The sequence below is a fragment of the Labrus mixtus genome, chromosome 4 (genome assembly GCF_963584025.1).
Source record: "Labrus mixtus chromosome 4, fLabMix1.1, whole genome shotgun sequence".
In the NCBI taxonomy this organism is placed as follows: domain Eukaryota; kingdom Metazoa; phylum Chordata; class Actinopteri; order Labriformes; family Labridae; genus Labrus; species Labrus mixtus.
The window spans coordinates 8,097,090-8,224,324 of NC_083615.1; the positions used below are offsets into that span (position 1 = coordinate 8,097,090).

Sequence of the window (127,235 nt, forward strand, 5' to 3'; positions counted from 1 at the left end):
TCAAAACCCAATGAATTGAAAACAAAAAAAAAGACAATTCAGGCCTTTTATGTACACACTACATTATTTTTGTTACTTAACCTTGGCACTATAGCGAAAAGTTACAGAAAGAGACATAAGCATCTTTAAACTGTCAAATAAAGTTACATAATTCATCAATAGTTCACAGAGCTAATGTAGTTTTCACTTTATGTAACGTCTCTCATGAAAATGTTCTTTTGCCATCTAATGAAATGTGTTGTGTTGTGTTCATCGTTGTCTAGTGAACATACATATTATTTAGGCAATCCTCTACAACGAAATGCATATGTTTACTCTTTTTTCTGATACAGTAAGTTCAGCCAAAACAAATAATATGTTACTGCACAGTCCCAGTCAATGGACAAGTTTATTTGCTCATCAAATATGTAGGTCATATTTTGGTGAGCAATGGAGTGTGCAAGTAAGTAAATGTCATGGCAGCCATAACTGTAACTGTAAGACATTTGACTCCAACATGGGACAGTTACTGATTTTCAGTTGGGTTTGACTTCAAAACCTAACAGTCAATTAACAGGCAATTCCTTTAAAAAAATTTTTAAAAAAGAATATGAGGGTTGACATCAAGACCCTACGAGGGAATGTGATTCCATTTTGGTTGGTAATAAAAACTGGGTCCACGTCAAAACCCAACAATAAGTCAACATTAATTGACGGATGTTGAATGAATATGAAAATTGGGTGATTTCAAAACCCAAAGTTGGTTTGAACCAACATTACACAGATGTTGAATTCTGGTTGAATACGATAATGTTAACATCAAAATCCAGGATTGAGTTGTCGTCAATCTGAAACATGAGACAGACGTTGCATTTTAGTTGGTTACGACTGGCAGCTTAACCAAACCTTGACGAGACAATAATATCCAACATTGGACACACCTGGAAGTTTGAGTGGATATGGGAACGTGGTTGTTGTCCATACTCCATATATCGATTGGGTTGGGTTGAAATCACGATCTCACACTATATCACATTTGTTCAACATAAAATATTGAATGATCAAAAAATACTGCACTTTTGTTTGATATGATAACATGTTAATATTGCATTGAATACGCGCTTCTGAATGCCCCATAAATCCACCAGGTGTTGGCATTGTGGACTATACCAAAGTGGGACATGCGAGTGGGGACGATGCAATATATATTTTTTTCCTGTTTGAAACTAGTCGTACTAAGATTAACTCTAAATTGATGAATTTTCTGCAAAATTGTTTCATATTTCAATGACTCGATGCAAAATGTAAGTGTAAAATATTGTTTGTTTCCCTTTTTTTTAATCAGTTAATCTTCACCCTGGCTAGTACCAATGCTATTTAACGAGGAAGTAGGCCTTAAGCTAACGTTTGATCAAGCAGCCATTTTGTGTCAGCTCTACGTGAGTTTACCCTGTTTTTTTAAAGATTACTTTTCTAAAGTTTTCTACATGCTCATCAACAGACAGGCAGCTCAACCACATAGGCTGGCTGTCATGTTTTTCTGTTACAGGTTGTTAATACCAATTCTGATATGGGAAATAGGGAAATATTTGAATTTCCCTCAGGATCAATAAAGTATCTATCTATCTACATTTAAAGCCACTGAAACTGTTGTAAGATGCATTAATAATTCTGCAGGTCCATGTTAAAGTTGTCCCTTTATAAACTGTGACTGCAAACACAAGACTGTTTTCTGAAAAAGGTCAGGACATCCAAAGACAAGATAGTCACAACAACATGTAATCACGGTGGGCTCTGTGTTATTGTGAAGAATGTGTCCACATTGATTTCAGGTTTGTCACTCTGCTGTCCATCATTTCAGATGTCTTTGTTTCTTTGTGTGGAACAGAATCAACGTTGATATTTTATTTATTAATCCGATTTGTACATAGACTGTCAGTTATGAATTAAAATCTGTGTCAGAGTTCATTTCCCTAAGCCTGTTGTATCAGATTAGTCCCAATATACATAGACTATATATTATACATTTCATGCAGTAGTTTCCAGCACTACACCACTGAAACTCTCTCTGGACTTAGATACTATTTACAGCTTTGTTTAAACTTCTGTCTCTGCTGTTAAGCAAATAAAACTCGTCTGAATCAACATTTTTTTCTTCCATAGTCGCTCATTCTCTGAGTTCATAAGATTTTGCATTCATTAATATTTAGTTCAAGATTTTCTGCCAGTTGTATTCCTCTGTTGTGGGATTATTAGCAGCTCATTCTGCTGTCAGATTTATTTTCTTCCTTCCATTGTTCAGTATTCTACTTTTTAATAAACCCAGCTCTGTCACTCTGACTGAGGCTGACGGGTTTTAGCGGGGCCTGTTAATACATTTCTATAAACCCCACATGATTTACAGTACCTAATGATCGAATGGCACCCTCTTCTGGTAAAGAATAATCCATCATTGTCCTCTCTTTCACACAGCAGCTGGATGAACGGTTATTCAAGGTCACAACTGGAATGTGCTGCATTACTGTTTTTTTAATAGATTTTCAGTAAAGTGCATTAAGCTCCCCTTTAAACGCCCTTGTTCCATTCTATTATATGTTAATGCTTCTCATCAATGCCAGCCTGACATCTCAATGTAAAGGGTCAATGCCCATGACAAAATGTTTTAATCTGGCTTTAATCAGGTGTCACATTCACAGCAATAATGGGCAAGGTGAGCTGTTGAAAAGAAGACCGGTAGGTGCTGCTGAGTTTCTCCAGATGAAGGTGAGCGGCCTTAAAAGTGTGTCACATTCATGATGTGCAGAATTTCCAAGCTTGTTTGACTTAAGAAGATTTCTTCTGTAACTCCTAGTTTTGTTTTGTTTTGAGCCCAGTAAGCTTTAGCTGAAGGTCTGGAGTCTGACATGGCAAAGTAAAACAGAAAACTCAAACTAGCCTCACATATTTTTAATCAGAAGAGACATATGGCGATTAAATGACAAGTTAAGATGCTCACATTTTTTGTCTTCTCATCAGAGGTAAAATAATGTAAATGTGTTGAAGCTGCCTGCACAGTGGTGAGCAGTTTGCATTGGTGTACTTAAGAGTCTCCTAATCTTCTTAGTGTCGGTAAGTACCTAGCTAGAAATCAGCTACTGGCCAGATTGTCTCTTCCTGCCCCGGATAAACGTCTCAGACAACAACAAAGTGAGGGCCAGAGGAAGTATGTGGCATGGTCGCTTCCCTTGCATGAAATATGCACCTCACCTCCTTCGGGACGTGCGTTGACAAGGCCGTGGAAGAGCTTCTGGTGGGTCTCTTTGATGTGAGGATGTTTGGCAGCGGCACCAAGAAGTGGTTTGTGAAGAAACACAAAAGGCAGCATCGGCAGAGGCCTTGCAGCAGGAGGCCGTGCGCCAGGAAGAAGAAGAGATGGGCGGCAAGGATCCTCAGACAGCACCGGCAAAAGATCCTGAGTGAACTGGATGTCAACACTGTGCTGCCCTACCTGGTGTACGATAAGGTTTTCTCTCTGGGGGAGTACAAGGAGATACTAGGACATGAGTCCAGGAAGAAACGGACGGAGATATTCTTGGACCATCTGTCCACAAAGGGGCCTTCTGCGTTCTGCTCGTTCTGCTCTGTTTTGGAGGAAGTTTGTCCCCACCTGCTCACATGTTTCCTGCTTGATGGAGGTAAAGCCATTTGTTAACAACAACTTACATAAAGAACTACCAAAAGATCTTACAGGGCTGTTTTTTTCACCTAGGCTAACGGTCTCTGTAGATGAAATTTAAGGAAGCTGTCTTTAAGGAAAGGACAGCTCAGCCATTGTTTGCTGAATTCTAGGTCTTGTCCTTGATTGAACCTGTATTGCATTTATTCACCTGTTAAGAAAAGTGTAAAAAAAAAAAAGAAACAATATTAAGGAAAGAAAACTGCTTTGCAATAAGCCAGCACCACAGACTAAGCTAGCAAAAATAGCTTCTTAAATCTGGTTGGCTGAGGGGATTACTGGGCCGCCAGCGTTCCTAACTAGCCTCTGACAACATATGGCCTCAACGCGGCTGCAGACTGCAGGGCCCTGTCTGTGCTGCACTGCTCCAAATCAATACGCTTTACTTACATTTCCATAAAACTGAGTACTCTCGAGAAAATTACCCACACTTACAGCTCACTGAGGCTAATATCCCACAATTAAGAACTTGTGGGTCCTGCGGCTTCCTCGCGCTGACAGATACACACTGAAGTGTGAATTAAAACCCATAAAAGGAGGCCAATGTATCTGAATCTATTTCTACAGATGGCGCCCTGCGACACGGCCGTAAAGGGGGGCCCCCCGTGCCTCCAAACCGTCCACGAGAGCAGCCTCTCTGCCCGCCTCCCAAGTACACCGACCCTGTTTTCGACACCAGGTGAGCGCTCCTTCACGTGTCAAGAATGTTACGTAACATCCAGAGTGCTTTCATTTCTGCTGGATTACTTACCGTTCTATTAGGTTGTTTCCAAAACACATTAGACAAACTAAATCTCTGTGATGGGGTTAAGTCTGAGCCTGCTTGGCGTCGAAAAAAGAAGCGACACTGGAGAGGAGAGCTGCAATATGCCAGCTGCATAAATGTACTTTAATTGACTTTTCTCAGCTCCTCACAAGTGCTGTTAAAGACTCTGTACACACGTTTTTTTGATGCTTATGATCACGTCTACAGGGGCCAACGTTGGTTGATTGCATCTAAAAACTTAGTTGCAGGGGAAAATTGTCTCCTCTTTTCACACTTAAGGAACACGTTTCTTTTCCTGTAAAAGCAGCTCCTATGCATCCTTACCTGTCTTTGCTGTACATGTTTTGATTACGTCATCTACACATAAAGCTAAATGAAAAGTGAGAGAAAGAAATGCAGATGATTCCATGCATGGTACTAGAGGTCTTGAATATTTTTATTTCATTATAAAAAGGATTTGAATCGTCAGAACTGAAGTACTTTTTAACTTGATGTTATGTTGCTTGGTCGGTATAGCTGTGTTGCTTATTTGTGTTCTGCATGTCCTGAATGGTGGAGGCTGTCATTTTGCTGCTGTCTATGTCTATGCACCATTTGTGTGTGCTGAGTGTGTTGTTGCTGTTGTTATCATACTGGCTTCTCGTTTCTTCTCGTCTCAAGTCTGCATTTCTAAGCTGTCGCTGCATTCGTTTGAGCACATTCTGCAAAAGGACAGCAGTTGAAACTCTATGAGTATGTGTTGTCAATTAAACACACAAACGCCTTTTTCATTCCACCACAGTGCTGGAACAAAGCTCCGCAGGAACACACAACAGCTTACTATTGGTCTCCGGTGTGTGATTGTACGCAGCCGAAGAGAAAAGAGGTGTGATGTTAAAACAAGCAGACGGAGCTTCACAAACAAACACATTGTCCTTTTATATTCCACCATGATTCCATCTACCTGACTTTCTCACAGATACCGCAAAACTGGAGAAACTAAGCTCAGCCATCATGACTTCTTTGTGCATTTACATTGATTCTTAGTTGGTGTGTTATTCATGTCCCAGTCTGTGAATTCACATTGAGTTTCGGTGTTGTGAAAGCACGGCACACGCGGCAGCTCCACATACACACACAGTCAGACATAAAGATAAACTTTATTGATCCCCCATTGGGAGAAATTTCTTTGTTACAACAGCTCAAGAAAACAGAAGAATAATGAGTAAAAAAACAAACATATTTACATTAATTAAATAAAGCAAGAAATGACAATAGAGATAAAAATAATACGAGGCATATACTATAAACACTTTCACTTGTGGAAAGACAGAGGACACTGAAATGATTGAACATGCACAAACACACAATGTTGCGCTCCCCCGCTGCCTCAGCTGATCCCATCTCGTCCTTGTAATACCTCTGTTACTACCTCTGAAGGCAGTGCAGGGGTGGGGGGTGGGGTGGGTCGCTTTGTGCTACCATTACGCCTCCACGACATTCAGGCAAAGGTCACAGAGATGTACAGTCTCGATAAGGACATGTATAAAAGGGGCCATCGGTATGAAGACATGAAATCTGTTTAAAAGACCTCCTAACAGAGATTATACATTTTTTTAAATGTTCAAAGATGTCACTATTATTAATAGCAAAATGCTGCTGGGAGGCTTAGAGGGATCTTAACTCTGACACATGAAAATACCCTGTTCATTAAACTAAAGACAGAAACACAACATCAAGTTAAATAAGAACAAGGTGATTGTCAAAGGGGAAAAAATGGAGCCCTGATACTGTATGCCTCTTTGTCCGAATCTTGCAAAAATAAAAAAAGCAGTAAAACAGTTCTCTCAAATCCTCAAACATCTGTTCTACGACTACTTTGGCAGACACTGTCCACGATTGAAGGTCCATTCCAGGCCTGTAATGTATCACCATACCAAAAGTTACACATATCTACATAGATAAATGACAGGACTTAAAAAGAGGAGTATAAAATTACATCTGCTGAGCTATTGTTTTTTTGTTTTTTTTAAGACAGCGACCGGAGCACAGCGGAGCGAGGAAGCTTTTGTCACCATGTGTCAGGCCTGTGAATGCATCACGACTGACTGACAGTGACTTTCTTGACATGTGTGCGGACGCCTCGGAGAGTTCCTTTGGCCTAGCTAACACAGTAGTAGGACAGTGTGTGTGTATATGTGTGTTTACATGCGTGTGTGTGGGGTGTGGGTTTGCTTGAAGTGACGAGACAGACGAGCTGATATGCTCCCCAGACCGTTAAGAAGACCTCTTTAATGTATGACAGCCAAGTCAGCATGGAGTGCAGCTATCCCAGTGGTCTGGCTCTAGGCACTGACACACACATAAACGCAGACACACACACAAGAAGGCCTGACAGAAACAGATCAACACACACAACACATCACTGCATCACGCACAGGCAGCATGGACACAGAGCTTCTACAGGAGATGCTGCCCGATAACGAAGGGATGTAAGTCCTCTTGAAACCTAACAACAGAGTGTTTATTATGCCTGCTGTTTGTCTCATACATTTTTAAAGACAGGCAAAAGTAGGGAGGATGTTGTGTTGCTTTTGTTGTATTTGCCTGTTTGCTCAAATTCCTGCTTGTTTGTACCTTTTAATTTCAGTAAAAGTGAACAAGAGTCTAGCAAAGTTCACCGGATGTAATGTCTAGATAAAAAAAAAATGGCATTATCTTTTGTTGTTCACTCTCAGGAGAAGTAGGACAGAAACCGCCCTCAGTCATAGATGCTTGGCTTCAGAATCTGTGCGCCAGCATGTGTCCCCGTGTGACAGAGTGAAGCACGTCTGCTTGTTAAAAAAAAAAAAAACGCGGAAACAACCTGGGAACATCTTTCTCGCGGTGAACTGTGACTCTCAGCGCATAATCGTGTGTTGTTAGTGTGTGTGTGTGTGTGTGTGTGTGTTTTTTTTTGTTTTGTTTTAGTTTGAACCCTTCTGGTGTGCACACTTTCCTTGATCCACAGCAGAGGTGCAGATTGATTGTCAGCCGTGCGGGTTTGAAGAGACACTGTGTTTATTAGTTTGGCTTTTTCGTGTCCGCCTCTGGTCGGTGTCCTGCTGACTGTGAGTGAACATGCGGCGTTTAATCACATCCCGGGGCTTCTGCCATAAAGGGCACAAAGGACCCCATGCATCACAGCAGCACGGAAAACTGATGTGAAGCCGAATCCAGTGGAAGGGCAGGCAGCCCTTACAATCTGAATCCTTACATTAAAAGCAATGTTTTATGGCCATTAAGCGCATCTTTATGCTGAAATATTGACTGGGTATCTGGCTTTTTTTTTTTTTTTTTTTTTAAACTGCAGGATATTTTCCCTTTTCCCAAAGAGGATGTGTGTGCGAGGATGCCATGTGTTAGAATCGGTGGCCTTGCGTGCATACGTGTGGCTGCAGCGATGATGTAAGTCATGGTGCCTTCATCCATAAGTGGAGAAAATGAGATGCTGGCAGGTTGAGGAGGAGTTGTAGGAGGAGGAGGAGGAGTAGGAGAGGAGAGATTAGCTGGAGCTGCGAGGTTATGCTTCTCAGTGCTGATGACTCACCTCGCAGCACAGAGAGAAAGCACTGCGACAGCGCTGAGGTGTGACTGTGTGTGTGTGTGTGTGTGCGTGTGCGTTTCATTACTCTTGTTCTTCTTGGTGCAGTGCATTCATGTGAAGAGGACTTTCTCTGTGAACTTCTCCTCCTCGTTTGGTGCAAAAGTAATAAATCACAGTGTTACAGCGGTAGTGGTTCTGAGGGCTTTCGTCCAGGTTTGTCTCCTCTGGGAGCAGCCTCCAAGTCCTACAAACCAGCTTTGATTTTTTTTTCCCTTTTCTATACAGAATAAAGTGGACAAGAGAGTGTGAGGACAGGAGAAAGAAGGGCAGCCCCGTCTGTCCTATTTACTCGCTGGGTTAAAAAAAAAAAAAAAAAGGTACTCTAGTGTGTTATTATTACCACACACACACACACACACAAGTGCCTGTGAGTCTTGTGTGTGTGAATGTGCAGCGTGCAATAGAAGATGTCAGCAGTGGGTTCTCATGTGAGAAGGGTAATGATGGGGCAGGCTGCTCAGGAGATGCAGAGTGGGGGATGCCAACATGAAATCAAAGTGCTGCAGTGGAGTGTGCATGGGTATGCAGTGGGCTTCAGACTGCAGCACAACCACTGACCCACTGCTGTCTTCAATGCTTCCCCACTGACACACTGCTACTAGTTCTCATACACACTTCCCTGTCATCTGTGTGTGTAGGGACTAGTATGCGTGTGTGTGTGTAGGTGTGCCTGTGTTTCCCCATCCTCTAATGATTTGCTGTGTCGTACATGCCTGATAATGACGAGGCGTAGTGTCTGATTAATCATGAGAGCTCTCTGAATGGTGCTCTTGTCAATGGGAGGCGACAGGGTGCGTTGCTGGTCGCTTTGTAGGAGCGGGGCTCTGCGCTGATGATTCTATTAGTGATGTATTAGATGAGTGTTTACTGGATTCAAGAGGATACCAACAGGAAGCAGTAGCCTCAGTGCCGTTGGCAGCCAAGACGGAATAGGCATTTTCCACACAGCTAACCATAAAGCCTTTCAAAATGTGCGTTTTCATCAAGTTTGTCCCCAACAGTGACAGAAATCCTCATTTGACAAAGATCCACAATACACTCATTTACACTCTTTCATAAAAAAAAGCACACATGGCACAGGAACATGAAAAGGGATTGTTAAAACAGCCACTGATTAAAAAAAAAAACAGGTGAACATGCGGTGTCTCTTTTAGATTAATGAGATTGGTCATGGCGGAGGGAATGTAGGATTCCCTGTAGATATTTTATTGGCCGCTGGGACCTGGTACTGTCTGTCTGATGGCAGTAACTGAAAGGAATGGTGGAGGGGGGTGAGGGGGAGTGGGGGGATGGGGGGGGGGGGGGGGGGTCCTCTGTGATGAGGGTGGCTTTCCTGATCACAGAACAGTTTAGAGCTCAGAGAGAGAGGAGGCTGGGATGAGCCAGTTATTTTGCTGGCCTGATTAGTAATGCAGGAGAGGTCTGCTGTACCAGAATGAAATGTTTATGGTGAGAATGAGCTGTAAACCACAATTACAATGTCCATTATTTGTTTGGAATCCTATTCATTTCAGTTTTTCCTCTTAATATTAGGTTTTTAAAAAATGCATAAAACATGTCTCCACCAACAACACCGATTAGGCTCAGAGAGCTCAGAAGCAAGAGGTCACATACACAGACAATACAGTCTTTGAAGCATCGGTGGCGTGCTCGATTCCCAACCTCGGCCCTTTGATGCACGTCTACCACACTCTCTCATTCTCATTGCCTGTCTCTTTTTAGCATTCCTGTCTATAAAGAGTACATTTTTTCGCAACATAACATAAGAATGTGTTGGATAGCTAGATGGACAGACAGACCTTAATTGTCATTGCAGTGCACAAGTGTAGTACAACATATTTTGATGGCTGTCCTTGCAGGTGCAGATTGCATGGAAAAAAAGAAAAAGAAAAATTGATACATTTGAAAAAATAAATAAACCAAAACTCAAAACACAATATTTCACATTGCACACTTCTTAACAGTGTAGAATGTTGCAGATGCTGATAAAGTCAATTAAGCCCTCCCCAAAACACGTTTTAGTACGTGTGCTAACAAACTGAAATTCTGGAGTAACACTACATGTACAGTACAATTCGTTTATTTTCTTTGGACCAAACTAAAAACAGGAATCAGACTGTAGAAAGCAGAAGATGTGTTTTTTTTTTTTAAACTGTGGTTTCTGTTTGTGGGGTTATTGATCATCTCTTCAAATGATCAAACTAAATGTATTTCACAGCCCTTGTTGCAATACGTGATTTTGATGATCTGTTCTTGAATAAAACCTTCATAGTCTCAGTGGTTAGATACGGTTAGAAGCCTTTTCACTGCAGGTACTGCATGAAAGAGTTTTTGGACATATGAGCACTGGATGAATTTAGGTCCCTTAATGCCCTGAAGGCTTTTCTACTTCCATTCACCCAGAAGTAACTAGCTGGCAACCACAAAAAGGGCTGTTTCACATTTTAAAAAGGCCGGATGTTCTTTCTCTGTCTATTATGTCAGACTTTGGGGCAATGGCTGTAACTTGTCAAATACAAACAGCTTTTATAAAGTAGGATGTTCACTTTAAAAATACTGTAGAGTTATTCACCACTGATTGACCTCTGACGTCATTTATCAGATGTTTTATTTTACATAACTACACTATTAAACATGCAGCTTGTATGTTTACCCAACACCTTCCAAAGAGAGCTTCACGCTGTCAGTACAGCAAGTGAGCATATAATACACTGTGCAGGATACGTTCATACAGAGTCATGGGTTCATACATTTTTAGCAACATCAGCCACAGAGGGAGTTGCTCCCCCGACACTGAGAGTATCAAAGCCATGCTGTTCATGTTTATCCGTGCAGTGGAAATATTCTGAAGGACACAACAAGCGCTCAATTCAATGTCTGATTTTTAATTAACAAACTAAATAATCCCTCCATCAAGTAAGCGCTCATGTAGTGTCATCTTGCTCATGGAAGACTAATCTAAAATCCTCCGTTTGCGTTTAGTCTGTGGCCTCCTCAGACCTGCTGTTTATACTCTGTGTTTAAGTCTGTCTGCTCTGATGGGAGTGCGGAGTGCACTGCTCTTCTCAGGTGAGAAGGCGGCTCTCTTCTTTAAGACTTCAAAGTCTAGACTAATCGACTTACTCTGAAGCTTAGAAAGGCACCAGTGTGTCAGTCTATTGACTGAAAAACAACCCACGCCAGCCTCTGTTTGCTGCTGATGACGAGTGGAGCGGGCACAGTTCACTGAGACGGAGCGGCTGCGTGCTGCACTCTGTCAAGTCAAAAACACTGAATCACCCAATCATCTGAAGTACAACTGAGGATATATATTTTCTGTGGGAAAGCATTAAAATAACAAACTTTTAAGAAAGACTGACAAAGCTAAAGCAATTAAATATAAAATAAAAACACAGATAAAACCCTTGGAATTAGATTGGCCTATAAAACACATTTAAATAATATATAAAGTTACTATTTTGCAATCTAAAAAACAATCAAAATTTACAAACAACTATAAATTCATGTTTTTTAGCCAACAAAATAATATGTTTAAACATAACCCAGGATCTTACAATTGAAGGGCAAACGTTAGAGATAAAACAAACAAAAAATGGTTAGGTGGACGAGGACAATTATCAAGATGTTAAAGCTCCTGTGGGGAACTTTTGATGAAGTCCCAAATTTGGCGCCCCCTGGTTGAGAATCTCTGCTGTGAAAAAAAAAAAGAAAAAGGCCTGATTCAATTTAAAACTGTCTGACACCTAACCCTCCGCAGTGGTTTAAAAATAAATATCAGAATGAGTCAATCTTTATGCTGATGTTCTTTCTTGATTTTGTAGTACTCCTCACATGAGCTTTAATTTGTCTTAGTAGGCACCAGGTCAGGGAGGGGTTAGGCAGTGAGGGTGAGGGACTTTAAAACTGGCAATGTTGGACAAATTTTGATCATTCAGCGTGAGACTGATGCCACCAATTTTCATTTAGGTGTGTCTGAAAATCATGAATTTTACTTATTTTTTGTAAATTGATACAGACAATATTTGTTCCTCTCACCTCTGACACTGTCTCATTTCTTGTAATGGACATGCAATGTTTCCTAGATATTTGCTGATGCTAACTTGTAGTTACAGCTGATAAAAAAAATACTTGGTGTTACAAATGTCTGTGTAAAAGTGAGATCTTCATTCAACATTCTCCGTGGTTGTCCAAATTGTTGCATCTAACAAACAAACAAAAACTTTTTATTTGGAAACTTTCTTTTTTTTCGGTGATAGTATTCTTCAACAGTCTTAAGACACATGTATAAGGTTAACCATCTGCCATTTTCTAACACACGTAACTAAAGAAAAGCTAGTAATTTCATTAAAGGTCCGTGTAGGGTTTTCAGATTTGAATCAGACACTTAGTGACATCAGCAGCAGACGTCCATGATATTTGGCTGACCTGCTCATTTAAAACAGAGCCAGCTTTGTCTGACTTTAGAGGTTAACAGTAATCACAAAGCAGTTTAACAATAATCTTGTAATGATGTTATTCACTGTACTTTCACCCTCCACTTACACTGTTTGGAGATAACAGGGTAGACAGGCTCCATGCCATATGAGATTAAAGTCTGTTGTGTATTGGAAACAACAGTTTTTGAAATTGGCTTCTTAACTAAATGTTTATTAACTTGAAATGTGCTGATGAAGGAAATGATGTGCAGCATCTTACAGGTCAAGCCTTCGGTTGCATCGTATTTCCACCAAAATATGGACAGGGTTTACCCAAAAGACATTTTTAAATATCTTCTTTTAATTATCTTCTTATCTAAAAATGTTGTGATCTTTAACTTTGGCGTCACAGCTGACATGTTTACCTGCAACAGTAGGAAAAGCACAGGTGTCACTGTTATTAACAAGGACCTTGTTGTATTTAAATGTTCAAAGAAGCCTTTAATTATTTATCATTTTACTGGAGGGGTATTAGTGGTAAGCCGGTAAAAGACGCAGTAATACAGCTACTAAGCAGTGTTGACTACAACTGATGATCAGCATAAAAATAGCGATATAGGCTAACGTTACTCATCATCTCAATCCAATTCAACCTCAGGAGAACATCACAGGACTCGACTACATCTACTGGTTAAAAAAGAAGTGTTTAGTTCTGAGGATTTAGTCCGGCTCGGAACAAGGGAGTTTGTCCTTCTCATCACTAGAACCTCCATTTTTGCCAAGCTGGTCTCAAACCTAAACATATTGCTGTTGGGAGTTTCTTGGCCTTCACCTGACACTGCTCTGCAGAACATTGAATTCCCCTCTTGTGCATGCTTCCGTATTTTTCTGAGTGGTGGGGGGGTTAGGGTTTTTGAGTGGTGTCCAACATTCGACAAAAATGCTCATCTGCCAAAATGTCCATAGAGGCATCTGACCTCCTTGCTGCTCCAAGTGAACCCACTATCATTGTGTTGGTGTGGTAGTTTAACTCACAAATGTAGGTTGGCGTCTTAGAGCTGTCCCTCAATGCAAAGTTAACCAGTAGGCATGGTATGGTATTTATTTACGCAGGGGGAAAAGGAGGTTGTGACGTAATGGCCCAAGGACAGTCCTGCTTTGGTGTGTTCTTAGGCCCGCTTTACAATATTGCAGACCCAAGGGAAAAATGCAACAATTAGCGCTTTCACACTTGCACAAAACGCCTGAAAAACGTCTCAAGTCTCCAGGATGAGATGCATGTGAACACTCACAGCCACATTTTTCACTCAGACTTTATCAAGAGTTTCTCCTGCCAGCACCCTAGTCTGCAGAAAGTCCAAGTGAGCTGACGTGAGAACAACAGAATATAATCAGGAGAATTCACCTCGAGCACGAGAGGGGTGGTGACGTTACCAACCGGCGCAATCTCCATGCATGTAATCAAACTGCTTCGTATTGTTTTCTGTTTGCCAGTACTGTATGTTGTTCTCTTCTCCTTTGTTGACATTGTGGCTCCGTCGAACTACACATAACATTCATATAATGGCAAATATTTTCATTATAGCGTCGGATTGCGGACTCTTGTTTGTCTGTCCGCCGCTTCTGAATCGTTCTTTTTACTGAACGTCTTGCCTTTTGTGTCTATAAACTACCAGTCATAAAAAAAAAAAAATCTTAATTTACTTTTCATCTAGATTTTTCTAACTTGACCACAGAAACAAGCCAGATACAGCCCACCAACTGAGTCATGATTTACCTCGCCAAGACAAGAAACGTAGGCGGTAACCTTCAAAAAATGAAAGAATCTTAAATGCCAAATGTTTTACGTGTTTCCTATTTTTTATTGAAGTTTGAAAATATATGGTTAACCGAGGTAGTGGATGGAAAACACGCTTTTGTGATTTATTTGCTGAAAATTAAGTGTAGAGTTTTAGTACGAACACAAGCAGCTAAATTGAATTCAACCATCATAAATCAACATTTTTACACCCCCTGTGACATCTCCAAATGTCTACTGTTAAGAAATTACTATTTGTAGAACAGGAAGTGTGCACCAAAACGCCCCCCCAAAACAGGAGCAGGGGTGTTAGTTACGCCCCTGTTCACTGCTGCTTCCAGGAAGTGTTGTGCACAGACTCGACTTTGTAAATAAACCGCCGTTAACAAGTAGGATTAAAGGCAAACTGTGGACTTCCGAAACAGATGCTACAAATGAGCACCTCCAAAATGAATCGCTCCCTCGCCTCCCTCCTCCTCCTCCTCCTCTTCCTACTCCTCCTCTCCCTCCTCCCCTCCTGCACAGTCGCTCCCCTCTGACTACACTGTACACACACTCTCTCCCCTACCTCACTCACACGGACGCCTGGACTCTGCAGCGTTTTTTAAAAAGAGTGTTTTCCAGCCCCGGATAGGAGGGAGGAGGCAGGAAGAAGGAGATCATGCCCAAATCCTGACCGTATTAAAAAAAAAAAGAAAAAAGAAAAAAAGATATATAAAGACACTGACAAAAAAAAAAAAAAAAAAGAAGGTAGAAATCGGATGGATCCGGGGTGCTGTCGCGCGCGCTAAAACACGGTCAGAGTGTCATTGCAGACATGGGTCGCAGCGGTACGGCACCTTTCGCTCAGCAGCTCCTTGGGGAGTGTTTTCTCTGTCAGTCCTTCAGCGCTGGAAATGGCGTTGTGATGCTGAGCATGGAAGACGCAGTGGAGGCGGATGCCAGGAAATAAAGAAATATATGGTCACCTGTGCTTTTCTTTGGGTTGGATTTTTAGTAGCGGTGGACAGTACCATGGTGAATTATCAGAAATACATTACTGTAATGCAGCTGGCTCTGGGGGTGACCGCCTCCAACAAAGAACATTGTCTTCCACCCAGGAAGCGTATGTGGTGAGTATGAATCTTGGTGCGGATGATGATGATGATGATGGTGGTGGTGGTGGTGGTGGTGATGATGCAGGTTGGGAGGAAAATAGAGGAGCCGAGCTGTTTCCTCCCTCATCTCGTCAAATGATGGCACAACGCGAGCGCGCTTACTCTGAAAAAAAAAAAAAGAAAAAAAAAAAAAGATATAATAGTCATTTAAGCCACTGCAGCCGGTCTGCACCATGTTCAGATCATCTCAAACCTACACAAGATGTACTAAAGGCAACAACTCCCAATGCTATAATGAGTGTGCGCGCGCGTGGTGTGGCAAGTACAGTAGCTGGATCTAAAGCTGTGTCCTTCCTCTCCATCACTTTGTGAAGTTGAATGCGTAGGGATGATGTCATAGCTCCATAGTTTCTTTGCCTCCAACTTCGTTTTGCTTTACATGAACTACACGGCCTTCCTCTGCACTGCTGGATATGTCACCATCAAGCTAACCATGTGGGGGAAACCATCGCTCTTCCTTGTCTCTCCTCCTCTTTGCTGTGTGTGTGTTTTTTTAAAAACTAATAAATAAAATGTAGAAGCATGAAACATGATCCTCTACTTTGCTTTATGTCCTATTTACACCTCTCATTAAACATTTTTCTACCATTCCTCTGCTCTCAGCATGTGTGTTTGTGTCTCGTCTCCACCTCTCCAGTGTCCTCATTACTCTGTGTGCCTGAATGATACTAATGCAGTGACCACATCTCTTCCTCCTCCTGTGGCATTTGTTTTACTTTCAGACCTTTCGTTACCTTTTTTTCTCAGCTTTAAGCAGGTTGCTGCGCCGGCTGCAACGTGTGTGACATAGTATCCCTAATTACAGCAGGATTACCATCTTGTTTGAAAGCAAAGCTGGTTAATTAGGAGTCAATGGGCTCAATGGCTCCCTGATAGGAAAGTGTTTCCTACAAACTGTATTGCACGGTGTGGATCATTTACCCTCATAATGCAGTCACACTGGCACAGCTCCAGCTGTGTGAGAGGCTTAAACTGTTACCATCAGCCCTTTAAAACCAAACTTTAAACCGTTTCCTGAGCCGTCTCTGCCACTGAAAACACCAATTCTGAAAATCTCTGAGCATCATGTTGTCTGGAGTAAGATTATCATGATCAGAGGAGATTTAGAGACCCACACAGACACAACTTGTATTTCATAACATGAGGGTAATTCCCTCCAAATTTCCGTTTATTTAAAAAAAAAAAATGGTATTCTCAGCTATTTTTGGACTGTTTTCCAAAAAAACAAAGCCTCCATCTCTTCCGTCACTGTTGCCTAAAGTGCTACCATGACCTCAGCCGGGGTCACACTCGTACCATATATACAGCTTCTTTTTTTCTTAATCACTCTGTCTCTTCGGCTAATCATATTTCTTAGTCATCCTCTTATTAGCCTAATTGACCCCCCAGGAGGAGATAATGGGATTACACTGAGACAAAGGAGTCCCTTCATGTTTCTTCTCTTATTGTTGTGTTGATACTTACCTCTCCATTTTCATGTCGATTTGGTAAAGAGTTTCTTCTTCCATTCACAGCAGTGCGCGGATATAAAAAGCCTAAAGTGGTTATGTAACTCTGGGAGAAATCTCTGACCAAGTTGGACGGAGCGTTTTAACCAGCTGGAGTGAAAAGCAGAAGTCCACACTATGGTGACATAAAATGAAATGAGTATCGTTTAGCAAATCTTTCCACTGAACTTTAGGAGAGCCCGATTTCATTTTTACAACTTGAAAGCAGGCATTATTTTCTGTTTATTTACACATCGTCGCCGTTACACTTGATAATGGCGTTATTTGTGTAATTAATAATTCTTTATATCACCACTGCATTACGTTTCTTATCAATATCATTTAGGGAAAAGGCAGCGCACATTTTTCAAACGTATCTACACTTAAGGTTCATTATCCCTGAAGCAATATTTTTTAATAATTAATAATTATTCTCAGACAAAAAAATCACTGGGATGCATCACCTGTCTGTTGATTCTTTGTGTTTTTACTACTTTTCTTATTCCATAATATCAAGGTTAAAGCGGCAATGAAGCCCAAGTCGAAGAACATACAACTTTATTTGTAGAAATGGAGATCAAATTTGAAAAAACGCTGATATGATTTTTTGAGAATAATTTACCTTTACTTAACGTTGGTGTGAAGAAAACGTATAAGATAAAGGGGTTTGAAGCTGTAATGACACACCATCAGCTACAGTTTAATCTGGTATTATAGCTTATTATGTGAAATATAAGATGCGTTATCTGAGATTCATGCTCATGGTCAACATTTGTTCTCATTATCTTCATCTTTATTGTCTTTTTTTATTGTCTTCATTAACATCCGTAGAAATTACAAGAATATTTGTTGATTCATTTATAAGTATTATAGCAAGATACATTTGTGTATTTAGCATTTCTGTTAAACCTAATCAATGCTTCACAACTGCAAAGCCCTCCTTAAAAAAATAATAAAATGACAATAAAATAATAGTATTATGCAAACAACATAGAATAAGAATAAACGTGGCTGCAGGGTATGCAGGGGGGGGCGGCGAAGTTCTGGCGGTATCAGCCCCGAGCATGACCCCGCCCCTCACCCATTTGGTGCATGTCGTCCCCACTTTTAATTTTGCCTTTGTTTCCTGTTTCAATGTGAAGTCTAAAAATATCATCTTTCATTTAAAAAAGAAAAACTAACAGGATGTAAACCAAATCATAAGTAATTACACAACACAGCTGATTATAAGACATAGGTAACATAGAAAGGAATAAGGGTACATTTTGAAAAGTGCTTGTTAGAAGTACATAAAAGAGAAGAAAACTGTGGCCTGCTGAGCTCAGTTTAGAGCTGTGACACCAAACAGTCCGATGTATTTTCAGTCACTTTAGAAAGTTTAAAAAAAAAAATCACTGTTATGACTGATATAATTTGATGTGCCGTGCAGTGTCCTCGTTTGATAGGCTCGTTTTGTTTGGTAATACCTGTGTGGAGTCCTTGTAACGCATGACGTGTCTGTACACCTGACTGATGTTCTGCGCTGTGACATTGACGGCTAAATAGCTGAACTTTGTGACCAATGTGGGTGAGTTTCAGGTCAAGTACAGCAGCACGCTTTGACACCTCATGAATCACAAAAAAAAGATTTCTATAATGATGAATGTGTGGTGTTACTGTAAGCCTTGTTTGGTATATTTCTCCCTATTGAAGCTGTAATTCATTTTCTTACAAACACCTGCCTTTGTTATGAGAAAAAATGGCCCTAATCTTTTCTCTGCATGGACTTTGGAGAAAGATAAGGGCCATTGGTGGAGGTTTTTCTCTAAAATTAAATTGATATCTTAATTAAAGTGACCTTTAGGATCAATAATGCTCTATATTCAGTCATGCTTTGAGCCAATGCTGAAAAAAAAACCACACCAGATAAACACCACTGAAGCAGAAACTATCACTTGAAAATAATTGTTTTAAATCCTTAACAACTATACCAACCACTGTCATGTTAAAGCCTCCAAAACATGAAGATTTGTTGTTATTTGCGCTTGATATAAGTGTCAAATTTTTATAAATATCAGAGTTCGTTCTCAATGATTAACTAAAAAAATAGTAACTTGATGAACGCTTAGTTTAATAGGGTTAGCTCTAATATGAAAATGATTTAAGACACGGCATATGCGGCTAGTGAAATAAGAAATCTTCTTAAGCAGAGCATGATGGACATGTTTTAAGATAAGTTAATCCTTTATCATCCCCCAAAGAGAATCAATATTTCCGCGGAATTAATGTAGGTCCCGATAAAGAAAGAAAAGAAAGTGTAGACTCCACTGGCCGAAATACTGTTTCAATCACAAGAAAAGGCCTCGTTGCATTTTTAATACAGAATTTTAAGTATCCTGTTTTAAAGGTTGCTCTTTACATAATTGCAGCGCTAATTCTGTCCCATTTTCTGCTCAGAGCTGCTTGCTGTTCTGTTGATCTCACAGCGTGTGGCGGCGAGATTACACAGCTCTCTGACCGGACACTTACATTAACCGAGAAGCAAAAGCGTGCACCATGTGCATTCTTTTCTACCAAAATTAGGAAGCAGCAGAGCTCTGCTTGCCTTTGATAAAGACTGGATAGCAGCAGCAGCAGCTCTCTAAATTAGGATTAGTCTTCTGCAAACAGATGTTCCTCTTGCCTACAGTCTTAAAAACCCAGTCCCCCTGCACACAACCAAGATTAGCATTAACCTGGCTTAATGAACTTTACACTCTGTTGCAGGCCTGCAGGGATAATACAACAGTTCACAGTTTATGTAATATGTCCTCTTATTCTTAACATGCACCTTTTCTCCAAAGCAGAAAACAAACACAGGCAGATTATGTGGTTAGGCACGAGAGATAACTCATTTAGGCTTTGCCTTTTGCAGTGTGTGTGTCTCTATGTGTTTTATTATGTCTGTGTATGTGTCTGTAGCAGACACTGATCAGGATTGCACTCCCTGTTAAGAGTTATATTAGCAGTGGCCGAGATGGGAGGAATGAAGCGTTACATTGCCTATTGACCTGCTGATTAAGCAGTAGCAGTTATTGCTCGAACTAATCGTACCTGATGGCTCCTGGAGGCAGACTGAGAGAAAAGGCTACAGAGGAACAGCATAAAGTCCTGCAATTGAGTAATGTGTGTGTGTGTGTGTGTGTGTCCCTCATCCTTCCTTTTAATAGCATCAGGCATCTGTTTGACCTTAGCTTATCTGTGAACCACGTTATCACACTGTAGTGGGCTGTGCAGTCCATCAGGGTGTGCCTTCGCCAAGATCTTATTCCATTTCCCTTTGTCTTTGTTCAGAGGCTGCTAAAGGTCCAGGATTTTCCTAGTCAGTCACAAAATCTGACACAAGGAGACATTTATTGTACTGCGAACTCGCCACACAACAAGCAAAACAGCAAATAAAGGAGTGAGGCTTCTATTAAACCCGCACAGCAGCTGTTTTCCTCTGAGGCCATGTTCAGGGTGGGCAGCTAAACTAATTTTACAATGTTGAACTGCTGGCTGTGTTTAAGGGTTGTTAGTGGTATAAACATACAGAATGGGACTAATCATTATAATATACTTGCTTCCAAGTGATCAGGAACTTTAAACACAATATACAATGAAAATCCTCCATGACATGGGCCCATATTTGTAACTTAATTAGCTACAGTCAGACATTGTTAGCATTTACAACGTCTTAGCTAACATAACCGTATGATGGAAGGTGTTCCTTCTACGTTATTGAAAACTATCAAATGGTTAATTTGTCTTCAGACACTTCCTAGCTTACCTTTATTTTAGCTAGGAAGTTAGTGACTGCTGTTGTTGTCTAAATGTACGCTAATGTATGCTAGCTCATGAATATGTCATTTGAACTTATAATAGAGTCCGTTCAGATTTTCACGAGCACCAATGAAAGGAAAATGATTTGCTATTACTGACTTTTGTGTTATAATTTAATATTTTCAGCTGTGCAACGTCATGCTAGCTCCTGAGTGTGGGTTCGGAGGACAATGGCAGTTGTGTGAATACATTGATTTAAATGTTTACTCAGTCTTAACACAGCTATCTGAAATAAACAGACAAGATCATTCAAATTTTTTTTTTTAAAAACCCTGCGCTGTCCTCACAATAACATTATGTTGTACCGTATGTAGTATTGGTCACAATGACTAAAAAGTGACCAAAAAAATGTTCAGGGTTTTTTCTTTACCTTCTTTCTTTTTTTGTCCCTTAAGACACATTTTATGAAATCGTTCTTTCTTGTTGTGTTTTTTTAGCGTCATGTCTCCTCATTAAATAAATGCTGGGTAAAATGTGCTTTAACAACAACAGTAGCAAGAGTTAAGACTAAGTTTGTTTTCCCATCAGATACAATGTGTCATGTAGAGAACTTTAAAGGAAGGTGTTTGTACTCACATGGGCAGTTTTCTAATTGCAGGAGCATTTGAAAAACAGCAGCAAGGAAAAGAAGACGAGTCTGCACGCTCACATGCCTACCCAATGCCACAGAAAGTTTAATCTCCACAACATTTTCACACAATGGTCTTCATCAGGCGATAGATTTTGTTCGGAGAACTTAACAGCTGTTGGAAGGGAAATTGTTTCTACTTTTCCGAGCCTGGCTAGCTGCTTCCCTTCATTTCCCGTCGTCGTGCTCAATTAAATGTTGCTTTTCGTGTCTGTACTCTTAATATGGAGCTAATCTTAAAGATGGCTTTATAATTAGTCTACAGATATGAACGTCAGTCTTCTCATTACCTGCATAAAATATATTTAGAGAACGTCAAAGTATTTCTTCACAAGTATGCCAAATTTTGAGAGATAGTGTTGTTAAAAGCTATTTTTACTCTACATACTTTAAAATGATTGTTCATGTTCATCACTGCCAAATGCTGCCCTCTCAGTGTTATATAAAGCTATAACCATGATAAAGTGTAAAGTAGATGTTCAATTTTAATCTCACAGTTTTATGTATTCTGACAATCCTCAAATAAAGCACTCACACCTGCATATTTAATATCGAACAAGGAGACATCACAGGAGCGATGTGGGATCATACAGCACATTATATCTGAGCTGCACAGTTACTGGCACGGCGTTACAATCTGCCTTTGTAGCCTCAAGTGTTTTGGCTGAAATCCATATTAGAATCAACATCCAAGAAATGAGGCTGTGAATGCGCTGGACTGCACCGAGCCTGCCATGCAGTCCGAGCAGCTTTTCTCATTACTCATGTTTGCCATATTGTTTATGAGAACAATCCGAGGTCGCTTGTAATCGACTGCAGGTATTGCAGAGTGCTTTTACCTTTTGCATTCGCAGCCAGTAAGCACCTCACACCGCTTCAGGGCGACGATTGAGGTAATGCAGAGAGAAAATGGATAGTGATGTTCTCTTTCTGCCCATCTCTGTTCACTCTTTTCTCATATAATTTCCCCCGGCTGAGTCTCCAAACCTCAGGAGCTCCGAGTGCCTGCTGCTGAGCGCACTAATGGATATCTACTATCCCTGAGCCACACTGTGTAGACAGGATTTTGCCTCATTGAATATTGTGTTAGGTAAATCCTCATTAAGAGTGACTGTCCTCTATGACACAGAGAGATAGGACTGGAGCGAGGCTACAAGAAGGAGACTGTTACAAGAGAACCAATTTAAGCTCCATTGTACATTCATGGGACCGGCTTTTTCTGGACTACATTAAACATCATGGTTACAGAACAAATCTGTAACACTGACAGTATTATCTACAAAATGTTAGAAAATATCTACAAAATGCTGGTCACTCACTATAAGACAAAGGTGTAATCTGTGTATTGCATTTTAGACCTCAAAAGATGTTCTATTTAAAATGAAAAAGCTAGCTGGCTATGGAAGCTTAGCAATGTAATGCTGATGTGGACAGGGTCGGCATTGTAATGTATTTCAGGCACCCTTAAAAAGCCCACCTTAAAAAAATGTATATAATTTCTAAGTGCACACTATATTTAGAAATGTGTGCTTTCACCTTGTTTTCATACATCCCTTTCTTTTGGCACTATGTTTTTCTCAATCATACAAGTTCAACATTCCTACATCCAGTGCCCTGTGTAGCCTAGTATAATAGCTGCAAATCAGCTGTTATGTTATTGCCAAATACAAAAAGTCAGCAAATGTTGTTTATGTCTCAAAGCTGGAACAAAACATTAGTTATTGATTTATTAAATATCGATAAAGCCATGCCTTATCGGTTCCGTTATAATTCATGGGCTTAATATATAGAGATGCATGTGGCTGGCCCTGATAAAGATTTTTTAAAATTCTCAGTTCAGTTCAGCTCTATTCGAGCTATAGAAAAATATTTATTCTATGTTAAACGCAGCACATTTCACATCAATTAGGAGACAAACATGGGACACGAAGGAAATGAGAGGTGGAGGGTTGTTATGTGGTCAGCAGGGGTCTAACAGTGTTGTGTAAGTATGTCATTTGTGAAGGGTAAAACCTTTCCTGAGAGTATTGGTGATAGGTCGGCCAAGTGGGCCTCCTCCCCACATCTCACCCTGACCCAGCTACAGTCTGGCGGCTGTCGCCCACTGAGCTGCTCAGGCCTCTCCCTGTTTGAAGCTGCTGCATTTCCTGGGCTCCAACGAACCCCCCCTAAAGGGCTGCTGTGACATTAAATCTAATTATAGATTTCTTTAAATGCCAATATATCCAGCAGGAGACCATGGCCTTTTGAAAAACAAAAAAAAAAAAACCATGACCATGTCGTGGTCTTCCTCCTCGTCTTCCTCATTTTTGCCTGTGGCACACTGTCCTGCTGAGAAACAACAACCATGCTGGATTCGTACTCATACTGGCCCTGATGTAGTGATGTTTTTTCTTTGTCCTCCTCCACTTCGGTGTGTTTGACCTTAGGATACACCCCAGCCCGACCGCCGGCTCCGTCACTGCAGCCTCCTCAGCGAGCACTGCCCAGGGCAAACCATCACTCCGCCGCATCAAGGGCCGCATTCACCGGAGCAAGAGTCTTGACAGCATTGATCTCCTGGACTCAAATGTAAGTAAACTGACTCAACGGGCACTCAATGCCTTAAATTAGTGTATCATGTGATTACAGACACACCAATAATGTCCAAAATGTACAGAAGAAACAACGACCTTTGGGTATGAATGAATGGCTATAGATTCACAGAAGGCCCTCGAGAATTTTCTTTAGGTTTAAAAGAGTTCTGCAGGAATTATCCAGAGCAGCTGAAAGAGAAAACAACAACACAGTGACATGGAATGATTTAATGTCAACACTTTAATCCTTTTCATCAAATCTACCACAAATCAGTTGCAGAGAGACGACATGTATTTTGTCCTGGGTAAAGATCATAAAAAGGCAGAGTAACATATTTGGGACGGGCCCCAGCTGGGCCAGTTGCACAAATGATTATTAAGCACTGCTTACAAACAAATCACAAATGGTGAGAGAGCCATGGGCGCAGCACGAAGCCGGCATTCTCTGTGGGCCCTCCCGCACATCCACAGCTAAGAATTATTTCATCTTTGTCGGCTTTTCTCAGGTGTGAGCCCTGAATACTCTGTCCCCTTTCCCCCTGGTTTGATGCCACATTTTACAAAGTATCCTCTCTTCTAAAGTGAACAGTAATTAGCCTTTGGTCCTACAGGACTCATGCATTCTCCTGCATAGACTACAAGAGTGGGTTTTCACTTAAACTCATGAAATGTGTGAGGTTTTTGTTTATGTTTTTTGCATCACAGAACAAAAATACGAGCTACATTTTGGATATAGAAACTTTGTATCCGTATGCTGGATAATCCTGTGTTATGTCAATAAGTTGCCTTGTTATAAGCGATTGAAAGACATTTTGGAAATTGCTTGTCAAGCAAATAAGCTGGAAACAGGAGAGACAGATGACACTGCCGTGTTTAATCCATACCAAAAATAAAAATGTCAAAACAACATTTGAACTTTGGATTTTTAATGGATCAAACAAAGAAAGGAGAAAAGATAGAGAGTACAAATCCAAGTTGTATTAGCTATGAACAGAGTCAGGCTTGCTATTCCCCCTAGTTCAAGTCTTAATGCTAAGATAAGATCACCAGCTGCTGGCCTGAGCTTCATGCTGTACACACAAACATGAGAGTTGTATCAAACTCTTGTTAGATTCTCTGCAACACAGAGAAAAACTGAACCTGAATCTGTGGGACTCAAATTAATTTACTTCCACAACTAACTCAAGATTGAACCTGAACTTCACCAAAAAATAGTTTTTCGATATTTGATCTTTGAGTTTTGACGAATCAGCTGTTTGTAATCTTTCAGAGATGAACAAGGTCCGGATGCTGATTAAGTTTTGCATTCATCCGCTTCTTTTAAAAACAACGGCCTTTTCTATAACTGATAAAGTAATGTCAGATATGCTAATATTGTAACTATTCAGATACAATACTCACTATCTTGGTTTCTAAGGAGAAATGTGGTGGAGTGTCAGGGCTGTATTTTATTGAAAAAAAACAAACACAAATCGGTGCCTTGATCCTTGAACGCTTCAGATTGTATAAAATGCTCAAAGTCGATTTCTTCCTTCATTTAGTCACGTTAAATAATCCTGAATGCTCTTTGTTGTGTGTGTTTTTCCGATAAAAGGCGTATCAATTCACAGAATAATGTTTCATATCTCTACCTCTGATGTGCATAAATGAAAGCGCGCGCACACACACACACACACACACACACACACACACACACACACACACACACACACACACACACACACACACACACACACACACACACACACACACACACAGTTGTAGTGCACACATGTACTGTGTTGTTCTCAGACAGGGCAGCAGACTGCTGGAGGGCCTCAGCCCCGGGGGAATTATATCATGATGACAGCTCAGCTATGACCTAACTATGAATTCAGCTCCAACACTCCAGCTCGTTAAAGGACATCACAAAACCACTCCGCTGGTTGAATTATTGATACAAGTATCAGTCAGCAAGTTTAACACAGCTTCCTCAGAGTGTGTGTTTGATACAGGATTCATATGTGTACAGCTAATATTGCTGAGGGAAAAAAAGCGAACTAAAAGAAAGACCATGTAGTGTTAAGAGTGCCTCTACTCTTGTGTAACGAGGGACGCCTCTCAAAGTGGTGCTGTCTGTGAAGCCTCTCTGACGTGTTGTTTTATTAATGACTCTACAGACATGCCTGCAGATCGATGATGATGCATGCTAACATGTTGATGTTTACCTTGTTAACTATCTTAGTTGAGCATGTTTGCATGCACAAGTACACACAGTAGAATCCGGGGCTAATGGAAAAGTCCTTGTTTCTACAGATATCTGTTTTAAAAGTCAACATTTTGGACACTTGCATTTCTGACTTGAGGACGGCACTGAACACAGAGTCCGAGAATCACTGAAGTCACAACAAATCATCCGTCAGGTGGCATCAATGTTCACATTAAATTACATGGAAATCCATCCGATAGTCGTTGAGATATTTTCCCAAACAGTTGTGAAGAAATGTCCCTTAAAAACCACATGTGTAAGCACACATGGTGGTGCTAACGTTTAAGTCAGGGGATCACAGAAGTCATTAGGAGTTTTCCTCGGGGCATCATGGATGTCTGTTTTAGATTTAAGGGCACTCCATAGACTAGTGTCTGAGATACAGTACTTAACCAAAGGTCAAAATGTTATTTTGCTTGGATTCATCCTCTAACAGAGACCAAAAAGTCAACATTTCAATCCATCCAATATTTCAGTGTGAACCAAAGTGCTTCTGTTGTCTTTGCCGTCCCTAAAGTAAGCATGTCTAAAAACACCTATACGAGTTATTGTGTCACTGAAAGAGAAAATTGCCATGGAGTTTGAACTAAAGCACTACATTTTAAAAGCTTTTTACAAAATCACCCTCCAGTTGCCTGCATGTAAACCTGACTGTGCGATGCTGGAGGTGGATGCTTTTAGGCCGTAATTGACAGATTAGTAGTGGCCTTGATTCTGAGCCATGCACAGCCATCATAAGCCTTCATCTGAATGGAAAAGGCAGCGTAGTGTCGCTGCATGCTTGTATTCTCTCCTGCTTTGTAAGGCACAGAGAGCGACTTACCACATCACAGTCATTTGTCTTTATGGCCTGTCACTCGTAGGAATGCCTCAGTACAGCTCCAGAGGCCTCTCAGCACAGACGGAGCGCTCGGCTCAGGGCTCTTGGCCTCTTCTTGGTATATTTCTTTTGTACAGGCTGTGTGTGCACTGGAGGAAAAACTTGCTGACTTGCCCAAACTGAAATGCAGCTGATGGAAGTAACAGTCCGCCTTACAGTGAGTGATGAGACTGCAGGATGCTGAGCTGAGGAGCAGTTTCCTTTGCATCCGTACCAAAATATCACAACAGACACGACACTGAGCCTCTGAGCCGTTGGATGATCTGCAGCGGTTTAATGACGGAAGAAAAAAAAAAGATCTTGCCTGATTTAACAGAAAACTGAAGATATTAATCAACTGAGTGTATGAATTTAGGTCCATAACTATCATTGCCCATCAGCGTAGAGCTAAATAATCAATAGTAGTTAAGACTTTGTTTTTATCGATTGCTCCTTTTGATTGCTTTTCTCTCTTGATAGTCAGGGGAGGACTTTGGCCCCTGGCCCACTCCCGCTGTCATTTGTGTTGGCAAGCAGCGCTCTTGTTCACAGAAAGCTTGAATCAGATTTTAGTGCTAAGGCTGCAGAAAGCACAACAGAGATGAAGGAGAAGAAGAAGAAGAAGAAGAAGAAGAGGAGGAGGAAGGAGGGGAGTAAACTACAGTCTTTTATGCACCCGATGCCTTTGTGTATTGCAGGAGGTATTTTTCTGCATTCATCAACAGCAGCTCGTCTCATTTCAAAGCAGCAGCGTTTACAGGATTTCTGTCGGGAGAAGCATTAGTCCATCTGTTCAGATACTGTACAACACAAACTCCTATTCTCTTTATTATTCACACCATGAATCTCAAATCCAACAATTCTGTGACTCTTATTTGTTGCTCTGAGAAAAGAAACTTTAGGGAATGTTTAGTAACGTTTTTCAAGGGATATTCCCGCTTGCTGCGTGTTCTTTTTTTTTTTTTAAATGGATGAAAATGACACCATTCTGAATTTGTATCTTATTCCTGTGTGCATTGTGTACCATCATAATGTTGGTGGGGGAAAAAAAACACACTCACATAACCCTATTTTGTGTCCCTGCTGGTGCAGTGTTGATGCTAATGGGTTTTTGAGGGAAAGATGTGTTTTTAATGCAGTATTTTTCCTGCCCTCTCAGCTGTTTTGGAAAATGTAAAAGGAATGTTTGCTGCAGAGGCTATAACCAGGTGAGTTGCAGAGAAACTAAGAGTGTATCAGCAGGAGCAGGTGCCGCTAAGCCGAGATAAAAAGCGCAATTAAATTAATTACTCCTTAACAGATCAGGATCAGTCACTGGCGGGGCCCTGAGCTCTGCCTTGGTCAAAGTCTTAATCTCTTATTAGTTCTGCTTGCCCTGTCCCGCTTCTAAAATCTCATCCTTGGCTGCAGTCTGCTGTGGACGGAGGCACTCCCCCCCCCCCCTATCCTCCACCACACACCAAAAAAAAAAAAAGCCCCAGCGTAAGCATTTATTTGCTGCTCGGTCTTGGGAAAGTGCTGCAGATGCATTTACACACAGAGCAACTGCAGCTGAATTAACCAATCTGCATATTCAGGGCCTGTTAGAGGAAGATTGTTCCCGTGTGATGAAGGCTTGGAGGTACGCGAGGGTGGGAGCGAGGAGACCTGAACCTGAGTGAGATGCAGCACAAGAAAAAAGAGGGAGGGAGGGAGGAGGCATGCGGGGGGTTGGAGCAGGAGATTTATCACGACTAACGCTGTAGGAGGTCTTATTGGAGGGGGGGGGGGGGGGGGGGGGGTGTTCTGTGATTGGGGCTGTTATGTAAGAACAGTGTCAAATGGATGCTCTTCTTTTTTGTCCTATAGGTGATAAGCACAGGGGGATGGTTGGAGGTGATGGAGGTGTTTGTATGGGACTCCGAGCTGTCTGTGTGTGTGTGTGTGTGTGTGTGTTTGAATGTGTGTGTGTTGCATGTGTGATCCCACAGGCAGCGTTGAGGGGGATGGCAGATGTTGGGTTTGTTTCTGGAGGTTTTGACTCAGGAGCAAGGTCTGCCTATGGGTCCTGTGATGAGACATATGGCAGGTCACTGAAGGCACTTTGCACCGTGTGTGTGTGTGTGTGTTGTACTATTATGTCACACATCTTGTAGCAATATGGTGACGTTACGACCTCTGCAGCCGCAATTTTTAACAATTCACTGCATGAAATGTCAGTATTTCACAAAAAACAAACATAAAAACACAATACCGGTATCTTTTTAACACATTTATCACTATATTATGTGTTTTCTTTGGTAATTACATGTTTTTTTTTTTGCCATATCTATTTCTATAAAGATGCTCTAAAACATATTTTGTGTAGCAGAATTCAATGAAAAGAGCTTCCCCCCCCACTTCTTTCAAGGGTGCTGCGTTAAGATCATAAACAGCAGGGACCTTGGTTGTCTGAGGAAGATTTGAGGAAAACGACTCGTGCTTCAGAATTGTTTTTATGGTCAGCGCTCGTGTCCCTCATCTGCAACAAATCATTTCAAGAGAGAGGACTCAAACCCACATAAATCCCAACAACTCTATTGACTTTTCCAGCCTGATTTATGACAAGAGGAGAGACCTGGACAGTAAGCACCCTCAGCAGCCGACGATGAGTGAAAATGTAGCACTAAACCAACATCGAGTACAATATTTTCCGTTCCAAAAATACAGTCTGCATCTAATAATACCACGGTAACAAGCTTTCATTATGATTCTGGCTCTTTATCAAGGAGGGCTTGATGTTCATGTTATCCCCCCCCCCCCCCTTATTTGAGCACTTGAGCATGGGGTCATGTGAAGGACAAGCAGCAGCAGTAGCAGCAGCAGCAGCAGCAGCAGGATGATGTAATGTTTGTAGGAATCAAGATGGTGGCCATGAAGGGGAAGTCAAGCATTGAGAATAAAACACAGGGAAGGTTGTTCTGAGACAACTTAATCAATCACAGGGTTTGATGTCCTCAGCTGTGGACACTCGGTGGATTACATTGTCTGCTGATGGATTCTGTGAGATGAACAGGCTGCTCTTCAGGGGCACGTTTTTTTGGTATCTTTCTAATGCAACTAAAACGAGTTTTGAAAGGAAACATCTATGCTATGGATCCTCTTTAGTTATCCTGCTGCTGAAATCCAAACTTAAACACGTATATATCCATCAATAAGCATGTCTTTTTCCTTACACTTTACATCAGTAAACAAATGTAATTTACTGTAATTCTATTTTTTACAGTGTTAAACTAATAGCTAGCCTGAACATTAATACATTTACATTAAGATAAAATTAAGAAAATTAATTTGTGCATTCACACAAAAAAGAAGTGTGTGCTTAAAAAGTGACTCAAACAATCAATCTAATAGTGCAGTAATCCACTCTATGATCCCCTAGTGGAGAAAATTATTAATTGTTTTATCTCTCCGGTTATTAATAAAAAATAATAATTCAGCACCATTCTTTTAACAACAGCTGAAACCTGATCGTGAAACTTGCACTTTGATGTTTGAAAGCATGTTATTTATATGAAATGGCATAATACTACTGAGATTTTATGCCACAAATGCACCAAAAAAAATCACAGAATTATTAAGCCAAAATGCAGTCATTGTGTTTAAGCATGAATGAAAGGAAGAAATGTCTGAACAATTTGTGTATTAAGCAGTGTGTTTGTCTGCTGTGTCAGAGTGTGTGTGTGTGTGTGTGTGTGTGTGTGTGTGTGTGTGTGTGTGTGTGTGTGTGTGTGTGTGTGTGTGTGTGTGTGTGTGTGTGTGTGTGTGTGCAGCCTGCCGTGTTGCTGGACATGGAAGATGTGTGTTGATGCCCAGGGAGGCACCATATGCTGTTTAGACTCAGGAGGATCCCATCGCGGCGCACCCGTGGGTGAACAACGCCGGCTCCTTCTTGTGTCTCCCTCCTTCGGTTCACACGTGCATCATCAGCCAGCAGGGACCGCAATCACGCAGATCCACTCTCTCCTCACGCTTGTTTTCACGCCACCGTGAATAATTCTTCATATAGATTTCCTCTTGCACGGCTCGAGATGTTTCACTGAAATCCTGCAGAGGGCAGAGTTTTACTACCTTTATGTGCAGAAACATCCATGTTTGCATGGCTGACGCAAGAAAAAAAAAAAAGAAAAAAGGATGAGGGGATGGATGTGCAGTATGGAGGTTGGATTTTGAAGAATGTTTGTCTTCCATATGAGGGAAGGAAATGTTTGTTGGGAAGAGGAATGGTTGCTGATGGTTGGTGAAGTCAAACAGTTGAATCCCCCTTGATGTACTTCAAACTACACTACACTTGCATTTTTCTTGTAAAGGGGAAATCATCTTGGCTCCATTTTTTCTTCTTAATTGGATTCATGAAAGACTCCACCTGTAGTTGTGATTAAACTGTGAGGGGGTGCATATTAATAATATCTCTTAGCTTCTTTCCGCAGTGCAGTAAGGTAACACTGGGTGATTTTTCTCCTCTTTTTTTTTTTTCTCGCCGTGTCTCTCTTACCCCAATCACCTGCCCTCCACAATACCCCTTCAGTCTAGTCCGAGGGGAGCACCTGATCCCCGCACCACACAGGCCTCTAATTGCTTCCCTCTCATCCTGAGCGAGGTTGCTCTCTTGGGGAAAAAGTCATGAATAGACAAACTCTTATGAATCCAAACTCATTTCGAGGTCTGCTGGATGGAGAATAAAGAAAGGTAGACACTTACTTAATCATTGAAGTGGCAGTTCACATCAGAGGTCACACTTTGTGTATCCATATAAATTGTAATAGTGTTATATCATAGATTTTGTATAGAACTGTATGTTTTAGACGAGTCTCCTTGGAGTGACCTGTAAATGAGGCTTCTTAATTAAAAGAGATGATTAATCCTCCGCCCACTTTAAGCTGTCTGTCAAATCACTATTGGATTGATAAGAATCTTTTCAAAGCTTTTATTCTCCCAAAGGAATTTGGCTTCGTGATTATCGCTGCAATCTAGTGTTGTTGAAAAACAAAAACAACCCTTTCCTCCTCTGCAGGTCTTTTCTGTCTCACGCGCATCCACATTAACTGATTGGAATAGTTCATCTTTATTAGCATCAGGGCCTCGCCGCCTGCTGGGATAAACATACTTAGGTGATTGCTTCTTTGCTACTGTACATGATGCTGTAGTTAGATGCAGAGGGGATTTGGATGTCTCTGGCCTCTTGTCACATGATCCGCAGGGCTGGGGGATGTGAGGTCATCTCGTGTCACCTGATACGTCTGAGCCCGTTGGTGGGGGGGAAAAAAAAAAATGAGATGGAGATTAAGGGTTCATTTGGGGAAATCTTTACAAATATGTACTTCCTCTCTGCACATGGGTTCTGTTAGCTGCTTTGAAGTGTATGAATCAGTAAATCCAGTTTGGTATTCTACAAACACTTCCTGTATGTTGACTGGAACACGATGGTTAATACTCGTATGCCACTTTTTGCATCATTCTTGAAATACTCCCTTAAAAGCGTGTAACGATAGGACATCTGAAGACAGACGAAATGTGGGGTAGGCACGCATCAAAGGATTGAGGCTGGGACTTGAACCTACTACCGATGCGTTGAAGACTGTCGCTTATTTAGATGTGCCTCGGATGGGTATTGACACTGAAAATGGTCTTATTTGGAAACACAATGGGCATTAAGCATAAAGGATAGAAACAAAGAATTGCAGACGTATCAAAATGTACTGCAGATGAGAGGTGAGATATTTCTTCTTTTGCGGGACAGGTGTTAAAATTGCATATTGTAAATCCAGCCGCTAATAACCCGGACAGAGATCAAGAGGCAGCCGCCAACCTGTACCTCCTCCACGTTTCAGAAGATTTAACCGCTGCACATCCTCAACCCCGCGTCCTCGAGGTCGCGCCTCGTCCTTCTATAAAAGCACCTTTTGATAAGTGTCTTTTTAACTGCTGACTTTATAAGATGTCTTGTGCTCGCTGGATCATGGAGCCCCGTGTCTTTTTCCCGCCGTGCTGTGAACATGCTGCACCTTGTAATCGTTGGGCTTTATTACATAAACCTGGTGTAAGGAAGTCTCTGTCCTGAACTAATGGCTTGGCTGTCAAGTCGAGTGTGCTGCATCCTCATGCTAGAGGTCAGCGTTACTGACAGAGGACAACACAGAAATCACAGAAATACAAGCCTCTGTACAGTAGCCAGCTCACTCCATTATGAGATTACACTGATGTACTCCAATTTGTAAAACCAAAGATTGGATAACAAGATAAGAAGCACAAAGTTTCCTGTTTCATCTTGCTTTTGGCAACACCGTGTCACATAATATCCTCTTCTTTTTCTCACCCAGCTAATGGACAAAAAGCATTTATTCTCCACTGCTGCAGTGCTATGTTTAACGTCTGTCATGTCATTTGATAGCTGCAGTCATTAAAGCTCATAGATAGCCACGCCAACCTTTTGCTTAGTCGGCTGTTTTGCTGACCTGTACAGCTGAGAGGTGACTCGCTCACCGTCAGGGGCAGTGCACTCTAAAAGCCGTCCTGCTGTGAATTTCTAATTTGCTTTCCCCACTCGTGTGATTTGTTCCTGCAGTCATACTCTGCTTTGGATCCTGTCTGTGCATCTAAATGTGCTGATGGGAGAGAGAGAGAGAGAGAGAGAGAAAGAGGAAAGGGGGGCTGCATAATTCTGTTGCACGGCATGTGAAACTCCCTCTGTGCTGTTGGAGCCAGCGATGCAAACACTGTCGAGGCATTAACAGAGGGTATTTCAAGGGCTTCAACAAAGATACATTAAGCGGCATAAACTCACATCAAAGCCGGTTTAATCAGATGCAGACTGTAAGAAAAAGTTTACATTCATGCCCTTCCAGAGGGGTTTGAGAGCTTAATTGCATTTTTCTGCTTCAGTACTTCTGCAAATACTGTAATGCATGATAACTAATGGTGATACTTGCCATCATCTACCCATAATGACATTAAATATCCTGTCGTATTGTAAAATGTGTGCCTCTTATTGCTATCAATGGACTGCAGAGGTGCAGGTCACGGATATATTTGCCTTTCTGTGGGGTTTCCTTATCCTCATATGATTCCGCCTGCTATTCATCATATTTTGTTTTTCCACAGGATATATATGGCCACCCGTGTTTATCTAATTCTTATGACCTTGGCCAACTCACATTCTTCCATTCAAGACGCCCCCACCTCCCCCCACCCCCTCTCCACTCTTCTCCTCCCGATCCTCCAATGGAATCTGCGGCGAGTCTCCTTACGTCAGCAACATTGCAGGACCTCTGTGCTCCTCCGGCATTACATTCTGCCCCTATCTCCTCCTGCGCTCATTACTGCCAGAGGTAGAGGTGACAAGAACGGTCACACAATCTCAAAGTGATAAAACACACAACACAAGCTGCTGCAGAGAATGATGTACTTGTGGAAAAAGCTAGCAGGAAAACTTGAAAAGTGCATGGGATGGAGTCTTAAGAGTGGTGGTTTGGTGCAGTGCACAATTTACATTCTACTGTATATTGATTCAATCTGTATACCCCATGGGAAGGAGTATTGAGCATCGTGACTGTAGGCTGGATTTTAGTTCTATCCTCTGCATTTTAAATGGCTTTATGCAGCATGTCATTACTACCTAAGAAGCCGACCTCAGCTCTCCCGCCAAAGACTGTGTTTGCTGTAGTTAAAAGTGAAATCTACAAAGATTTGTTTCACGCTGTCTTTTGCATTCTAAACATGGTAAAGTTGGTGCTAATCATCTTTTACATTAGGGGCCTCTGATCCTCGTCTAAAAAAGCGCATTTCGCACAAACGATAAAAAGATACTTACACACAAACACAGACACACAAGGGAAGGCATGAGAGATGAACACCTTGTCCTTGTCTAGCCCTTTCTTTTTAAGTACCTCTGATCAATCAAACTAAACGCTCATTTTAAAAGACAATTTGTCAAATCAATATTAAGACGTTCATAGCATCAGAAGGTTCTTGTCTAAGGATATTTTTTTTACAGCTGCAGATATTTGATACATGTAATACAGTGAATGAAAATAGATATGTAGTGTATGTTGCTCCTGCTGTTATAAAAGAAACTCCTCAGGTCAGTATGCTTTGTTAAAGTGGAAGTGTAAAAGATTTTGGAGTAAGTTGCTGCATAAACACTAAAAGGAAAGAGCTGCAATGAAGGCAATTTAAATAATCAAATAAAGCTTCTTTTTTTTAACATGTGTTTAGGTGCATTAGTAAAAGGAAGACTCTCTCTCACTAAATATATCTATAGCTATAGCTCTAACATCCTTACACAGATAAAAGCTTTTTATTAAGATATTATACCTCCTTACTTCACATCACATCAAATGCTTAAAATGCTTAGATTGAAAAAAGGTCTGTTATGCACACTACATTTGTAGGAAATACTTTTCGGAAGTCATATGACCTGGAAAATGAAGTAATTCTGCAGGCCAATACAGAGATAAAGCATAAATATTTGAAGATGCTATTGCCTTGCTACAGTAGTAGGTTATAATAGTTCCATCCTGTTACACATAGGCCTATAAAACACATTTTATTGACAACTAATAAACATAATCAAAATCTAGTAGCTTACAAGTTGAACTTTTTGATCAACTAAAACAATCAGAAACTTTAAGGTGTTTTTTGTTCTCAAAAATAAGGCAAATGCAAACATCCCACATCTAGGCCTACACCTACTTCTTATTGGTAATAGCCCTTTAATTTATGTCATACTTAAAGATTCTCGGGAAATAACTTTTAAAATCATATTAATAGCCTATTAGTGTTACAACGTACGTATTTGGCATATTGTAGCCTAAATAGTGATAGCTATTCTGCAGTTAGAAAGGCACATTTGATTTTTTTTTATATATAGAGGGGGCCTACAGCAGAGTAGTGAGTTTTTGTTTTTTAATTATGTTTTTTTTATAGGCCTATATATTTTTTGTAAGGATGGTTTTCTTATTAATTCACATGGGCGGTTCTAGGGAGGGGCCAACAGGGTCCGGTGCCCCTGTAACTCTGAGCTTGGTCCCCCCCTGTGGCAGGAAGAGCCTCCCTAATAACACATACACAGTATTTGACTCAACAACCGGACTCACAATCTAGTATTAAATACTGCTAACAAATATAAATCATGGTATTTTATCTTGTGGTGTTTAATTATTTGGCATAATATATATTTTTAAAAATCATCTTTGTCTATTTTTCACCTGGGTTTAATGTTCCCCTCTGACAAAACAACTTGGCCCCCTCAGTAAAAGTGGTCTAGAACCGCCCCTGTTAATTCATGTATTATAAATGACTGTCGGGTTGATAACAGTGGAATCCTCCATATTTAGTGAAAACAGCTGAAGTTTACGCTTTATTCTATCCTAATCATACCGTTTGCTACTCGCGCTGGAACGGCGCTTGATGCTGCGGCTGCTGTGGAATCTGCCTCTGTGCATCCCTGTCTCTCCCCCCCCCCCCCCCCCCCTCCCCCTGCTAACAAATATAAATCATGGTATTTTATCTTGTGGTATTTAATGATGTGCTTTATTATTTGGCATAATATATATATATTTTTTAAAGTGATCATCTTTGTCAGAGGGGTTTAATGTTCCCCTCTGACAAAACAACTTGGCCCCCTCAGTAAAAGTGGTCTAGAACCGCCCCTGTTAATTCATGTATTATAAATGACTGTCGGGTTGATAACAGTGGAATCCTCCATGTTTAGTGAAAACAGCTTAAGTTTACGCTTTATTCTATCCTAATCATACCGTTTGCTGCCCGCGCTGGAATGGCGCTTGATGCTGCTGCTGCTGTGCATCCCTGCCCCCCCCCCCCTCCCCCCCCCCCCGCCGACAAACTGGAATGGTTGCTTCCAGGCGAACCTGTCACTGTCACCGCGGTGTGAGAGCAGAGAGGAGGGGGGGGGGAGACGAAGGCTTCATCCACTGCCTGCCATTGCAGTGCGGCGGCTGCTGCTCTGGAGCCTCACCACAAACACGTTTTCATTCCTTTTCTCTTAAGATTTTCACCAGCTCGTCGTAAGGACCATTGCTATCCGCGAAGGTGACTCGGTTTTCTTGATACATCCGTGAGTACATTGTTTTGGGATGTTTCGCTGTAGCCGCAGGGAGCTGACTGGATGTGTTGTGTCCCCCCCCCCTCACTGCCCCCCCTCCCCTCCTCCCCTCCTCCCTAACGGATACAAGCGATAACGGTGCTATGCTAAAGCGGAGAGCTAGTCACCCAACATGCTAACGGTATCTTTTGAATTAAAACAGATAAACGACGATGCCTAGCGACCTCACATTTGTCGCGCTTGCATTAACGATGATAACAGAGTCCCAAAATGCCTCCAGGTTGAGCTGTCACCACACTGATGAGTTGTCAAAGTGCGCGGAGCATCCAGGTATCGGGGAGCTAAGATGAGCTAGCTGCTGGAACAAAATGTCGGACAGCTCGGGGTTTGATTTGACCAAGAGGGTTTAACTGAGGGGGGGGCGGGGGGTACAAAGATAAATTAAAGGGTTTGAGGTTGGTAATGGTGAAGTGGAGGTGATAGTGTGATCTCGGTTGATATAAATGCGATGTTTGTTATCTCCATTTCCGTAAAGGTCATGCGGGGGGCTCACCTTGTTTTGATGGTCAACTCGTGAAACCGAAGTCTTCGGTGAAGCTAGTTAGCACTTAGCTTGTTAGCCTGACTTTCGTTTGGTTGCTAACTGGTTTAACTAGTGGTCGTACAGATGCATGTCTTTTTTTTTTTTTGCTGTGTTTTAGGGGCTGTCCTGAGTTGGGGGGGGGGGGGGGGGGATTTGCTCCGCTTGGTCTAAACTATACCTCCTTATTTACATTTCTGTACAATCTAACATGCAACTTAAAGAAGCAGTCATCACCTGTTGAATATTGACGACACTGGACGGCATCGTTTTTGCATGATGTCATCGTTTGTTTTGTCTGTTTACACGTGTGACATGTGGGCTCATGACTTCAGGATAACATAAACTACCAGGCATGCCAAATCACAGAATTTTAGACAGAAGACAAAATCAGATTTAAAAAAATCAGATTAATAATAAACATATTTATATTTTCATTTCATTGCACAGTGGTCCCCTTGTTATGTTTTTTATATTATATCTTTGCTTTAATACAGCGTATAACTTCTGTACAGTTTATTTTATTTTACTTAGCTGTTAATACAATTTATTTTTTTGTACTCTTTCTTTTTTTGCTTACAATGCTAGTCTTATTTTATATATAATTTTAACTTTTTTTGTAGAAGCTGACTCAGGGAGAAACGCACAAGAATTCCAATGTACCCGTACTGTCCTGTACCTGTACCTGTGCAAATGGCAATAAACATCTATTCTATTCTATTCTAAAAAGGTAAATATCAACTTCTTATGTGTAAAACACCTGCTTGAATTTATGAAACATAGCCGTGTAATAGATGCCAGCTGAGACAGATAATACTGAGCTTGCTGTGGGAAGTAATGTCTTTGATTTAGATAACATGTTGTCACATAGGTTGTCATTTTTGGTTTGTAAGTTAGAAAAGTATGGTTCTTGATGTTAGTTGCAGCTGATTTTCCCTTGATTTGCCTTATTTCTTAGACAGATAAAAGGCTTTGCATTAGAAATCCACCCTCAAAAGACTATTTAAAGCATTAACATTTCATTAGGTATGTTTCAATGAAAGTATGATGCATTTTTTTTTATTGCACATCTTTAAGTAGGACTTCCCAAGAGCATGAGTCTTTGACTTAAATATGTCGTCACTGGCTGTAAGAAAGTAATGTTATGAGAAATGGGAGCTGGGCAGGGCAACAGATGTGTCACATGAGTATGGGGAGGCACTTACAGTACAGATTTGTGCAAACCATTTGGATGTTTCTGGCTCGATTAAACTGGTTCTTTTCTTTAAATAATTCAGAGAGCTGTGTTGTGGAGGGGATTTGAGACGAGGAGAATATCTATCTGCCCAAGGGCAGCCATACATGTTGGCCTGTAAATCACGATGCCCTAAGCTGTCAGGGGAGCAGCAGTCATCTGAGTCATTGTGGTTTTGGAAGGACAACTGTATCTCATCTTTTGCCTGCTTACGTCATATCTGACTGTTGTTTTATTTTCTGTATACTTGTAGACGCTGTATGTAATAAGAGGCTTATCCAGTTGCTTATTATAACAAACCTACGTCACAAAAGACACAGAAATAAGACTGCTCTGCTGTATTAATATGATGTGTTGACTAATAGCCTATATATGAGAAACCAGGCTTTGTTTATTTTCTAAACCTCAGGTTTTCATACATGATCAATAACAAAAAGAAAAAGGCTTATTAATTTAAAAGAGATCAAAGTTTATATTCTTAGGTTTCCCTTTGGAGGGATTAATGGTCTAGTGATGCAGAGAGAGTCAACTAAGGTCTAATCTGTTGGTTTTTTTTTTTTTTTTTTATGGGGCGGTATGAGAGTATGGGCATTGTACCCCTGTTTAATCCCTACACCTTCTTTAAGTCCACTCACATGTTATTAGCATGTTCTGGTGGCAAATAGTTTTTAACAACTTTATTAATCAGCAAATTATGAATCTAAAGCGTTTTGTGTTCACACATTTATCAACCTCATCACTGACATTTTCCTGGGTCCGACTTTACACAAGTGATGAACTTTCTTCTTCTGCTTTACTTTATTTTACTTCGCCCAGTTTTTGGATACTGGTGGAAGATGAGATGACCTGTTGGGAAGTAGATTAACAGGTACCTTGGACGTTGAAAAGGTCATTGCATGGCAGAGCTAAGACTTGTTGCATTTATAAAAAATATGACATTAAAGTCTGTTCCTGTAGCACAGCAAGCCTCTGTAATAACAAATGGCACATTTACATCATGGGTATAGCTCCTGTGATACAGAAGCTTGCTCATATAAATCAGGGCCATCGTAAATCCCTGTTTGAAAGGGGTGTGGAATTATCAGGATGAAGAGGCTTGCAAAACCTCTCATCAATCACAGTTCAGCATGAACCTCCTTTTCTTATTGCGCCGAAACATCCCTTATCATTTCTGTTTTTCATTGGCTGCGTTGTCCTCATTTCAATCACTGTGACGGAGAGGAGGCGGGGTGCAGGTCAGTGGCTCAGCTTATCAGCACATTCCTGCCCTGTTATATGCTCTGTGTGGGGCACTGATAACTTCCACAGGGCTGATTGAGTTCAGGAGCTGATTTGCCGGTGCTTGTGTTCAAAAGAGCCCTGAAGCAGAGTCTACATACACAGAGCCACTACACCTGAACGCCAGTATCAGAGGTTTACATTAGTTTTCTGTATCTTTTTTTTTTTTTTGTGTGGAAACTGTCCATAGAAATGTAGATGGCATAATTTGCGATTTCACCCTCAGCATGAAGTTGCTTTACATGAAATATCTCTTAATAACCCTCTGAACACTGTATGCTCTATATCCAGCTACTACTGCACAAAGTGGCACATTTACAAGTTTAAAGACACGCACTGTATTTCCCGTAAGGTGTTGGGGAGTTTTGAAATAACAATTATTCACCAGGTTGGTGTCACACACATAATAAAATCATAGCTTTTGAAGTCTATGCTAAACTAGCTTTGTCTGTTTGTCTGTACGTTCACGTTATCTCAGGGAATATTCAACGTTTTATGTCCATGTTTTAAATAGAATGCCAGTGAGACTCAGCTTTCACAGGAACTTAGTCTCTCCATGTTCTTAATGTTAGTTAATTTAGTTCCACTGGTGTGACAACTTTTCATTTGAGATAGACTTTCTAAATATTAGATATTTCACAGGTACATTAACTTATTTTTAGAATAAGCACAACTTAGTTATCCTTAAGTTTCAAGAAATGAAACACAAAATGTGATGATGTGATATACAATGCAATAATAGCAGTTACAAAAGTTCTGGTTATGAAAACGCCATCTTTCCCCAGAGTAAGAGATTTCTCGATATTGAACATAGAAACGTTTGTTTGAGCAAAGCAGTGCTTTTGACACACCATTTTTTGAGTAAGGTTCTGCCAAATGTTTAACTCTTTCGATTGAGTAAAACTGTAGAATGAGTCTTTAAGCTTGAATAGCATATCAGATTGTCTGAGCAAGGTCATATTCTTGATAGTTGAAGTGCTGGGAGTGAAAAAAAATGGCTTGGAAAAGAAAGTTTGCGCCTACAAGGAATCTATTTATTTGGCAGAATGTAATCACACTTCTACTAAACAAATAGAAATGAATATTACAAAAGAAAACAGAAGAGGTTTCATTGCTGACTTGTTGTGATTAGCAGCTCATATTCTCCTCATGCTTTCTTTTGTTGAGGTAGAAATAATTAATTTGGAGGCTGATAGGCAGAAGGTAGTGAAGAGAGCAAAGTATGTGTGGAATTTGTCACCACTCTCGGGTTCTGCTCTGAGGAAAGTAAATTTAACTCCCCCTTTAACTCCCCCAGTTGCCAGCGGTGACGTGTTGTCTGTCAGGCTTGTCCCACTCGATCATTACCCTGACCTATAGGTGGGATGTCATGACCCACATGGCCATGGTTAGTAGTTAAAACCATGTTCTGATGGTAAATCTAGGCCAAAGACTTATAAAACATGTGAAAGTCTTTGTATGTTTTCATCTTCTCTCCTGTCATGCATTTTATGTATTTGTTGTATTTTAAATGTGAAGCATTTCACCCTTCGCAGTCACGATCATCTGCGACATCATGTAGATCTTTGCTGAGCTCCGTGTCCTCTTTACTTTGTGTGGACGGACACTGACGTAACAGTGGTGACTGCTGGTTTACCTACTGCCTAAAGAGAAAAGGAAACAGACGGGGGTGTTCAGATGATGCCCATACATAAATACAGTATGGTAATTATAAAAGTCTCGTAAATGTCAGGGATGTGATGAGCAACAGTAAGTGATGTTTAACGTTACACTTAATGCATCCTTTGCTAATCGTTTGAATTCACAATTAAATGTTGCTACAATGATCTGATTGTTGAAGTGCGTGACTTTCCGTCACGCTCTTCTCAAAGTATCCAATCTGAAAAGTTGTAATTTTAAGGAGAGTGTAGCCTCAGGCTTCAGTAACAAGTCTGTCTTCCATGTATTCCTGTCACAGCTGAGAGGAGTAAAACGCGGTCCTTCATAGACAACAGGACATGCTTTTGTCTGTTGAGACATGGTGCTGATTCTTAAAGATTGCGTCAAGCGAAATGTACGTGCAACCATGCAGCGTGCCGCTCTACAGAAAACATGGCATGTCTAAACGGTAATGAGGTGAAAGGATTTTACTCAGCAAACAAATATAAACACTTCAGACCGTGTTGTTCTGCTGCAGCCTCTTAATGCTGCTGAATCGGTTGTAAACTATTCTCTAGGCAATGCCATTTTAACTGGATGCCATTTGTTATGAATGAGTGATGGAGAACATCAAATTGGATTGTTGGTTTATAAGTAATGTATAATTATTGTCCAGCAAAGTATACAATTGAATAAAGAAATGCAGAGTAGTTGGCAGTGAATATATAGTGACACTCCGCTGAGCTTTTGGTCAGAATGTAGAGTTGTCAACTACTGTTTTGTACATGCTGCACAAACAAGGCTTTTCATTTTAGTTCAGCTTTTTCACCCACCATTCAATTGTTTCAAGTCCTTGTAAGATGGGAGATACACTTGTCATAATGTTTGTGCTCTCTTCAGCTCCAAAAATATAATGTGCTCATCTGTTGTTTACAATGTGGTGTGTTTGACGGTCAGTAATTCTCTTTGGGCTATCACTGACACGATAAGCATAAGTTATGCATGTAATGCAGTACACCTGGGGAGGAGAGACATAATAATGTCCCCTATGCAAAGAGAATTGATAGATTCTCACTCTGGTTCAACACGGCACTTCAGGGGTTAAGTCCGATACAGCAGTTTACACTGCGGATGGATGTTCGCTAGTACAGAGGAGTCCCATGCTGTAGCGGAACTGCAGATCCCACACAGATCGCTGCCAAGCTAGAGGGGATTTGCTCCGATCCCTTGAGCGTGTAAGGAGAGAGCTGGAGGGAGGGATGTATTCTGAGGAAAGACGTTCGGAGAGGACACAGACCCGTGTGGGGCAGAGGAAACATAAGGGCGTCGCTGCGAGGCGTGTTTGGTAACCCCTCACCTGTGGTCATAATTTCAGTTGTTGAAGAGCTAAGAACATAGAAAGGAAAGAAAGGTGGAGGCGAGAAGCTCCTAGCGATGATCTGTACTATTCTGCACTGAGGCTGCTGAAGTGCGTCTGCAGGAATCTCCTGCTGGATTTACTGAGGAGCAGCTCGAGGTTGGTGAGGCTTTTGTATGCGTCCTCTGTAGCGGCCAGGATGAACTAATGTAAGTACCTCCGACCTTCTCTGCATCAAGTTTGATCAGAATTCTTTAACAAATTAAAGAGAAGAGGGGAAGAAGGTGGGGTGCGTTAACTTAAAAATAGCATTTTTGTTGCAGTTGAATGGTTGTAATGAAGTTCTGTGTCACAGTTAAATCTCTTGTCCTGCTGCTGCATCTTCCCTGCTATCTGTTCTCCATTAGAGTACAGAGTGCACATGTTGTATGTGCACAGTGTCACTTGTTTCTCAGGGGACCCCCTGATGAGGCTAGGCTATGGGCCCTCATTAGCATTTGAATATGTTCTCCGGGGCAGGGGAGTTTTAGCAGTTGTCAGCACTCCATGGCACATCGTTTTCAATTTCTGAAGTGATCAATCATCTTATTCTACTTGTTTGCTGCTTCACTGCCAGCAGCCACAGCAGAGAGTGATACTGTTGTTGTTTTCTGTCTTTGGCTGCTGTGCAACTTGCACAATCTTCTCTCTGACAGTATGCTTGTTTGGGCTGAGGACTCTGTCCATTGCTGGCATGCTCGTCCACAGTGTCTTTCCTGGTTTCGTTAAATGTTTGTGAGGCAAATGAGAGGTGTTTCTTGCCTTGCTTGGAGACTGAGCCTCATTAAGCTTTATTGCTGCTTATCATGTTTTATCAAACAATTCCAAAGTAAAATGGTTTTACATTAGCAAAGCAGCTAAACCATCAGCTGAATGAATCACTACGAACAGTAAGTATCACCATTTATGTAGTTTGTACGTCTCAGCATTAACATTTAACATCCTCCATTGTTTCACTTGTTAATAGCTACATTTTCACTGCTGTGCATCGTAAGGGCTTTGAGAAAATGATCCACTCTCTTTGTTTTCCCCAAGGCCTTACAAACACATCAACCACAGGCACCAGAGAGCAGGAGACTACGTTTTCTTTGCTTTATTGCATCATTTGTTCAGTCAATTCGTGGCATTTAATATAACAAGAGGTTATTAAATGTTCTCCAGTGTTGCTGCTGCAAGTTTCCCTTAAATCACTCTGTTGCAGCATCACAACGGCAGAATTAATGAGAGCTATTTTTAGCCACTCTGGTCCCAGAGCGGTCAAAATTGAATAAGGTTCTGCCTCAGCCCTAAACCATACTACAGCACAAAATCTATTCTTTCAGTCAGTGAATTGAACAGCCCACCATTTTGCCTCAGTTCCCTCTGTGGAAGAAATATGATTTTGTTTTTCTGCTGAGTAGAGAGTCAGGGAGCCAGCACTCTTTAATTTTAATGATACTCCAAAATGAATACAAAATGAAACACCATCTTAGCTCCCCCCTCTGTGGGTCATGTTAGGTTAGAATTGTGATGACTCGTATATTAAGGACTATTGTCTCCGGGTGGAGACACAGATCTTCTTCTTCTTTGGTTTGGATTTGATTTACACCTTGTATGGATTTAAAGAGTCTCTTCTATAAAAAGGCAGATTTCTACACCAATAAGAACTGTCACATTTCAGATCAGCAATCAAGGATTCTCACAAAGATCCTCCAGCATTTTAGCAGCCAAAATCTAATAAATAATTTTTGCTGGTTTATTCTGTGCCACCAGGTCACACAGGTACTTTATTTAATTTAACCATCTTATGAGTCACAATCTCAATGAATAGCTTGGGCTCATATTTACTAAAATCTATGATATGACCCTGCCTTCATGTGGTACAGCTGTCAATCAAAATGAAATGTCCTTGTAATAATTTAAAACAAATTTGTGCAAAGCAATGATGACTTTTTGTATATTTGACTCCACACTGTCCACTTCCATTCCTGACTCCACTCATCTGTGGAATCCATCTGTGTTGTGGTCCATCTGTGATGTAGAGCAGGCTCCCAAGTTGCCTGATTGTAATCCCCCCCCAAGCATGACCCATGCGACATGGTGCGTCTCCGCTGTGGAGCGGCTGCCAGCCCTGGCTCTGGCCTGTGGCATGAAGCTTCTGTTGGCACCACCAGTTGTCAGTGGCCATAAAGGACATTCACAACATTTCTACAAATGTCCGCTGCTGGAGCGACGTTAGGACAAACTGTACACAGGAGCAATGTAGAGTCCTCTGTTTGATTTACTTTCTGTAATGCTAACTTGACTTTTTTTGAAGAGTGTCTTTGAGAATGCTGTTTCATTTGTTCTGGATAGATTTGTTGCGGATTTGTTGCAGATATTTGTTAACAACACTTTTGAAATGCACTTTTGTATTTTGTACTTTTGTAATACAAATGTATTTTTATTGGGCCATTAGTGCAAACTGTATCCTGTGTACATTTGAAAGCCAGTAGATAGTGCTTCACAAAAAAGACTTCTTTTAAAAAAAAAAAAAAAACTCCCACAGTTGAGAGGAACCTTCAGACACGGCCTGAAAATGTCAGGCCACTTGAACAACACCACACTGTTCCCCCTCTGTTACCAGAGCAACAAGCTCTGCAGGAGGAGAAAGCAAAATTACATCCCTTCAAAGTGAAAGGTGTGTGTGTGTGTGTGTGTGTCAGGAGGAAGCAGGGTGGCAGAGGGTGAGGTGCAAAGGAGCATGCACAATCAGTCTCCCCTCTTCTGAATTGTTCTGTTTGTACTCCAATTCAGATTCCTCCTCTTTTGCTCCATTTTGGAAATGTTTACCATTAATTTGATGGAGATTTGTTTGTGTTGGATCAACACACAGTAAGCATCAGCGAATCACATTTTCCAGTCGACTATTTCACATTCCTCGCAGCCTGTCTCCGACGCAGGGCCTGAACATTGAAGGTGTGCATGTTTGCGTTATGCTGCCTATAAAGATTCTTTAAAAGTAAGAATGTCAACTGGAAACGAGTGCCTCCTAAAACTTTGCAGTTTAGTGGGGAACCATCTATAAATTCAGACAAAATGTCAGAGTTCCTTGCATCAGCGTTTCCACAGTGCATATCAAGAAGACAGGGGGCATAAATCCTCCTCCCCAAAGAGCAAACTTTCCAGTGAGAATTCACGCCTCTGCTTTCAGCAGTCTTGTTAATATTCAGATGTCTTTTTTCACCCCCCCCCCCCCCCCCCCCCCCCCCTCTCTCTCAAGTGCAGTGTATTCAGTGTAAAAGGCCACGGGGGAGTTCCCCTATTCAAACTTTTGTCCCCTCCTCCTTCCTTGTGTGAGACCCGCCATAAGCTTCTTGAAAAGTTTGTGACTGTTGCTGCCAAACTGAGAACGTCTGGGGCCACCTGTGGTCACTTATTCAGCTGCTTGTAGTCTCAGACAGTAGCTTACCTTTGGCACTTGGCTGACAGGTCACAACACACAGAAAGACAACGTGTTGAAGGAAGTCTGAGTGGTTAAACAAAAACCAGGGAGCTAGCACAGACGACAGGACAATTAACTGCTGCCTTAAAGTGGAGTGGACATCGTTTCCTTTAAAATTGTAAAGGTTTTTTTTTTTTTTTTTAGTTTTTAGATATTTTGCTAGTGGCTTATTCATGATTAAGGCATCATTATCACTTCTTGGAACTCGATAGCCAAACCATTAGCAGGTTGTCATGTCGATGTGTTGCTTGTTCATCTTTAACACGAAGCTGCGCTGACACTTGCAAGTAGTACAGAGCCTGAAGCTGCAAACAAGGTGGTTATAACAACAGCCTGAGGTCCAAGCACTGAAACTGAAGCTGCAATTAATTTTGTCATCACATTTTAATGTGCCGCAACATGAGATCACTCCTCCTAATGTGCTCTCTGCCAAGGCGGCCATACTGTCAGTGTTTGAGGTGTCGCAGGAATCACTTGCAAAGCGAGAGGTGAAATGTGTGATAGTCTCATCTATTAAGGTCGCAGACCTGGGATCAATTTACCTGACAAATGGGGGTTATTGCATTAGGCGCTGTGATGTGTGTTGTAATTTGCCAAGGGGGATGGACCTGATAGTATTTTATACGCAGTCATTGAATGTCTAATGTGTCGTGAGATTGTGGTGGAGGTGAAATGATATAGAGGAAGAGATAAGATAAGAAGTGAGGTGTCGGGCACCGAGGACACTGCTGACCTAACAGCAGGAGTCGACCTTCATCTCCTCCTCTGTGGTTGTTAATGTGATGCAGGGTGTGCTTGAATTTTAAACACTTAGTGTCAGTGTGGCCTCATTGTATCGAGCAGAGACGTAATCATCATATAATTATGCCCTGTAAACATGGTCCCTCATACTGCACAGGAGAGTATGTTACTCATGTTGTGTTCTGTTTGGAGATGTGGGACTGTTCTGCAAATGAAACCAAACACAACAATGTGCCACGAGTAAAACTTGTAACGAACTCACTAACATGCTGAGTTGCAGACCCGTGTGTGACATTGACAGTTTTCATCCTTTTTTTAAAATCTGCCTGTGAAGTGCACAGAAACACGGCCTCCCTCTTTTTGTTTCTATTTGGTTCATTTAGACGAACCGAAAAAGGAAATACCTCTTTTCCCTCTTTACGTTGAGGGAAAACAGGCTCCTGTCCGATCCCATTATTCCCTTTCAAATGTGCATGCTTTAAGGTTGTTTACTGTTTTTTATTTCTGATTGGATGTTTTTCAGTGTGTGCCTTTGTTCTCTGTGGTTTAGTTTACTGCATCTTACAGTGCAGTATATTCCTCACAAACCCCCCCTAGGTGGCTCTAATTTAAATAAACTGCAGAAGTATTGACCGTTCTTATGTTCCCTAACCACCAGCGTGCACATTATGAAGGCAATCATATATACTGGAGCTCTTATCATCCACATTATTCAATCAAAAAGCAGATGATGGATCATCCTGCAGATTTCTGAAATGGTTAAATTCAAATCTCTGGATGAATGCTGCTGCGCTGTATTTCTATTTTAGGAGCAAGATGACTCTAGCCCTTGCATCACACCAGTTTTGCTTTGCTATAGCCATGCTTCTGTCCTTCCTTGGCACTTGATTACTTTTCCTTTTCTTACCTCCACATTGAACATACAGTACATGCATTACTGGAAACCATTGAATCCAACTAAATAGGAATGATTGTATCAAAAATCCCCTTTGATTGGGCCAGTCTGCCAATTCAGCTCACATGATCTATCAAAAATACATATTTTGCAGGTTTTTTTGGCTTCACAGCAGTAACAGCTTTTAGGTCCAGCACGAGTGTTCAGTACATTTATATTCTTGCTGTCCTGAAGATGTGAAGTGACTTTTAACAAGGGCATTTTACTGTTGTTGTACTCAAGGACACTTTGGCAGAACACGTGACTCTTCTGGTGACTGATTCTGTGTATGTCCCTTTTTGTCACAAGACTGTTGCCTTCTTCAGCCTTCTTTGGATCTCAATGTGTCGTCCCTCTTGTGTTAATCACACTGTACTTTATCTCTGTCTTTCAGAGCGCAGCAATGGAGGAGACTGTCATTTGGGAACAGCACACAGTAACACTACACAGGGTGAGTTTCTCTTATCCTCCCTCAGATGCTCTTTAAATCGGTATTTTGTCCTCGTCTCTTATCTCTCTACCTTGCATGTTCTGCTGTCTTCTCTTCCACCCCCGTCTCTGCATTTTGTTCCCCCTCCAATCTTAATGATCACATCGTGTAGGTGTGCTAACTGTGCACACAGATGCAGGTGAAGATAGAACAGAGGAGTCATCACAGTGCTCTTTTGTGGAGCTGAAATAACGTGCAGAAACAACAACAGCATTTTGTGCATGTTTTCTTGCAAACAATGTAGAGAACAGAGGCTGTGTGAGCTGTTAGTTTATGTAATTTCTGATGGAATAGTTTGATGTACAGTGAATAGCTATTTTTTTTTTTATCATTTTATAGAATGGATTTAAAAACTCTGAATCCAAACCTTTTATGTGATGTTTAGTCTTTTGGTCTGTGGACATCTTAATCTGCATCCTAATTTTATGTTTTTTTTCTGTGTGCAGGCACCAGGGTTTGGCTTTGGGATAGCCATATCAGGAGGTCGGGATAACCCTCATTTTCAGAGCGGCGAGACCTCCATTGTCATCTCAGATGTCCTGAAAGGAGGCCCCGCTGAAGGCCTGCTGCAGTAAGAATTTTCTTCCAATTTGAGCAGATGGTTATTAGTATTATATTACCCTGGCTGCTACAGAAAGACTCCAGCATGTCTCTTATCTCTGTGTCCCCTCGTCAGGGAAAATGACAGAGTCGTTATGGTCAATGCTGTCTCCATGGACAATGTGGAGCATGCGTATGCAGTGCAGCAGCTTCGAAAAAGTGGGAAAATTGCCAAAATTGTGAGTGTGAACATCGCATTATAAAATCCTGCTTAAGTCTGTCAGTATTTTGTTGAAAGCAAAAATCTGAAATCCAGAGGTACCATGTACTGTCAGAAATATCTTTTATTTTTCACAGTTGAGAAGTTTCAGATCACCTTACTATAACTGACAGACTTTTCCCCTCATCTCAACCAGACAATCAGAAGGAAGAGGAAGGTGCACGTCCCCATGGGCCGCCTGGGGGAAAGGGAAACCATGTCCGAGCATGACGAGGAGGAGGACAGCTATGATGAGGAGATATACGAGACAAGGAGCGGACGCAGCGGTGCTTACAGTGGCGTGGGTGGCGCAATGGGCAGACGAAGCGGCAGGAGCAGCGGGCGAAGGGACAGGGAACGCGAACGCAGCGGGTCGCGGGAGAGGAGCCTCTCCCCTCGCTCCGACCGCCGCTCACACAACCTGCCCCCACGTCCCGCCAAGGTCACGCTCGTCAAATCTCGCAAAAATGAAGGTGAGGCTCAAAAAGTCGGGGATAACAAAGGAGGCTGGAATAAAAGTAATCCAGGAAATCACCTTCCATCTCATTGACTGAGCAACAATAACTAGACAGGCGGCCCTTTTAGAAGAGAATAAGACCTCCAAATCAGCATTGGTCAGCTGCCAGAGTAAACAAAACTTGCCAGCCACAGCAAAATCCAAGTCAACCCAAGTCAATCCAAGTAAAAGAGCAATTAATCTTCTTTAATCAGTACTGTTAATCCCAGCGGGAGCAGCGGCTTGACAGCACAGAGCGGTCAATGTGGAGTGGTCATGTGAACTCTGTGCTAACATGGTCTTTGTTGCTGTCGTTCACTTTGTAAGCAGAATATGGCCTGCGCCTGGCCAGCCACATCTTCGTCAAGGACATTTCCCCGGAGAGCCTGGCAGCCAGGGATGGCAACATCCAGGAAGGAGATGTTGTACTGAAGGTGAGGGCGGAGGGGAGAGTGGCCTGGGGGACATTTGATATGCCATCAAATATTTACCATAAACCCAACTGATGAAGATTTAAGAAAAAAAAAAAAAAAAAAAAAAAAATTCTGTTTTTGAATTGACTGAGAAGAAGAGACAGACTATTATTAGGCAAGAAGGAATGACTTCTTAAGTTTGCTGAAGTAGCCCCTCTGTTTTTTTTGGCCTAATAATCTATTTTATATTTTTAAAAGCACATAACAGCATGCACAGTTTCAGCTAGATCTGCCTGATGTTGCTGAGAACATATAAAGTCCCTTTGACGGTATAACATTGACATGTTATTTCCTCCCATTTAGCCTTTTCACACTTGTCTTGTTACTTTCCTTTAATTCCACTAGAATAAAAACGAACGAGGTCAATCAAAGTATACTCGTCAACATTTGTTTAAATGAATACTGTTAGGTCCATTCTGAATGTTGACTTTGTCCCTCTTGTTTGGCTGCCTCTCAAAGATTTACAAATGGATCTGACTCTGACAAACAGAATCACTTTTGCAGTTATTTGTCATCTGATCTTGTGCCTCAGAGAAAATGTGCTCAACGTCTCATATGACAATTTTATTGCTTCAGAGTGAGAAACAAAGACGTCTTTCTTTGCTTCCTCTCACTCTTTAATTGAGATTATTTGGCTGTTGCGTGAAAATGATAAATGGCTTCTTCTACTGTTTCTTGCAGATCAATGGCACGGTGACAGAGAACCTCTCCTTGATAGACGCCAAGAAGCTGATAGAAAGGTCAAAGGGAAAGCTAAAAATGGTGGTTCAGAGGGACGACAGGGCGACCCTGTTGAATATCCCTGACCTCGATGACAGCATTCCTTCAGCTAACGCCTCTGACAGAGACGGTGAGAGTGGTGTTAAGTGTTGGATTCAGCCGAAACAGGGCGCGGTTCAAAAAGCCTGACATGTCGTTCTGTATTTCAGGCGACACTCACTGAACAGATGCTCTTGTTTGATCAGACATTTCAGATATCCATTCACTGGCATCTGATCATTCCAATCGATCGCACGACAGACATCGCAGCAGCCGCTCCCGCTCTCCAGACAGACGATCTGAACCCTCGGACCACTCCAGGCACTCGCCCCCTCAAATCAGCAATGGAAGGTAAAGAGCCTCAATCTACACATTTCTGTTTAAGCTATAAACTCTAAAGATCTGTCATATGCATTTCTAAAGTTTGACTTATCTGCTTCTTTATCGGTCTAGTTGGTACGAAAGAGAAGAAGTCCAGAGCTATCCAAAACACACAGCGGTGACAACTTGTAGAGATGTTTGCAAATCTTTTGGGGATTTTTTTAAGTTAATTTGGAGCTTAAACATTTAATCAAGAAGCCCGTCTTAATAAGTGGCTGATCTCGTATGTAGTTTTTTTTGAAGCATAGATGCAGAAGCCTTTGCAATACATGCTGTTTTCATGGACCATAATCAGCTGATTAATAACAGCAAAGTGAATTCTGAGATTTAAGTCCTGTATGATGTTTTAAACCGATGTTATCGAACTCATCTTGTCATCTCTTGTCAGCTTCATCTGTCAAAGTTTATTAAAACAGTTCTGCTCTTCTGTCTTGGTTGTGAAGGACTTTCGATTTTTATGTCGTAGGTTAAAACCAGCCATCAGCCCATTCAGCACTTCTTGACTGTAATCTTGTTTTAAAGTACCTCATTAATTCTTTATTTAACTCAATAGAGCAGCCGACTTGTTCTCCTTTCACACCGCGTATTGACCTGAGAATAATAGAAGTGGACTGTTAAGCTGCAGAAAGAGAGAAACCTGGTCAAAGTGAGGGCTGAGACGCAGGTCTGCTCTTCCTGCTGTAAATGTCCAATACTCAGTACTCAGCCTGTGTTACTTTGTGTCTTCTTTGAGTCTGATCAAAGGTCTTTGAAACCAAAAACACACAATATAAATAACTTCATTTCATTTTCTAAACTGTAAAAGTCTTGACTCATCTCTATTACAAAGATCTAACATTGTTAGAAACATTGTCTGTGTAAAGTGCTTCAAATGTTAGTCATCAAATGTTTGATATGTCTGCCCTTTTTATTCCTTTTATTCTTCAACAGCTGGAGAATACCGTAAGTGTTTACCCAGTGTGACTAGTTGCTCTTAGAAGTGGTAGTAAATCAAATATAGATATAATGTAGATTGATAGAAAAGTAGTTCTAAGTGTTAAAACTTTTAACAAAGTCCAAAGTCTGTTTCTGCAGCCAAACAAATATCCAATCTTTTTGAAAATCAGCGGGTTTTTTTTAATCACAGCTGTATATACGCTTTTGAAATATTGCTGAAGCTACTTTATACAACATCAATTATTCAGTGACATATCTTGTTTTGACTTGAAGTGCCAGTCCTGTGAAGTATCACAGGATCCCTGTGTCTCTTGAATGTTTTGGTGGGCAAACCGCATGTTTGGCACGGAGACAATATGGCTCTGACACTGAAGGAACATAAGGCCGTCACCAGATATCAGTGTCGGCTGTTTCTCATTTTACATATTGCCTAGCTTTTATACCATTTCTTCTCTTTTTATATCTATGCCTGGCTTGATTTTGTTCTCTTGTTACTGTTAAAAAAAAAAAGGTTTTGGCCAATACTGACAACTTAGAAAGTGTGAATAACGTTAAGACGCCAAGAGCAAACATGTATGACACATCTAGGCTACTGGAGCACTTAAGCAACAAAATGTCCAAGCGTTATAAAAAGCAGGAAGGAGATGCTGTCACAGGATTGTATTGTTCCTCTGAACCTGATCTGTGAACTCTGACCTGTTCTCTCAGATGAGGAAGTTGGCAGTTTTTAAAAGGATCTCCTCCAGCATGGGTTGAAAAAGAAGTTTGTTCATCTGCAGCCAGTTCAAACGGGGTCCTTTGTTGGTACTTGGCCACTCAGCCTGTGAAGAAAGCATTCTGCCAGTAAAGTTGTGCCAGTGCACAGCCATGTGACCAGGAGGGTGAAGTCGCATTGCTGAGAAGCAAGATTTGCTCACCTCTCTTTTGAAACTCTTTCTTGAATTAAAACCAAGGAAATCATTTACAATAAAATATTTTTAATTGGCCAGGGGGACTGTCAGTTTACAAAACTTTACTGTTTTAAACTGACATCATTTAGGATGATATTTGCAGAGGGAGCTGTACGTGTGAACAGCCACATTTTTCATTTTTCATAGCATTGTATTGTTGACTCTGGACTCTGTTGCTTTGTCCACTACTTCCGTGTAGTTATTTTTTCGTCACGTCTTGCCTCAGAAGACCACCCCCCCCCCCCCTCTATATGATAAGCTTAACAGAAAAATTCACCTGCAGGACAGAATGCACTCTGACACCTTGGATACGCAGCTCTAAAAATAGAACAAAAAAGACAAAAGAAAGACAAAGAAGTAACCTTGAAGACTTAGATTCGGCCTCAAACTCAAAGTCTTTTGAATAAGTGGTGTAAGGACTTTGTAGTAGTGCGTGTTGTCAAGCTATTGTAGCCTTAGAGCCCCCTCTCCTTGCCTTCAAGCTATACCTCTCCAGAATACACTATTTATAATCACTTCTTTTTATAAGATAAGTTTGACAAAAACATCTTCTTTTGTCCACAGTCACAGGAGTCGTGATGATGAACGAATGTCGAAGCCGGCTTCAACACCAGCCAAGCTGGTAGAGGAGGTTCCTCTGCCCAAACCGAAGGAGTCAGCTGCTGCTAGAGAGGAGAAACAGCTCCCACCGCTCCCAGGTCAGAGAGCTAACCATCAGACATTATACAGGAATATTGTGTGTATCTATAAGACTGATTATTACTATCTCAGAACTCAAGACAGAGACATTTTTGTAGACCCGTTCTTTGTGTTTGTGAGCACGTACAGTATGTGGGGTTCCCTGTTTTTAAAGACCTTCTGATCGTTAAATAAAATCTTGTTTGAACCAGTCGTTTTCGCCCTTTTTAAAAGCACAACTATAAACAAAGTTGGATCCAGACGCCCGCTGAGCCCGGCTGAGTTTGCCTGAAGCCAAGTGAAAATAAACCGTATGAGTTGATCGAGTCTGACGTTCCTCCCCAGCCTGCAGCACTCTGCTGCCTTTCTGTTTGACCTCCCTGCTCAGGACACTCTGTGCCTTGAGTGTGTGTGTGTGTGTTCAACCGTCTGTGTGATAATACTCTGCCCGTGTGTGTGTGTGTGTGTTTTTTTCTTTGGTGTCTCAGTCAAACACATGAGTCTGCAGTATTGTTAAGTTGTGACAGTGTTTGAGGCAGTTTACTTTGTTTTCAAACACATCTTCTTCATGTTTGTGTGTTTTTCCTTCAGAACCCAAGCCAGTGTACGCTCAGCCTGGACAGCCAGATGTAGACCTGCCAGTCAGTCCCTCTGATGCCCCTGTTCCAAGCGCTGCCCATGATGATAGCATCCTACGGTAATATTAACAGTACACTAGGTTTTACCATTACATATTCAAGTCTTATTGCACATTCTGTTGTCGGATATCTTCACAGTAGGACGTTCTTGCTGCTATAAGACATTTTAATGCCGTCAACACGTGTTTTATTGACTAAGCAACTTGAAAATGTCAGTATTCACAACCATCATTGTGTTTTAGCAAGACAATATAGAAAGAAAATATCTGTAGGACAAAATCAGTTGTTGACTTTGTTTAGTTAAAGCTCACTGAACAGTAGAATGTGTCACGCAAAATGAACCTTCCTGGCCGATAGAAATATCCTATTAAATGGATCCATGTCAATGAGAACTTAGCAAAACTGTTGTCTTTATTCTCTATCCTCAGGCCAAGCATGAAGCTAGTGAAGTTCAAGAAGGGGGAGAGTGTGGGCCTGCGGCTGGCTGGGGGGAATGACGTGGGCATCTTCGTAGCAGGAGTGCTGGAGGACAGCCCAGCTGCTAAGGAGGGTCTGGAGGAGGGCGACCAAATTCTCAGGGTGAGATACCTTCTTTTTTTTTTTTAACACAGCAAGTGTAGAACCTGAAATCAAGTGGTTGCTTTTCTGCTGAAGAGTTTTAAGAATAAGATCATTTTTTAAAAAACCTTTGAGCTTTTATTTCATATGAGAATTTTTTTTTTTTTCTTAACAATTGGTACCTGATAGTGTTTGTAAAAATCCATGTTTATGTGTCCTCAAGTTTTGCCCCTTTTTATTGATGGTTTTACACACTGCCTGCTCTAAAATTCTCGTACCTCCAGGCCGGTCTCTTAGCAATGGCCTTGAGGGAGCACACACACAAAAAAACAATGTTTCCTCTCGCTGTGTTTGTCCCATTTCCTCAAAGCCATATATCTCTCTCTCTGTTTGTACCTCCTCCTTTCTCCAAGAATAATGAGGAATAGCTTAAGTTCTTGCAGTGCTGTTACCAGGGCCATACTAAGAACAAGAAGTCTTTTGTAAACCTTAATCTAAATAGAGATTAATACTTCATGTTGCACAGTCTCTGAATAGCAAAACCAACTCCTTAACCTTTCTTTATAGCCCTTAAAGTGAGGATGAATCAGTAACCCCTGTGTTCCCAAATTACAGGTAAATAATGTAGATTTTGCAAACATAATCAGAGAGGAGGCTGTGCTGTTCCTCCTGGACCTTCCTAAGGGTGAGGAGGTCACCATTCTGGCCCAGAAGAAGAAAGATGGTAAGTGAAGTGAGTAAGGAGAGGAGAAAGGAGATACATTTGAATGATTGAGCTAGTCCTCGTGTTTGTGACTCCTCCCTCGTTTCTGCTCAGTGTATCGGCGGATAGTGGAGTCTGACGTTGGAGACTCTTTCTACATTCGGACACATTTTGAGTACGAGAAGGAATCTCCGTATGGGTTAAGCTTTAACAAGGGTGAGGTCTTCCGTGTGGTCGACACCCTCTACAATGGGAAGCTGGGCTCCTGGCTGGCCATACGCATTGGCAAGAACCACCAAGAGGTGGAGAGGGGCATAATCCCCAACAAAAACAGGTGACGACACACCCCAACACACGTGTGGTGCTATTACTGCAATCTGTCTAAAAAAAACTACACATTTTGAAATAACAACAGTCAGCTCCAACACGTGCTTTACATTTGTTGTTGTGTTGTTCTCATGTAATGTCCTTAGATATTGGCAGTGTTTTGCTTAGCTGTGCCAAGTTTATGACACATCCATTAGCTCGTGTTACATTAAGAACTGTCCCTGTCCTTCTGCCATTCATCAACAGAGCCGAACAGCTCTCCAGCGTGCAATACACTCTCCCCAAAACAGCAGGGGGCGACCGAGCCGATTTCTGGAGGTTTCGTGGTCTTCGAAGCTCAAAGCGGAACCTGAGGAAGAGCAGAGAAGACCTCTCTTCTCAGCCGGTTCAAACTAAGTTCCCAGCTTATGAGAGAGTTGTGCTGAGAGAAGGTGAAGAGTCTGACCATGTTTTCGTGTCTGTATGTAACTCTGACACAACAGCTGCATTCTTAAAATGTCATTTTCTGGGTGTGTGTGTGTGCAGCTGGATTCCTGAGACCTGTGGTGATATTTGGGCCAATTGCTGATGTAGCTCGAGAAAAACTGTCCAGAGAAGAGACAGAACTTTTTGAGCTTGCAAGTATGTTTTTTTATTTTATTTTTATGCCTCATACTGTAAAGCAACTAAAACATCTGACAGAAAACCTGTTGTTCTTTTAATGTTTTCTACATAAATCTCTTCAACTTTTCATTTGCAGAAAGTGAACCAAGAGATGCTGGAACAGACCAGCGGAGTTCAGGAATTATTCGTCTTCACACTATCAAGCAGATCATTGACAGAGTGAGAATATCTCCTTCTATGAAATACAGTTTATTTATTTAGTTAGTTGAATCTTTGTTTAATCAGGAAAAAAAACTTGTTGGGATTAAGAATCTCTTTTTCAAGTGTGTCCTGGCCAAGACAACAGAGTAGACATAGAGTGTCTGACAGACAACAAGCATGTACATACAAGATACATAATTATAAAACATTAAAAGACACATTTAAACAGCAAATATTTGTCAACATCACCAGCACCCCTAAATATATCAGGGAGAACATCTACAGCCAGATGTGTCTGCCTCCAGGTCCTTTAATAACCTCTTAAAATCGCCAGTGGGAGCAGCTCGTTCAGTTTCAGATCTTTTTGTCATTCGTTCAAAGTAAAGGGAGCCGCAAACTTAAACGCCTTTTTCACCAGTTCAGTTCTGACCATTACGCTGTAAGGTTTGGATATATTTCAACCCTTTCCTGTCTTCATCTCATGAAGGACAAACATGCTGTGCTGGACATCACCCCGAATGCTGTGGACAGGCTGAACTACGCTCAGTGGTACCCAATTGTAGTATTCCTAAATCCTGATAATAAGCAGGGTGTGAAGAACATGAGGACCAGACTGTGTCCAGAGTCCAGGAAGAGCGCCAGGAAGCTCTATGAGAGGGCCCTCAAACTGAGGAAGAACAATCACCACCTGTTCACCAGTGAGTGGGTGGAGACGGTTTAAACACAATAAATGAAATACGTTACATGTTTTCCTTTTTGATGAAGTGATTTTGAAAATATATCCTTTTTGCAGCTACCATCAATATGAACAATATGAATGACGGCTGGTACGGAGCTCTGAAAGAAACAACCCAGCAGCAGCAGAACCAGCTGGTGTGGGTGTCAGAGGGGAAGGTAAGAGTCTGGCCTGTTTGATTCCATTTCACTGAACAATATTTTGAGTCCTTTAAGTCCGACTGAGCAACATGATGGTTTTTTCTGCTCTGCTTAGGCGGACGGCACTACAGAGGATGACTTGGATATCCACGACGACCGCCTGTCCTACCTGTCGGCACCAGGAAGTGAATACTCCATGTACAGCACGGACAGCCGCCACACTTCAGATTATGAGGACACAGACACGGAGGGTGGAGCGTACACAGACCAGGAACTAGATGAGACTTTGAACGACGAGGTGGGTCTGCCCACAGAGCCTGCCATCACTCGCTCTTCTGAGCCTGTGCGAGAAGACCCGCCTGTAATTCAGGACACCCCCGGTTACTCTGGATACCAGCATCCTGTGCAGGCCGACCCAGCAAGTCGCATAGATCCCGCTGCTTTCAAGATGGCCGCCCCGCAACAGGTAAAGTTTGTACCCGGCTCTGCAGGTTGTGCCTGTCAAAATGTGTTTAGCAGAAGAGTAGCTCTTTTGTGTTCAGTGTTGCGTCTTTGTTCAGATAAATTGTCCGTTGCTAAGTGATAAACATGTTTAAGAAGCTACTGGTATGTAATTGATTCCAAGAACATATTTGCGAGCGCCTTCTCTGGCTCTGGTGTTAAACTGATTCAGTGTAAGGAAGGAGACCTTGGAGTTGGGGTAAGCTGTACTTGATGTGACCTTGGCAGGCTGTGTCATAAATGTCTCTTAACAATACTTCACAGCAAGATGAGGCTGCTCTGCCCATGCCCTCCTTGCCTCCACCGGCGGTAGCGCCCCCTGCTGTTGAGCAGCCCGTACAGCTAGAGGGTATGCACCTAGAGGAGCCGCCTGCTGCAGCCGCAGCTTCTCAGGCTGACTCACTTAGCAGCCCCAGCCCTGCCCCTGAGCTTATTCAGCCCCTACCATCATCACACGAAACCCACCCGTCTGGACTGCCCGGTCCAGAACCAAAGGTACCCGCTGTTTCATCAGCCACTCGGACCGGGCCTGGGCCCCAGCCTGCTGTTTTAACTGCCTGTCTTCTCGCACCTGCTTTCCACTCGCTCTCTGCATGACATGCCCACACTGTGTGACTCACTGAGCCCACTGTGTGCCTCTGACTCCCAGAGAAAATGTGCGACAGACTAGTCCACATGCACCACAGTGGGCTGGGAGACCAGAGGGACTGGTACATCTGAGTCTTTGAACAGGGTGAAGACATCCACAACCAGCCCTAATTGTTGCCTTTACTTCCTTTGCATGGCTCCTAATGGTTTTGGGTTCCTTTCAGCTTAAACTCTTCTGTAGATAAACAATTGTAGCACCTACAGTGGCATCATAGTGGTAGATGTGTCGTCTTTTGTAGTGCCAGTAGTTTGACGTTGCATTAGATGCAAACTGAATGTTGGTTGCATGATGAAAGCTAACCTGCAGACAGTATTCTTTGTAATGATCGAGCAATTTAATATGGAGAAAAAAAACTCACTTACCAACACACTGCATTGTGTCTTCTGTTTAGCACTTTTGTCCTGAGTAGATGCCAACAAATCAACCTATTTCCATGGAAATAACTAACTAAATTTGCTGTCTACAGGCTACACATCATATGTTTGAAATGAAGCCTTTCAGAAATGTGCAAATTGCTTTTTAGCTCATCATTTATAAAATGTGTAAATGTTAAAACCCTTTTTCTTTTCTTTTAAATGATCATTCTTGAAAGGCATCTTGTCAAACAGGCATTCAGAACTGTTCGAATAATGGACAAGGATTTGCCTGTGAAATTGCACTTTAAATATATATATTTTTAATGATTAAAGGATTATTTCCAATGATTTGGTCAGTGTTATACATGTTGAGTTCTGTGAGGTTTCAGTTGATTTCCCAGAATTGGATTTAATCTTGAAGTTTCTCTTAATCTGGTGTTTGGAATTCATTTTTCCTGACTGCTTCTGTTCCTCAAACTGGTGGAAGTTAAAAGCTCAGAATTAAAGAGATGTACTCATTCATTTTGTTTCTTCACAGATGTACAAGAAAGATCTGTATAACATGGAGGACCCTGTGCGAATCAACCACGGCCTGAAGCAGTCTCTGAGCTACACTCACCAGCCGCCGTACCAGGACAAACAGCCATACCGCGAATACGACCACCCGCCTTACGGATACGATGGAGGCGGCTACACAGAACCAAAGCCTCACAACACTGACTCTCACCTGCACTACGACAACCGTGTGCCTCATTACAGCGAACAGTGGCCCCCCTACGACCAACAGACCTCGTCCTCCCAGCCAGCAGGGTACCAGCAGGGCCACCAGCAACCTATGGGCTACAGCCCCCGGTCCCCCTACGACGATGGACCAGGGAGGGACTACAGCCCTCCTCAGCCACGCTATGACGAGGCCCCACCAGTGGGCTACGATGGCAGACGACGCCACAGTAAACCTGGGCCCATTCGTTATGATGAGCCCCCGCCCCCGCCACCACCAGCTACCTATGACGCTCGCTCTCCTTATGAGGCAGAATCTCATGGCTTCCCCATTAATTCACCTCGCTCTCCGGAGCCTCCAAAGCAGTATTACGGGGACTCTGGTCTCAGGCCCACCTACATGCCCGGGCCACAGACGCGAGGCTACAAGCCAGGAATGCACGAGTCTATGATGAACTCTGATCCCACGATTCCCCCTCCAGAGACCCTGTCCTCACCAGGTGAGCCAGCTACCACTCCAGGCTCCAAACCCTTCCCTCCTCCGCCTCGGGAAGACCTGGATGATGACCCGGCCATGAAACCGCAGTCGGTGCTGAACAGAGTCAAGATGTTTGAGAACAAGCGATCTGTTTCTATGGACAGGGCTAAAGAGGGAGAGTCGTCGGCACTCAGGGTAAGATTCTCACAGAGGTGTGCAGACGCCAGCTCAAAGCGCCACGTACGCTCTTTCTTTTGTATTAGGAGGTAAAGAAAGCAATGTAACATCTGGTTATTCTACATGGTAAACATGAAATAAGTAAAATAACATGAAGGACATAATACCGCAGTCAAGAAACTAATTTAGGCTGTTTCCACATGAAAAATGCAGCCAAATCATAAAAAACATTTCTTACTATAATCTAGACTACAAACTGAACTTAACTAGAAAACAACAAACTCCATCTCTTAATATAAACGGTCAGTCTGTACTTTTAAATGAGTTGTTTCAAGCATTTCTAGATAACCAGCAAAACCCTAAAGATGCAAGATTGTGTTTTTCCAAACTGCAGAAGCATCAGTAAAAAAAAGCTACTAGCTTTTCTTTTTCTTTTTTTAAGTGGTTGTTTGGCCTGTGAGCTGTGTTGCATGGTACTAGATATCCATGTGCATGCAATCCACTCATGTGAACCCAAATCTGGATAGAATGCAAGATGCACTAAACCCGTCTCTTTGCTCTTCAGCCTGCAGATGTTCCTAAGCCTGTGAGTGCACCTGGCCCAGTGCTCAAGGCCAATTCCCTAAGCAACCTGGAACAGGAGAAGTCCTCCTATAGGTATGTAGTCCACGTCACAGCAACACCGGGTGCAGTCTTGGTGGGTGAAGGACAACTCGGTGATCCCTGCAAAGGCATCTTGGATTGAATGTAATTGTTGTTGCAGCTCCACCTAGTGGACACAAGTCCTTTTGCTGCAGGCCTGGCTCTGACGCTGTGAGAACACTTGCAGATGTTAGGTTTCTCTGACAAATACCTGTTCTGCATGTTAGCAGGATCATTAGAAGCCTCAGTGCAGCACCAGTCTGATTCTCACCTTGTCTTGAAAGTCCAGTCCAGATTGTTTTCAAACATACTTACCAGTAAATGTGATAAAATAAAAATAAACAAGATCTCAAAAGCATAATTGATCAAAACATACACCACCAAAACGTCCAATTGTTTTCTGTCCTGCCTGTTTGAATCTCTGCAGCTCTTTAACATGTTTTTTTGCCTCCTCTGCAGGGCTCCTGAGCCACAGAAGCCCCACCCTAAACCCCTGGATGACCCAGTGCGTTCAAACCACTATGACCCTGATGAGGATGAGGAGTACTACAGGAAACAGTTGTCCTACTTTGATCGCCGCAGTTTCGATAGCAAGGCCATGGGCCAACCCCCGCCTGGCATCAACCGCTTCCATGATCTGCCCAAACCAGCTCAACTGTCCTACCCGTACAACAGGTACAACAACACAACTCCTGCCCGCAGCATTGGCTTGAGAACAGCATTGCTCTTTAACCACACCAGCTCAAGAATCCTACTTGTTTGAATGACATGCGTTGTTTGTGTGCACCCACTGCAGGGTTGAGTCCGTAGAGAAGGTGAGTCCAGTCGAGAAGCGGTATGAACCTCTGCCCCAAATCAGCCCATCTGCACAGTACGGGCCCCCCGTGTCCGCCATTCCACCCAACACACTGCCCAAGCTCAGCCCCGGTGATGGTAAGCAGCAACGCTCCACCTTTCTCATTCTCAAACTTCATGAACATTTGTTGGAGTGTGTCCTTTAAAGTCTTTAAAACACATTTTTCATAATTGATCAAGAACTCAAAACTCAAAGATGTTCAGTTCATTGTCACAATAAATTACCAAAACTACCTTTTGTGTTATCCTTTTTGCCATGAAGTGAACACTGAGGATTAAGGTGGTTGACAAATAGTTGACAAGTCATTGTTCCCTCCTTTATATATTTCCAGTGAACTCCATACCTGAGCCGTTGACCTCACCCAATCCTAAACCTGAGCTGGCAGCTCTCAGGCCGCCCAGCAGGGACGAACCAACACCCGGGGGCTACTTGCCCCCAAGGGGACCCCTAGATAAACCTCCAGTCAACGGCACTGATACAGCACCCCCAAAGACGCTGGGCGCTCCAGCTCCAACCAGCTACAACCGCTACGTCCCCAAGCCGTACACAAGCTCAGCCCGGCCTTTTGAGCGCAAGTTTGAGAGCCCCAAGTTCAACCACAACCTGCTGCCCAACGACACGCAGGTGAAGACGGACCTCCTCGGTAAGCCCAGCGTGGTGAGCAACAGCGGGGGGAAACCTCAGCTTTCCCCTCAGCCCTTGGATCATGACAGCGGCCTGGACACCTTCACTCGAACCATGGACAATAGGTCCAAATACCAGCACAATAACATCAACGCCATCCCCAAGGCCATCCCTGTGAGGTAAGAAATTCTGTCTGCAGGTACATAATGAGATCCTTCTCCCCCCCCCTCCCCCCCGTGTCCTCTGCTCTGCTTTATTCTCTGCCAACGCTTTGTTAACTGATGACTGATGATGCCTCTGTCCCGCAGCCCCAGCACGCTGGACGATGACGACGAGGACGAAGGACACACTGTGGTGGCCACCGCCCGGGGGATCTTCAACAGTAACGGAGGTGTCCTGAGCTCCATCGAGACGGGCGTCAGCATCATAATCCCCCAGGGTGCTATCCCGGAGAGCGTGGAGCAGGAGATTTACTTCAAGGTGTGCCGGGACAACAGCATCCTGCCCCCCCTCGACAAGGAGAAAGGTCCGGCCCTGACTTTCTTTATATACTTAATACCTCAAAGAGAGAAAATGGTCTATTAAAAACAGGAGTGTGTTCAAATTTAGACAAAAATACATCTGTGATTTTTATCTTCTAAAAGCTAATGTACAAGTCAAGACTTTGTGTTTGTACTTATTATCAGTGTTCAAACATATTCATGACGAGAAGTCTGAACAGAGAATATCAAAGCTGTTAGTTGAGATAACAGGTAGATGAATAAGAGATTTATTTACAGGTGTGGCAGCGGTCACACCTTAGAAATCCCCCCTCTAATAAAAAAACATCCATGTCAGCGGTCTCATTGAGGGGTGATTTTTTATTTGAAGTTAATATCAACCCTCCAGTGGAGTGCAGTAAACACGGCAACTCAGTTAGCAGGTCTCCTTCACTGTTCAAGTCTGGCAGTCGACTTCATTCTGCCTCCTGATTGGCTGACGGATAATCCTGTGTGCTGATTAACCTCCAGACATTTCAATTTGTGGAATTTAAATCCTGTTTTTGCATTCGTGCAGGAGAAACGCTGCTAAGTCCGCTGGTGATGTGTGGCCCTCACGGACTCAAGTTCCTGAAGCCGGTGGAGCTGCGCTTACCTCACTGTGCGTCTATGACCCCTGATGGTTGGTCTTTTGCTCTAAAATCCTCCGACTCCTCGTCGGGTACGCTGTCCTCTCTCTGTCCTTTGGGGTCTGTGGGCTTTGGTGAGAGGAGAGTGTTTTGGTGTCTGAATCATTTGAGTCAGCTCATCAGTTTCCATATTCCCCTCGTTTCTTCTTCATGCATGTGTTCTTTTCATGCTTTAACTGAGCTGTGCGGCTGGATTTGTTCAAATATTGGGCTTTTACAAAAGAAAAACAAAACGACTGCGGCTCAAACATTCAGACAATCGGCTAACTGATTGTCAAACACAGAAAAAAATCACTTTTTTCTGTAATTAATTGTCTTTTTCTGAAAAAATGTTGGCATCCTTTGTCCCCAATTATTGCTGCTTCTGTTTTTCCTGAGATAATGAACTGAATAAATGAGGGTTGTGACTGTTAGTTTGACAAAATATATTTTAAGATCTCTTTTTAGTATTTTCTGACCTTTCATGGGGGAATAGATTACTTGATACAAATAAATACCATAAAGGAATAAAATCAACTTTCAGGTTTAATGGCCTTTAATATTGATTATATTTTCAATCATTTCTTTTCAACAGCATCCTCGTTTTATAAAAGCACATCGTTTATTCTCAGTACTAAACTATTTCTTCTTTTTTTAAAACTCTTCTTTATGAACGGATTTAAAAAGTCCGACCATTTCCTGCTTCTTCTGTCATTGCACTGTGATCAGTACTTTGATTTATGAAGTGAACCTGTGACATGAGACGACATTTTGAAGTGTGCTTAACAAACATGCTGATGTCATACATGATGGATAATTATGGCACTTTGATTTTATTATTTTCATTTTTCTAACCTCTCATTGGATTCCAGCCCGACATGGTGGCATACATACTAATGCTAGAACTTACTGTACGTTATGACTCATTAAATCAGGGATCCATTTAATTAGTAATTAAAACCTTAAATCATGAGATGTAAGTCAATGTTTTCTAAACGAGACCTTGATGTGTCCACTGTGTTTCTGCTTCTTTAAAGAGAAAGATGTTCCAGCAGCTCACATCATGTCTCTCTTTCCTGTAGGTGATCCCAAAACCTGGCAGAACAAATCTCTCCCTGGAGACCCAAACTACCTGGTGGGTGCAAACTGTGTGTCAGTGCTCATTGACCATTTCTGAAGAGGGCAACAGCTGGCCTGTTACTGAATGTGATACGCAGGGGGGGGCCCCTCAGTCGCCCCTGGCGTGCTCCCTCCACTGGGCGAGGTGCACAATGCTCGATGAAGTATGAACTTGATACTCTCACGTTGTTTACTGTGCCCAAAAATCTACTAATAAAAAAAAAGAAGAAAAACAAATCACACAAACACACACAAAAGGAGAGTCAGAGGAGTCCAGCATCCCCAAGGCTGCACTCTTGTTTTTTCTTTTTCTTTTTTTTGGTGCTTTCAAGGCTTGCAAAAAATAAAGATTTAAACAAGTTATTTAAACAAAGGAACTGAAGTTGGAATGCATGACCAGTGCCACAGACTGAATACTCTCATTTTGACATTTTTAAGCTCATTTTATAAAAGGTCAGAGCATTGTGAGGACAAAGTAGAATTTTAAAACTTCTTTAATATTGCAATGGGATTTTTGCGTACTGTAAAAAAAAAAAGAGATAAATAAAAAATGAGACTCACAAACGACAAAGTTGGTATATGCAAAACTTGAGTTTGTGAGTTGTGTGGTCATGCGTTTCACTCATGAAGGACGTGCTGAGGCTCATGAAGGAAGACGTTAAGATGAAAAATAAGACAAATAATGAAGGTTAAGTATTAATATGAGGCCACCGTTTGTTCTGGCGGGGCTCTCTCTTTAAAACTGAAGTTTTTGTAGCAATGTTTTACTGTAGATAAATATACTGACTTGATTTTACAAACTCCTGCTGTCTAGAGATCTATGCATGTGCTATGACTCAGGTCCAGAAGCCTGCTACTACTAAGTTCAACACATGAAAATCCCATCGTACACTGCAAGCAGTGATGCCTTATCTGCATATTAACTTTTCAGTGAAACTTTAAAAACATCGGATCCTTCAGTTCTAGCGATCACTACGGATGAAAATGTCGTCTCTGCATTTTTCTCATAAACGGTGAACTCGGATTTAGCACACGAGAATAATCGAGGCTGATGAAAAGGTATGCTTTCTTTTAACTGCTATGCATATGAAGTCTGAGGAAATACAAAAAAGCTAGAAGATGTTTAAAAATGTGGCTGTACATATTGCTAGTTTATGGCCTTGGTTATCTGTAAATGACCTTTTGTACATCTTTGTTATTTTGTATAAAAGAGAAAATGTTTGTTTAAAAAAGAGAAAGCGGTTACATTGGTTATGTTTGTATTCTGGTTATACCCCTGAGCCTTGGAACTGACATAAGCAGTAATAAGTCCGACTTTTCTACCAACGTATACACACACACTACTTAAGGCATTTTTACTTAAGGTCAGACAACTTTTTATTCTTATTTACAAACTAGAGAAGTGCTTGGTTTAAATAATTTTAAAAGATGTAATTGAGGGGGTCTGCTGTGAAGAGTGGGCCCTTCCTTTATTTGTGATACTGGATGCTGTATTGTGTGCCCTGAAATGTATTTTTGTACTAATAGACAATTTATTATGGCACATCAGTACTATTTTCTTTTGATATGATAACACTGCTTCAACCCAACACTAGTTTACTTTCCTGTGTGGCTGGCATTCTTTTTATTTATTTGATTTGTTTTCTTTGGTTCAACTGTGTATCTTTCCTTTGCAACACATTTCTAAGTATACCACTGTATTAATAAATAAATTCATTTTTAAAGTAACTGCTGCTTGGCCCAGTGTGTTGTGTTGAGCTAAACCTCCAGATGTTTTGCGTATCGACACACCCAGACATAGACTCAAAGAATTCACTCGTGGGTTTCAGAAGTTGGCGTTTGTATCGGCAGAAAGCTTGATTTACATTTTCAGCCTTCCACAGCTGCTTCCCAATCTATCCCACATGGAAAAAGTGAGCTGTCGGCGGGATTATCCTGCACACACAAACGTTAAATCAGGGCAGGCAGTTTTCATTTAAAGGTTTGCATCCTGTGTTCGATTACAGAAACTTTACTCCATGCTCTGTTGACGTGAAGTTCCTGCTGTCCTTTTTCTTAATCTGACTTTGTATTAGTTCCCTTTCTGTACTGAATCTTAATTAAGCTCCTCTTATTAAATACAGAGAGCCTCTTTTCACACGTTTCACATCATGCACTCGATTGCTAAATTGTAAGATAGAGCCAACTAAACTGAAGTGATCCATTACATCAGTCCTGCAGTAAGTCATAGGCGCTTGAGTTCAGTTTGTGATGAAACAGTTTGAGAAAGTTGTTGATTCGACTTTGTACTCATTTAGGAGACCGCTGTTTGCAGTGGGCCAACTGTAATGGATATGTCGCATGGACAAAATAATACACGTGTCAAAACATAGGAAAACACCAAAAACTGCCAACTCTATGCAGTTAAACACCTCAAACTGAAAATGCTACCTTCCTGAATGTAGGATGTATTACACAATGGGTTTGTTTGTTTGGACCTTAATTTTCCTAGTGTCAGCATTAAAAAGATACAATACACAGTCTTGAGATAAGATGTGTTATGAATTGGTGCTATCCAAATAAAAATTTATTGATTAATACATTCACATTATTCCTTACAGGGAACAAGCATTTCACCACATCACACCTGAAGAAAATCAAAAGATATAAACTGACTGAAGGTGTTACTGACTCTAGTTGTGTGAAGCTTCTCTGCTCTAAATAATTTGTGTCTGAAGGTTTTTTCAACAAGCAGAATGTCTGTTACCTGCTTTAAAACTCTTAAAAATAACGTCCACACCTTCTTCCCCAGAATCATTTAATACTAATAAATGGGATTTTATTTAGTGCGTTTTAACAACATACAAGATGTCCCTCCTGTGGGCCCGAGGTTTGAGGTTTTGTATCATACCTTTCTTTGATTTTGGTCCAAGACTGGTTTGAAACTAGTGCAGAAGTCATAATTTACCACCGACACCCGGTAAACTGAGCAAGAACAGAGAACATTTCCAAACACGATGTTTTTAGCCCTTCACTACATCATTTATACGGTGAAGTCAAAATGTTCAACATCATTTTTTTTTGTTTGTTTTAATGTGAAGCACTCTCCCACTTGGTTTCCTGAAGAAGCTTTTCCTGACTTTGACATGTGTGTTTCATGTGATCAGGCTGGTGACAGTCTGAGTATCACTTCATGCCAAAGGCTGTGTTGGTCAAGCTCTCATTGATTGTTTCAATGGTCATTCCCCCCACCGGAGCTAGAAAGGGTCTTTGTTTGCAAATGGGATTACGTGAGAACAAACATGGAGCTTTCTACATGAACAACGGGGCACAATGTAGGCAGCATAACCGAAAGACCCAAGAAGTGAAGGCCGACTGTTTTACATAACATCAGAGCAAAAGTTCACTGATACACCAACTAATTGTTGTACAATGTGACAGAACTATCTAGAGAGCTACAGATAATTACCAGAGTCATCCACATTTGTATTAAAGTCTGACTGCACTGTCAATATGAAGAGAAAGGAAAAAGGTCAAACAAAATTTTGCCTTTTCATAAAAAAAATAGAAATTCAACCGTGTACCTGTCCAATCATAAAATAAGAGTCAAAGGGAAAAAGAAACCAGAGTGTATTTATTAAAACTACAACAGAGGCAGTGAGACATACCTTTGTGTTACACACGTCTGCATTATGTTCAACATGTGCAGAAAATGTAGAGCTGCTCAGTACACGTGTTACTCAAAGAGCGGTCTCTTTTAACATGATGTAATGTTTCACAGTGAGTCTGTTCCTGAGAGTAGTTCAATGTTACAAATGTTCCCAAACAGATGTTTGTTTTGAATCTATTTGTAGGCATCAATCACCTTTGCTCTTATTTTGCCAGTCAAAGGGTTTGAAGTGATGGGTGAGGATTTCAATTTCATGCTTAATTCTATTTGGAACAATCTAATCAGAATACTTACAACAAGAAATCTAATTCATAACAAAAGTCTTCAAAAGGGTTAGCAGAATGCGGCAAAATTAACTGTGTGATTTTATCAATGATGGCCACAGTAAACATTTATTTTAAGATATTTCTAAATTAAATCCTATGGGAGGGTTTTGTTGTATGGAAGCCCGAAGCGGACATGCATCGATACATTTTATTTAACTTAACTTCGTTTTCCTGTGATGACCTGTACATTTCAGTTGTTTTCTCGAGATCTTAACTTCATTAACTTGTTTTCACAGTAAAAATGCTGGAATCCCGTGAATCATGAATTTCAGCCCTTTCAAGAAGTTCACTTGTTATTATGAGAAAAAAATAAATAATGTGATCACAGATTTTTAAATGAATTCATATCTTCATTATGCATTTTCATTAAGTACATGCGAGAAAACATTTAATATTATGACTCATCCGCCCTGAAATAAACACAAAATATCACTGTATGCAGACGACTTCACTCTATATATAAGAGATCCAGAATATGTAATCACGTTTATAGAGTAAAACTAAAAATTCTCGAATAAATTTGGTATACGATTCATTTCAACACATTTTCCGCTCGCCTCTTATGAATGACACAAACAAAATACATATTTCCCTTAATGATTCCCCCAATGATTCCCTAAATTTTCCCTGAAACAAATACCTGGAATTAAACCATTAAAGAAAAAATATATATATAAAATAATGTGGATAAGGTTTCTAGACTTGGTTTTCATTATTTTATTACTTGGAATACTTGTTCTGCCGGTGATTTGTTCATCTTAACCTGTTAGTTTGTTAGCCTTTACTCTTGTTATTAGCAGGGCGTAGGGCTGTAGAGGGAATGGACAGTAAATATGAGGACACACTGCATTGTGTCGTGGTGAATGCTTACCAACTGGTGCCGTTATCTCACTCTCATCAGAAACACAAGATAAAAAAAATAGTTCCTTGAACGAGCTGCTACTTTCAAAAAACTAGTGATCCCTCTTGTGAAACAAGACTGGCTTTGAGTTCTGTTAGAGTTTTATTTCTCTTGAAGCGATTGCTCTGTAGATCTCCTCAGTCATGGGAACATACATCTTTTTCTCAGGATCTAAAAAGTATAAAGGATCTTTGATGTGATCTGGGTTGAATCCCTCTTCCACCAGCTTTACTTTCTTCATCTTGAACGTCCCCGTCATCTCCAGACATGGCTAGGAAACAGATTGTGAATATCAGAAACATGTTGGGCCAAATTTGGTTTTAAAAGAGCAACAAACAAAGAAACAACATGCCTCCAGCACTAAGCCAGACATCACACAACCAGATCGGTTTCTTCATCTGTATCCTTCTGTGTTTTTTCAACATTTATGCACCTACTTGCAGACAGCTGACTTAATTTTTAAGCCACAGAGAACCCACCATGACATTTTGTTAACTTGTAACACAAAAGTCCCATGCAAACACCTTGTAATTAAGTATCAAAATATGTCTTAATATCCAGGAGATATCAGTGTGACTGTAAGGTTCTTCAACAAAATAGCATGAACCAGAATAACCCCCTTGTGGTTGTATATTTCCTATCACCAGTCAATTTTCAGTACTCCATTTGAGAAAACAAAGTGTCCTCGCTCAGAGATAATCTTCACAGATCCATGTGAATTTGACAGGATGTGAGATCACGGTGACCCTGGCCTTTGACCAACATTTCTTATCAGTTTAACTATTTGTCAAAGTTGAATTTGTGCAAAACTTTTTGGAATGGTAATCTAAAGATGAATAACTAAACCACATAATTATTTTACCCAAAAGTGCAGAGAAGTTGCGAGATATTGTTCAGCCCTGAGTAAGTTCTGCTTTTCTGAGCTTGTCCCAAGCTGCGAACAACCCCAAGTAACCTCCAGTAAGTTGGCATTGTCGCTTGTGTCCATGAGTCCAGGGCACATTTGTTAAGTCCTAGTTTCTGTTCTCAGAACTTGAATGCTGTAATCACATGATATTACTGTAGGAACATCAGATGAACATCATGTTTTGATCAGCTCAGAGAGTGTCCTTTCTTGATGGGAGGAAAATAAGTTTATACAAAGTGGGAATTACACACCAGAGTACAGAAAATGGTGAATTGGTGCCTCCCTGAAAAACATGAATTTCTTCTTTAAGTTTGTTCTTTAAAGTCCTGGCTCAAGCTCTCCAGTAGCTTGGTCTTGGATATACGTTAACAATCTGGCACCTGGTCGCAACATTTTTATAAAGGCCAATCCTCACACTCCACCATGTTATTGGGAGTGCAAACCACTGCTGAAAGGTGGTCGCAAAAGTAACTCCTTTGAACATTTATAAAGTAATTTCAATCTCAATCAACTACTCAGGTCTCAGACTATAAGACTTTAACCTGAACTAACCACAGTGTTGAATAAATCTAAGGGATACGTTTGAGAGTAAGTCACAATTAAGTGCTACAAGGCTGCATGTGGAAAAGTAAATCTGAGTTTCCTCTTACCTGGATCCTGATGAATCGAGGTCTTGCATAAGCCGGGAGGTAGGTGATGACCTGTTTGTAAGCGTCTGAAGAGTCAAAATCCTCTCCTTCTTTCAAAGTGAGAGCTGCCATGCCAATCCGACCCTCATGACCTTAGCAGACGATTAATAAAAAAATATGAATAATGAAAAAAAAAAAAGGAACAAGTGTGCACTCCTTTTTCATACCACAAGAGCTGTAAAAAATGGTTGACATTGAGCAGTAATATATTTGACATCAGTTTCTTTACCTTCAACTTGAACCCCATACACATTCGCCTCCAGGATGCAATGAGCCAGTGTAAGAATATCTGCAACTTCTGATGTGGCGACATTCTCTCCTTTCCACCTGCACAATGCAACACGTCATCCCCTGTAACTTATTGGCAACTTCACAACCTAAAGTGTAGTAGTATTTAGTCCAAAATTATAGAGACAAAGATTAAAGATCACACTAAGATCAACCTGAAGCAAATGATTTAAGGACCAACAAGAATCACTAGTAACACTGGAACTCTAATTGATATGGTATTGACCAATAAACTTGATCGGATAACAAAAACTTATTGTCTGTCTGACCATAATAATAAAACAGGAAACAGATAAAAAGCGGTCTTCAATATTTTGGTAACAGTAATCCTGACCCGAACACGTTTTAGGAAAATCATTTATAAACAGACTAAATAGCAAAGGGCCAAGAATTGACCCTTGGGGAACACCCATTTTGTTATCTAAAAGAGATGATTTTTCTTGGTCAATTATCACAAACTGCCCTATTCTGAAAATATTACTCAAACCAATCAACTGTTTTCTTGATTGAATGATGATAACTTAAATAGTTGCCATGGTTGACAGTGTCAAATGCCTTATTTTAAGTCAAGAAACACTTCTCAAAAGGCATACCAACAATAAAGAGAATGCTGTATATTTTCAATGAAAAAACTTTGTCCCGGCTTACCTGAAAGTGTCACCAACACGATCCTGAAAGTACACAAAGTTGTTGTGATCAAACCGAAGTAAATCTCCGGTGTTGAAGTACAGGTCGCCTTTTTTCAACACGTCACGAAGCCTCTTTTTCTCAGTCTGCTGCTTGTTTCCAGCGTAGCCAACAAAAGGAGACCTTTGAGTGACCTTTCCAACTAACAGTCCCGTCTCACCTGAGAAAAAGAGAAATAAGAGGAGATGCCTTAGAGGTGCTCGTTGTATTAACTAAACCAACAACAACGAATTCAACTGAATTCATATTAGAAGAATTATTATCATACAAGTTAAAATTTAAATGTACGATACATAAATCATAAAAATTAAGGAGCAAAATTATCGATTTTATACCAGACAAATTATCAACTTGTTAATGCTCTTGTTTGATGTTGTCGAGTAATAGTTTTAGCACTTTAAACAATAAAAAACTTGTGTAAATGAAAGGCAATAAACAGTTATGTTTCCACCTGTAATATTGTCTCACCTCTGGCTGCTTGGATGCACAGACCCTCAGAGTTCCTCACAGGCTCCTCCTTCGCAATATCAAACTTGATTAAAGTGTAGGGGAAGAAAAACTACAAAGAAAACAGAAAACATCCATTAATTGGCAAGGTTTTTGTTTGTCAATACTTAACATACCACAGTTCACAAAATGTAGCTTTGCTAGTGTAACAAAGCTAAGCACTTACAGCCATGCTAGCAGCTCTGTCAGGCTTTTAGTTGGACACAGTATTGCTTTAGAAGAAGAAGATATACTTTATTAACCCTGCAAGGGGAAATTAAATTTTAAACTCTGTTGTTGAACATGCTACACACCCATAGGCTGACCTAATGGTGGTGATGTAGTACCTTACATAATCACCAACATATTTTCATTTTTTCCTTGAAGGAACATAAATGCTGGTACCAAATTTCAACGTTATTATCAGTCCAAGGGTTGTTGAGCCATTTCTCTAAAAAGCTCAAATATGAAACAATAAATGGTGCCAGAAGACAAGTCAGAGTATCACTGAAGTCAGTAGGATTCATTCCATAAAATAAGAGAATCTGTTTAAAACATCATAATGATTCATTCAACACAGTAGTTACTGTATAAAAGATTGGTTAGTCTGGACTGACTTATGTGCTGGAACTCACCCTGTGGACAAAATTGACTCGTCCCACAGCACCGATCTTGGACGTGTAATTGATGAAGCCGATGTTTCCCTCTGTGGCTGCGTACAGCTCTTTGACTTTGATGTCACCGAAGCGACTCAGAAACTCTGACCACACGTCTACGCGAACTCCATTTCCGATGGCGATCCTTACGCTATGGTTTTTGTCACTGTCTTTCTGCAAACAGACACACAAAGCTCAATATACTCTAACATTAAAAAAAAAAACTTCATTCAACAAAAAGTTGGTTGGTACTCCTTCTACCATGGGTGTGTTGCAGAGATAGCGCATTGTTTCCCCGATGTACTGCATCACCGTCACGTTGTACTTCCTGCAGTCGTCCCAGAACTGAGAGGCCGAGAACTTTCTCCTCAGAAAAATGGTCAAACCTGCAAACAAGCATCATTTGACTTTGAGTGCATACTGTAACATCACCTCCATCAGTGCCCTAACTAGATATGTTTTGTTTTATGCTCATGAGAGAGGTAAATCATTACCTCTCTCAATGCCTCCGACCATCCCGATGAGGAAGCCTGCACTGTGGTAGAGAGGCAGGTTGATGTAGAAGACGTCCTCCGCTGTGACTCCACACACTGCCTGCAGGAAGGAGGCAGCCCAGACCCTCTCATGGGTGACAACGGCTGCCTTAGGCAAACCTTATAATAATAATAATAATGCATTTTATTTATAAGCGCTTTTTTAAAAACTCAAAGACACTTTACAATGGTTAAAAACATAAAGAACAGCACAGAAGGACAGACTAACAGACATCGCAGTATTACAAACAAATCATAAAGATAACAACAATAAAGATAACAACATAAAGGTAAACTACAGAAAACAGAAAATACATCACAATCATACATTAAAAGTTTGTTTAAAGAGGTGAGTTTTGATGAGTGATTTGAAAGTAGGAGGATCGGTGCAGTGATGAATGTGTGTGGGGAGTGAGTTCCAGAGGGAGGGGGCAGCTATGGAGAAGGCTCCGTCCATACACTGTCTTATGAAAGCAAAAAGAATAATAACTCATCCCGAATGTGGTAAACAAAGAAGGAACCATCTCTCAAAATGTCAAGTCGATTCGACACCTCAATAATACAGAATCGCCATCATAGCGTAGGATTCATTTCAGTGTGTTGGGCTGCATTGGCGTTCGTTCATTAGCTGTCAGATCAAATGCTTGGACACATTAACTGAAACTTGGTGAAGGCTTGTGCTTTCTGTGTGTAGATCTGTCAGAGGAGTTACCAGGCGTACCTGTTGTTCCTGACGTGTAGATGTACAGAGCCGTGCTCCTGATGTTGATATTTGCCCTTAGGTCCCGGGACAGTGGCTGATCTGAAGCCTGGGAGACCTTGTCAGACAAAGCACTGATGCCGTCGATGCTGCAGGACTCAGACAGGAGGAACACGCGGATCTCCTGCTCTATCAGTGTCGGTAAAACCTCCTCCACAGCGTCCTGCAGCTCTGTAAACACAGAGAAGCATTCAGCACATGCAGGTCCGTCAGAGAGCACTGTTGCACAATGCAGCACATGTGGGCCTGTATCACGTTACAGCAGGGGAAAAGCACATGGCATTCCCAAATGTATGCTTTTCTTTGAAGAGACACTCCAATTCAAAAATGGGCGTTCTCAGAGTGAATGGTACCTAAAATGAGCTGATCAAATCTAGTTTGTTCCTGGGGGAACTTTCAGGTATATCAAGAGACTCCTGTCGTACTTTTTTTTCCTCATATATATTCTGTGTTTTTTCTACTTTCAATTACACTGCCGGGGTTTACTAACAGAGTCTGTTTGGAACCAACAGAGCAGTGTAGTAACTATTTTTATTTCTTTTTCAAACCAGTGAAAATGTGACAGACTGAAACAAAAAAGAGTGATTCTGTTCTGGTTCACTTTTCAGCAATAAGGACCGATTGATGATTCAATAGGATTCTTTTCTTTCCCTCTAATTATTTGAGATTACATTTTTTTTTAATGTATGAACATTTGAGCATACATTTTAACACAAAATAGAAATGTCTTCGTATTCGGTTAACATGAGTCACAGTTTGTATCCTGTATTGTGTCCATATGTCCCCTCACTAGCACTGTGTGTAACAAAGAAATCATTAACAGCCTTTAAATTGGGGTAAAAGTCTGAAAATGGCCGATTAGCTCTGTCCTCAGTTCTTCAGCAACTACTGAATGTAATCTTGGGTAATTTAATCTCCCACAGAAAATGTTTGATTATCAATAAGGCACAATGAGAAAATGATCTGGTGATCAAAATACCTGTGGTTTAATATCAAAGTAAAGCAGAGCAGAACCTGAAGACAAATGCCTCGTATAAAACACTCTAAGTTGTCTACATGGTGTACATCCCTATGTTATAATCAATCAGTTAATGTAGTAGGTCCACTTGGTCACTGGCGCTCAAGACAAAAATCTATTGAAGCTGTCATGTGCAGGCTGCTGTTTGTTCTGTACCTGTAGGGTACAATAAAAAAAAACACACAGAGTAAAGGGAGCAGGGGTCAGTCAGAGCACAGCTTCAGGATTGCATCACAACAGCTCAGATAGGGTCACATCACCTTCTTATCAAAACCTGATTTGAATGTAAAATGTAGATTCACAGAGCCATGATGTTCAAGATGAATGCATCTGTAGAGTAAATCTATGCATCAGTGGAAGAACTTATTAAATAATTTACTCAAATGTTAAACCTGTCATAAGTCTCTGAGTATTTATCTCATCTCCATTTTAATGAATGGATGAAAACTAGACTATAAATCAACAGATTTGGAAGCACAATAGTTTCCCTTTGAAAGGAGGGAACTCAAGTTCAGTTTCAGAGTGAATACTTTTCAACACTTTAGGCTGCATGACCTCGAAAACCTGAAAGAACCTCATAATCACAATCAGCTTTATAGGTGAAGAATGTGGATGCGCAGAAGAAATGCAATCCTTTGTTTTTCTGCTGCTCGCAATCTTCTTGCACTGACTCAACAACAAAGCTGAACAAACAAAAAGTAAACATGACCATAAAGAATACAAACAAAGTGTATGCATGATTTTTTTTTTTTTACACTATAGCGTTGAGCCTGTCAAAGGTATCTAATAAATAAAGTGAATAGTTAAAACTATAGTTATTAAAACTATTAATAGTTTTTGGGGAGAAGCATTGCATCATGGGTTGTCTTACTGAAATTACAGTTTGTTCATTATTATTTTATCCTTTAAATTGTGCTTTTTTCCTCCAACTTCTTTTCATTACATATATAAAAAAAAGAAAGAGGCTGATTGTACTCTGGACTTTAGACTTGTGGAAGCAACAGGCAGCGTGCTGGTGGAGGAAAGAGAGCAGAAGACCCCCACTCTTCTTTTCTTACGCCCGTGTTTTTTTCACATGGTCGTGTGATAATTACCCGGAGAGGCGATGATGACTTTGGCCCCACAGCAGGAGAAACAGTGCAACAGAGACTTGGACCTGATGTTAAAGTTGAGCAAGGCAGCAGGGCAGCCCAGCTTGGCCAAACCGAGCCAAGTCCACACATAGCTGGGCTCGTTGGCCAGAAACAGAGCGACCGTGTCCCCCTCCTTCAGCCCCGCTGCAGCCTGCAGAGCTCTGGCCACCTTGTTGCTCTGTTTATCCACCTCTCCATAGGAATACTGCCGACCCTCAAAGTGGAGGAAGACCTTATCGGGGTGCCTCTTCACTGCATCCAAGAAGCAGTCCACGATGCTGTAGAAAGGTTTGATCTTCTTGTATTTGACGAGTCTGACGCCGAGTTTGAGGCTCCTCAGGATGTACGTGGAGTCGTCGACAAAGTGAGGGAAAAGTGACTTGATGAAGGCTAAGGACAGAATAGCCAGTCCGGCGAACACGGTGAACCAGATGTACATTTTTGCAGAGCGCACTACGCGGAACTCATCTGTCCGTGTTTCTCTCTCTGTGTGTGTTTGTGTTTCTGTGAGTGTGTCTGCGAGGAGAGGCAGAGGAGGGGGGGAATAAAGCAGCTCACTGTGATTTGTGACAAAGTTCACCCACTTGGGCCTGGGCGGTGCTCGGAGGAGACCACCCCTCCTTCATTCCCAGAATGTTTTCGAGTTGTCAGCTCGGGTGTTTCCTCCTGAACTGATTTAAAGACAATTTCCTCCTCATACATATTCATGTTTTTTTTTATTATCAGAGGCTAATAAAGCATCAAAATAAAAGAACTGATTTATTTAGACTGATTTATTAGTCAAAATGGGCTACAGCAGGGAAATATTAACTAGCCTATGTTTGTTGATTAATTTATATAGCCTACATATTATAGGCCTACATATTATAGACTTTATTAATATGACGCCAGGTAGTTTTCTGTGCATTTCCCCTTGAGATTAGCCCAAATAATGTCAGACTTTTGCTGGTAATATTTCATATTTTTAGCGTAAGTTTAGGGTATGTAGGCTACTGTGGAAAGTACAACTACATAAGTAAAAGTAGATTAATACAGTCTGGGCCAAATATTTGCTATCTAAATGTCATAGATTAAAAGTTAAACAGCATAGAATTAAAATAATCAAATTTATAGGCTAACCTACTTCAGAAATTTATTTTTAAAAAGGCTACAGTAGGCAATCTGAGTGAATTAATTTATTACTTTTAACCGCTTTAGTTATTCTATGTTCCCCGAATATGTCTTTTTTTTTACATCTTAAATACATTTTTAAAATAAATAAATAACCGACAGAAACGTGAACTTGAAGAGAGAAGCTCTGATTTGCTTCTACACCCGCGACACCTCCAGGTTGTGAAATTTAACTGCAGCTCATTGAAGGGAAATCAATGTGCAAGTGCAAAATCGGAGAAAGTTGTGGGCGTGAACCCCCTCAACAATGGAGAGGGGCGGGGTTACATCTCATGCTCACAAACCAAACACACACACACACACACACACACTCACACCCAAAGACACACACCCAAAGACACACACCTTCAGAAACCAGAAACGCGGGAAAAAGGGACACTTGTTTCTGACTTGATCTCTGGGAGACTTGATGAATGAAGGCTATAGTCTTCATATAGTCTATGGTCTATGGTCTATAGTCTTCATTCATCAAGTCCAAAGTCCATAGCCCAAAAGATTTGACCTGACATCAGATTTCATATAGATCTTTCAAATCATTTTGCAGCTTAAATCAAATGATTCAAACACCCGAAGCCTTCATAAGTTCACTGTCACTGCAGAATGAATGAGACTAGACTGGTTTTAATGAGCTTGAGTCTAGCCTGATTTTTCAAACGTTGGCAGTTTAGTTGATTGTTTAGGATTAAAATTTGCCTTTGAATCGATAAGCTATATCATAGTTAGTTGTGTTTATTAGACTTCTGTAACTGGATCACAATCATTTTTGCTTTGTTTTGCTCCAACATTTCACTTGTTAAACATAAAGCTGAGCAGTTTTCATATAACCCTCCTGTGCTGTATTTTTGTTCATTCATTTCATTTGTTGGTATACGTTTAAAAAAGCACTACATAAAAGTTTGATCCAAAAAGGGAAGTCTTTTTTGACACGGGAACTTTGTTGCACGTGCCATATATGAGCCTGTTAGTGGTGCTGAATCAAGTCGGGGAATCGTCTGACTTCTTTCTCTGTCTGCACTAGACTGGCTTTATTCCATGAATCTACATTGTTTAGCAAGCCTACATTTAAACATAAGGGAAACTGCACAGGATGAGATGAGAATATAAAAAAAAGACACTGAACACCACAAGAAAGACACATTCAGCTCACAGAAATGTGGGCAAGAAGTAGGGTATAAAAATAATGAGAAAACGTTGATTTAAAAATCCACAGATGAAGATTTATTGAAGGAACACGGAGTTCACGTGTGTGCTTTTCAATTTTCAGTCATTAACGTTTTCAACATAATGTGATAACAACTCAGTCACACATGAGTGATTTAAAATGTGAGATGTGGAGAGGTACAATTTTTCTTTCTACAGTTAAAGTTATTTCAGACTGATCTATTTAAAGCATTAGAATCATGCGTGCAGGGTTTCTATGTCGGTGGTGTCAGAAGCTAATAAATGAGCAGCAACAGACGGAAAGTCGTGGTCTATGTGCATGCTGTTAACTGTTATTTAAATCCTCTCAAACCGGTCCGTTAGAGAAAGCTCAACATCTGAGTAAACCTCAGTTCTGAAGAGACCTGCTTTGCAACAATTACACAAAAAAAACCCATCATGAACACAAGGCAGAGATGTCAGTTCTCATAGTGACTAAAGCTTCCACAGACCAGAACATAAATGCACTGAAGTTTAAACAGGTTCATGCACTCAACTTGAAAAACTTGATTTCTTGCTGTAAGTAAAAGTATCACTGAACCTGTGTGGTGTGTACATGTGTGTGTGTACATTTTCATTAGTCAGTCTCATAATCAGGTCCAATGAGTTCAAACATGTTCTCAGGAGGAGAATAAGAGTCATCCAGGGATATTTATGAAATTATTGCAGAAGCAGAAATACAACAAAAACCTTAAGAATAGATCACAACATTTGTTATAAACCACCTCTCAAATGTGCTGAAAACCACAGGTGGGTCATATACATATATTTTATAAAAAAATATTTTTTTTTCACTACATATAAAAATAAAGAAAGTCGCTCTAAATTTTGATTTTCCCTGACATGACGGAATCGAACAAGTCCTGCGTTAGTGGGATGTAATCTTTGACTTCTTCATCCATAAAGTAGAGTGGAGCTGTTATTTGATTTGGGTTGAAACCATCCTGCACCAGCTTCGTCTTCATATGCTTGAACGTGCCTGTAACATCCAAAGTACTCTGCAATCAAATCACAGCATAATGGATTAGTAAGAGGAGGGGGGGGGGGGGAGAGTGGTGGTGGTCTGAGACAAACTGCTCTTGAATGATATACCTGAATCCTCATAAAACGGGGCCTGGCGTAGGTCGGGAGGAATTTTTTTACATGTTTAAAAACACCTGTGGAGTCAAAGTGCTTTCCATCACTTAAAGAAATGGCAGCCATCCCGACTCTCCCCTCCTGACCTGGAGAAAAGCCAATCAGAAAACTTTAGATCAGTGATGTCACATGTTATTGATAAAGAGATCAGGGACATGAGTTTCGACATGCTTGGAATTGCTCTCATCACATGAACTGCAACATGTGTTGTCAAGTCTGATAAAATGACCCTGATGATGTCATGATGATGTCATCAGGGTCATTTGGGCTAAGGCTCAAATTTAAAACAAAAAAACCTTAAAAAACTGTGGGCATAGAGGGAAGTACTGTTTTCCAAGAAGGAAAGGTTTTTGAAGATGTCATCAGGATGGTTGCACTGAACTTAAAGCTTGTGGCCACAGAGAGAAGTTGACTTTTGATCTCTTGAGTTTATAGAAACAACAATATGTCTGTAAAGAGAAAGTGAAGTTGAATCAGTAATCTATATGTATCATGTCTCTGTATCAGGATGACTTCTGAGTGACAAAGTGGTCCAATAAGATAAGATAAGATAAGTGATCTGCATGGGGAAATGTTTAAGTTGAATTTACAAAGAGAAGCCATTATAAATACTGAATCCTGATAAGCATATTAGATAAGAAAATGTGACCTTTATGGGCCTTTCGACATAAATAAAGAGCAGGACTTTGAACCTCTGGGAAAAGAGATGCGGCTGATACAAGAATTTGATTTTGGTGTTTACATGTTGTGTCAAAGAAAAAGCATTTTGTGGTTGATATTTTAGTTTCATTTTATTTTACTTTCCAAACTGAGTTTGAGGCAATACCATGCTTCCACATCAGGTGCATTTCATCATCATGTATGCTTTTTTAACATTTTAAGGTCAAGGTTCACTTATCTGAACCTCTGCCATGTCTGCCTGACTTCAACCACTTCTGATTGGCTCTTCACATAAACGGCGTCGATAAAGGGCCAATAACCCTGCAACACTTTACCTAGAAGAACTCTAGGGGCAGCTTCAGTTGTGCATACACTACAGCATAAATTAGACTTCTTAATAAAAGCAGTAGGGGTTCATATATTTATATATTTCAAAATGTTTGACCACAGCCAGAGGGAGTTGGTAAAGAAGAGGTAGATGTCCAGTTGAAGTATTTAAGGAATACAATTGATGCTTCTTTTTACTTGCTCTGGGCTCCAAAGAGAAAATAATTAAGAATAAAAAATAAATTCTCCTGAAAATCCATTAGAGTATGACAGAAATAAATAAAGAGGAAGGAAAAAATGTCATGCTAAATATATTTATAACAATACTTTCATTTTATAGAATTATTAAAAGCTGTCTGAGTTTTATTCCACATTTCTTTTGAACTTACACTTGATCCTTTTATGAATGAAAGTTGCAGACAATTGTTTTTTTTTTATTACACAAATCCAAAAATCCCAAGTCCCTTAGCACATGCAGCTTTAGAACAATTTGACATTTTATTATTAAATTAGTGTACCTGCATTTAAAAAATGAAATAAAGAAAGTTCAAAAGATTTCAAGAGAAACGTACCTGGCACTTCAACTCCATACACGTTTGTCTCTTTAATGCACTCCATCATTGTGATGACGTCAGCAACCTCAGTTGTAGCCACGTTCTCTCCTTTCCATCTGTCACCAACACAACAAAAAAAAAAACTGTAAAACTGCATGCACTCTAGGATCAGCCTACATATTTCAGACATGATGACTCCACCTGAAAGTGTCCCCAACTCGGTCCTGAAAGTAGACGAAATTGTCTTCATCAACACGTAGCAGGTCCCCGGTGTTAAAGTACATGTCTCCTGTCCTGAAGACGTTATGCAGCCTCTTGTTCTCGGTCTGCTGCACGTCTCCTGCATAACCCGTGAACGGCGTCTTCATTGTGATTTCAGAAACCAGAAGTCCAGGTTCACCTGAGGGCAGTTCATGGAGGAGAGGGAATCTTTAAAGTTGTTAAATATGGCAGCAGTTTGTCGTTTCATGATTTTTCTCATATATTGTCCTGCAGAGGCCAAAGATACACATTGCATACATCGTTGCATTTTACAGCATTGTGTTGATTTGAGTGTGTTTCCATTTAAGTTCAGGACAAACTACAAACAGTAAGACACACCTCTGGAAGCCTCGACGCAGAAACCAGAAGAATCCCTCACCGGCTTGTCTTCATCTACGTCATATTTGATCACAGCATACTTGAACAACCACTACGAGATAACAAACAGAGGTCAAAACATACTAATTAACAGTTTTTACAGCTTCAACCTCATAATGTGGAATCAACCTGGACTCTTACCCTGTGCATAAATGTGTCTCGCCCAACAGCTCCCATCTTGCCGCTGTAATTAAGCGTGGAAAAATTCCCTTCTGTTGCTCCATAAAACTCTCTAATTTCAACGTTTCCAAAGGTGCTAATGAAGTCCCTCCAAACATCGGGCCTCATCCCGTTGCCTATGGCGAGTCTCACTTTGTGGACTTTATCATTGGGTTTCTGTTGGGGAATAAAAAACGAAAAGACAACATAGAGGGTGTTTTTGTTATTTTGACTTTTTCTATGTCCAGTGCTGTGACTTGCATTACATACCTTTGGTGTGTTACAGAGGTAACGCATGATTTCACCGATGTACTGTATGACTGTGACGTTATATTTTCTGCAGTCGTCCCAGAACTGCGATGAAGAAAATTTAGTCCTCAAAACCACCGTGATACCTGCACACAGCCAAGATGAAAATGAACATTCTTGTAGGACACGGTGGTTCAACATGTTCTCAAGACCCACACCAACGATGAAGCGACTCGAGGGCTAAATATGACCTAATGCGGCTTAGTTATCTGGACCATAGAGGTGAATTATTCTCTGAATATAAAATGAAATCAACTGAAATGAAACACACCGTGCTCCTCTTCAATTTTGGATTAACAATTTTTAACAAAGTCCTTTGAAATGGGACTCATCACAAAACACTCATCACTTTTGAATTTTTTTTTTAATGTAACTGTATTACCAGCAGTTGTCTCTTGTCTTCAGCAGGTTGTTTCTGATTATTATGAAGATGCATAGCCTTGAGATAAGCCTAACACATATTTGTAACCTACGTAATTTGTGCACCAATTTTCTTCAAGAGCACATGCAGGTGAGGTTACGGTGTGCATTTTAGCCGTCCCTGACAACCTGTCGGTACACTGAAGCTCTGAGTATGAAAACAGCTTAAAATAGTGCCCAACAAATGCATCACTAACTACTGTTTAATTTTTGCTAGCTTAAAGTACAGTAGCCAGCTGTATTTGAGGGTTCTTTTAATTAATGAACAAAGTAGTTTTTGGTGTAAAATCAATGGGCCTGTAGAAGGGTTTATTATATAGACAGTAATATATCCTAATGTGTACTCACCCCGCTCAATGGCTCCAATAGCTCCAATGAGACCAGCAGTGTGATATAGAGGGAGGGTCGTGTAGATCACGTCGGTGGATTTCACTCCTGACATATACTGCATCAAACTGTACAGCCACACTTTGGTGTGACTGACCATTGCTGCTTTAGGGAGACCTGTTAAAGAGCAGTCACAGTCTACTCACTGTTCCTTTTATTCTTTATATCCTGAACATTTAAAGCGGCTCACCTGTTGTCCCTGATGTGTAGATGTAGCCTGCTGCACTCCGCATGGTTACATGTGACCTTAAGTCTTTAGGCAGAGGCTCCGACGAGGCTTTGCTCATTTTGTCTTTGAAGCTCTCCGCGTCTGCGATCCTGCATCTGTCTGCCAGGATGAAAACAGTGACCTGCTGCTCCAACAGACTGGGCAGGACCTCCTCCACGGCATCCTGTAACTCTGTAAATAAAACCAAATAAACTTCTTCTCTGCAGCTTAAAGACTCAAATCATTCAGAGTAATAAACACTTCTCTTCAGGAGTAACTCAAAGTAAACTCAATGTACCGAGGCAGATACTTTCCTTGACCTAAGCTTGCTGTATTTCTTCCTGGTACCAAATTCCCTTCCTTGTTGACATTTGCGCTTTTCGGGCTGAAAAGAAATGACGAGCTTTCAATATAAAGCACCTTTTAACTCCTGCATTGTTTCTATTTAAACTGGAATATCTATTTTCTGCAGAAAAAGCTGAGTAACAGTTGAATTTAATATCAAAGAGTTGATGGAAATCCCTCCCAGTGTGACCCCCCTCATTCTTGTCTTGTCTTCTGAAAGCTCAGGAGAGAATTTAATTCCTGCAGCAGCAAGGCAAATTCAACCTGCCAAGTTTGAGAAATCAACAATGCGGCCCTTCTGCATCTCCATCGCTGAGTCTATCGCACTCATATCTTGAGACTGTCGCAACTGTGTAGGTAAGGGCAGACCTCAAAGTCTCATTTGCTCAAGATTGAGAAGGAACAATCCTATTCCAAATACAAACCTTTTAAAACCTACTTTCCTGCAGAAGTTTGCAGTACATCAAGACCAAAAAAAAAAACTCCTATAACAACAGTTTCTTCTTGTTTTGCGTCGACTCATCAATAAGGTCCCGGACCCAAACAGACAGATCCTTATTTCTGTGATGCTCAAAAAGTTACTTTATTCCTTATTGTACAAACTACAGCAACACCAACACTACGCCAACAAACAACTTACTCACTTAGTCTTGCATATAGCACCAAAACATATTCTTAACTTTGCTCATTCCTTTGGTCACTATTCCTTGCTGCTCTTTCATATAAAGTTTCATTTTAGAAATATGTGGTAAGAGCAGCAGACAAGGCTCAGTGTGGACCATGTGACTCACAGTAGGTGGCGCAATAAAGACCCATCATAAGATCAGAGGAGCTCATAAAATAAGCATACAACTAAAATGTAAAATGTGTTTTGAATGGTGATATATAGTGTTATAATGTTATATAGTGCCAGAATTATGTGAACTGGTTCCTATCTCAAGCAGATATAGCCTACCTAATATATCCTGCAGGACTCTGCTTTTTAGATTCAGCTTCAAGTGCACGAGGATTGAGAACAAAGTGTCCAAAGAGGTCAACTACAACTTTACCTTCTGCAGCGACCAGAGTTTTGGCTCCGCTGCATTTGAAGCAGTGCAAAAAGGAATTGGCTCTGATGTTGCAGTTGAGCAACGCAGCGGGACATCCGAGCTTCAGCAAACCAAGAAAGAGCCACAAGTACAGAGGCTCATTCCCCAGGAACAACGCGACAGTGTCTCCTCCTTTGACGCGTCCGCTCTGCTGCAGGACTCTCGCAGCTCTGTTACTGAGTTCATCTGCGTCCAGGTAGGTAAACGTCTCGTCTTTATAACGCAGGTAGGGCTTGTGTGGATGCGCCTTCACAGTGTCTGCAAACTGGTCCGCTATGGTGTAATTTTTCTGCATGAATGTCAGGACACGTTGCCTGATTTTCCATCTTATGAGCAGGTGTTGAACATCCTGGAAGAAGTAACTGCGTTGAAATAGAAAGGCAAGAAACCCCGCAGCTGCTAGAACTACCAAGGTAAACATGATCCCACGGTAAGTAATCGGCCGTGTGGGGAGATGTGGGGCATGCGGAAGTTATATACATCAGGAGAAGAGGAGGACTGGGATCACAGGAGGAGGAGCGCAGGCAGCAAATCAAGAGGCAGCGAACTTTGACCCAGTCACCTTCAAAATGAACAACATGTTACAAAGTAACAGAGAGACAGGAGGCTGTGCCAATCTATGGAGAACAGACTATAAACTAGTCAGTTATTGATCGAGCTGCCACATAGTTCCTCCACTCATGCGTTACAGTGACAGGAAATGGAAAGAGGACACACATTATAGATATTGCTCTTTTCTGTTGATTTTTTTGATTCTTTCACTAATGTACCCATTTTTAAATGGTTGTATCTTAAATTTGCAATCTACATTGGTTTATTCAATTTTGAATTGTCATATTGTTGTATATATGTATTTGAATGTATCCTCATTAAGTATTATGTGGTTTTATTTTGTTTGTTTACCCAGAGGCCCAACTAGGGACAAGAGTAAGTCATTAGTAATAGCTGTATACTCTCTGTGCAGCCCGTCAGTTTAATGCTTTGTATTGAAGCTTTGTTAAATTGTATCGTTCATATTAAATGAATACATTTTAAACCTTTTAAATAGTTAATAAAGCAGCAAAATTGCTTGCTTTCTTGTATTACATAAATTACAAAAATGATTGACGTGATATTGTTTGCTGGCCAGCCCAAATGAAACGGCTGGGCCCCTGAAAGGCCCACAAATGAGCCCTCCCCAGATGTCATTTGATAATATCAACATGTGCACATTGAACCAGCAGAGTTAACGTTGGCCTTTTGGCTAACATCTTCTACCTGGCTCCAATAAGCTTTTGGAGCTGACTGAAATAAGGTCAGTTTGAGGTCCTGGCATGGCAGTTAAATGTTACTGGTCTGATAACTCACACATTGATATCATTACAGAATAAAAGACTTATAGCAATTTAAGAAGGAGGGGGTTTACCTTCTGAAACAGGCAACAAACAATAGTAAGTCTGACTTAATGTTGCCTTAGGAAGAAACGATGGGTTACTTTAAAATAAAAACGTGGTTTGATTGATGTCATTTAGGATGGACTCCATGCAGCCCCGTCCAAGAAACCCCCCCCCCCCCCTTTTCTATATTCAGCATCACAAGATGTTCTGGAGAGGTCCAGCTCTGATGACAAATAAGTTCTCACTCAGTTTTCAATAAGATACGATTTATTAAAAGTCTTACAACAGTGTAAAAAACATTTATAAACTATGCACAGCATATTTCATTAAAGTCGTATAAAAATATTAAGAACATTAAAACTCAGACACACGTGAACGTAAATGGTTCTGGATCCAAAGAGAGGAAACAGAGCACAGAGGGACACGTTTTTATCTTAACCTTATCTCATACTCCGGGTCTTTTAAGGGTAACCTTTTAGTATTTCTTATTCAGGGTTTCACAGTTTATCGCTTATCTATGATGGAAGTGCTACACCCAAGAAAACACACAAACAAGAAGCATTAATACCTGAGGTAATTATGCAAAAACAGAAAAGTGTTTGATGTTAAATACAACTATTACCTCAGACACCTTTCCAACAAAAGAAGGTTATTTACGTCCATGTTTTCAAGGCAGTATTAGCGTATGAGCTACCTCCTCTAAGAGAAAGTTTTTTTTATATTACTTTTATGTTTTGTAATTGTGGCAATAAAGTTAATCATTTCCTAAGTCCAATACACACAAACACTCTGCACGCAGTTTCAAGTTTAAAGCCTAGACACTCTGAAACTTTAAAGACTGCATTAAAGGCACCGTTTGTTCAGCTGACTGGAAATGTGGAGAGTGTTATAAGCTCATCTCCCTACCTCTGTATCACTTGTGTTGGTAGAATGGGCTGTCGAAGCCGCTGTCCTGCTGCCGCTGCCTCAGTTCGGAGAACAGAGGCTGTGAACAAACTCTCTGCTGCTTCTCGCCCTCGGAGCCTGGGGTAGGCTCCCTGTGTGAACTCAGTTTTCCATTAAGAAAGTTCTGGGTGTGAGGGGTCCTCTTGGCTATTTCATTATAAACAGTCAAGTCAGAAAAGTCCGGGGTGAGGCCGCCAAAGTCTCCTAAGTCACCGGCTGATGTAGAAGAAACAGAGAAAGGTTTGACCGGTTCTACTTTGCGTCCTGAGTGGGACAGTCTGGAAAGCTGGAAGCCTGTCTCTGAGTCACTGCTGGTCATGCTCCAGTCGGTCCGTCTCTCGTCTCTGACTGGAGCCTCCTGGATAACAAATGGTTGTCTCTGTCCTCCCGAGTCTGTTTCTTTGGAGTTAACTCCCTGCAGGTACAGCTCCCTGCTTTTCCTTCTCACAGACGCGTCGACAAAATCCACCTGGGATGAAGAGGACATCTGTTGAGAAGGTTTGAGAGGGCGGAGGTGTGAATGAGCAGAAGATTGGAGTTTCGGCCCAGAGTCCTCTTCCTTTCTAGCCACAGGTGTGTCCCGGTGGCACGAAGGTTTATTCCTCGCTGCAGTGATTTGTTTCTGCTCTGAATCTGCAGAAGTCTTTTCCCTGTGGGACCTCTCCTCTGGCCTGATGTCAGGAAGCTCAGGCAGTGTTGACAGGATCTTACTGTAACCTGCGTGTCTACCTGGAGGACAGTCAGCTGTAGAAGCAGCTGTCAAACACCCTTTAAGACAAACAGATACAAACACCATGGGAATTTTGTGACAAAAAAGTACAGTAAAGTGTTTCTGCAGAAAGTGACTCACTTTGTGAACTGCTCTTTCCAGATTTACTCTTGATAGGCGTCTCTAGCACTTTAGCCATGGCTGCCAGCTTGCTTGCCGCGTTCATAATTTTCTTTTCAGCCCTGCAAGAAGACAGGAAGATCAATACAATTACCCCGAGGAGCTACGATGAAGCAAGCAAACAAGTTTAGGACAATCATGGCCTCTTGCCCTGTAGTCTTTCCTCCATCCTCCAGTAACTCCTGCAGACAGGTGAGATAGTAGCGCCGCATTTTCCTGGCAGTGTCCTGCCGTTCCCTCTGCACCTCCGTTCGGATCGTCTCTGCTGCTCGCTCCCGGCTCTCCTGAAGGTACCTCAGCATGTCCTCTGCCATTAAAACAGATATGATTTGTGATTTACAGTATTTACATTTACAAGAATGGAGCTTAGCAATGATGTAGTATTTGCATGCTCTCATTCATACTATTGATATCTCCTGCTCGACAATAAAACCTCCCTTTAGCCTCTACTACCAACCTCTGATCTTTTCCACAGTCGTCAGGTATTGCTGCTTCATCTCCTCCAGGCCCTGCTGAAGATTCTGTTGTTGATCAGAGCTTCTGCAAGCAAGAACAAATATATTATTTGCAATTTTTACTGAAATTAATTATTCATTATGGGGCGCAGATGGCCTAGCGGTTGAAAGGGATTTGTTTTGGGATTTTAGAAGATACCCTATTATATGTGTTATTTTTGCCTTTATTTAAAAGAATTCCCCATATATCCTTTGTGTGATGGAAAAAAAAGTCATTCATGTTATTAAGCTCCTTCACCAATAAGAAGTAAAAATCTGTTTGCACACAGGTAAAGATGTATGCAACCTGAGAGATAAGATTGGGCCTTTAATGGCATGGAAATCCATTTGTTTAATGTCTAGAAGGACTTCAGTTCAAGTCTCTAACATATAACAAACATGTTTGATAAATGTTATCAAACTTGACATGAAGCCACAAAGTAACAATAGAGTAATTGGCCTTTGAACAGAAGATAAGAAATGATGAAACTACACAAACCCAGAGGATTCTTTTGCTCCCTTCACTTCCTCTAGCTGCTGCAGATGTTCCTCCTTTGCCTTTTGTAAGCTGCTTTCATGCTCATCTACAAAACACAGCATTGTAAACCACCGTCACAGGCACATAGATACTGTCTTGTTCAGGAAAATTGATTTAAAAACATAAATAAAATTAATACTGATATGCATTCAATACCTTTTAGACGTTGCATGGCACTTTTGTGCTCTCGAACGCTGTGCTGGAGTTGACGACAGGCTTTCTCTAAGTGTCTCTGGAGCTCCTGATTTTTCTTCTGCAGCTTACTTTTAGTTTCAGAGCACTCCTTCCTGCAATGAACCTGCTCCGTCCTCTCGCTCAAACAGCCTGAAAAAAACGACATTGTCATGCATTAGGTACACTACACTACACTCTAATCTAAATTATGTATACTGGATGTCATATTATTAAAAGTGCACATCACGTACTTTTAATGGTGTTGATTTCCCTTTCATGCTGTAAATGTGTTTCCTTTATCACTTGGCTTAGTCTCTCCTCACTTATCTGTGGGGGCATAAATTAAACTAATAAAGGCAATCCAAACTCATGAACATTTTTCCGCTGGATGATTTACGGTTACAATGACTTACTTTCTTCCACTCCTTTTTGGTTTGAGAGACCGCTCTGTTGATTATGTCTGTACAGAATGTTTGGATGATGTGTGTTATTGTATCGTCTGATGAAGCCCTGTTGCTCCTCTTGATGTCTGCAGTGACCAGGTGATCTGCTTTGTGATCCATTTGAATCTGTTCCTGGATCTCTGCCAGACCAGTCTGAAGCTCTGCTATGAATTCCTTTCTCATCTGCTGTCTCTGAGCCTGCTCCCACTCTGCATGCTGACATCTCCACTCCTCCTCTCTGGCCCGTAGAGTCTGCTGTAGCTTGGCCTCCATCTGCAGAAGCAGCTCCTTCTTCTGAAGGTCCGCCTCCTCCCTGGTCTGCTGCAAAGACTGCTCCAGTTGCTTGCGCTGCTCTTGAAGCTTGTTTTGGTACACCTGCTCAGTGCGGGCCTGGATGACAGCGATCTCCTGCTGTTTGTCTCGGTTCCAGACTGCTCTAGCTCCGGCCAGCTCTGCTTTCAGCAGGGCTGCTTGCTCTCTCCTCACTAGCTCAAGCTGGCTCTGAAGAGCTGCCACCTCCTCTCGGAGCTCCTCCATCTTTTGTGTCCCAGAGCTCTGCTCCTCTAACTGGTCCCTGTGCTTCTTATGCCACTGCTCCTCGGCCCGGGATATCTGGAACATTACAAATTGAGGAATATACATGATCAAAACGATTTGATTAAAAAAGGATTAATTAAAAACAAAACCCTGTCTTACCTGTTGTTCTATGTGTTTTTCCTGAAGTGCTTCCCATTCCTCTCTCTCTGTTTGGAGTGCAGCTTTGTATTCTGGTAGCGAAGTCAAATCCTCAATCCAGCGATTGTAGGCCCTGGTTATTGTACCTTCAACCTGGAACACAAACACGTATGTCAACTTCTAATTTTGTCAACCTCTGTTCAAAGTAAAGCACCTGAAAACATTTAAGGAACCGAGCACATTATGTTGCAAACAGAAATTAGTAAAACACTTAACTCCAACACATAAGAGCACTGGAGTATATCCAAGTTTTGCCACTTAAAAAATGCACAGAAGCACTTTGGTTAAGTAGCACAGAAATAGCCAGGTCAACCCACTGACCTGTTTGGCCATGTCCTCCAGGTGTTTCTCATGCAGCTCTCTCTGAACTTGTTTTCTGGCTTCCTCCACAGCTTTGCGTTTGACTTTGTCAGCTTCCAGTTGCAGCTGCTGTTTCTGAGCACTCAGCCTTGAGTCCATTTCAACAACAGTAATAGTCACACTGCTCGACTCATTATGATCTGTCTGACAGGTTGCCTCGGCAATCTCTCTGTCTCTCTTTCTTCTAGCCTCCTCCAGCCTCTTGACCCAGGTCTTCTCCACCTGTAAAAAAAAAATCAGTACAAAATTTCAGGAACATTTCCCCCCAGAAGGAAGTTTGAGCAGTGACTTTGGGAAAATCATACCTTTTGCAGTTCTTCCTTATAAGCAGTCTTGACCATCTCTACTTGAGAGTTCACCTGGAGCTCCTTTTCTTTGGACCACAGAGCCTTGAGCTGGTTTATTGAGGCCTGATGCTGAGATTCAAGCTCCGCCCTCAGTTTCACCACAGCTGCTTCACTGTCCTCTCTCGACTTCAGCTGGGAAGAGCAATATTAATGATGAACCAATCGTAGTTCACAAATAGTCAATGTTGGTTACAGTCAACCTCATCACAGAGACAAAAGGGAAGTCGGTACAAAAGTAGACGTCAACTGTATGAGTATCAAGCTAGAACACTTTGTAATACGGTCATTATTTACTCTTTAATCGTGTCTTTTGAATTTTAAATCTCTCCCTTGTGGTGTTTGTGTGAGTCTCAGAACGTTGTCCAACTGTTCGAGCATTTGATATTGAAAATTAATTTAGCTGTTTAATATTTTCTTTGTGTCACCTTCACTCTTAGTTATACTTTGGGTCGTTCTAGTAGCCATTTGAAGAGAAAAAGTTCTTAGAGGCTTTGTTTACAGATATAAGGCTAAGACTTTATTTTTGGTTGAATGTAGTTAAGAGCACGTTGTACATTAAGTATGTATTATTTTATATATGTATAAAAAATGTTGTCAGCTGTTATTGTAATGACAATGTATTCTGGTACAATAAAAAAAAATCACTTCTGTATCTTGATTACCTCATCATCCCTTATCGAAGCCTCCTCCCTCTCCCTCTTGCGCACACTTTCTTCAAGCATGTCCTTCTCCTTGCAGACAGATATGTAACACTCCTGCACGGCCAGCATCTTATCATTGGCCTCAGACAGCTTGGTCCTGTCAAAAAGAAGTCGGTCTGTAAATGAGCTACAAAGGTTTCCAGATTCCTTTTTCTACTAAGGCTTTGACTTACTGTATCTGTTGGACCTGCTGCTCATGATGTGAAGTCAACCGTTCAATCTGAGCATCATGTTCCAGCATGAGCTCTGTCCTGATCCGGTTCACCACATCGTCCCTGTACTGCTGATGAATCCGCTCAGTCCTCCACAAAGACACACACATATACAGTATGTATAAGAATAAATCAATCCAATCAGTGGTCAATTTCATAGTATGCACAAGAACCATTCCAGCACATGCAGGACACCTTTATCTTCTAAGTTACCGTACGCACAAATGTGATCAGAGTGACCGAGCCAGAGAAAGAAGGCCAGCCCACTAATGCTATACAACCCCAAACTTTTAGTTTGACAGAGTGAGACGTCCTTTAAAGCTCATCAGCCTTCATAAAACCGGTAAATGGTAAATGGACTTGAGTTTATATAGCACTTTTCTAGTCTTCCAACTACTCAAAGCGCTTTTACACCACATGCCACACCCACCCATTCACACACTGATGGTAGTGGTCACTATGTAGTATCATCCATCAGAAGTAACTAATCCCATTCATACACCGCCACCGAAGCAGAGGGAGCAATTCAGAGTTAAGTGTCAAGGACACATCGGACACATCGGATAGGCGACAACTCTACCAACTGAGCCACAGCCACCCACAGGTAGCACATATCGTGGATCTTTGCTGCTGTGTGGAAAAAAATGTGAGAGTCTACTAGGCTTGAAAAACAGTGAGTGATGGGGATATCTAAACTTCATCATGGACTAGCAGGCTGCTGCCTTCTGTCATAGCACTAATGCTAGCAGCGCTAACATAAACAGACTCTGTGCCAGTATTACACTCGGGACAGGCTTCGCTGCAAATCAGCTTTTAATTTCCAAAAGCCTGAAAAATGTTAAATTGTTTGACTTCTCTGCTCCCAAAACTCTTCCCAACACACATAATTTAATGAATTCAACATAGCTAACTTCACATTTCAGCACAGGAAATGTTTTGATATATGAAGCCGTGACAGTTACTGTTACTAGTTACATAACACCAGTCATATTCCTTCAAATGTATTTGTGTCATCATGACGTTGGTGACTGGACACAGGCATAGACCTCTACTACTGGTAATAAAATGTACACACAGTGCGTACAGGATTACGGCTGGCGGGGCCACTGAATCGTATTGTGCCTTACCTCTCAGCGGCTTCCTGCTTCTCCTGGTCCAGTTCTTGGATCATCTCTCTCATCTTGGTGCAAAGCTCGACGTTGGCAGACCTCACCTTCTCCTCACTCTGTTTCAGCTCCTTGTTCTTCTTTTCTAACACCTGGGAGTTTGGAGAGATGACAAAGCTATCATCCAATCTTTTCTTATGGTCTAAAACAAAGAAGATAGTCACTCTGAAGAGAAACTATGACTAACCTCCACTTGTTCCTGCAAGTGTCGTTTGTCTTCCTGTAGTTTCATGAACTCTTTTTGAGACTCCCCAGTTAGGTCCAGATGTTTCAGCTGGCTGGTCTCCCTGATCTGTGAACACACAAGCAGCGTTATTTTATGTGACCATTTTTGCATTAGAGCCCTTAAATCTCTTACCTTTCATTATCTATTAATGCATAAATTAATTAGAGCTGGACAGCATTGTAGAAAATATGCAAAAACATATTAACTAATCCTTTCAGATCTATTATCTTTAAAGAGGTTTGTTATTTAGAATGAGCAATATTCACATTTCTGCTTTTGTTTTTATTAATGTATTAAACGTAAAGCTTGTGTGTGGTGCTGTCGATGGATGTACTCACTGAAGAGCTAAGCTTGGCTTCATCTAGCTGTGTCTGCAGCACGCTCACTCTATCCTGACAGAGCTGGAGCTCCTCCTGCATCTGACTGATCTTCTGACGCTTCCCCTTCAGGCTCCCCAGGCAGCGCTGCATCTCCACTCGCAGCAGCCGCAAAGCTTCATCTTTGGGAAGCTTGGAGTCTGACAGGTGAGCCAGGGCAGTACTGACCCCACAGGATGGAAAGAATGATTTCAATGGAATATAAAGTCACCAATAGCTACAAATAGTGCAGAGAGACTCAGTCACTGTATAAGTACCTGTGAAGGGTGCCATTTTTCCTGTTTGTTTTCTTTAATCCTAAATCCATGCAGGATTCAGACAGCTGGTTCTCCCAGTCACTGCTCACATCAAAAGCAATAACTCCATGTTTCACAGCAGACTCGTAAAGAGTGATCTGCTCCTTCAAATCAGACAGATCCTCCTTTAGGAAACAAATGAACATGTTACCAAACATGACTGAATAGAGTTTTTGAGTAATGTTTGGATGTGATTTTATGAGATCATTCTAAGGCAGAGAATTTAAAAAAGCAAACCTGAAGGACTTTGTTCATATTTTCACTGAGTGCCTTTGCTGATTGAGCCTGTTGCAGTTTTATTTGAACCTGAGTCAACTCCTGCACTGAACCTTTAGGAAATAAAACAACAACAGAGAAAAGAGGGTGGTTACACATTGATATTCAGTTTCTTTGATTTATATAAATGAACAGAAAATGTGTTTGTAGACCACGTTCACTCCATCACTCACTCGTCTGCAGCAGCTTGGCACATTGTTGCTGACTCTCCTCCAGACGCTGAGTGAGGCCGTTGACAACTCTGGCTCTTTCCAGCTGCTCTTCTTCTCTCCGCCGCTCCAGCTGTCTCACCTGCTCTTGAAACCTCTGACTTACATCAATCTGGAGATGCAGATCAATAACACAGGAGTTAACTACGCCTGCTGGAGACCTGACTTTAAAAGCATGCGTTGTAGACAGCTTGCCTAAACATTCATTTCTTTTGGCAGCAACCTGTGACAGTAATAGTACAGACCTGATCGTTCAGGGCCTGAGAGGTGGAGTCTAGCTTCTGCTGTAGTGTCAACAATGCAGAATTGTGCTGTTCCTTTAAGACGGTGAGGTCTCTGTCATGCTGCTCCCGTGTTCTGGACAGAGTATCAGAGCGACAAAGCTCCAACATCTGCTGCTTCATGCTGTCCACTGCCGCCTCCGCCACCCTCTGCTTCTTTGTGTTCTGTTCAACAAAATTGAGCTGTTGTTTACACTAATAAAATACACTTATGTTAAGGTTTCAATGAAGATTACATTATTGGTATCACCATGTTTCAGAAAGTGTTAGGCAGGATGAATCTGGGTGAGTTTGAGAGAGCGATACATAACATTTGAGCTGGGCATTATGATTATTTCCCATATCATTCCTTTCAGGATCAATTTCAAAATGTTACTAATTACATACTAAGCCCTGCATGACCTGGCTCCTACTAACATAACTTAATCACTGTGCCGTTATTCTAGCAGCCGCCTTGTTGGATCTTCAGATCACAGCCTTTTTAACAGTTCCTCACTCTTAATTTAAATCCAGAGCTGATCATACGTTCAAAGTGGCTGCTCCTAAATCTCTGCAAACTCTTTTGCAGAGATTTACTTAATCTTGAATTATATGAATTTCTTACTCTCTTATTTCATCTTAAACGATTCAGAATATGAGGAGGAGGGCAAACAGAATGTGTGAGGGTGTGTACCAGTTCAAAACGTACCTCCTGGTCTCTCTCATTAAGGACCTGTACTTGCTGCTCCATTGCCTTCAATTTGTTTTGCATTTGAACTTCTCTCTGCTTTGCCTCTTCAACCAACTGACTCGATTCCTTTAGACTTACTGCAAGGCCATCCTTTTCATCTATTAATGATAAAAAATGATATTATTTACCATGTAGCAGGACATCAAGAGAACAAAGACAAGAGGCTAACACAGTGGGCAGTGCAAGTCCTCTTACAGCCACCAGGGGGCCAATAGTGTATACAGTATATCTAAAGTAGTACAGATACAGTATATAGTACTTGCCAAGTACTATAAAAAACAGCAAATATATTTTCCTTCTGTCAATATCGATCATTGCTCTAAAACTAAAACATATTCTTTCAAAGAGTAAACTGTATGTCTCGTTGAAAGAATACGTTTTATTTTCAAGTGATCACCTAGCTCTTCAAGGTTGCCTGAAGTGAGGGACTTATTCATAGTGACATGTTTCATTTCTACAAGAGCTTAACTTAAGTTTCAAATGTATTTTCTTAATGGGTCAATAAATCATAACATGCTAAGCTTACATGTTAGTCCTTTAAGTTTCAGAGTCAGTGTATTCACATTAGTTTACATGTGCTGTAAAATGCAATAATGGACACACATCTTTTTTTATGTGAAAAATACCTTTGGCAATAGCAAACTGATGCTCGATGTATCTCATATTACGCCTTGAATCCTCCAGTTTCCTTTCCAAGTCTTCAACTTGCCTCTGCTGAGCCTTGTGTAAAATCTGCAGCTGAGCCAGCTGCTCTCTATCAGCAGTTTCTGAAATATAGCACACACAAAATGACCACCTAACACTGAAGGCTTGTGGGAAAAATGTGAAGACATTTTACATTTCAGCGATGACATTTTCGAGGACAAATGTTACATTAAAACACTTCAGTCAGCTAAGTCAATGGTGACAAAAAAAGTGCTTCCAGTCTACGGCCTCTGTCTTAACATCATGATGAATAATAAAATGACATAAGTTCAAGCATTAAGTGAGCTTCAACCATTTGCAATTAAAGTTACACTCCAGCAGTCTAGCTGAATACATCTCTTCATTTCACAGAAATAGTATTGAATGCAAGCAAATTGATATTATTTTTTTCTTCAAAATCACTTTATAAGCAAACTACTGAGGCCTCAGTTTCTTTGACAGCAGCTGTTTTACCAACAACAGCTCTTCAGACACATTTATTCCAGTCCAATTTTACAAATTCCTAAGTTGTCTCAGATCACTTTTCAAGCAGCACAGTTTTGTCGTTTATATGTCAAAACAGTCTTTTTCACTATACGTTTAGTAACAAAATACAGCCTCACGTTGTGTCGAGTCGAGAAAATCTCTTTGCAGATGGTCAAGTTGACCTTGCTGGTGAGCAGCCTGGGAGTTAAACATCTTTGGCTGATGGGCAGGATGTTGGGGGTTGTAGCTGGCCTTGTACTCTTCCACAACTCTGTCTCCTGCTGCAGACCTTACATTCTGAAGAACACATCAAGCAAACAGAGTGTGTTTAACGTAAAAGAATTATTGTCCTCAATTACTCAAGAATAAACCAAGTTAAGTTGCAAAATTAAATAAAAATAATAATAATTCTAAACTAATATACAATAGTACAACATAATAAGGAATGGTTAAGTTCAGGATAACAAGATAATCATGTGAAATTACATAAGGAAAAACATTTACTTAAAATGTATATACATTTCAAACACACAGAAGTGCTGCTTTTCTCAAAAGTTCTATGAGCCGTTAAGAGAACTATAATGAAACATCAATACTATGATGATATTTGTTTCACTCCACTCACCTGAAAATGGTTTCCGGCATTGTTGTGGTCCCCTTGGCCTTCCTCTTCATGGTACACTGCAGCATTATTAGTGCCTTGAGTGTATGGTTTAGAACCATACTCATCTGTGGAGAAATCATTAGTCTCTGTAGATTGTTCTGTGCCCAAGCTGGTGTATGTATAATCTCCCTGGGTGAATCGATGATCCTCTGAGTGCTGGTTCCAAGTGTGAGGTTGACTTTGAATCTGACCCAGGTGTCCATTGACTTGAACAGCTCCATCTCCATAGTTATAATCATCCTGAAAGCATTGATCCAATTCAACTTATGTCTTAAAAAAGATAATGACATAAAACTAGTTGGGTTTTTCTTTAAAAGGTTTCAAAGACAAAAAAACTACTTACTTGTTCTACTTGTTCATGAGAGGTTGGCCTTGGATGAACCGACCATTGTTGACTCCATGCTGACTCAGGGCTGAAAGAAAAGGGCAAAAACAGCATAATTGCATTTCACTGGGTGTATGTCACCATGTTTTGAACAACACCAAAAGACCTCCAAATCTGAGCTTCCTAATGTGCCTGCAGCAACATGTGTGTTACCTGTTTCCAGTGTTTTTATTGCTTATTGCAGAGTACTCCAGCTCTGGGGAGGAGGAGTCTATGCTGTCCTCCAGCATGTCATCAGGCAGGTCTGTGAGCAGTTTCTGCAGCTGTGGAAAAACAGCACATGGAAATGAGTCATCAAGGTTGCCCCGCAACCAAGTTGTAAAGAAACACAGATATAACCGAGAACCAATCACGGACAGTCTGGGAGACAGAATGTGAGGAAGAACATTTGTAAATTATTGAAAACCGACTAAACCAACAATGTTTTGCCTTGAAAGAAAGGTGTTGCTAATTTTTTTTAGATAGGTTTCAGTATTTATAATAAGTTAGGTCCTTCATATGTCATTGTAAAGCATGTTAAAACATCATATTAAATATTATATACATTTATTAAGTAATTTAGAAAAAATTAAAATCTTGTGTTGGCTTAAAATCCTTACATTTCATCATTTACATCTTTTGATTTTTTTCTCTAATCAGTCATGAAGGTTATACTTAGCTGCTGCAAAGCTCTGTTTGTGTTAAATATGCTAACTAATCATTCGGCCATTCAAATTAAAGACAAACCGACGGCAAAACATTGTCAAGCAATTCTGTAATTTAGTCAAGTCATGTTAGTCCTTAATGGCACTCAAACAAGACCATCCCTCCTTTGTGTCAGTGACAGATTGAGCAGGCTTGTTTTACAACCAGTGATAGAACAAGCAGAGCCAGCTGGACTTACTTCCCTCAAGGACTGCTGAATACTCCTCAAATCCTCTGTAGTGTCCACAACCGAAAGACCCATGTTATCCTTCTTACACATTTAACATTTAAGAGGCACTTCTTCAGCTGTGAGGCTAGTAGCTACATGACAACCTTCAATAGTAATCTTTCTGTAGAGAAGACCTTCCGTGTGAAACATCCAAAACGTGCCTGGCATGTTGTTGGCTCCCAGCAGTACTGCTGTGTTTTGCTCGCAGTGAACTCCATTGTTTAGACAAAACATATAGCGAGGTTAACTGGAGCAGAAACATTCCGATTACTGGTGTTGTGACACACGTTTTTCACTCAACCAGCTCACATTCAATTCATAGGCTATACCAAAACAAAAACAAGAATCCTCAGGATAAATATTCTCTTAAGTCCAAATCAGCTGATTCTCAAAACCCAAACAAATATTCACAAACAGTTCCTTCATGCTCGCTCTAATCAGTACAAGTGAAGCAACAGAGAAACAAGGTAACCTAAATGGAGAGAAAGTGGGGAAACCACAGTTTCAGTGTGACACACCTGGAAGGAGGCCTTTACCTTGAGCCAATAATAGCTCAGATTTATGGCGCAACAGATTGTAGGTGTGAGTTAAAACACAGCGTGAATGTGGAGCTGTGAAGCTGAAAGTGATTGTGAAACTTCAACAATTCAATCCGCAAACAAAACAACACTAACATCCAAGAAACATACAAGATGAAGCAGAAGGTAATGTGAGAACTTAATGAAACATACTGTTCTATATATGGGTCAATCAACATGGTTATTTACTTCATAAATCAACACACTTTAACCGTTTTATCTCTGTGTGAAATAGTGGCAGGACATCTCTTAAGCACTATATATATTTTACAGGTGGTGGTTTGATAAAATAGTATGAACTGGCTGTCATCTGTCCTCTCAAACTGTGAAAAGTTGCAGTTTAGTATAACAAACAATTACTGACACTGATAACCTCTACATAGACAGATTTTTCAACAACTTCACAATGCCATAGCGATGATTTCCGCTTATTATACGTCTACACTCATGCACTTTAACTTATGTCAATACTGTCCATTTACTACTCTGTTTTTGCACATTTACATTTAATCTTTCATATTTAATTTACAACCATTTACGACTCTGTTTTTGCACATTTACATTCAATCTTCCATATTTAAGACTAGTAATGCTTAGTTAAATCCTGGTTGTATATATTCACATTCTTATTTTTGATATTTTTAGTACTTATTTACTTTGTATTTAATATTATATTGTGTTTAGATTTGCTAATATTGTGTTTTTTACTCATATTGTGTGTTTGGATAACCTGCTGCTGTAACGCCACAGTTTCCCAGTTTGGGATCAATAAAGTTATTCTATTACCTCTTGCTCTCTTGCATAGTCCTCCTGGTCATATTCCTCTTCATCGTGCTGGGTTTGAAGAGCAGCACTGTCAAAATCAATGGACATGATGCAAACCCTGTTTGTGCAGGATGCTCTGCTGAGAAGAGGAAAAAGTGAAACGTTATGTATGATTATGATCATTATGGTCAAAGTCTTAAGTACGTTTTCCACCCTGGTATGAACCAGTCAGAAACACGGTCACTTACCCGCTGGTATTAATGGACTTGGCGTCTCTATTGAAGAGTTGTTATTCCTTTATCTGGGTGCCGTTATTATCCATATCACTGTTTACAAAGCAGCGATGCTAGCTAACTTTAGGTAACCAGGGGCGCTCATGCCGGCTTGCCTTGACTACAGCGGGCTCAATAAGAAAAGTCTTATTGCTTTAAAAAAGAACTGCGGAAACTGTTTCGATCAATGTTGAAGATTCGTTACCAAATTGAACAGTTCAATGTAACTTTGGAGGTAAGTTGGCCCCGGCAGTACGAAGCTAACGCTAGCTCCGGCTAGCCGGTTGGAAGTCCTCTTTAAGAAGAGGCTCGCCCACTTTGAAAAGTCGCGCGCATTCTCAGCGCCAAACCACCGCAGCGGAAACAAAACATAAACACGTTAAAGGTTTCATTACACACTATGGCTTCACATCCTTCACATCGCATTGACTTACTAGTGCAGTGGTGTCCAAACCTTTTTTTTTCTTGCGGGCCAAAATTATCGTGTTAGAATAAAAAAAAAAAAAAAAATAGTATAATTAAAATATAGTTTAAAATATAGTAAGGCTTTGTAGATCAGAATCAAAAGGCTCGCTAAAGAAACACTTCAATAAAAGGAAATCAAATATTTTGATTTCTTCCTTCTACTTTATTTGTTTTTTTTTCTTCTCAGAATTAAGCCTGTAACATGGTTCTTTTTTTTTTTTGGAAAAGCTTTCTGCATTTAGCTCAGGTCATTAAATGGTTAAACAACAGTCTTTGCATACCTTTTTTTTCAGTTTACAAATAAAAAATGTGGAAAATAGTAAAAGCTGTAGATTTAAAAAAAAAAAAAAACAACAACAACAACAACAACAACAACATACATGTTACTGAACATTTTCTATTTTAGGAATATTGTTCAGCCCTTGTTAACATGAAAAATAAAAATAAGATAATGTGCCAATCTTAATCAAGGCCTCGGGCCAAAATCCCCCAAAATTCCCTCAAGGGCCGCAAATGGCCCTCGGGCCGCAGTTTGGACACCCCTGGATTAGTGCCTCAAACAGACGCACTAAACATTTTACATCAGTTGTACTTAATGCATTTTGGAGCTTATCATTCATCCATTATTGCACCGCCACCTGAACACAGCAGGTAAACAGTGCAGCCTCAAGTGTTACCATGGAGACGAAGCAGCGTTCCTGCTGAAGCTTTAACGGACATTTCCTGTTCTCATACCTGATGCACTAAAAAGTATTTCTTCAAGCAAGATCGTATAAAAGAAAAGCGACATTTTAACGTGTCGTATTTAAGCAGAAAGAGTCTGCTCTTGAATTGGAATTGCTCACAAATATGATGAAAAATAGATGTAATAGGTTTGTGTGTGTAACATAGATCTAGTCATTACAAGCCTAAAGTTGCAGTCTGCAGTTTGGGCAGATAAACTCAAACGAAGTAACAAAGCTTGACTTAAAGGCAAAACGCATTTTGTGTCCTCTTGCAAAATAACTCATATGTATATATATATATCCGTCATATTTCTAAATGGTTCTTTGTTTGCAAACTGAAAAGGCATAATGCAGTTAATATTAAACTGTATCCTCTGTATCTTGTTTGCTGTCAAAGTTCAACACCACCTTTGTCTTGAAAACAATCCTCATCCATGTTAAAATACTGACATGAAAGTAATAATTAAAATGATTAAGACAGTTCTTGATAATGTAATTATGATATTATTTTAACACTGAAAGCGAATGCCGTGATGTCATTACGTCGCACTCCTTCCGCTTACGTTTTACCACTGAACCACGCCCCTCGGGATACTTCCTAGATTTTTTTTTGTCGCTGCAGTTTCTAAGATTAGACTCAATTCTTTCAAACACATATTTAACACGCCCGACTGAGCTGAAGTCATCTTGAAGAGCTGACGTCAGCTCGGCGCTTTTTCGCATCCGGAAGTCCTCTTGTGACAGTCAGCTGACAGGACATGAAACAGCATTGAGCGCTCCTGGACGACAACAAGGAACATTCAAAGCTTGATTTGAGCTGGGTTTTTTTTATAGCCGTTTGGAAAAAAGAAGAAATGGCTACAAACCCACCTAAATTGAGGGTTGGAATAACTGCCAGTGAAAGGTGAGTTGCAGTAAAACAATCTAATTGTCACTGAGATAGAGCGATGACAACTGTGGAGGAATTGTATGCAGACCTTATTTCTTGATTCTCTTTTTTTTTTTTTTACAGGCTACAAAACTTGAAAAATGCATTTGAAACAAAGTATGGAGAAGCTCCTCTCTTCTATGCATGTGCACCGGGACGGGTAAATCTAATAGGTAACTTCTTGTACCAGTTGGCTTTAATTGTGTGTCAATTTAAGCATTTGTGCTGACGTTGCCATATTTGCTCAAGAAGCCATGCCCCTCCAAGCACAAATTATTTCTGGATCCATAGTGTTGCAAAGATTGATGCATTTATAATTTCATCACATTTTTGAGTTGATTTGCTTATAACATAATATTCAGCATCATGATTCCTGTCTGTACCCTTCATGAAGTCTCGTCTTTAGTGTTATACTTGTCATATATCTTTTTCTTTTTTTTTTTTCTCCAAAATGTGTTATTTAACAGGAGAACATATAGATTATTGTGGCTATTCAGTACTTCCGATGGCTATCGAACAGAATATCCTTGCAGCTGTGTCTGTGAACAATTCAGGGACTATCACACTGGCCAACACGAATCCTCAATACAAGTAAGATATTAAAATAGTTCTTTTGTTATTCAATTAGGGCTTTAAACCCCACACAGTATCATCATGTGTTTTTTTTGCACATTGCAGGGATTTCACTGTGTCCTGTTCAGATGATATTGCTATAGACAGAGAAAATCCAAAGTGGCATTATTATTTTCTCTGTGGGGTAAAAGGCATCCAGGTAAGACTTTCTATTTCATGAATGGCAAAAGGGGGTCAAATTAAGCATGCAGTACTTTGGCAAAGTGATGCAACCCTCAAACAATGTAAACCTTTCTTCTGTGTTTTTACAGGAGGAGTTTGAGATCGCTCAGTTAGCAGGGATGTCATGCGTCGTCGATGGAACCATTCCACCCAGCTCAGGCCTGTCGAGTTCAAGTGCCTTAGTCTGTTGTGCAGGGCTCGTAACAATGGAGGCAAATCAAAAGTCCCTCTCCAAGGTAAAATTTACAAGTTATTATCTCTTTACAACGCAACAAACCATTTAACAAGCAAGTATAAGCTTTTTTCCACGTCGTGAATATGAACGAGTATTTGTTGTGGGTTTTTTTTTTATTCCTTTTCCCTTTAATCCCCCAGGTGGTGTTGGCTGAGATGTGTGCCAAAAGTGAGCGCTACATTGGCACAGAGGGAGGCGGCATGGATCAATCCATCTCATTCCTGGCAGAGAGAGGAACAGTAGGTGGCATTTCTTTCAGCAAATAAAGTAAAACCGGTTTTGCAAGTTACAAGTTACGCAAATTATTTATTCAAACCATTTATTTACCAAGTAAATGTCTGAAGAATGTAGAAAGAAAGACGCGCTTCGTAAGTGTCATAAGTCCCTGATATTTAAATAATGAGCGACATTTTTTTTATCATCAAGTTTGTTGTTGTTAAAATGCTCCATGTGGTCGACAGTGAATCATTTTTAAGAGTTTTGTATTTTCAAATTGTCTGTCAGGCAAAGCTGATTGAGTTTCAGCCTCTGCGAGCCACTGATGTCAAACTCCCGGACGGGGCCGTGTTTGTGATCTCCAACTGCTGCTTGGAGATGAACAAAGCTGCTTCTTCTCACTTCAACATCCGTGTGGTGGAGTGCCGAATTGCCACAAAGGTACCTTGATCCTGACCAGTGGTTCTCAGCCTGTTTCCATGCAGAGACAAACAATGTTATGTGGAACAGGACAAATATTAGTTAGGAGGAAACTTTAATATTTTAGCTTTTCAGTTTGTGCACTTAAATGATTATGTATTTGTTTGCTGTCACATTTAGGACACATTTAAAACACTTCTTTTCCTTCAGGGTAAACTCTAATCTTCAGAAAATCTGTGTATGGCTAAAGTAGTATAAAATGTCTTTGTATATGTGAACTCAGATGCTGGCCAAGGCACGGAGTCTGGACTCCAGTAGGCTGCTGAAGCTGGCCCAGGTCCAGATGGAGCTGAAGGCCTCCCTGGAGGAGATGCTGGCTCTGGTGGAGGAGGTGTTGCATCCTGAGCCGTACAGCCGAGAGGAGATCTGCAGTGTGCTGGGCGTCACCTCCGAGCAGTTCTCCAAAGAGCTGATGAGCGCTAACACTCAGCATGGTGAGCAACGTAACATTTATCACTGATGAGGAAAAATCATTATGTCTATTGAAAGGATGAACGAGGACAGTTTAGATTACTTATTTGTTGTTAATAAGTTAAAATAATATGAACTATTGTGATATGAGGATTTTATTTTGTATGTTCTAATTTTTTAATCATTGTAGATTCGATATCATAAGTTTTAGACTACTAATCATATTTTTTTTAAAGCCCATCTGTCATTTCTTCTTTTTTCTCTCAGTCACACATTTCAAGCTTCACCAGAGAGCCAAGCACGTGTACGGTGAAGCTGCACGGGTGCTTCGGTTTAAGAGCGTGTGCGACTCTGAACCTGCCGAATCTGTACGTCTGCTGGGAGAACTGATGAACCAGAGCCACGCAAGCTGCAGAGATCTGTATGAGTGTAGCTGCACTGAACTGGATCAACTGGTGGACATCTGTCTGTGAGTACAAAGAGGTCTCTCCTCCTTGGCTTTTGCAGCCAGCCTCAAGTGGACACTCGAGGAACTGCAGTTTTATTGCACTTCAGCATTGGCTTCATGTTTCTTGGTCGTGCCTGATTATTTTCTCCGTTTCTTTTGCTTACAGGAAGTCGGGGGCTGTGGGCTCCCGGCTGACAGGAGCAGGATGGGGTGGCTGTGCCGTTTCCATGGTTCCCTGTGAGAAGGTGGACTCTTTCCTCCACGCAGTGAGGGAAGCCTACTACCTTCCTGATCCACGCAGAGCAGCAGTGGAGAAACAGAGTCTGTTTGTGACAAAGCCGGGTGGAGGTGCTGCAATTTACCTCGAGGAGTGAAAGCATTTATGGATCCTCCATTAAATACACGACTATTTGCACATTTGAGGCAGAAGGAACTTGTAATGACAAAGTAATCCAAAAGTAAAGTGTCTGTGTTTACGTTTTCCTCTTTCAAGATTATACTTAATCATAAAATGATTACATAAGGGGCCAAAAATTATCAACTGTGATTCACTTTTATACAAAGGGAACAGTTCTTATGTTTGTTTTTTTTAAATTGAGAATGTTGGGCTTTTGTTCAAATTGCTTTTGGTATATCTTATTCACAGTGTAACAGATTAAAAAAAACTGTTGTGTTAGTGATGGGCAAACCTGAATCACCTGCTGTGCTCAAACGTGTGCACAGGATCAATGTTCATGTCATTAGAGAGCAGCACTTTGCCTTTCAATTACTTCAGGGACCTTCATATCACTATTGCTGATGAACTCCATGGTCAATAAATCACCTCTTCTGAAATGTTTGGAGTTTGATGAGTGTTCATGTTTTCGAGAAACTGCACAATGTGAGTAATAAACAAAAACATTTCCTACAGGATATCTGATAAGAGCCATGCAGGTCAGCTTCACACGTTGCTTTTTTAAACACAAGTGGGGGAAAAAGTGGAACTTCAAAAAAATAAATAATATGCAACATTTAAGGTGTGCTACTTAGAAAACAGATCCAAGAATGACCGTTACAAAGAGTGAGTTAAACTTTGAGGTTTAAGGTTTGTTCAAGTGAAAACTTGTAAAATATTGAGTCAGTAAAATGTATGTATAGATCATTAAGTTGTGCATCTATACACTACTCCTTTTTCTTTTTAATACATACAGTTGCAAGAAAAAGTATGTGAACCCTTTGGAATTTCTTAGTTTTCTGATTAAATTGGTCATAAAATCTGTTCTGATCTTCATCTAAGTCTCAACAATAGACAAACACAGTCTGCTTAAACTAATACCCCACAAACAATTATATGTTTTCATGTTTTTGTTGAACACAACATGTAAACATTCACAGTGCAGGGTGGAAAAAGTATGTGAACCCCTAGGCAAATGACTTCTCACAGAGCTAATTGGAGTCAGGAGTCAGCCAACCTGAAGTCCAATCAATGAGACGAGATTGGAGGTGTTGGTTAAAGCTGCCCTGTCCTATAAAAAACACACTCCAGTTTTGAGTTTGCTACTCTCAAGAAGCATTGCCTGATGTGAACCATGCCTCGCACAAAAGAGCTCTCAGAAGACCTACGATTAAGAATTGTTGACTTGCATGAAGCTGGAAAGGGTTACAAAAGAATCTCTAAAAGCCTCGATGTTCATCAGTCCACGGTAAGACAAATTGTCTATAAATGGAGAAAGTTCAGCACTGCTGCTACTCTCCCTAGAAGTGGCCGTCCTGTAAAGATGACTGCAAGAGCACAGCGCAGAATGCTCAATGAGGTGAAGAAGAATCCTAGAGTGTCAACTAAAGACTTACACAAATCTCTGGCACATGCCAACATCTCTGTTGACAAATCTACGATACGTAAAACATTAAACAAGAATGGAGTTCATGGGAGGACACCACGGGGAAAGTCACTGCTGTCTAAAAAAACATTGTTGCACGCTTGATGTTTGCAGAAGAGGACCTGGATGTTCCACAGCACTACTGGCAAAACATCCTGTGGACAGATGAAACCAAAGGTGAGTTGTTTGGAAGGAACACACAAACACTATGTGTGGAGAAAGAAAGGCAAAGCACACCAACATCAAAACCTCATCCCAACTGATGGAGGTGTCCACTAGGGGGCAACATGTGGGGCTGCTTTGCTGCATCAGGGCCTGGACAGATTGCTATCATCGACGGAAAAATGAATTCCCAAGTTTATCAAGACATTTTGCAGGAAAACTTAAGGCCATCTGTCCACCAATTGAAGCTCAACAGAAGATGGGTGATGCAACAGGACAACGACCCAAAGCACAGAAGTAAATCAACAACAGAAGAAAATACGCCTTCTGGAGTGGCCCTGTCAGAGTCCTGACCTCAACCCGATGGAGATGCTGTGGCATGACCTCAAGAGAGCGATTCACACCAGACATCCCAAGAATATTGCTGAACTGAAAAAGTTTTGTAAAGAGGAATGGTCCAAAATTCCTCCTGACCGTTGTGCAGGTCTGATCTGCAACTACAGGAAACGTTTGGTTGAGGTTATTGCTGCCAAAGGAGGGTCAACCAGTTATTAAATCCAAGGGTTCACATACTTTTCCACCCTGCACTGTGAATGTTTACATGTTGTGTTCAACAAAAACATGAAAACATTATAATTGTTTGTGTGGTATTAGTTTAAGCAGACTGTGTTTGTCTATTGTTGAGACTTAGATGAAGATCAGAACACATTTTATGACCAATGTAATCAGAAAACTAGGAACTTCCAAAGGGTTCACATACTTTTTCTTGCAACTGTATACAGCAGTTTGTTTGTGACATTACAGTGCCTACGTTTCAGGTTCCCTTTAGGCACTGAAATGTCCAAAGTTTCTTCAGAATTTAGAAAAGGAATTGCCCTTAAAATAGTCATAAAGTTCAAATTGAATCGGGAGATGAATCTTTCTTTAACTTTGGTAAGTCATATATAATATATTGTCCTTAAATCCACCTGTTCTTGTCGAGCTGAGTTTCTACATTCAAAAAACGTCCTACACAATAAAAATTCAAACATTTTCTTAAATAATTTTTTTCAATTGGCTGATTTTTATGGAAAAGATCACTCTTGATATGTTCTGGCTTTAAACATTCAACAGAGTCCACAAGATTCATACGTATAAAAAAATGAAGTTTCCCTGTGTTGTAGGATTTAAAAACTTTACTCAAACTTTGTAATAAAAAAATATTTTTAAAAAATTATCCTAAGTGCTGTTCAACCTGTGCACTGTTGCTGTGCAGTCTGTGTTTCTATGTTTTCATCAGAGATGCAGGAAACTTCATTCTTCTTCTTCAACAGGTTTTCTATCCAGACGAAGCGGTTCGGTGTTCTTCCGGGGGAACGAGCAGAAAACACAGATCCCACTTTCATGTTTTTGCCTGAGGTGATCAGCTCTCCGTAGCCCTGCTGGTGGGAGAAAGCATATGCAGAGCGGCGGGAGCTTGTCCTGCTTACTCGCTTCAGGTTCTTCTTCTGAGGTCCTTCCTTCTTTCTATACTGTTGAAGACGTCGGACCTGCAGAAACACAGCAGAGGAAGTGGATCCAAATACAACAATGTACTTAAGAGTAAACATATGAGCAAATTGTGTGTAGAGTAAAAGTACTTTTTCTCTCTGCCCCTGATATATTACACAATGGGACTTTACTTAATGGCTACTACAGACGTATTAAAGTAGTATTTTCATTTAGGAGCTGGTCACAGTGCGAAAAGAATGTTTCAGCATTTAAAATAAAATGAAAGCTCTGCTACAAAGACCTACTTCACTTTATATTTTTAAAAATTTGACAGCTTAGAGGTCTTATAAAGTTATTTCAATGAAACCATATGAGAGGGTTAGAGGTAAAAAATCATTTTTGATTTTTGAAAAGACAAAACAGTCTTAAAAAACGTGGAACTGCTGGTTGACGCTTTGCCATGTCTTTCTACATTTTTTTAAGATTTGAGGAGAAAAGTGCTATTCCTGTTGAAATTAAATGGAATAAAAGTATAACATACAAGTACAGCTATCTCAAAGTTGTATGTGATGTATCATATGTGAAGATTGCACTTGGTTTTCTTACCACTATTGAAACACAGCAGGAAGAGTAATGTTAAAATAGTTCATGTTTATACATTTCAATTGGTGTCCATGCGTTGACTTATTGTACCTTATCTGTCAGGGTTGGGAAGTGGTCCACTTTCAGGAAGCTGACGACTAACCCGGGCACCACACACACCACAGAGGTGAGCAGAATGACCAACCACACACTCTGCTCTGCCAGACAGTTACGAGCTGTTCCTGAGAGGAAAGTGTTCAGACTCATTTCCACGTATCACAGCTGTTTATGTGTACACATCTGAGGAAAAACTTACCAACAAACGGGAACTGACTTGGAAAGATCCCAAACATGCCGTTACTTTGCATTGCAAATAATATGGCAAAGTACACTATCAGACTGCCCCATATGAAGAGATGATTGACAGCTGTCCAGTAATGTGCATCAAGTCCAATCTATGAACAGATACAGGCGTCATTAGCATGGGTGTAGCATTCATCTTTTCCAATCAACATGGCTGTTTTTGTACATCTCTTACCTGAACGCTTACCACGATGACCAAGGATGTTGCTACTGTGACTGCAAATGTTTGTTGGTCAGAAAAGTGGGAGCCATCTTCTCTGACCATGACAGATAATGCTCCATAGGGAATAAAGAAAAGCAGGAAGGATGTGCCTAATCCCTGAAGTGTGCACAGGAAAAACTGTGATTTGTTGAACAGAAGATTCTGCTGGCCGGGTTTGTACAGGCTCGGGTAACGAAGGCTGTTCTGGTCATTGACGTCCTGTTGAAACACAGATATCATGAGTGCTATGTGATATGGTAGCTATTCATGAAGCAGAGAGGGTGAAATATGGAGGGCTGATTTGATCATGGTTGTGTGGCAGGTGATAATTTCAAAGTGATAGATGAACAAGTTACAATGAAATGAGTACTGATCAGGTTAGTACGGAGGTCAAGAAGGACCCTGCTTGCATAATGTTTTAAATGCTAGTTTCTCACAATAATAATAAAGTTGATTTATCTCAAGAAAACAAGCTTAGGGATAATAAGATTTCATGTGAACACAAAAGAGTTTCCTCTAGTGTCTAAAATGTTCATCCTGTTATCACAGAGGGCTCTTAGGGCACGGTCACACCGGCCATCCGTACCGTGCCCAAGCACGCTTCAACGCTAAAGTCCAGTTCGTTTGACCAGTGTGACCGCGTCGTATCGTGCTCGGGCACGGCACACTTCGGACTCGGCCGCGCGTCTATTTTATTTATTTATTACTGTGTCTGATTAAAATAGCTTAAAATAAGCTGTAACGTCAGTAAAGTAGCTGTCATGCTCTGTGTTGTTCTCCGATGTGCGGCTGCAGACTCGCCTGTGGACTCAGCCACGCGTCTATTTTATTTTTTAATTTATTTTTGTCTGTGTCTGATTTAAAATGGCGTAAAATAAGCTGCAAAGTCAGTAAAGTAGCTGTCATGCTCTGTGTTTTTCTCTGATGTGCAGACGCGGACTCGACTGCGCGTCTCTTTTTCTCTTTCGTCCGCCTGTTTGTAAACTGAGCACGCTTCATAATAACATAAAGCGTGCATGTGTTGTATTAAGACGTTATGTACAAGAGGTAATCGTGCTTAGGCACGGATAGTCCTGTGTAGTGTGACCGCGGACCGCGCCGGCCAGCGGGGGAATGGCGCAATCGGGGGGCAATCGTGCTTGGGTACAGCACGGTACGGATGGCCAATGTGACCGCGCCCTTAGTGACTAACTAGCTCATGAGGAACAATCAAGTTTTGTCACTTTCGGCTACCCCCTGTGGAGGAAGTGGTACATCTTAACCCTTGCTGATCTGTCCTGTAATGTGTAAGTAGTCAAATGTGTTTACTTCTGGTTTGCAAACTGTAAATAGTTTCTTCTGGCACTGACCAGTTGACAGCAGTAACAGACATTAAAAATAACTATACAGTTGCAGGAAAAAGTATGTGAACCCTTCGGAATTTCCTAGTTTTCTGCATAAATTGGTCATAAAATGTGTTCTGATCATCATCTAAGTCTCAACAATAGACAAACACAGTCTGCGAAAACTAATACCACACAAACAATTATAATGTTTTTGTTGAACACAACATGTAAACAGTCACAGTGCAGGGTGGAAAAGTATGTGAACCCTTGGATTTAATAACTGGTTGACCCTCCTTTGGCAGCAATAACCTCAACCAAACGTTTCCTGTAGTTGCAGATCAGACCTGCACAACGGTCAGGAGCAATTTTGGACCATTCCTCTTTACAAAACTTTTTCAGTTCAGCAATATTCTTGGGATGTCTGGTGTGAATCGCTCTCTTGAGGTCATGCCACAGCATCTCCATCGGGTTGAGGTCAGGACTCTGACAGGGCCACTCCAGAAGGCGTATTTTCTTCTGTTGTTGATTTACTTCTGTGCTTTGGGTCGTTGTCCTGTTGCATCACCCATCTTCTGTTGAGCTTCAGTTGGTGGACAGAAGGCCTTAAGTTTTCCTGAAAAACGTCTTGATAAACTTGGGAATTCATTTTTCCGTCGATGATAGCAATCTGTCCAGGCCCTGATGCAGCAAAGCAGCCCCACATGTTGCCCCCTGGTGGACACCTCCATCAGTTGGGATGAGGTTTTGATGTTGGTGTGCTTTGCCTTTCTTTCTCCACACATAGTGTTGTGTGTTCCTTCCAAACAACTCACCTTTGGTTTCATCTGTCCACAGGATGTTTTGCCAGTAGTGCTGTGGAACATCCAGCTCCTCTTCTGCAAACATCAAGCGTGCAACAATGTTTTTTTAGACAGCAGTGGCTTTCCCCGTGGTGTCCTCCCATGAACTCCATTCTTGTTTAATGTTTTACGTATCGTAGATTTGTCAACAGAGATGTTAGCATGTGCCAGAGATTTGTGTAAGTCTTTAGTTGACACTCTAGGATTCTTCTTCACCTCATTGAGCATTCTGCGCAGTGCTCTTGCAGTCATCTTTACAGGACGGCCACTTCTAGGGAGAGTAGCAACAGTGCTGAACTTTCTCCATTTATAGACAATTTGTCTTACCGTGGACTGATGAACATCAAGGCTTTTAGAGATTCTTTTGTAACCCTTTCCAGCTTCATGCAAGTCAACAATTCTTAATCGTAGGTCTTCTGAGAGCTCTTTTGTGTGAGGCATGGTTCACATCAGGCAATGCTTCTTGAGAGTAGCAAACTCAAAACTGGAGTGTGTTTTTTATAGGGCAGGGCAGCTTTAACCAACACCTCCAATCTCGTCTCATTGATTGGACTGCAGGTTGGCTGACTCCTGACTCCAATTAGCTCTGTGAGAAGTCATTTGCCTAGGGGTTCACATACTTTTTCCACCCTGCACTGTGAATGTTTACATGTTGTGTTCAATCAAAACATATAATTGTTTGTGGGGTATTAGTTTAAGCAGACTGTGTTTGTCTACTGTTGAGACTTAGATGAAGATCAGAACAGATTTTATGACCAATTTAATCAGAAAACTAAGAAATTCCAAAGGGTTCACATACTTTTTCCTGCAACTGTATAAAAATATTCAGTCTTGTTCCTGATGGTCTTTTTTGCTCATGTAGTTCACAGAAGCTTTAACCTGAAAACCTCAGATCAGGAGGAATCCATTGTGGGTGAAAAAAATCACAGCATTGAATCCTACATCGACAGTCCTTAAAGTTTCTATTCACATACCGGTATATCGTGAAACAGTAAGAGAGGACTAACAAGATATTCATTTGTATTACTGGATCATATTTTAAAAGAAAAGCAAAGTCAGAAGTTTTGATATTGCCTACATGAAAAATAAATCACTGCTATATTAATGTTGCATATTTAAGAGTGGTACCTGATCAAAAAGTCCCATCGCAAGGACTGGTAGAGATGTGTAGACTATATTGAAGAGCGTAATGAACCACTGGTCATAAACAGTCTGTGGACAGAGGACAGTTGTGTGCATTAGTTTGTGTTTCCAAATCCAGACTATTCAAAGGATGGTTTGAGGTTAGATAGGCCAGTTTATTAAAATACCAAAACGATCAGTTTACTTACCTGAGCTGAGAAACCACAGAAGAAACCGTACCAGAAGTGTACCAACGTGAAGGCAAAGTTCTTATAGAAAAAATAGCGCAGGAAATTACACATGCGAAGGTATGACCAGCGGCCGTGCACCAGCAGGAGGCGCTGCAGGTACCGAAACTGAGCGAAGGAGAAATCTGATGCTAGAACAGCCTGCATCCCCTCCTGACCGCTGATTCCAACACCGATGTGAGCAGCTGAGGAGGAACACACCATGTGTCACTGCCTTTTACAACTTCAACCTTACAACCTTGTCCAGTGTGTTCATATTTTGTAGAGACAATGCTCACAGTATTAAACACACCATGTTATCCTAATGTCACTTTTATATTGGTGTATTGAACTTTTAATACATTGAGTTTTAGTTAAAGGCACAGTATGTGATTTTTGCCACTAGGTGTCTCTTTAAATAAACAAAATATGTAGTTTGATGATATCATGCAACAGAATGGGATCATGGAAGTTATTGTCTTCATTGTCAAAGCCCAATTCTGGACCAGTATTTGATTTTGAACCATGGATGTATTCAAATACCTTCAGAAGTGTTATAAATGTGTACAGGCTTTGTTTCTGACCGAACATTTATGCAAAGCCTTGTTACTTGAACTTCATGCTGCTGAACCTGCTGTTTTTATGTGAAGCAAATTTGGTATTTGAGTGATTGTGACTTACTTTTTATCATGCTGACATCATTAGCTCCATCTCCGATGGCTACAGTGACCGCCCTCTTGTGCTTTTTCACCAGCTCTACCACCTGCGCTTTTTGCAGGGGAGTGACCCTGCAGCAGATCACGGTTTTACACAAACAAGCCAAGTCCAACAAAACATGCTCCAGCTGCGGATCCAGAGCGTAAGCCTGCAGGGAGAACACAAACATTACACTTTTTTTAAAAAACCTCTTCCATAATGTCAACCTCCTGCAGAGACAACAGCTCAATAACATCTCCACAGAGCTGCTGTTCTTCATGCTCCCAGCGAGGGGGCAATTCATCTGCGAGGAAATGGATGTTAATGAAAAGCATGTAACAGAGCATGGGACCCACATGAGCTCTCTACTCATTACAGAGCATGCACAGTCAGCAGTAGGTACAGGGATTCAATCCTCAGTGGAAATCAACACAGCAACCACTTAACTAATTAAATCTTTCAGGCACTCAAACAGGAAAATGTTTTGTCTTACCAAACTGTCACCATTGATGACTAAGGCATACTCTGCAATAATGCTTTCTTCAAACACAGAGTCATCCGCAGACATCTCCGTCTTATCACTGTCCTCTGCACCACAAACTCCACTGAGGCCGAGAATCTGCTCATTAGCATTCCTAAAGAAAAACCAGAAATCAAATATTTTCAGGATAAAGTATTACTTATTCAATGAGTTTCAAGTTTGTCCGTTGTTGTGTAGAGTATAAACCCACTGTAAAAGGGAAATGAGCAGTGCATCACCTGAGCTGCTGCTGCACCTCCAGCAGAGTGTTTCCAGAGATAATGAACACTTCATTCATGTCGTCTCGAAGCATGTTGCAGGAGTAGCCGATGTTCACTGCAGTCTCTGTAATGTTTTACAGTTTACGTCTCTTTCAACAAATGGATTAGTGGTTATATATATATTTTTTTCCGTTGTCTTCTACCTAGTTTGTCTCCTGTGAGGACCCAGATCTTGATGTCAGCCAGATTAAGACAGGCGATAGTTTCAGGGACGCCTTCCTGAAGTTTGTCCTCGATGGCTGTGGCTCCTAGAAGCTTCAACCGGGACAGCGTTCAGTCTTCAGAAGCTGCTCGTTTGAAAGGTTTTCAAAATGTAAAATTCTACCTTCATGCCCTGCTCGATCTCCTCGTAGAGCTCGGCCAGCTGATCATCGCGGTTCTCAATCAGAGTGCTGGCAAACAGGAGCTTCTTCATCCAAACGTCAAAATGATCTTCATCGAGATCTTTGCAGGTCAGAGCTAAAGTTCGGAGCCCTTCTCCTGCAAATTCCTGCAGAGAAAATGATTGAGAAATCTGACATCAAAAACAGTTGTAGTGGGATATAGAACAGGAAACCGCAGATGTTGTAACAAATCTTCACTGATTGTCCTGAAGACTAAGATCCGTCCTATTCTGCAGCATTAATGCATGTGAAGTCTGAAATGGTGTATTCTTTGTTAACACACCAATATGTAAAAGCTAAATCCAGCTATTTCTGAGATTTGCAGCAAAACATCAAACTATATCATCTCTCTCTTTCTCTCTCTCTCTCTGACTGCTGCTGGAGTCTTCAGCATGATGGACTCATTCTTTCAGCCTGGTTTATGGTTTGTATTTAGAAGCAGTTTTTGTACAAAACGTTGACAATGACAATAAACCAACAGAATAAAACCCACATTAAGATGCTCCAAGGTTGTGTGCATGAGGTCCTCACTGGATGGATCCAGGCGCTCAAAGATGATAGAGTCAGCTCCTTTACAGTACAGTTTGATCTGACCCTCTGGATTTCTGACTAGAAAACACAGCAAATATTAATATAATACAAACAATTACATGAAGTACTGTAAGCAGGACCAAAGAAACGATCAACTTCATGCTATCTTCTAGAGAATTAAGATTTCACACATTTATGATACCATATTGGCTATTCATTAGCTTTGCTGTTAAAAGTGAAGACCTAACCAATGACACTCATTCTCTTGCGCACGTTGTTGAAGTCCAGTATGGCCAGCAGCCTGTAGGTGACGGCTCGTCCCATCTCACACAATGTGATGCTCTCAGGGGTCCGGGCTCTGAAGACAAAGCCAAAGTTTCGAGCTGCAGTGACCAGGGCTCCTTCGTCAGGAGACTGGGCCTGGTACACCAGATCCCCTTCATGTGAACACATGTGATATCATTCAGAACCCCTTTCATATCTCAAGTAATTTCACTGATCACGGATGGATCGTGTGCTCAGTTTACCTTCACTCTTCTCCTCAGACATGACGGTGTGACACAGAGCCAGCAGTCTGAAGAACTCGTGCACTGCTGCGTCCTCCAGTTTAACCGCTTCTAGCAGGCTGCCATCGTAAAACTGAAATCTTTGATCGCTGAGAGGGTTGAAGGAAAAATCCACACAGGCGCTTTTCTGAGGGCAAACAACATTATTAATATCAGCATTAGATTTAAGACTCTAGTCTTATTTTAGACAACTTACTTCTGTGATTTCCACCTTCTGGTCAAATTCATTATAGAGGTCACCTGGGGAGAAAAAGGCACTGGTTACAAATCACAGAAATATGGTTCTTTCTTTATGAAAGGATATTAGTTATATACTGGGGATCAATATGGGTGTTGACATGTTCAAGCTTACACAGCTTTAGCTAGAGTAAGACACGATACAATCATTTGTCAGTCTCTTTAAAGTATTACTGACATTACATAAAATCATCGTCATGAAGACAAGGTTCATTCAGCTATAACTTTGAAATTTGACTTGTATCCCAGCAGCTTGATTTACAACATTAAAAACTAAAGACAAGATACAAAGATACACACACTTGACACAACATTCAAACAACCACACAAACATTCATAAGCCTTCAACGTACTTCTGATCTAAGATTGAGCGCCATATTCAAATTTTGGATCGAGTGATAGAAGACGGGCTTCAGTCTGACTTTGTTCAAACGTGTGACCCAATCCTGTATGTCAGGTTTAAATTGTTTTAATTGTTGCATTAGTAAAATAATAAAACAGCATTTAATTCCACTACTTTTCTACTTAGCTTATTTTGATACTTAACCTATCCAACTTTTATCTATATTTTATTTAGGCATGTTTTCTTTGAACTCTACCCTCATTTTTTATTTAGTATGACCTTTTCTACTGTCTTTGTGCTGCTGCAATGCCCGAATTTCCCCTCGGGGAATCAATAAAGTATGAACCTATCCTATCCTATCCTATACACTTTAACTCTCTTACATTTTATTAAACACTGTGTTCAAGTTCACACATTCAATGTTCTTTGTGTTACTCCTACTGTCAGGTTGAAGCAATCTGGCTCCAGAATTTTTTTTTTGGTTTTGTTAAAAGGAATAGTTTGGACATCAGTGTCCTGTCAGTGGCATGTAGGTGGTATCAATTGAAGCCCCAAACCCTAACTGTATTTGGAATTCAATATCTTTTATTTTTCACCTATTTTTCTACCAATTATTTAATGTAAAGACAATTCAAAACGTCTGGGATACGTGCTTTAAAAAGTATTATATTAGTCTCACAAAATTTGGCAAGTGTGGCAAAAAAAAATCCTTATACCATACGTGTGTCCATTAATTGAGCACTTCCTGAACACCATGATGTTCTGGGTGAGCGTGCCCGTCTTGTCCGAGAAGACAAACTCCACCTGACCCAGCTCCTCGTTCAGGGTGGTGGTGCGAGCCTCTGCCGCCGTGTCTGTCTGCGCGCAGTACATCTTCTGGTCCCAGTTTATGAAGTAACTGTGACCGAGCCGCAGAACCTCCACACTGGAGAAGGGTTTACACTTCAGAGCATCACTTTTAATGGAGAATATGCACATGTAGAATTTAAAGAAATACTTTCTAAGAATCGGGCTGCTTATAGAATACTGGAGACTTTTAGACTTTTGCAAGGCAATAACACAAGCTGGTTAGCAGTTAAATAAAACTTTGGGAATAGACTCGTTATGTTTGAGGTCTCGGTCGTTACCTGACATACAGTGAGATCGGCACCACCGTGTTGAGTATGATGACATAAGACCAAAAGGCGAGGAAGCCGGAGAAGACAGCACTGCTTTGAATCTCACCCCGTGGCAAAAACACCTGGAAGTTTCTTCCGATCCAGCTCTCCCACATGGTGTTTCCTACGGCCAAAATGACTCCCATGCAAATAAGGAAGGCAAAGATCTGAAATATAGATCACTTTTTCAAGGATGTGTCTAAAACAGGAGGCGATGTTATCAGTAATATTTTGTATCCATGCATCCTTCATCTCATTCTTACCCATAAAACTAAGGTGTTCATCAGCTTGTCTATACTTGTTCTTTTAAATATGGTCTTTCCACAGTTCTGCATCAGTTTGGTTTGCCACCCTATCAGAGGGGTCAAAGAGAAGCCGGTCAAAGAGAAGGATTGTAATGGATAAAAAAAAAACATTTTAATTAAACTCCAACCTGCAAAGATGACCAATCCAAAGCACCATTCAGTGTTTCTGAGCACACAGCCTCGCAGCAGCATTTTTTCATTATCAAGAGGGTATTTATTGTCGCTCCAGAGCAGAGTTCCTGTAAATTTGTCCAGCTTGTTGTTCGGTGGCTCACAAATCACTTCTCCTGTAGAAAAAGAAGGAAATTAAGTTCGACCATTATGAGTCAACAATAAAGGAATAAATTAATAGTCACCAGATCATCCATCAAAATACAAACAATCACTCTGAAGAGAATCACAAATTGACAAGTCAGCATATAGATACCCTGAGTTATCCTTAAAGAGAACGTTATAGTTGTGTTACAAAGTTCTGTTGGCATGTTGGTTGTTTTGGATGTAAAATGCAAAATGTGCTTTAGGATCATTTTAAGGGTTCAGGAAAAAAACTTCTTTAAATTTGATTATGATTTTATTTGTCTGAAACACATTTCTCAGGCTTAATCATCTCACCATCAAAGTCGATTAATTTGGAAATATCTCCCATTTCTGAGGTGACAGTCAGAGCATGACGAACTTTCAGATTAGTCTCTCTGTTTTAGAAAGACATGAAAAGAAAAAAAATGACTTCCACATTTCGTCAAATACAAAAACAGTAAACTTGTTTCATATGTCTGATTGTGATTTTTTTTTTCACCTCTATATTACATAACAAGCATTATTCCAAGACGTACCCATCAAGCTCTGCAGTCTCAATATAACACAGTCCATAGGGCTCACTACTACAGAGAAGGAGGATGTCGGCCTGTGTGTTAAAACAACATGAAACACTCAATGAGGAGAAAAGGTGAATTACCAAAACCTGCATCACAGAGACTGCAGGAGCACTACACAGCCTCTGTATCTCACAGAACAGATATTACACTCTACTTCTCTCGAATATATCTGAAGAGACAGAGTAGAAAATCCTTCAGTAAAATTAAATAAAAAATACATTTCATTTTAAATGAATCAGCAGCACGAAATCATCCAGTGTGCAGAAACATGACAACATTTTACTCACAGCAACAAACTGATTGTTCGACAGTTTGATGATATCGCCCACTCTGACGTTCATCCATTTCTCATTCTGCAATCTAGGAAATGAAAAAACACAATCAAACCTCATATAGTCCTTCAGCATATCATTTGTCAAAGTGATAAAAAATAGAAAGATGAGGACAGTGATGCAGTACCTGCCCTTGATGAGAATCTGAGACTGGCGGTTGTTGACTCGTTGGTCGCTCCTATACCTAAACTAAAATGTTAAAAAGGGGTTAATGTTGAATGGGTTACTGATGAATCGAGGAAAATGTAGTGGAGCATTAAAAAGAGCACTTACATAATCATCTGTGGCATCCTTAACTGCTGTGATGACCAGCACCAACACCAAAGGCACGATTGTTGTGAACCAGGACAGAGAGGAAATCTCTGGAATTAACTACACGAGAAACAAAGCAATTAAAAAAAACATCACATTCATAGAAGGAACGTGTAAAAGCAAACATTTCTTTACCTGCAGTATCAGCAGCACCAAGAAGTAAGCGTTGGCCACCCTCTGAAACTGCTCAAACAAGTTAACGGGCAGGAAGGTGAACACGTTGTACTTTGAGGTTTTGATGCGATTGTCCTGAAAGAACAAAACATTTGAAAAGAACTGGTGCTATAAAAGAAGCAGACACTTGAGAGTAAAGCAGGTGATTGGACATTTTTTCAGGTTTACTTACAGCATAATGGAACTTATCATTGTAATCCCGGGCATTGGCTTTAACATGGCGTTCCTTTTCTACAGACAGGGAAACATGATCAATTGAACAGAGCTGTTAATAAAATCACAAATAAATAAACAAACTTAAAGGTAGAAGGTCGGTACAAGCAGTACATGTAGACACTAAGTCCTGCTGTGAGTGACGGCAGCACCTCCAGTTGCTCCGTAGCACCGAGTTGTTTAAACCTTCTTTTCTTCTTCTTTTTTTTGCTAGTTCTGCTGCCTTCGTGCAGGAGTAAGTTGTTTTTAATATATCCAATGGATATGACTGACTTTGTATCTGTGTGCTGTTCTATCCTTTGGTGTTACCTGCTGCTGGAATCTGAATTTCCCAATCTGAGTCTTCCCAATGGATTAATAAAGTTCCTATCTATCCATCTGCAAATAACATCACGTTTCAGGTTGTGCATAGAAACGTGATGCTGCAGGTCGTTGTTGGGCAGGGGAGTGTGTTCTTGCAACTGAGGTGCGCTTGTGGTGGCAATGAGCCCAAGAGCAGGGGCCAAATATGAATTGCAAACATTGCTCCTGACTCTACCTTTAATTTATTTGCTGTTATTAAAATCATCGCTTCATTTAGTAACTGCACCTTTAAGCTGCTTGAAAGTGGAAAAGACTGAGTTTAGAGGTTATTGGGCTGCTGTCTGACAAGCGAGAAGTGGAGCCTCTCAGTTTTTTTTTTTTTTTTTACCTATCTTGCTCTCTCTCATCACAGAAAACCAACTTTGGAAATGAGTGGTTATTCTGTTCCAATACATTTATTTATATGTGCCTATGCAAACAGTTTGACCACAGTCTGTCCATGTGTAAACCGCACGTTTCCACTTTTTGGTGTGGAACACAGAAGAGGGAATCATTGGAGCGTTAAGCTAAGATTTCATCCAGTGGAAACCTGCACAGTCTTTACTTTAATGCCTCAGAATCAAATGTTACAGCACAATTATGAATGCTGAATCTTTGTTCAAAGGATATCATTCCACCTTACACCTAAAACCTTTTGGTTTATTTACTAAACGAGAGCAAAAAAAAACATTTTAACATCACTGGTTGTGGCCTTTTGTAAACAAAAACTGAAAACTTTAGCTTCAGTTCCAACGTCAGCCTTCACCGCGAGGCTCATTTGTCAAGGTGACGCCTTAAGGTTCTTTATTGATGCTGAGTCATGCTTTATAAATAGTCAACTGGAAATAAATTAACGGACAAACAACACAATACATATAAGTCAGAAGCAACAAGATAAAAACCATTCGTCACAGCGCTGGCTGTCAGATGTGTTGTTTATATCAAGGTTAATTCATTGTTGTATTATTCAGAGCACACACGCTCAGCGCTGCAACAGGAGAGACCTTCTCACACAACAGACTGCCCTCGTCCTGCTATCAGTTACTTTCATGATGAATTATTAAGAAGAGCTTTTGATCCGCAAAGGTCTGCTTAAACATTTCATTACAGGATGCATGACAGCACAAAGTTATCTCTGCAAGTCTAAGCAGAGAGAGAGAGAGAGAGAGAGAGAGAGAGAGAGAGAGAGAGAGCGAGAGAGAGAGGATGCTTTTTCATGTATTTCATGAACCAGGACAGCATGAGCTGTAAAAGTGCCTTGGAAAAAAACTCAAAGATGGCATTCTTTTGAGACAGACAAATTAAAGAAACTGGAATGTCAGCTTTTTTTTTTTATCATTCTTCAAATTATGCACCTTGAATCTATTGGGTCTACCAGTTACACTCGAGACTTGAGTAAATCCAGAAAAGACTCACCAATGTGAGTATTTCTTCTCCAGAATGCCATCTCCTCCAGGACCTCCAAAAAGATCTCCTGAAAGTCAAGTGAAGAAATCAGAGGGGGAATGTAACTAGTTGAGATGTACTACTGTACTTATTGAGTTATACATTTTTGATTTCATGCTACTTTACACTTTACATCAGCAGGTCAGATTTGCTCATTGAACTAAGGTTGTCAACATTCTGTTACCTTGAGACGTTGGACATCACGTGCATCACATAAACTATACCAGCTCTGTTTTCTTTTAAATTGTCTACATATGGAAAAGTAGCTAAGCTTCTGAAAGACCTCAGATCTAGATCATTGAGTTTAAGCCATTACATTAGGTGCCTAGGACTTCTATTCTTGTTATCGTGGTAAAGAGGTATCAACATCTAAATTCTTAACATTAAATATGATCATACTTCTAGGTTATGTTGAATATTTTCTGAAGTCTTTTTTCCATCCTGACACCATTTCAGTGCATTGTTGTAATAATTATAGTGTGACATCTGAGGCAACCCACAGAGCAAATTGCTGTGTTGTTTCTTTTCAGTTCACACAGGTAGCTATAATGACTGTGTCAGCAGCAGCAGGTACATCCCCAGTGAAATGTGTGTCCTTGGCAAAGAGATCCCAGGTGAGCAATACAAAGCTGAGTGTAACCCTTAAACACACTGTAGTTTCTTATATTCCAAAGAAATGATGTATAAGGGAAGGTTTCTTACCTTTCACTGGCCTGTCAAAGGAGCATTCTTGATTTGTCTCCATGTATCCTGTAATTCAGTGTAGTGATATTCTCAAACACCACGTGTTTGGAGCTTTATCTAAAGAAAACGCAATGAGCCTCCTTCTGAATAAAAGGCTTTGAAGGCTGGATAAACATTACAATGTGGTCAACGAGAGAAATGTGGCAGACAGAGTGAGAGAGAACTTAAAACTTACCGAAAACCTCCCACTGAGAGCGACGACATGCTGAGGCTGCAGACTATACTACCAGGAAGAAGAGGCAGGGATGTGTGTGCATGAGTGTGTGTAGCCTATATATGCTGTAATGAGCAAGCCCCTCTCTCTCTCTATCTCTCTCTCTCTCTCTCACACACACACACACACACACACACACACACACACACACACACACACACTCATCCTCACTCTCTGTGAAAAATCCAATAAACGAAGATGCATGTGTGTATTTTGTTTCTGTGAAATGTTTATATTCATGACATAACAGAATTATAACATACATACAAAATTAATAAGATAAATATAAAAAAATAAAGAAAACTTCAAAGTAAACAAAAAGATACAAAATGAATTAGATTAAAAATGAATTAGATTAAAAAATAAATAATAATAATAATAATTAAACTTAAAAGAAAACTAGAGCAGAAGGTGTTAACTGATAATAAGTTTGACCCCCATATTCAATTCGGCAATTTTCCTCTGTCGTCACGCTCAGGGTGGGAAGTTCATGACACAGGACTGCTTACATCCAGGATGAAAATTGAAGGGGACTCTTTTAATTTCACCGCTTACTCATCAGAGACCTCAAAAGCCCCTTTTCGATCGTAGGAATGTTCCCGCTGAACTAGGGACCCTTTGAGGAAGAATACAGAGTATGCTTTCCTTTTTAATGAAACACCAAACACAGCACTCGTCCTATTAGCTAAAAATGTACCTCAGGTCAGCCCTGTTATTATTAATTAGTATATTTAACAGTCTTGAACCCACCAGATCTCTGTTGAGGTGGACGGGGTCACAGACCTTTTCGAGCGTGTAGAAAGGAGTATACCTGAAGCGTTTCAGGTGTAGGACCAGCACTATTTATTTTGTGTATTTATTTTAACAATGATGGATAAAATATACAATTTTACATTTTTTAAATTTGTATTTTTTTTGTTGTAAAATCCAGAAGTAATGAAAAGATGACAATGTGTCACATTCATTGGTTTAAAGGTTTAAAGAGTTTAGCGTCTGAAATCGTCCTTTTGGCAAGCAAATATTAAAACCAATATTCTAAAGGCCTTGTGTTTAGGCTGAGGGTTTCTTGTTAACTTTATTTTATGGCCTATTTACTGACTTGTTTAGTAGTTTCATCAGAGTTGCATTTAGATTTATTTCACCACGTTTATTACACACAGTGTAAGACATAAAAAGGTGTGCTAAGGGTGAGTCTTATCCTTTTGGGAATATAAAACCACCTGACACGCTCATTACAATGAGACAGACAACTCCAAAGGACATGGGTGTATTCTTCATAGCATGGCAGATTATTTACCAAAAAGCTGCACTGTGAATCTCAACACTTCCCTGTCAGAGTTTTATTTTAAGTTGGCAGCATTTTAGATCATATTCACCAATCCCTCAAGACGCCCCGAATATCTTGTTCTATGAATATGTAAATAGTGAATATATCAAAATAAAGAACAAAGCTTCTGATCTTATACAAAAAAAACATTTTAATGTAGCTTCATTTATTCTTTTTTTTTTTTTATCACCACTTAAATGTTGAAAAAAAACATGTCGGACGAAAAGTTTAAACATCCATTTCAAGCAGAAAATTGATTTCCAATTTACATTAGGGGTTTTCTTACTTCCATGTGGTAACTACAATTGTATTTAATATATATATATATACTGTATATATATATTATATACAAAAGAAAGGAATACATACAATTATACATGTGAGACATCTTACACATTGTTCTGCAGTTAAACATTCAGAAATCTTTTCTCTCTTTTTTTACAAACACTTGAATACTGGTCATTTCCAACAATAACAAAAAAAAAAAACATGTTGAACAACATCCGGAGAAAACTGCATCTTCAAACAGAACAAACAAAACTTCTCATTTACATTTCTTTTTTTGATACTTCCTTACGATAACTTAAATTGCCAGTTTTGGTTTAATGAAAATGTAAATTAGGCACTATAATCTTGCTTTGAGTGGTACAATGTGCAACATTCCCCAAAATGTAAGGGGACACCACAACCTTTGCAGTAGTATGAGGTCTCCTTGGATGTGGGATTTTATGCCATATGCGACGGGTTTTTGAGGATTGTACGCCCTGAAAACTAGTCGCCCATGCCACTGAAACATACCCTCATCACAGAATTTAGACAGTAGTCTCAAACAGGGCAGACTTTGTATCATCTGTCAGTACTATCAGCTGCACCTGGCTGCTTCACAGGGGCCCTGGCTTGGTCACCAGCTGCGTCACGCTCACATAATTGACCCGGTCCATGAGATCCACGTGTCCGACCTTTGCCTTGTTGCTGTGGTCGACCTGTGATTAGTTATATAAATTATTAGAATGAATATAAAAATATACAGTATCATTTTTATTCTACAGTGTGGCAACTGTGACATGCACAAAGAGACAAACATTATTTTTGGGGCTTTTCATATCTTGTCTCACCTCTTGCACCTCTGGTAGGTGGGATTGGAGAACGAGACCTGGACCTATAGACTCACTTGACTCAGTGGCTGATACATTATTATTTCACCTTCTCTCACAATTTAACAGATGCTCTTATCTTGTAACATCTAGATTCAATCTGAATACAACTCTGATGAAGCTTATAGTTGTTAAAGCATATTAACTTATATCTTTATTGTATTCCTATATATTCTAATTGTATTAGTAGTCTACTCCTATGCATGTTCTCTTGCTGCAAAACTTGAATTTTGCCACTGGGGATCAATAAAGTATTATCTTATCTTATCTTAGTCAGACTAAATAAAACACTATCTAAATGATCATGTCTTATTGCCTTACCTCTTGCACCTCTGGCAGGTCTGAATGAACGAGAGCTGGATCTTGAATCCCTCCACTCCGTGTCTACACAATAAACAGCGCTAAGAAACCAGTGACCTACACAAATACAACAACGCTATCCATGGTTCTGAACCAATAGCGACGCTATAGTCACAGCATACATACGCAGCACACA

At 40.8% G+C, this 127,235-nt stretch overlaps 6 protein-coding genes across 16 annotated transcripts; 2 read left to right on the top strand and 4 right to left on the bottom strand.

The window, feature by feature from the left end:
- The first annotated feature begins 14,667 nt into the window (after nucleotides 1-14,667).
- Nucleotides 14,668-67,303, top strand: tjp1b (tight junction protein 1b). Of its 8 annotated transcripts, none has more exons than XM_061035609.1 (29): nucleotides 14,668-15,410; nucleotides 23,840-23,981; nucleotides 48,833-48,889; nucleotides 49,375-49,499; nucleotides 49,605-49,707; nucleotides 49,885-50,200; nucleotides 50,551-50,657; nucleotides 51,378-51,546; nucleotides 51,662-51,806; nucleotides 54,287-54,420; nucleotides 54,992-55,097; nucleotides 55,467-55,617; nucleotides 56,212-56,320; nucleotides 56,414-56,633; nucleotides 56,873-57,057; nucleotides 57,152-57,247; nucleotides 57,366-57,448; nucleotides 57,918-58,128; nucleotides 58,224-58,324; nucleotides 58,422-58,772; nucleotides 59,072-59,302; nucleotides 60,351-61,205; nucleotides 61,753-61,844; nucleotides 62,289-62,504; nucleotides 62,626-62,762; nucleotides 63,017-63,488; nucleotides 63,618-63,835; nucleotides 64,366-64,509; nucleotides 65,539-67,303. In XM_061035609.1, exons 1-29 carry the CDS (start codon nucleotides 15,259-15,261, stop codon nucleotides 65,631-65,633), a joined length of 5,523 nt encoding a protein of 1,840 aa, XP_060891592.1. In that variant the 5' UTR covers nucleotides 14,668-15,258; the 3' UTR covers nucleotides 65,634-67,303. The 8 variants fall into 8 exon arrangements, with proteins under 8 accessions (XP_060891592.1, XP_060891593.1, XP_060891599.1 ...); XM_061035610.1 differs by having other exon boundaries at nucleotides 50,554-50,657; XM_061035616.1 differs by having other exon boundaries at nucleotides 50,554-50,657; nucleotides 64,366-64,449.
- Nucleotides 67,304-69,160: 1,857 nt separating this feature from the next.
- LOC132972637 (long-chain fatty acid transport protein 2-like) lies at nucleotides 69,161-78,081 on the bottom strand. Of its 2 annotated transcripts, none has more exons than XM_061035618.1 (10): nucleotides 77,570-78,081; nucleotides 75,419-75,628; nucleotides 74,659-74,817; nucleotides 74,429-74,550; nucleotides 74,144-74,341; nucleotides 73,491-73,581; nucleotides 72,984-73,182; nucleotides 72,277-72,374; nucleotides 72,009-72,139; nucleotides 69,161-70,722 (listed from the first exon to the last, which is right to left on the bottom strand). In XM_061035618.1, the coding sequence occupies exons 1-10, from the start codon at nucleotides 78,045-78,047 to the stop codon at nucleotides 70,546-70,548; spliced, it is 1,863 nt and encodes a 620-aa protein (XP_060891601.1). In that variant the 5' UTR covers nucleotides 78,048-78,081; the 3' UTR covers nucleotides 69,161-70,545. The 2 variants fall into 2 exon arrangements, with proteins under 2 accessions (XP_060891601.1, XP_060891600.1); XM_061035617.1 differs by having other exon boundaries at nucleotides 74,144-74,338; nucleotides 74,426-74,550.
- A 2,266-nt stretch (nucleotides 78,082-80,347) lies between these two features.
- LOC132972639 (long-chain fatty acid transport protein 2-like) lies at nucleotides 80,348-86,680 on the bottom strand. Its single transcript, XM_061035623.1, has 10 exons — nucleotides 86,173-86,680; nucleotides 84,761-84,970; nucleotides 84,532-84,687; nucleotides 83,725-83,849; nucleotides 83,437-83,631; nucleotides 83,257-83,347; nucleotides 82,858-83,056; nucleotides 82,675-82,772; nucleotides 81,071-81,201; nucleotides 80,348-80,976 (listed from the first exon to the last, which is right to left on the bottom strand). Exons 1-10 carry the CDS (start codon nucleotides 86,630-86,632, stop codon nucleotides 80,800-80,802), a joined length of 1,842 nt encoding a protein of 613 aa, XP_060891606.1. The 5' UTR covers nucleotides 86,633-86,680; the 3' UTR covers nucleotides 80,348-80,799.
- Nucleotides 86,681-87,836: 1,156 nt separating this feature from the next.
- cep152 (centrosomal protein 152) lies at nucleotides 87,837-102,014 on the bottom strand. 3 transcript variants are annotated; one of them, XM_061035621.1, is made up of 28 exons: nucleotides 101,710-102,014; nucleotides 101,483-101,597; nucleotides 99,359-99,468; nucleotides 99,173-99,233; nucleotides 98,782-99,060; nucleotides 98,294-98,453; nucleotides 97,613-97,753; nucleotides 96,945-97,084; nucleotides 96,221-96,421; nucleotides 95,940-96,087; nucleotides 95,728-95,819; nucleotides 95,452-95,615; nucleotides 95,156-95,357; nucleotides 94,779-94,883; nucleotides 94,553-94,683; nucleotides 93,387-93,515; nucleotides 93,175-93,310; nucleotides 92,471-92,644; nucleotides 92,127-92,387; nucleotides 91,767-91,898; nucleotides 91,041-91,682; nucleotides 90,879-90,954; nucleotides 90,610-90,777; nucleotides 90,415-90,499; nucleotides 89,879-89,961; nucleotides 89,572-89,728; nucleotides 89,383-89,483; nucleotides 87,837-89,300 (listed from the first exon to the last, which is right to left on the bottom strand). In XM_061035621.1, exons 2-28 carry the CDS (start codon nucleotides 101,567-101,569, stop codon nucleotides 88,501-88,503), a joined length of 4,965 nt encoding a protein of 1,654 aa, XP_060891604.1. In that variant the 5' UTR covers nucleotides 101,570-101,597; nucleotides 101,710-102,014; the 3' UTR covers nucleotides 87,837-88,500. The 3 variants fall into 3 exon arrangements, with proteins under 3 accessions (XP_060891604.1, XP_060891603.1, XP_060891605.1); XM_061035620.1 differs by having other exon boundaries at nucleotides 101,483-101,600; XM_061035622.1 differs by lacking the exons at nucleotides 101,483-101,597; nucleotides 101,710-102,014 and adding an exon at nucleotides 100,089-100,558.
- Nucleotides 102,015-103,512: 1,498 nt separating this feature from the next.
- galk2 (galactokinase 2) lies at nucleotides 103,513-107,274 on the top strand. The gene is made up of 10 exons (XM_061035624.1): nucleotides 103,513-103,827; nucleotides 103,936-104,024; nucleotides 104,319-104,442; nucleotides 104,530-104,623; nucleotides 104,736-104,882; nucleotides 105,022-105,120; nucleotides 105,386-105,538; nucleotides 105,801-106,011; nucleotides 106,256-106,457; nucleotides 106,603-107,274. Exons 1-10 carry the CDS (start codon nucleotides 103,778-103,780, stop codon nucleotides 106,808-106,810), a joined length of 1,377 nt encoding a protein of 458 aa, XP_060891607.1. The 5' UTR covers nucleotides 103,513-103,777; the 3' UTR covers nucleotides 106,811-107,274.
- Nucleotides 107,275-109,374: 2,100 nt separating this feature from the next.
- Nucleotides 109,375-124,045, bottom strand: atp8b4 (ATPase phospholipid transporting 8B4). Its single transcript, XM_061036973.1, has 27 exons — nucleotides 124,003-124,045; nucleotides 121,472-121,530; nucleotides 121,261-121,374; nucleotides 121,087-121,185; nucleotides 120,941-121,002; nucleotides 120,769-120,841; nucleotides 120,440-120,510; nucleotides 120,219-120,298; nucleotides 119,735-119,893; nucleotides 119,565-119,653; nucleotides 119,272-119,468; nucleotides 118,861-119,069; nucleotides 117,761-117,804; nucleotides 117,526-117,691; nucleotides 117,247-117,435; nucleotides 116,961-117,076; nucleotides 116,410-116,574; nucleotides 116,228-116,339; nucleotides 116,043-116,148; nucleotides 115,777-115,918; nucleotides 115,269-115,452; nucleotides 114,570-114,793; nucleotides 114,367-114,450; nucleotides 111,048-111,293; nucleotides 110,826-110,964; nucleotides 110,621-110,751; nucleotides 109,375-109,986 (listed from the first exon to the last, which is right to left on the bottom strand). The coding sequence occupies exons 1-27, from the start codon at nucleotides 124,043-124,045 to the stop codon at nucleotides 109,687-109,689; spliced, it is 3,603 nt and encodes a 1,200-aa protein (XP_060892956.1). The 3' UTR covers nucleotides 109,375-109,686.
- Nucleotides 124,046-127,235: the final 3,190 nt, after the last annotated feature.

Bases quoted from the DNA above. Each gene is read 5' to 3' on its own strand.
- tjp1b (XM_061035609.1), top strand. From the start codon at position 15,259: ATGGTCACCTGTGCTTTTCTTTGGGTTGGATTTTTAGTAGCGGTGGAC. The intron at 51,547-51,661 runs GTGAGAGTGGTG...TTGTTTGATCAG, and splicing joins TAACGCCTCTGACAGAGACG to ACATTTCAGATATCCATTCA. The intron at 61,845-62,288 runs GTATGTAGTCCA...CCTCCTCTGCAG, and splicing joins CAGGAGAAGTCCTCCTATAG to GGCTCCTGAGCCACAGAAGC.
- LOC132972637 (XM_061035618.1), bottom strand. From the start codon at position 78,047: ATGTACATCTGGTTCACCGTGTTCGCCGGACTGGCTATTCTGTCCTTA. The intron at 74,818-75,418 runs GTACGCCTGGTA...TATTATTATAAG, and splicing joins CTACACGTCAGGAACAACAG to GTTTGCCTAAGGCAGCCGTT. The intron at 72,140-72,276 runs GTAAAGAAACTG...TCGTCTGCTAAG, and splicing joins GTATGGGGTTCAAGTTGAAG to GTCATGAGGGTCGGATTGGC.
- LOC132972639 (XM_061035623.1), bottom strand. From the start codon at position 86,632: ATGTTTACCTTGGTAGTTCTAGCAGCTGCGGGGTTTCTTGCCTTTCTA. The intron at 83,632-83,724 runs GTATGTAATGCA...ATTCCCCAACAG, and splicing joins ACCTCTGTAACACACCAAAG to AAACCCAATGATAAAGTCCA. The intron at 83,348-83,436 runs GTAAGAGTCCAG...GTTATCTCGTAG, and splicing joins GAGACACATTTATGCACAGG to TGGTTGTTCAAGTATGCTGT.
- cep152 (XM_061035621.1), bottom strand. From the start codon at position 101,569: ATGTCCATTGATTTTGACAGTGCTGCTCTTCAAACCCAGCACGATGAA. The intron at 93,311-93,386 runs GTAAGTCAAAGC...TCTTTTTGACAG, and splicing joins CAGCAGGTCCAACAGATACA to GACCAAGCTGTCTGAGGCCA. The intron at 89,301-89,382 runs GTGAGTCACTTT...TTTGTCTTAAAG, and splicing joins TGGAAAGAGCAGTTCACAAA to GGTGTTTGACAGCTGCTTCT.
- galk2 (XM_061035624.1), top strand. From the start codon at position 103,778: ATGGCTACAAACCCACCTAAATTGAGGGTTGGAATAACTGCCAGTGAA. The intron at 104,624-104,735 runs GTAAGACTTTCT...GTGTTTTTACAG, and splicing joins GTGGGGTAAAAGGCATCCAG to GAGGAGTTTGAGATCGCTCA. The intron at 106,458-106,602 runs GTGAGTACAAAG...TTTTGCTTACAG, and splicing joins CAACTGGTGGACATCTGTCT to GAAGTCGGGGGCTGTGGGCT.
- atp8b4 (XM_061036973.1), bottom strand. From the start codon at position 124,045: ATGGAGACAAATCAAGAATGCTCCTTTGACAGGCCAGTGAAAG. The intron at 116,149-116,227 runs GTAGAAGACAAC...AAAACATTACAG, and splicing joins CCTCACAGGAGACAAACTAG to AGACTGCAGTGAACATCGGC. The intron at 115,453-115,776 runs GTAAGACAAAAC...TTCTCCCTGCAG, and splicing joins TCATCAATGGTGACAGTTTG to GCTTACGCTCTGGATCCGCA.